This window comes from Opisthocomus hoazin, chromosome 9, assembly GCF_030867145.1.
Source record: "Opisthocomus hoazin isolate bOpiHoa1 chromosome 9, bOpiHoa1.hap1, whole genome shotgun sequence".
Classification (NCBI taxonomy): Eukaryota; Metazoa; Chordata; class Aves; order Opisthocomiformes; family Opisthocomidae; genus Opisthocomus; species Opisthocomus hoazin.
In genome coordinates this window covers 25,008,442-25,121,293 of record NC_134422.1, presented here as the reverse complement: position 1 = coordinate 25,121,293, position 112,852 = coordinate 25,008,442, and the positions used below count along the sequence as shown (strand labels likewise).

The 112,852-nt window shown below is 43.2% G+C and overlaps 4 protein-coding genes across 7 annotated transcripts; 2 read left to right on the top strand and 2 right to left on the bottom strand.

Moving 5' to 3' along the window:
- The first annotated feature begins 3,543 nt into the window (after positions 1 to 3,543).
- On the top strand, positions 3,544 to 44,157 carry GPR155 (G protein-coupled receptor 155). 4 transcript variants are annotated; one of them, XM_075429904.1, is made up of 16 exons: positions 3,544 to 3,717; positions 16,600 to 17,105; positions 22,267 to 22,666; positions 24,035 to 24,200; positions 28,561 to 28,716; positions 29,852 to 29,935; positions 31,244 to 31,364; positions 32,655 to 32,739; positions 32,817 to 32,907; positions 33,901 to 34,150; positions 34,798 to 34,899; positions 36,627 to 36,760; positions 37,957 to 38,052; positions 39,013 to 39,077; positions 39,826 to 39,963; positions 42,111 to 44,157. In XM_075429904.1, the coding sequence occupies exons 2-16, from the start codon at positions 16,613 to 16,615 to the stop codon at positions 42,331 to 42,333; spliced, it is 2,604 nt and encodes an 867-aa protein (XP_075286019.1). In that variant the 5' UTR covers positions 3,544 to 3,717; positions 16,600 to 16,612; the 3' UTR covers positions 42,334 to 44,157. The 4 variants fall into 4 exon arrangements, with proteins under 4 accessions (XP_075286019.1, XP_075286021.1, XP_075286018.1 ...); XM_075429906.1 differs by lacking the exon at positions 3,544 to 3,717 and adding an exon at positions 10,360 to 10,556 and having other exon boundaries at positions 22,483 to 22,666; XM_075429903.1 differs by lacking the exon at positions 3,544 to 3,717 and adding an exon at positions 10,360 to 10,556.
- A 2,799-nt stretch (positions 44,158 to 46,956) lies between these two features.
- Positions 46,957 to 54,936, bottom strand: SCRN3 (secernin 3). The gene is made up of 7 exons (XM_075429866.1): positions 54,753 to 54,936; positions 54,423 to 54,604; positions 52,852 to 53,051; positions 51,954 to 52,166; positions 49,215 to 49,377; positions 48,667 to 48,847; positions 46,957 to 47,859 (listed from the first exon to the last, which is right to left on the bottom strand). The coding sequence occupies exons 1-7, from the start codon at positions 54,918 to 54,920 to the stop codon at positions 47,704 to 47,706; spliced, it is 1,263 nt and encodes a 420-aa protein (XP_075285981.1). The 5' UTR covers positions 54,921 to 54,936; the 3' UTR covers positions 46,957 to 47,703.
- Positions 54,790 to 78,807, top strand: CIRSR (corepressor of RBPJ and splicing regulator). Its single transcript, XM_075429865.1, has 10 exons — positions 54,790 to 55,092; positions 55,786 to 55,880; positions 56,364 to 56,437; positions 57,612 to 57,625; positions 57,720 to 57,775; positions 58,137 to 58,185; positions 58,395 to 58,512; positions 73,877 to 73,983; positions 75,443 to 75,528; positions 77,244 to 78,807. The coding sequence occupies exons 1-10, from the start codon at positions 55,021 to 55,023 to the stop codon at positions 77,968 to 77,970; spliced, it is 1,398 nt and encodes a 465-aa protein (XP_075285980.1). The 5' UTR covers positions 54,790 to 55,020; the 3' UTR covers positions 77,971 to 78,807.
- Positions 78,808 to 84,164: 5,357 nt separating this feature from the next.
- On the bottom strand, positions 84,165 to 86,938 carry SP9 (Sp9 transcription factor). Its single transcript, XM_075430451.1, has 2 exons — positions 86,815 to 86,938; positions 84,165 to 86,148 (listed from the first exon to the last, which is right to left on the bottom strand). The coding sequence occupies exons 1-2, from the start codon at positions 86,833 to 86,835 to the stop codon at positions 84,799 to 84,801; spliced, it is 1,371 nt and encodes a 456-aa protein (XP_075286566.1). The 5' UTR covers positions 86,836 to 86,938; the 3' UTR covers positions 84,165 to 84,798.
- Positions 86,939 to 112,852: the final 25,914 nt, after the last annotated feature.

The window sequence follows — 112,852 nt, the reverse complement described above, 5'->3', positions numbered from 1 at the left end:
TATACATAATGAAACTGTGTGGTTTACACCTTTAAAGGAGCTCACCCTTCTCACTTCTTGAATAGGACTCTCTAATACTCCTAAAAAGCTCATACTTACTCTTCCAAGCTGTGGGAGTCCGGTGCATACAGTGGCATGCCAAATTTAAAATAAAATAAAGTTCTTTCATGAGCAAAAATGTTTCTCCCCATAACATTAATTTCTGTCCACAAGCAGAGCTGTGCCTGGGCTCCACTCCCCCTTTCAAATCTAGCACAATAAAAATTTTGCAGGGCATGTGAGGGCCTCAGGAGCCTTTTCTGTGCCCTGCTGGTTGTTAGGCCTTCGGGCTATCTGTGCTGCTCGGTCTGCATGTGTTTATACAAATACTGACTGCTAATCCAAAATCTTGGTGAAGCATAAAAGCAAACAGAATGGCATTTTTGTCTTCACGCTGCAGATACTGCAGCAGTGCTGGCATATGAATAATTCCTGTTTCTAATGTGAGCTAGTAAAAGCCCCTGAACACACAGATTACATCCACTGCCTAATGCACAGGTCTTCTAAAGACACGTCTGAGCAGAACGATTGTTTCACTTTGTAGGATGATGTACTTGGCTTCATCAATAATAATTTGTCTTTTCTATCACTCTGGAAAGCATTCCTCTCAAAATCTGTTAATGCTGCCATAAGTCTCGGAAGATGCTTGTCTGGCAGCTCCCTCTGACTGCCTTGTATGTCCCCATACAAGCTTCATGAGTCTAGCCGTTTGCATCCTAGCAATGTAAGTGCACTCTTCTTGTGTGGCGGACCCCTGGTAAGCAGCTCCACTAGCACTTCCCAGAATGTGGCAAGACTACCTGTTGTCTACCTCACAGCCCCCAAAAGGCTGTAAGAGGGCAGCTTAATGGAAAAGAAAATGTCTCAGTTGTGTTGAACTTTCAGTTTCAATGGTCAAAAGTCTGGGAAAGACTGCATAAGAGATTCCTTCTGTAACAGATGGAAAAATCAATAGACAAACAAATAGATCAGTTCAGATAATTGCTTCTTCAATCTTAAAGCTCGTATTTATGGCTTAAGATATATGGCTTCTGCAGAAGCTACATTCAAACTATAAAATGGAAGTCTAGCATAAATACTGTCTACATGATATTACCAAGCTTTCTACTCCACTATAACAGGGCCCTTTTTAATTCTCATAATTGTTCTTCTCTGTTTTTACCATTCTTTTTTTCTTCCTCAAATAAAAAAGTGATTTCTTCAAGAATGCTGATGTTTAGCCCACATAAATACTTTTCTCATTTTGAATATGGGACTGTTCTGCTATTTACTTTTTTACTAGAATACAGCGGAAATCTGTGCCTAAGCACCTCCACGTTAGGCAGGCAGAGGGGCTGAGGGGCTGTTGGTTGCTGTTCATCCTTCCTCTCACTGAAACAGGAACCGCTGATCCCTCCCCGCAGCTGAGGCAGGGCTTTATCGCTGTGCAGCTCCCTCTTCAAAGCCATTCCCGTCCCGAAGGGGATTGCTTTGGCTACTTTTGCATCTACTTGTGTGCAAAACTGTTTGGCTCCAAGCTTGTGGGAACACGGTACCCGACAAGGTACAAAACCAACTCCCTTCTGAAAGTGTTGTTGTGTTCACGCAAGGATGGGAGCTTGGGTGGTTCCTTATCTCACATCCTACCTTGACTTGAAGCAAGCACGTGAAATGGAGCCTTTCCTGTCCCCCATTCTAGCAGAAACATCAGTATGCTCAGCGCTGCCGGAGAGCCCTCGTGGGCCCCGCTGAGCCGCAGAGGGCACAGGGAGCCCACGCGGCTTGAAGGCCAAGCACTCCCAAGCCATGAGAGCAAAAGGCGGCTGAAGCACTCGGGGCGCTTGCGAAGACAGCAAGGTAAAGGCTACAGGCAAAAGTCTAGGCTTATATACCCCAGCCTCTGCCATGTGCATTTTGATACTGGAGCTAGCGCACCTCGCAAATGGCGACCGTTGCACTGTTTGGCAGAGACTCCAGAGCCCGTGGGTACTTTCCCTGCCGCCTGAACGCCAGCCCTCGCCCCAGACTGCTGAAGTCCTGCTGTTGAGGGGGGTTTTCCTCCCTATTCAAAATAAAATCCTTCACTTCTGCTGTGTGGGCAGTAGCTTGGGTTACTTACAAAGCTCAGGAACCTCTCTGTTTGCAAACATAGAGCTATCCTGTCCCTTTCCTCTAAATACCTCCCTTATTCTCCTCAGCCGTGCCTGCAGGACTGCTGCTGCACCCTCACCCCAGCGCCTGCCAGCTGCGGGCTTGGTGTGTCCACTCCAGCTTGCCGCTGGTTTGAAAGCAGAAGTCCTGCCATGGGCTTTAGAGGAGCTGGCACAAGCCCTTCACCCTCCCTCCCGTGCATGCACTGGCCGCTCGTCTGGCAGGGAGGGAAAGCGTAAACCTGTTTTTTTAGTAGCAAACGTTTCTCATACAAGTCCAAGGGCAAGCATGCATCGCGCCATGAGAAACCTCGTGTGTCCGTGTTTGTTGTTCACGAGGCAGGTGGGAATAGGGCTGAGGCACCTCCAGCCTCGGAATTTCTCTTTGTGCTGAGAAATGCTCGGCCTCCGGCGCAGGAGGGGCTGGGTGTCCTCGAAGTCATCTCGGCTGCGCACTCCCAGAGTTCGGAGGCTCAACGCTTCGTGGAAGAGCGTGTCAGTTTCCCTGCAATCATCACCAGGGAATTTTATTTTAAAAACTTATTTCTAGAGCTCGCTTGTTCTAGTATTTAACTGGCTTGTATCCCCCCCCATTTTCACACAGAAAATTACATATTTTCAGGAAAGGCTGCAGTCTCCAGAGCAGGTGACAAGGCCGAGCCCGAACGGCAGAGCCCGCCCAGCCCTGCTGCAGCGCAGGGGCGCGACCAGGCCCTCCCCGCAGCCGGGCACTGCGCGCTGCCGGGCGGAGCCAGCGGGTGCGGGGCTGCGGGCGCGGGCCCGGCTGCCAGAGCTCCCCTCCAGGCCGCCTCGGCCGGCCGCACCGGCCCCGGCTCCGGCTGCGGCTCCGCGCCTGCCTCGGCAGCGGCCCGCGTGCCGCCAGCGCCGCCGCGCGCCCGGAGGGGGGCGCTGGGGGGGGCGCCGTCGCGTGCCGGGGTTGCGTGAGGCCGAAGCGCGCGGCGCGCCTCAGACCCCCCTAGGTACCGCCTGTAACGGAGAGTTTAACGGCAGCTGGGGGGAAGAGCTGGAAAAACAACCAAAACCCACCCTTTTTGATGGAAAAAGTGGAGTGGGAGTAACAGATGGCTGTAAGGCGGCCGCTCTGACGAGACCGCAGTCTCAAAACCAGTGTTTACTCAAATATGCCACAGAAGAAAGAAATTCCTTTGCATTGCGAGTCACAGCCAGTCTGGCAGTCCGTGCGCGATTACAGCACTGGCCACGAATTTAAATGAAGTGCCAGACTGCTGAATGTAATCAGGAACAGGCACGAGGGGGGGGCACCGTCAGGGAAGAACCCGCGGGTCGCGGGGGGAGACTTGCGCCAAAAGCAGAGGTACAGCAGCCGCACGCGCAGAAGAGTTCAGGCAGAAGAGGGTGTATTGGTATAAAGTAACAGGAAGGACGGTGTGCTACAGCGGTGGCGAAATGAAGGAGAAATAGATGAACGAGAAATAAATGAACAAAGACCTACTGGATTTCTGCCAAAGGAGACAAAGCGGTGCAATTCATACGTTCGTTGGATTACGTTTAAACTGAGTTTGTGGAGGTAATGAATAGTCACCAGCAAGATGGTGGGATATGGCATGATCGCAAACAGAAACGTAGTGGAGAGAGTTTGAAGAGGTTTGGGTCATGTTCTGAAAAAATTTCCAAAGCTTTTAATTTGTGATGCCAAAATTGGTTGTGTGGTTTATTTTTTTGTTTGGGGGGTTTGTTTTGTTTGTTTCTTTACTAATCAATTGCTTGCTGAATAAGCTACAGGTGCAGCAGATCACACATCAGAAACAGCTTATTTAAAGTGGTTTGCTTTAGCATAGTTTTCCTGAGCAAAGCAACATTTACTAACTTGTGTGCAATACTGATAACTCTTCATTCTTTTCCTTTTATTTTGTTTTGGAGGAATCAGGCTAAATTTGAGTAGTCTTACCATGACTGAGATGTTAAAGAGTACTGAGAACATGTAAGTAGCAAGCTACCTATGTCAAAATGAATGAATGGGTTTTCTTAGGTCAAGAAAAAGCTGTAACTCTTATGTCCTGTTCTTAATAATTTCACCACATGCTGTTAGTCATGTGGGTATGTGAAAATGTAAAAAAATATTTTAAGTGTCTAAATACAGTAGGTACAGCTCTAACAATAATATGAGGCAAACAGTCAAGACTTGATAATCATTTTCCACATACAGCATTCAAAACCACTACATTAAAATAGTGATTTATTTGCAGGCTTTTGCATACTTTTTTCTTTTTTTTTCCTCCTAGTCAGACTGGTTAACTTGTTAACTCATCTTTGAGCACTTGTATTTGACGTCAGCCTTTTTGCTGAGTCAAGTAACAGGTTGATACCCTAGCATCAATGACGGAATTTATACATTTAGGAGGTCTCTGCAACATCGTTTTGTTCCCCCTGAAAGCAATTGCAGAAAAAAAATCTCACAGTATTGAAATTGTATGGGGCTTACTGAATTCAGTGCAATCCAATCTGAACTTTTTTTTGTTACTTTTTGCTTTAGAGAGGTGAATTTCACTGTGCATAACATTTACTGCTCTTGCTTACAAGAGCAGTCCATTTCAACAGACCTGAAAGTACATAAGTACTGCTGAACTTTTAGTTTGACTTTCTGCAAGCTGACCATATTAGCCTCAGGTATTTTCTTGTGGCAGGTAGAATATTTTGAAGACTATAGTTGCACCTACAGCTCTGTGACACACAGGTAACATGTGCCCCTGTCTCAGCCGCAGAACAAAGTGGAAGTGAATGAGTACGGCATAGTAAATGTGGACTTTGCAAAACCAGCTTGAATGTACACATTGTTTTACAGAAGATATTGTATCAAAAACACCAATTAAGTTCTCATAATCAGCATAGATAATAAGGGGTACTACTGCGAAACTGTAGATGAGCAGGAAAATAGCTTTCTTGAGAAGGAAGATGTTTTTCAAAGGTGTTCCGAGGTAATTGAAGTGAATGTAAACATCCAGTGCATCCCTCATTTCTGGGTTAACAATCTTTGAGCTTGGGTAACAGCACCTGGGTAGGCATTCTCCCGGCCCCCAGGGCTAGATTGCTCTCAGGGACACAGATGCTGGGGTTTTCATGGTGTTTAAGCCTCAAAAGTTTGGGAAATTCTTTCATGGGACTGTTAAACACTTTCACATTGACACCCCTCTCCAGAGAAGAAATCCAGGGGCCTACTGCCTGTCTTTAGATCAGTTTTCCTCCTTGTTTCTTAACTGCCTCATCAAACATAGGTATATTGTAAGCTATAGTTTATTTTCCAGTAACCATGTGAGTCAGTGTAAGCGACCAGACACATCTAGATACAGATAAGCACTTCATGTTCTTCCTGAACATCCTATGCACAACTGCAAGAGAGCAGACATTAGAAAACAACAAACTTTCTGAATCCTGAACTACATTTTTAGATAACCGAAGCTAGACATGCATTTTCACGTGGAGCCAGTGAAGAAAATTTAACAGAGGTTGAGCGCAGGTCCCTGCCTTGTGCGTTATATCGTCCATTTACCTGGTAAGTAGTGAGCAGCGTTAGAACAGTTCTTCTTCCAGTGCTAGAGTTACAAGGCCATGTTGTCTATAGGCATAATTGCAATTTTCATATAAAATTTGGCTTGTTGTCAATAACCAAGGAGCATTGAGTAAGTATTTTTCCTGTAATTGAATATAAGAAGATTACCTAAGAAGTGCTAGTCTCTCCACCCATTGTTGTAATTGCTATGTTAGTAAGGCATTTAAATTTTTCCATGGTGTTGAAAACTAGGTGTGCAGCTGTCTGGAAATTGCACTGAGATTATACCTGCAGATTTCCGGACAGATTTCATCCTGATGCATTTGCAAACATTCTTGCTGTCTGCTCATACTCTGTATTCTTTTTTCTGACTATTCTTGGAAAAGTTGCTTCCAGTAAATAACCTACTGCGAGGTTATTTAGAGAGATGCTGGTGCTACATTTTCAATCGGTAGTGCTGCTTCGAAGTTCACCTGACACTTCCTATTGTAAAGCAGCGTTGTCTTTCAGTTATCACCATACCCTGACAATGTGGCTATAACTTCCATGCTAGCTCTCTGACTCTTTCTAGAAAAAAACATTGCCACTTGCAGTCTTTTCAGAAACAAACTACAGAAATGTACTTGCTCACAGTAAATTCTTGAGGGCTTTTCTTCAGAATACTCCAGCGTTACAGGCTTTGCAACAAGCGCTTGCAGTTTACCAGTGAAGTAGCCTTCACATCAAGTACAAAGATACATTTGTGATCCCCCTCAAAATCTGTCCAAATTGGCTGCCTTTGAAAAACATGTTTGCATGTGGTCACTGCTAGATCTTAAAAGCTAAATTATCTGAAGCCTGTTCCCATTGAGAGAGTTAAGCCTCTTGCAGCTCCTGTGTGGGACCAGCCTGTATAGGTGTAATTGTCGTAGGTAAATGAGTATGATGAAAGCCACAGGTCAGCAGGACGACTCACGCAATGGTTGCTCCAGCTGCTTTTCACTGGTTGAGCTGAGGCCCAGATCAAAAAGCAGGAGTCAGTCTCCCATACGCTCGGCTGACAGCTTTGGTAGCGCATAAATGGATGGAAACATCAGATTTGAGTAAAAACAGAACAAAACTAAAGGGGCAAAGCAGTTCATGATTATGTAATGGGGGGGGTATGGGAAAGCTCAAGAGGATCAAATTAAGATTTCTGGGCACAACTTTCAGTTTTATGTTCATTTAGTAGCTATTGGAAAGCTTGGCTTTGCAATCCCTGTAATGGTGTCTTCTGTGGTCTACAGCTGAACTGCTGAAGTTGAGTCGCCAGTGGTAGAGGACAGCTGTGATCAAGAGCTGATGGACTGGATAAACCTCCCCTCTCAGTAGTTTATAGACAAAAAGCTTGCCTCTCCTCTGCATTAGTCACACCATTATAGCTATGGTCATTGCTAGTCCAAATGTTGGGGGTTTTTTATTAATGCAGGGGAGGCTTTTTGGTATTTCTATGGGTTGGGTGAGACTCCACAAGAACTGGTGTCCGTGACTGTCACCCTTAGTTTACAAACCTCTTAAAAGGAAAAAGAAAGTAAACTATTATAAACCCAGGATGCTGGAACACAAAGAGGCTCCACCCAAAACAAAGGTACATTCAAGGCCAGAAAAAAACGTGTAGCTCAAAGAAAAAGTCTACAGAGCTTTGATTAAGTATTGGGTGAGTAGGGATGAGGTCTTGAACAGTGAGAGAATACTGTCCTTTGCTGTTCCGGGAGGCAGGACTTTGTACAGTCCTTGGGAATATGCAGGAGTATCCTGTGTATCCAGTACTGCATTAGAAAGAATTCTTGACTCCAACGTTAAGTTACCGTTGCTAATTATCCAGGTCAAAAGACACTAACAAACTGTGTTCCTAATGGTTCCCAACCAAGTAGAGAACTGGTCCTGTAATCCAGTGGTTTTGTTACTCATGGTGCTGTTTGGGTGGTACAGTCTGGTTAGTAACGGTTTCATAACAGGGTATGGGGTCAAACCCTGGTTCTCTTCTCTGTTCATCTCAGAAATGGCTGTCAATTACAGTTGCTAGGCTGCTTATAATCTGTTTTAAAAATATAAAATCTTAAGAGGAAATATGCTATATAAAGTCTTAATTATTTATTTTCTTGCATGTCATTTTGCCTTATTTTTTTCTTAGACAGTGGCTATAATTCACATACCTCTCCTTAAATAATTAATCTAAATTCTATATAGAATTGTATTGTGTTTTTTCTATTTTTTGTCTCATCATGTGCCTTTGGTACTACAATTTCATACTTTTTGAGTGTTTCCATTCCTCGGTGTTCCCCAAAAGAAAACACAAGACCCAGGTCAAGTGCACTTTCCTGATCTAGCAGTGTGTATGTGCCAGAGCTCAGATGGAAGTGCAGCCCTCTCTCCCGTAGCTGCTCATTCCCTGGAAAAGCATGCTGTTGGTTGGTGGATAGCAACAGCAATTATGATGATTAGCAATTATAATGAGCAGCCTATCCAGCCAAATTTACGCTTTTGTTAAAATAATGCACTGAATGATGATCATATTTTAAAATACTTTATTAAATGCTGAATCACTAGTGATCTTTTTAAAAGGAAGAAATGAGTCCAAGAGAAGGGAAGGTATAAATTCTCACCAAAATTTCTTAGTGCAGTCTGGTATGCTGCGTCCCTCTAAGGCATACCATTTCTATAGGGAAGAGTATGAGGCAGAAAGCCAAAAAATCTGAAAGATGCCATTATACTGCACTTCTGAAAACGAATCCAAATCAGTTTCAAAGTGGCCTTTGTCAGGTGCCAAACAGAGAAACCTTAACATTGAATAAATTAACAAAAGAGTCATTTTTATTCGTGTTTGCACCAAAAAGGTCCCACCCTAATGTTACAGCAGGTGAGTATTACCCAACAGGCTGTACCACCTTCCAGTGATAAACGTACATTTGTTGGCACGGCTTTTGTACAACCCCTCACTGATCTTTTGGTTGGGCTGTGTTGGCCCAGTGTAGGGACGGGGAGAGGCAGGCACTGACTTCTGTGTCAGCGTTGCTGCTAAATGTCAACCATGGTCTGTATTAAGGGTCTTCATTTTTAATGCAGCAACACAAAACGTAACTCATTAAGCATCAGTACATTTAAATTAAAATGAAAGCAGACATACAATATCAACAATATAATGCCTTCTAAAAGTTTCCCACAGTCATTTTTAGCCCCACCAGTGTCTATCGCTGTCTGGATTCTTTATGGGATTTCCTTAACCATTTCCTGGCTTCTCATTTAATTCCCTTAAGTATTAATTTTGTTGTTACTATTGATATTGTGGTTCCTCATATATACCATCTGATTTGTTTCTGGTAAGGTTCCTGAAAGTATTTTGACAGTAGACTTTGTAAACTGAACCTAGAATCACAGAATCATGAAGTTTGGAAAAGACCTCTAAGATCATGAAGTCCAACTGTCAACCCAACACCACCACGCCTGCTAAGCCATGTCCTGAAGTGCCACATCTACTTGCGATGAGAAAATTTGTTAGATCATATCCGAGACAGCACTTCATAAACCATCAGTTGTGTCCCAGTTTTTCAGTTGAGCTAGTTCCCCCTTCCCCTGTTTTGGTGGTCTCTGCACGTTATGTGAAAGGGGAAGAGGAACAGTGCTGTGTTTTGCCTGAAGTTCCCAGTTTGGAGGGGGAAACTACGGAGCACGTAGGCTGGATGGCACTACGTCTGCCGGAAAAGCTTACTTCTTCCAGTTAGGACACCTGATGCGATATGCCTGCTACACTTCACAAAGTAAGAGAAGCTGTTTTGGGTCAAATAAACTATGGAAGAAAGTGTGCAGTAGACAGAATTTTACACTTGCCCTCTTTGCAGCAGCAGTATCTGGCTTCGTTCCTAGAAAATGGGCAGTGCTTACCTTCGTCTAGTCACTTGCATTAAAAATGGGAAGCCATGAGGAAGCTGGATGCTCTTTTTTAGAAGCATTTAATTTTTACTGGGGAGCTCGTTGTCCGTCTGACCTGCCTCGGGGAGCTGGCGCCACGTGGAAGACACGGCATTTTGTTTTAGGTGTTGTTTCCAAGCACTCCCAACTGCTAAAAAAGTGGCAACTGGTGCAGAGAGCTCGGGGATCAGGAGGGCCGGGGGCCAGCCCCGCTATCGGCCCCCGCCGAGCTGCGGGCGGCAGCGTGGCTCGGGCAGATAAAGGTCGGCGAGCCCCGCGCTGGGCGCCGCTCCGGGCGGGGGCTCTGTTTTGCCTCACGCCCGCCGGGAGGCAGCGCCTCTCAGCCGGGCCGGGGGCCCGGTGGCAGCGGGCGCCTCGGTCTGCTCTGGGGAGAAGCCGGCGGGGGCTTATTCCGCTCCCGGCAGGGAAGGCGGCTCCCGGGAGCGGCAGAAGCCCTCGGGGCAGAGGCCGCACCCGGGCCGCCGCGGAGGGCTTCGCCCGCCGGCTGAGGGGCCTGGCCGCGCGCCGCCGCCATCTTGCGGCTGATCCCTCCCCCCCGCCGGCGGCTGCCGCGCAGCCCTGCGCCCCTGCCCGCCCGCAGCCCGCCCGCGGGCCCCGCACGGCGCGGCTGGGCGCCGGCCCGGGCCTGGCCTCCGGCGAGCGGGGCGGGCGGCGGGGGGCGGTGCGCGGCAGCGGCGCTCCCCCTGCGGCGGGGGCCTCGGGGCCGGCCCCGGCCCCGCCGGGTACTGAGCCGGCTGCGAGCGTGCCGGGCTGCCGCTGGCGGGGCGGGCCGGGGCGGGCCGGGCCGGCCCAGCCCTCCCCTCCTGGGCCTTGGTACCGGCGGCTTCGGCCTTGGAGAGGTTCTCACCTTGGCAGAGTACAAATCCTCTATACGCACCCTTGTGTGGAGGCGCCTACCAAAAGCTAAGTAGGTAAGCTGTCCGCCCCTTCCCCGGCTGCTGGCTGTATTTTGTGATGGGACAGCTGTCACGCAGGACGCTGCTGTTGTTTTTTTATCTCTCGGGCGTTTCTGAGTGAAAGTGCTGTGTGCTGGTAGCTGGGGTGGCCGTGGGAAGGAGAGCGGTGATGGGCAAGGAAGGGGCAGACGTGAGACGTTGGTTTGGTTGTGGCTTTCTCGCTGTGAGTCAGAGGATGTTTCACCCCTGTTTGGCAAGTGGGATAAGCGGGGCACTTCTTAAGGGCTGCCAATAATAAATTATAATCTGTATTTTGAAAAGTGTTTTGCCATTTTCTTCAAATTTGCATCTCTTTGTTGACAAGCCCGAAGATGAGCCTAATTGAAAATCAGGGGGAGGTATGTTTTCCATTTGTTTTTCTGGCTAGGTGTTTTGTGCTGTTGGCAACTGTTGCTTCATTTGGTCTTGTATCAACACCCACACTGACAAATTTTGATGGAGCTTGAAGTGTTGCTGTTGTGAGCTCTGCCAGCCGTGTGCTTGGGGCAAGCCTTGGCTTTGCCGGGCTTCCGCCGCTTCTCTGCTGCCCAGGTGCGTTTTTATAGTGACAGCGTAGGGAAAAAAGCGAAAAAGGAAATGTGATCTTGAAGAACAGCTGCTCAGAGACATTTAAGGTCTGGTATTTCTTGTCGCATTGTCTGGATTTCAAACTGGTGGTGGCCCACTTCTGGGATTAATTACTGTTACAGTGTTATCCAGTGCCTGCTTTCTTAGCCCAGTAGAGAGAAAGGTAAAAATTGCGGTTAACTTGCAGAACTGCAGTAGTCATTTCTTCCCACTTTTATTGTTGTAACTCTCGAAAGTTGCTTCCTCTTTGACTTACTGTACAAACTTTTACGCAAACATACATATAGCATGTTCTTATCGGAGCTGCGGATGAGGTGCTAGAGCTGCTATGAATGGTAGCTCTTCCTGCTCCGATTCCATTTTCAGCCTTCTGAATAAAATAATGTGTCATCCTTGGGATGTTTCCACATTGCATTAAAGTAGGAAATGAGGTCACATTGTGGGATATAATTTATGAACAATGTGCACAGCCTTGGCAGTGTCACCAGAATTCTCCTGAGAGTGGTTATCAGCTGAAAGCTTGAGAGTGAGAGACCAGAGAGATGTACATTGAGGTATCTCTTCTACTCTCTTATATCGTCTTTGACTTTCATTAAAAAAGGAGATGAAAGGAATTTTCCTGCCGGAAAAAGAGACAACTTCTCTATTTCGGTACTCGACGAGGAACCTGATATTGCTTAACTCACAGCTGCTAGAGAATGGAGTTTCTGGTCTGGTGAATTTTAACACTTTACAAATATTGACAACCTACAAGAGAAGTGGGCAAATATCAGTGCTCCAGTTTGTTTCAAGGGAATTGTAAACTGCATTTGTTCCTTGCTCTCTGTCTATTGTTGGTCTTCATACCAGGCTTCCTCTCGTGCCGGCTGCACTGTCCCTCCTTACGAATGCAAGCTGACAGTCTGGCTGCAAGCAGCTATGCTTGACAGGCGACAGCAGACAAGACAGTGTTATTCCTAAAAGCTTTGTCTGGAGTTCCCAGCAATGCAGCTGTGGCTGAGTTTTCAAGGATTCAAATCTCAGTCCCTGAAGGGATAACCACATATCGTATGTCCTATGGAGTCAAAGCTAAGAGCTTTCCTTTGGGACTGTGTTATATTTCCTTATTTTAGTGTCATTTGACTAGTTAAATTCTTACATCTACTGTAAGAATAGACAAGTTTGTGAGGTTTTGGGTCAGATCAATATATTTGATTTCATTAAGAACTGTTAATTGAAGACATTTTGGTAATGTAAGGTTTTGGGTCAGATCAATATATTTGATTTCATTAAGAACTGTGAATTGAAGACATTTTGGCCTATGTGAGATGCTGGTGTGACTTAAGCCCCAGATGTGATAAGGCTGTATGTTAAATCTGCGATTAGTCGTTACACAATCTCACAACAGTTATGTAAATGCATGTATCCTGTAGAGCCAAAGGGGCCGAGAGATGTATTCACTCTGTTAAGCAACACACTGTGCAAGAGCTTGCATTTCTGGAAATTACCCACTGCTCTGCAATAGATAATCTGTATTAAATGTGAATGTTTTGGGATGTGTGCATCTCTGGAGCTGAAGGGAGGCTCAAAGCCCTGCGAGGAGTGCCAATAGCAGCTTTACTGCGATGCGGTTTCTTTGAAACTCCTGTGGTTCACCAAGAATTGGGCCTGACTGACTTCACAAGGCCCCTTGTGCTGAAGTTCAAGGTGAAGATAGCCTGAAGGAAAGCTGAAGGAATATTTGTGGTGCTTTACAAAAGGTGGTTTAGGATGTGTGGGCGTATATCCATGTCAGTTTTGATCTAGTGAGGAAGATACAGGATTTAACACATGCAACTGACTGATACAACTAGAGAGTCTGTCTTCTGCCTGTTTATTTCAGTCCTGAATTATAAAATGGGGGCAAAAGCACTTCTGTATTTTGTAGTGATTTAATGAGGAGAAATAATAACTTCAATACAGAGAGAGGTGTTTAATTTAGGCACAATTTTGCCTTAAAAGTATGGGCTTGTGTGGCTTTATTGATAGACTTGCCTGTGAAGGCTTAGTTTGTGCAAGCAAAAAGCCTGCATAGCTCAAACCACTTCTCGGGAGAGAAAGAGAGGAAGATATCATAGTGGTAAAAGTCCTTCCCACTATATAACTGTATGTAGCCTGTGGCTTTTGTGAGTAAGAATATCAGAAAATAAATTTTGTCATTAGTATTGACACAGTTGTAAAAGATAGGGCCTTGGATAAGAAGGCACAGAGGATGAGAAGGAATTGCAGAATTTAGGAATAGATACAGCTAAAATACAGTTCCACTACAGAGCAAATGTTGCATTTGGTTGAAAAAGCTTCACGTTTATCTTATTTCTGAAAAAATACCTCAGCAGGGCAGGGAGTAGATTGAACACATTGCATTGCCAGGAGCGTGACCTCTATGCGGTGCTGCAACCTTGAAGAATTTGAGGTGGGGCTTTGCCAAAAACCTGCTTTTCCCTTTACAGCAAGCGTAGAATGTGGCTGGCTTCTTTCAAGAATTCAGTGTCGGAAATCCATCTCTGATCCTCTTTTGGACATATTACAAATCCCAACAACTTCCTTGAGTTCTGCTAGTAGAAGAAATAGTTTGTTGTCTGCTTTATTTCTTACAAGTTTTTCCATTGTTCTGTAGTAGATAATACTTTGACCTTCTGGTCCAAATACCTCTGGGTGAATGCATCATCTATAACATAAAAAAAAAATTACAACCTTTACAATAAGCCCTGCTTGGAGACTCATTTTCCTTGGGAGAGGAGGTTGCCAAGGCTACTGAACAGATTTGGATGATGCAGCTGCTCAGTCCAGATAAATTACAACTGCATTGTAGGATTGCTTACTAAAAGCCTCAGGCATAAATAAAAGTCGTGAGTCAAAGAGTTTATGCTACATGTGAAGAAGTATATGCTGGATGCCAGGATGTGAAATAGAGCATACAAGATCTCACCTTTGCTCTGATCTGCTGTACTTATTTATTTACCTGGCTGTTGCGAGTTCTCTGTTCCATGAGGACAGGATACAAAGAGGCTGGGAAGACTCTTAAACTAGTCATTAATTTGCACAGATCTAGCCATTGTGCTGTACAAAGCACTGATTTGGGAAATGGAAATCTCTGCTTTGCCACTGATACGATAAATGACTTACAGCAAATCAGTCTGCCTTTGCCTTAGTTTCTATCTCTGTGAAATGGGGTAAATTATCTTGACTTTCTTTCCAGACTAGCTTATGACTTCGTCATGTCAAAATTTTGTATGTAGAGTTAGCTGATAGACTGCATGTGTTTCAGAGCTGTATCACCAAAGCCATATCTGTTTCTGGCAAGACCTTGCTGTTAACCACTGAATACTGATGTTTGGTGTCCTCTGTCTTCATCTGATTTGCAGACTTTACATGTCTTCTTGCATACAGAACATGCTGTGTTATAGTCAGCCCTTTCAAAGGGGATCACGGGTAACAAGTGAAGATCGGGAGTCACAAGACCTATCTGTTGTACATAAATACTTAATGCATACTTTAATGTCATGGGTCTGAAGAATTGTGTGTAGGAATACGGGTAAGCAATAGGGTGATGAATTAGATCATTGGCCACTATGTCACGTAGATCTCTTGCTAACTGGAACATGTATCATTAGCACAGGATACTCAACACTGGGAGAGGTCAAAGTTGCACAAAGCAAGGTACTAGCCTGGAGGGTGATAAGATGATTTGATCTCTCAGCCTTTTGTGAAGCTAGAGGGGGCCTCGCCGAATGTTTTTGTGCCACAGTGGAGAAGCTACAATTCTTGGTCAAATTTCTCTTCCTTGCCTGGCACTCACTTGTAAGGGCTATTCTTCTTGTTATTCCATGATAGGTGAAGAGGACATAAGCTTAGACTGTAAAATAATATGAAAGCAGGGTTTTTTTGATGTGTGGAAATGAGTCTGTAGAAGGATGTACAAAAAAAGAACTGACAGACTATGAAGATTTTCCTTGCAACAAAGTTATAGATGAATATGAATTCAGTATGTTTGCATTTCCCTCAAATCAGAGGATGTTGTAAACTTTGTCACTCACCTCTAGCAAAATAGATACATGGCACCGAGTATGGCTGAGGGAGCATCTTTCTGAGAGAAAAGGAGAACAGTGTCAGGCTCATTGGAGTTGAATTGACAGCAGGATATTCATAAAAGAGATCGTAGAAGACAGGCTGAAATGATAGTTTTAATAGAAGAAGATAGGTCTGGATTAGAGAGATGTATGACTCATCTATTTATAATTGAGTAAGTGCTTATGAAAATTCACAGGCAGAGGATGTAGGGATACAAGAGGAACAAGGAAGGAGCCCTGTCAGCACCCACAGAAATTTAGAGGGATCCTCTTATAGGATCAAGTAGAGGTGGGAGGGGCATTAGGAGGAGCTGTAATTACTAAGGATATGGGAAGGGCAAAATTTCAAGAAGAGGATGATTATGATAAAGGTGTGTGATGGTCACAAGGAATGAAAACGGAATGCCAATTCTGAGAGTTTAAGAAGATTTGGGCCTTTCAGGATTTTGGTAAGAGCTGTTTCAGGGGCAGAACCTAGATTAAATCGGCTCTAAAGATGGAGGTGAAGGAGGACTCCCGACTGTGCGTAAAGCTGTGCATGTGGAAACGGAGGTGAACAGCAGTAGTCAAAGGGAGGTCAAGCCCGGGATTTTAATATTGGGAGTTTAAAGTGTATTTTTATTGTGAAGGAGAAAGAATTAAGTAGGATGTGGTTTAGAGAGGACCTGAGATAAGATATCCTGGGGCAAACAAAAAGAGTTAGAAAAGAAAACTAACAATTTGATAGTTGAAAGAAAATAGTATTTGAGAATTGTAGTTGGGAATTGACAGTGAGCTGCGAAGGTAAGAAATGTTACAAGCTTCTAATGAGTATGTAAAGAGTCTTGTGCTATTCTGTTAGACAGTTAACTAGGCTTGTAATGGTAGTCCAGGAAAGTGAGGAATATACACTGAGAATTTAGCAATTACTGCTTTCTGAAACAATGACTGGAAAGTGTTGAAGGGTTGTGATTTAGTCTAGATGATGTTTAGATCCTAGAGTAATAACAAAAAAAATCTTTGTGATATCTCCTTTCCTTCCAATGGATTTTTTGCTTTTTGAATGCCTGATCTATGTTTAATTTGAATATTTCAGTGTCACCCTCAAATTTCTTCGGGAATTTTTAGCCTCTATCAATTGTCTTGTTGAATTGTGTGGGCTTGTGAGAAGATAATGTGTGTATGGAATGATTTTTCAGCGTTCTTTCTCAGAGTTGTGTCTCTTTAACTACTTATTATTTGTTTCATTATTTACTTGTAAGACACTTGTGAGTGTAAACTCTTCTGTCAGTAAGCCTGATACCATAAACATTCACAAACAGAGCTTTGGAAGTTAATAAATAATTTTTCTCTCTTTTTAACAGATGAGATCATTTCATGCTCTTTCTTTGGAAGAGGTGGACAAAGGAAATGGATAGCTATTCAGACTTCATTGCAAAGAACCTCTCGTCTTCAGCTAATATGTCTGTTTCTTTGTCTGGACAAGCTGGACTCAATACCACTGGCGGTACTCCTTCTATGTCAATAAGCAGGCTTTTTCCAGCCCTGTTAGAATGCTTTGGAATAATTCTTTGTGGCTACATAGCTGGAAGAGTCAACATTATCACATCAACTCAGGCCAGAGGACTGGGAAATTTTGTGTCCCGTTTTGCACTCCCAGCTCTACTGTTCAAAAACATGGTGGTACTTAACTTTTCTAATGTGAATTGGTCCTTCCTGTACAGTATTTTAGTTGCCAAAGCTGCTGTGTTTTTCTTAGTCTGTGTTTTAACTTTGTTGGTAGCCAGTCCTGAGAACAGATTTAGCAAAGCAGGTTTGTTCCCTATTTTTGCTACACAAAGCAATGACTTTGCACTGGGATATCCGATAGGTAAGTAGTTCCTTAAGCTTTTGTCTTTAAAAGTATTTTTCAGTGTTGTAGATGTGTTTGCTTTTATTTTTCCATAATTTGAGAGTGACTTCTGAACTGAAGTTACAAGCTAAGCCACTTCTCAAGTCACATTTATTAACCACAGACCACGGACTTTTGATAAGGGAAGAAAACTGTCAGCTGCTATGGATGAGACAGAATTTAAAACAATCCAACTGCAGTTGTCTGTGTGATGTTGTCATGTTAAAGTAGATCAGGTTTTTTTTAAAAAAAGGATTAAAAATATAGTTTCAAAATTGGTGTAAATCACCTTACACTTACTGCAGGCAGTTTTCCTTATGGGAAACGGCCAGAGTTTCCCTCGAGACTAAAATTCTTTGCTTCACAAAATATGAGCCTGTACCTGTGGCCTCTGAAATAGCTGTAGTGGGGTTTGTGTTAGTTTGGCATTATCTCTTGGTTTAGCTCAAAAAGATAATTTAGCCATAATGTTCGTGTCTACTGGCTGTGGGGTGTGTGACAAACTTTCAGTCTGTTCAGAAGAAACTTCTCTTTTTTGTTCTATGTAACATTATTTATGTAGCAAATCATGCTTTATCCCTTAATCTTTACTCTATTGTGGCCAGTAGACATGCTTTAGGATGTAGACTTGGAAGAAGCCAGTCTTTGAAAAGCAAGATAGCTGCGTGATTTGTGGTAACTTGCATTTGTGTATCTCAAATGGGAGTTTTATGTGGCTGTGGTGCCATTCTCGGGATGTGTAACTAACCACCAGTCCAGTGGAGCTAAAAAACGAGCAAACAAAAAACAAAGAGGCATTCAGAGTATAACTTGTGTAACTATACTCATGTTCTTGTAAGCCTATATTATGAATTCCAAGCAACATCAGTTATCAAACATAATTTCATGTCTTTTGCCAATCTGCAAGGCTATTATTTTCTTCCCTTTTGATAAGCAGGATTTTTTTTTTATTTTTCCTTTTTGTAGGTTTTTTTACTGGTATGTTAATATGCTTTTAGCAATATGTACTATGGTACTTAAGGCATGATCTGGAGTTGTGGCAGGCTTCTCCCACCTGCTGCTGTCTGAATTGCAGCGCTTTTTACCTGCCTTGAGAAGCTCTTTTGTGCCACTGCGGCTTTCAGTGCTGCCTCTCCCCAGGCTGACCCGTGTGGCTGGTGTGGGAAAGCACACTGCAGGTATCAGGATCTTCAAAATACACCTCGAGTTGAAGGCATTTGGAGAGGATGCCTGGACTGTGTCATATTTGTTTGCTACTCCCTGAAGAGAGAGTACTCTGTGCCTCTCAAATTGTCTTGAGATCACTCTTATCATCGAGACAAGGTTAAGAACGAAGAAAGAAAGCAAATTAGTTTTAGCAAAGCAAAAAGCAAGGCATTTGATTACAGAGTTTAAAATACAGTTACAAAACATAAGCTTAAACATGCAGTTTCAGATTATATGTAACAACAAGTAGCACCGTATTTTGGATTACTTGAAGAGTTGCCAGGTTTTTTTTCCCTTTTCTAGGGCATCATGCTCAGGAGAATCTTGAATCTTTCATACTCGTTTCAAATTTTTTTGATATGTATAACATATAGACAAATGCAATTGCAAAGTTCTTCTTACATAGGTGAAAATACCCAGTGTCCCTCAGTTGCATCTCCTGAGATTTATTTCTCTTGAGAGAAATCAGAAGTCTATCACAAATAGGGCTGTGAGGATTACATCTATGTTTCTTGGTACTGGATTGAAATGCCAAGTAGAGTTTCTCTTTTTTTTCCAGTTTGAGGTTGTCTGAAAACAATTCCATTGTATCTTTCTAGTTAAAACATTCTTTCTACTTTGAATGACTTTCTTGTCAGATTACACTTTTCTTCAAGTATTTTATGATTTAGAAGATATGATTCATATTTCTTCGATGCGCAATCTAGCCAAATTCACAACATTTAGTTCATTAAGAGCTTTACTGGAATATTTAATGCAAGAGTAACACTGTAGATGCTTAAGGGTTATTTACTTCTTAGAGCTGTTTGTTTCCTTTCCTGTCCTTCTCCCATCCCCAGACTTTCCCCAGTGTTTGGTTCATGCTGTCAGGTGTGCAAACTTCCTACTGTTAGTGGCTTCTCTGAAGTGTTTGCAGGGCTGGGCAGCAAAGAATGCCTGCCTTATTTTTTTTATGTATGATGATGGGTAGTGTTTTGAGCAAAACCTGATCTTTTAATGGAAATACATTTTTGAGGGCTGCTTCATTTGAAATCTGTAAAGGAAAAAGTATCAGTATTGACAAATCTGTGTATTACAATAACACTATTTTAAAAGGCAGTTTGAACTCTTAGATAAAGTCCTGAGTCTTCATCCCCTGTAAGTTTTTTTTTATTTAATAACCACTTCGCTATTTTTTGCTGTTGAGCAAAGATATGCACGTAGGACAATTAAAATACAGATTAAATTTTCAAAGATCACCACTCTCATTTTTCACTAATCACAGTTCTACAGTGCAAACGGTTCAGATGCTGGTTTAGAGTGAAAAACAACTGGTACAGAGGTTTGCTAGCAGACCCGCCAATATAGAATTACTACAATAAAAAGCTTTGTCTGTTTGGTTTTTGTTACTAAGTGAGATGATACAACTCCAGCAGAACAGCTTCATCTAGTCTCCGGTGCTGTATTGTTAAAGCACAGGTGTAGCGGAAGTGTTGTGTGGGTGATGGCTCCAGTTACCATGACTTTAATGGTGCTAATTGTATTAAGCATGAACAACTACAGTGTGGTTTACATGTAATTTTGAGCAACTGGGATGTGGAAAATTGATTTTACTTAAAAAGTATTAAAATATCTTTAATTTCAGTTTTTTGTTATGATCAGCAAGCAGGCACCTTAATTTAATAAAAAGAAAAATTTTCATTGGAGATAGAAGTTCTGGATTATTTTCACTATCTTAATGACTCCTTAAGAGTGTTTTCTTTTTTTTCCCCCACTGACTCAGCAATCTACATTGGTTCCACTTTATGCTACTCAGGAAAATGCATTGTGACTTCATACATCAGTTAAATTACTTATAGAGCTTAATATATAGTATGAAGTATACTGTTTCACTTTACCAAAAATTAATTATTTATTACATTTTTCACTCAGACATTATTTACATGTGACTTGTGTTGAGTTGCATTTGATTGAAATAGGCACTCTGAGTAAAGTAGCGTAAAAGCATCGCTGTAAGGTTTGGAGTTTTAGAAAAATTTGACTTACATAGAAAGTGTCCAGCATGTTTTAAGTGTTTTTATTAATCAGAATATATTTAGTGTTTAAAACCGGCTTGGTAAATGCAGTAAGTAACCACAACCTTGGTAGTTCTGTTCAGTATTTTATTCAGAATTTTAGGACCTGCTGTTGTATATGTACTTTAATTATAGTTTGTAAGAGGAAAAGAACCTTTAGTGCTTTTTCCTATGTATTGGAAATCAACGAGTGGAGACTGTCAGTCTATTCAATCTAAAGAGAAGGCTGTTTATAGTAAATGCTGATTTAGCACTTAGTAGATCCTGTCATTCCAGATGCTTAACTAATACGAAGGTAGAAATCTTTTGGATTTTGAAAAACATAGTCACGAGGGAAAACTTTTGCAGAAAAAGAACAAGTTTAGTATACGGGGAAATGGAAATACCTGCAACATTTGGGTACTCAGTGATCTTAAACTTTATTTAGTAATTTAAGAGTGCGAAGTTATCACATAGATAAGTCTAGTTGGTGTATTTATGCAGTAGGGCTTCCTCTTTTTTATATTCTTTGTAGTACAAATAGAATTGCACCTGCATGTTAAGATATGTCTGCCTGGGGAAGAAAGTATTTCTCTCTAACTTGGGTAGGAAAAACTAAAATGGAGAGCATCACTTTGCATATTTCTTGAAAGTTATTGGAAATAATAACATTATAAGGCAGGCAAAAGATAACATTTAACTTTCCAAAGGAGTTTGGGAAATTAATGTGGCATTCTTACACAGGTAAATACTGGATGGTGAACCATTTAAACAGCAATTTTGGTAGATTTAATTCGTCATTTAATACTTATGTAGGAAATACAACAGTATAGTCCTAGCAATTTTAAAATAATTTCAATTGAACTCTTTATTTATAAACGATGTTTAAAATGCAGACATGAAGCAATTTAAACGTTATTTTACTGCTAATGTGAGGAAGTGCTTCGTATGCCTAATTTCCTCCTTTTCCTTTTCAATATGACGTCATGAAATTGTGATAGGAAGACCAAATTCATCTGCATTCTGCAGGATTCAAGACCTTGCAGCTTTACAAGTGCCTTTAATATAGGGTATTAGAATTAAAAGAAAACAAAATCCTACTTTAAAAATATTGATGTTTTTTTTTAAATCACACTAGGACAGAATCTTGTGTATCTTTCCAGAATCTTTTCACGATTTTTGAAGTGCTGTTAGCACAAACTTGACAGAACAGAAGAAGCAGTTCTGCCTTGACTCACAAGTATGCAGTAACAATGAAAATAAATACTCATGATTTAAAGTTCCTTGAGGGACCAGAACTACATCACTAACTTGCATCCTGAGGAGTTCCAGAAAATGAACTAATAATTATGTTCTAAAGTATTTTTTTATTTGGTTGGTGCTTTGCTGGGTTTTACTGAATCAGTGTAGAAAGATTGCACCAGAGTTACCCACACAAAAACTGGTGAAAATCCAGACATTTGGGACTCCCCTAAGATGAGAAGCAACTTGTGACCTGCAAAGGTGCATGTAATTCTGCACAAGTCTCATGTTTCAGGGGAGGAAAAGCAATTCGGGAAAACGCCGATTGTTTTCAGCATTTGGGATGACTCAAAGGGCATGTGGGATTGTTGTATTATTTCTTTTTTTTCCTGTAAATGTTGAATATTCATGGAATCGTTAAATATTGTTGGATAGTTAATCTTTGATCTTTAATGTGTTCGTTAGACAACTGTGCCCTAATGGTGACTGGGCATATTTCTCTTACTATATCATCTTATATTGACTGTAATTGTGGTTACCTCTGAAGGATAATGAAATATTTTTTCTCTAGTTTTCAGACAACAAAAATCAATTTCAATATTAACGTATTTTTGTACTGAAATGTTATCACTCATCACTTTTCATTTCCTGTCTTCTAGTTGAAGCTTTGTATCAAACAACTTACCCAGAATATCTCCAGTACATTTACCTAGTGGCTCCAATATCTCTTATGATGCTAAACCCTCTTGGGTTTATCTTCTGTGAAATCCAGAAGTGGAGGGATAACCGCACTGTGTCACAGAGCAAAATCAAAATAGTGGGTCTAGCACTCCTTCGAGTTTTGCAGAACCCAATTGTATTCATGGTCTTCATAGGAATTGCCTCAAACTTTATTCTTGGCCAGAAAATTCCCGAATACCTTGAAAACTTCCTTGATGGACTTGGCAGTTCGTTTTCTGGCTCCGCGCTTTTTTACCTTGGGCTGACTATGGTGGGACAAACAAAAAAACTGACAAAGGGTATGTTTCTTGCACTGATCCTTCTCATCACAGCAAAACTGTAAGTGTGATTTATGTACTTTTCTAATTTTGTTCTCTAGATGTTTTAAGCTCTGAATATGCTGGTCAGATGGCTTTTCTCTCAAAATCATTATAGTGATAGTATGTTTCACTTGCAGTATTTTGGGTGAGTGCTTCCCAAACTCTGATAGTATACAGCTGTTAGCTTTAAAAAGAAATTTTGCACACCACAAACCTGTTGTCAGGCTCTGCAGAGAAAAAAATTCAGGGGTGCTGTGGCTTCATGGACTGCCCACAGGCCATCTGTCATGAATTGGATGTATGGGGAATTACTAGCTTAAAAATAAAATTTACTATTTAAATCGTTAGACAACAGTGAGTTAAAGTATTATTTCATCAGTATTTGCATTTTCTTTGGATTAAATATTGTATCTCTAAATTAGTTGGTTTTGCTTGCTTTGTGTATAAACCTTTGAAACTGCTATATTGGAAGAGCTTGAAGTGATCACTTTACACTTTTAAACAGCCTGACTTCTAAGCATGAATAAATGACAGTTTGTATTTAGAACTTATGCCATCATTGTATTCCCTGTTTACATATATCTCAGTTACTGGTGTGAACTAAATATTTTATTTGCTACAGAGCTACAATTAGCATAATAGAATGATTGTTTGGTGATTAAGTTTATACTGTAAAATTTGATGGTGCATTTGAATATCAGTACAACTAACTAGCAAACTTTAAGACCTAGCTTGTAAACCAGCTCAGTGACAAGTTTTTTAAAAACATGACAAAAAATTATTTTTTATGTTACTGCTTTGCTTTACTGATGAGTTTATGTAATTGCCTGTGTAAGGCTTGCATAGTCTGTGTGAGATCTGGGGTATTGCTGAAGGCGAACGGAATAGCATGGAGGCAGGGGTTTTTTTGCTGGCCAAAACTTTCAGAATGGGATACTTAATCTTGAGCCTTTGTTGTATTTAAGACAGGTTGCATAAAGGTGGTCTCATTTTCAAAGCTGCTGACTGCATAGAGATATTATGACAGTTTAAAAATGAGGGGTATTTTTTATTTTTCTAAATCTGAGGTTTATACGCAGAACATGTCTGCACAATCAGAGAATGTGCTTATGTCCCAGGGATTGGCGTCACTTTTTTACAATTTTCTTTTCGGTTGTGTATGAGCTTTTTGGTTCAACTTGTGACACAAAATTTTTAAGCAGCTGGTAAATGTCATGGTAAAAGTAAAGGCAGTCATTCAAACTGATGCCAGTATTTTGCTTTTCATGAATAGTATCCCAATAATCCTTAAATTTCCTTTTGGTTCATTGTCTAAGTAAAGAAGAGCCTATTGCTGTGGCTTGAGTAGTATTTTTTTTGTAATTACTTTTTTCCCTTCTCTTTTCAGACTTATGATGCCGTTTCTCTGTAGAGAAATGGTGGAACTCTTCGACAAGAGCGACAGCGTAGTCAACCACACCAGTTTATCAAACTATGCATTTCTTTATGGAGTTTTTCCAGCAGCACCTGGTGTCGCAATATTTGCAAGTCAATTTAATATGGAAGTAGGAATTGTATGTAGTTAGCTTTTCCCAAACATATACTAACTTTGAGCGTAACTTTGTTGATGAAATACTTAAATAGGCTTGACAAATTTTTGCTTTTCTGTTGTATAGGCTCCTTAGATTTACTTGTACTCCCTAGATCTGAAATATAAATTATATTTCAGATTATTAATTAAGCAAAATACTCTTTCCTGATGTCTCCAGTGTCTTGATAGTACACATTTCTAAATAAGTCCTCATGGGGAGGAGTATACAGGAGTCCTCCTTGGGGAGGTGTACACAGCACCGGGCCTGCTGGCGACAGGTGGAACTCAGCTATCTCAAAAGGGAAAAAGAATTCTTGGCCACGAGCTGGCTGGGCTCATTGAGAGGGCTTTAAACTAGATTCGAAGGGGGAAGGGGATATTGCCCAGCTCACTAGGGATGAGCCTAGGCTTGGCGTGCCAAGGCCAGGGGTGAGATTGACAGCCCAGCTCAAGTGTGTTTACACCATTGCACGTAGCATGGGCAATAAACAAGAGGAGCTGGAAGCCATTATACAGCAGGACAGCTACGACTTGGTCGCCATCACAGAAACGTGGTGGGACAACTTGCATGACTGGCATGCTGTCATAGATGGCTACAGACTCTTTAGGAAAGACAGACCAACAAGGAGAGGTGGGGGAGTTGCTCTATATGTGAGGGAGCAAGTAGAATGCATTGAGCTTGGCCTGGGGGCAAATGAGGAACAAGTTGAAAGCTTGTGGGTTAGAATTAAGGGACAGGCTCACACGGGTGACATTACGGTGGGTGTGTACTACAGGCCACCTGACCAGGAGGAGGAGGTTGATGAGGCCTTCTACAGGCAGCTGCAAGCAGCCTCACAGTCACAGGCCCTGGTTCTCATGGGGGACCACCCTGACATCAGCTGGGAAGGCCATACAGCTAGGCAGGCGCAATCCAGGAGGTTCCTACAGAGCATCGATGATAACTTTCTGATGCAAGTGGTGGAGGAACCAACAAGGAAAGGCGCGCTGCTGGACCTCGTGTTAACAAACAAGGAGGGACTGGTGGAGGATGTGAAGGTTGGAGGTAGACTCAGCTGCAGTGACCATGAAATGGTCGAGTTCAGGATCCTGCGTGGAGGGAGCAGGGCGATAAGCAGGATCAAAACCTTGGACCTCAGGAAGGCTGACTTTGCCCTCTTCAAGGAGCTACTGGGAGGAATCCTGTGGGCCAGGGCTCTCGAAGGCAGGGGGGTCCATGAGTGCTGGTCGCTCTTTAAACGACACTTCTTCCATGCACAGGAGCAATGCATCCCCCTGAGAAAGAAATCGAGCAAAGGAGGCAGGAGACCTGCATGGTTAAACAAGGAGCTTCTAGCAGAGATCAGGCAGAAGAGAAAGGTCCATGGAATGTGGAAAGAGGGGCAGGCCACTTGGGAAGAGTACAGGAACATGGTGAGAGCATGCAGGGATGTGACGAGGAAGGCCAAGGCCCATCTGGAATTGAAGCTGGCAAGGGATGTCAAAAACAACAAGAAGGGCTTCTTCAACTACATCAGCAGCAAAAGGAAGGCTAGGGACAATGTGGGGCCGCTGCTGAATGAGGCGGGTGTCCTGGTGACGGAGGATGCGGAGAAGGCAGAGCTACTGAATGCCTTCTTTGCTTCAGTCTTCAGTGCTAAGACTGGCCCTCAGGAATCCCAGGCCCCGGAGGTAAGAGAAGAAGCCTACAAAGAGGACGACTTTCTCTTGGTCGAGGAGGACTGTGTGAGGGATCGCTTAAGCGATCTGGATGTCCACAAATCCATGGGCCCCGATGGAATGCACCCACGAGTGCTGAGGGAGCTGGCGGATGTCATTGCTGAGCCACTCTCCATCATCTTTGAGAGGTCCTGGAGGACAGGAGAGATGCCCGAGGACTGGAGAAAGGCCAATGTCACTCCAATCTTCAAAAAGGGCAAGAAGGAGGACCCAGGGAACTACAGGCCGGTCAGCCTCACCTCCATCCCGGGAAAGGTGATGGAGCAGCTTATCCTGGAGGCCATCATGAAGCAAGTGGAAGAAAAGAAGGTTATCAGGAGTAGTCAGCATGGATTCACCAAGGGGAAATCATGCCTGACCAATCTGATAGCTTTCTACGATGACATGACTGGCTGGGTAGACGAAGGGAGAGCCGTGGATGTTGTCTACCTCGACTTCAGGAAGGCTTTCGACACAGTCTCCCATGAAATCCTCCTAGGGAAGCTGAGGAAGTGTGGGCTGGATGAGTGGTCGGTGAAGTGGATAGAGAACTGGCTGAATGGCAGAACTCAGAGGGTTGTCATCAGCGGCTCTGAGTCTAGTTGGAGGCTGGTAACTAGTGGTGTCCCTCAGGGGTCAGTACTGGGCCCAGTCTTGTTTAACTTCTTCATCAACGACCTGGATGAAGAGTTAGAATGTACCCTCAGCAAGTTTGCTGATGACACAAAACTGGGAGGTGTGGTAGACACACCGGAAGGCTGTGCTGCCATTCAGCGTGACCTGGATAGGCTGGAAAGTTGGGCAGAGAGGAACCTGATGAGGTTCAACAAGGGCAAATGCAGGGTCCTGCACCTGGGGAGGAACAACCCCATGCATCAGTACAGGCTTGGGGTGGACCTGCTGGAGAGCAGCTCTGCGGAGAGGGACCTGGGTGTCCTGGTGGACGACAGGTTAACCATGAGCCAGCAGTGTGCCCTGGCTGCCAAGAAAGCCAGTGGGATCCTGGGGTGCATCAAGAAGAGTGTGGCCAGCAGGACGAGGGAGCTTCTCCTTCCCCTCTACACTGCCCTGGTGAGGCCTCATCTGGAGTACTGTGTCCAGTTCTGGGCTCCCCACTTCAAGAAAGATGAAGAGCTACTGGAGAGAGTCCAGTGGAGGGCTACAAGGATGATGAGGGGACTGGAACATCTCCCCTACGAGGAGAGGCTGAGGGAGCTGGGCTTGTTCAGCCTGAAGAAGAGAAGGCTGCGAGGGGACCTAATAAATGCTTATAAATATCTGAAGGGTGGGTGTCAGGAGGATGGGGCCAAGCTTTTTTCAGTGGTGCCCAGTGACAGGACAAGGGGCAATGGGCACAAACTGAAGCGAAGGAAGTTCCATCTGAACATGAGGAAGAACTTCTTCCCTCTGAGGGTGACGGAGCACTGGAACAGGCTGCCCAGGGAGGTTGTGGAGTCTCCTTCTCTGGAGATATTCAAGCCCTGTCTAGACGCAGTCCTGTGCAGCCTGCTGTAGGTGACCCTGCTTCGGCAGGAGGGTTGGACTAGATGACCCACAGAGGTCCCTTCCAACCCCTACTATTCTGTGATTCTGTGATTCATACTTTTCTTATTCATGCCTCTGGTAGGAAGAACTTTAAATATAAATATTTTTTGTTGTTGGGGTTTTGGTTTTGTTCTTTTCCAAAGACCTTATCTTTGAGCTACTGTTTCTGTAGGAAAAAACAGAAATTATGTTACTCACCTGAGTAGAGACCAGTGGTAGCTTAATATTGAAAGCTTATGGAAGAGCTTATGCTTTAACTGATTCTGTTGTTTTGCCCTTCAGTTAAATCTTGCAGTAGAAATGCGTTTTACTTTTTTTTTTTTGTAGTAGAGGGTGTCAATTATCTTTTAAACTTAAGATACAAATTTTACAACTGTTTCCTTTCTTCCACTTGAAGTGACATTAAAACATCCGTGTTGACTTCCATTGTTTTTGATGTTATCTATTTTTTGGTTTATTTGTATAGGTTTTTTTAAAAGAAAAGGAGGAAAAAAAAGGGACACTAAAAGTAAACCTTACAAGACAGAATTTTGTGCCCAACAGACTGAGGATATCTCTTTAAAACAGAGATCTGTAGTATCTGTATTATGAGTAAAAATTCATACTTCCATCACTGTTCAAATTCTGGAAAGCAGAAAGACAATGAGAAGCCAAGATAGAAATCACTTAGACGTAAATTAATATGGCTTCTTATATCTGAATCTGTGTATTTTAGTATTTGTATAACTACATGTTTGCTTATATATTTGTGGTGTGAATCTCTCCATCCAAAAGTAAATTATGACATTGTAAATCCACTCCCAGACTGTAGTCATTAGTATGTTTGACACCCATGAAAAATCTCTGTAAATCTGTAGTAGGGAACTCTGTATTCCTACCATTTCAGAAGCTTATTAAAATTTTCAGTTTAACTGTATGTATAAAATGGGTACTTTATGGCTCAAATTCTAAATAATTTGTCATAGAAACAACTCAGTGTTTTGTTAAAGGTCTATTTATGTTGAAGTCAAAGGTACAATTTGGTTGTATTCCTGAAAGCAGATTATTTAGCTGGAGATCTGATTAACTCTGTTCTTGTTTCTATTTGACTCTTTTTGCAGATTACCTCAGGCATGGTGATAAGCACTTTTGTGTCTGCGCCTATTATGTATGTTTCCGCGTGGCTGCTGACCATTCCCTCTATGGACCCCAACCCACTGGCATCTGCACTCCAAAATGTTAGCTTTGATATAAGTATTGTCAGCCTCGTTTCTCTGGTAGGTGTTGGTGACGTGAAATACAAAAGCACACTGTTGTGCCAGGGTAGTGTTAGTACATAAGCAGCAAATCAAGTCATGATAAGATGAGACTTGCATTTCGTCTTTGTATCCTGTTGCGGAACGATGAGGAAGAAGTTAAAAATCTCGATTTAGCAATGGGTCAGCTGGAAAGTTGCGCTGTAGAGGAAGATGGGTAAGTGAATTAAAGCACCGGTGCAGTGCTTGAGAGCTTAGTATTTGGCTGCCTGATACATAAAATGTGTGTGCAGATGAGCTATCAGCTACTCGCCCTTAGTCCCTCTTTGTTTTTTAAAAAATAATGGGGTGCAAGGGAATACCTCACAGGGAATAATTGCATCAAACCATATGAGGTGCTTGGATATCGCAGTAATGGAGGCTATGTAAAAACTTCAGCTCCGGAAACAGCAGTGACTATTTCTTTAATGAAGTATTAATGACTGTTAGTGAAAATGTTTAACTTGGAAGTTTTAATTTAGCTTTATCAAGTTCCTTTCCTAGAAATTCTGGGTGCCCAGTTCTTAAAAAGGGGGTTGATATCTCAGAAGTCCAATGTAAATTGTGTTTTGGTTTTATAGGTACTACAGATAGTGTGTTTATTTTGTTTTCTTTTTTAAAATAAAAACATCCATGTTGGAGAAAGTTGGAATTTTCTTAAGTTGTTGTCTCCCTGAAGTCCTTTTGTCTTGAAACTGTGCTTCAAGGGAAGCCAGAAGTGAACGCTGCCTCTTGCTGTCACGAATAATCTGGAGAGATTCAGTAAGGACAGGGGGGAGGAGACCTTTTAAATTCTAAATTGCCAGGCTATTCTGTGGTCATTCGTGTCCTGAGGAACAGCCAGGCTTCTGTGCACCAGAGGCAAGCCTTTGGTACTCCTTGGAAATATTTCAGTGTCATGAAAACACAAAGATACATTGCTTTTTCTGGACTTACATTCTGAGGCATAGGGACTGGCAGGAGATCGTGTGGAGCTGACTACAGGAGTCATGTTGCTAAGAAACTTGTCAAGAAGATTTGTTGTGTATTTAATTTCACCATAGGCTGCCAGAATACTCATCTTGTTCTTCTGGTTTGTGTTTTAGTCTCAAATTCCATTTTATCTTTTGTGTTCCAGATCTGGTCTCTTATTGTCGTTGTTCTAAGTAAGAAATACAAACAGCTTCCTCATATGATTACAACAAATCTACTTGTTGCTCAGGTCAGTAGTAAGAAGAATGGTGTTGGGGGTTTTTTTAAGTCTTATTTTTAACATTTGTACAAGTTTGGTTTCTATAGTTATATCTTTGTAGTCATCTAAGAAGGGCGGGGGAATCTAATGTGCAACTTGTCTAAACAATTTCTGTGTCTTAAAATACACCCTTGAAGAAAAGGAGAGTTTTTGCTGGTAGTACGGTTCTCAAACAGAACTATGAGCAATCAGAACAGAGAATGGCTTCTGAAGTGTATTTTTAGCACTATAAGTTACTGCCTAAGTGTAGAATGCACTTCCATGTCAGTTTATGCCAACCTGAAGTTCGCAACGCCAGGATCAGCAGCAGCGTGTGCTTGACTCTAGGGCGACCTGGTTCAAGGAGCTGAATAGGAAACTAATCCCCATGCTCCTTCTGCTCCCTGAAGTGGCTCTCTGAGGGATCAGACAGGTGCCAGTGCTGATGCAAGGGAGGGGTGTGGGAATGCATGGCTGGTGGCTAGGGAAGGGCAAAGCTAAATAGCTCTGAATTAATTTTAGTTGTTGTTTAAGCTGAGAGAAAGCTACAGAGTACCTGTTCCTTCTTCCCTTGAAGTAACTGCACAACTGCTGTTACATTCGGTGAGAGCAGCCTGTGCTTGCAATACATCTGTGCAGTAGTGCTTTCTAAAATGTTCTGTACTTAAAAAAAAAAAAGAGTAAACTCTCTGAGGTGTGATTGTGGAATCACATTTGAAAGAAGTCGTGTATGAGAGTAGCAGGTGCTTCTTACCTGTAACAGCAAAGTTAGCTTTCATTTTTAAAAAATGTTGAACTATTGTGTTACTGTTTTCATAATATGTCAGCCTATTTTTTTCAGATTCCTTCAGTACTAAAACTGTCATGTATGAGGTGTCACTGTGTGAAAACTTGTGTAATTCTTGGCTGAACAAACATCTGTTGATCTCAGCTTCATGTCCAAAGCATTTTAGATAAATGTTTTGTACTTAATAAAAGCTTTACGATCTACTTACAATAAGATATACAAAGATTATATATTTTTTCCTGACTTGACTTACTCCCAGTTTATCTCAGCTATATATTTGCCATCAAAAAACCCCCCTGAAAATAGGATACTCTAGTCAGTGACATAACTAATATTGAGCTTACTGCTGCACTGCTTTACTGCTGTGAGAACTATGCAATTCATAAAATTACACTCCAGTGGATCTGGGGGTGGAGTTTTGAAGCTTATTGTAGCAGTGTTACACTGTGTTCAGTTTTTCTTGTCATCCTGCTTTTGCAATTTAAATAATGGCATCTTACCTTTCTTTCCAGTGTGTTGCTTGCATTGGAATGGTGGTATGGAATTTCATTGTTAAAGAGAAAGACATCACCATGCAGATCCTAGTATTTATATTCCTGTACAGCTCGCTTTATAGCACCTACCTGTGGACAGGTATGATTTTTCTAGGCAGAACCTAGGTACTGTAATAGAAGCTTGATGTACTGAAATAATTTGCTTATATTCTTCAGAGTAATTGTTCCTTTCCTTTGTGTGCAGTCCTGCAGATGTGCATACTTGTAGACTGTGCCAAGCTGCAGCGCTGGCGATACCGGGCTGAATGTGTCAGGCACTGCTTCTGCTATCGGAAGCTTGTACCTAGGGCAGGTCTTGTTTGTTGTTGCTAGGTACAGCATCCTTGCTAGCTTGCAACGAAAGACAAGAACACGCTCTCAAGGCAGAAGCAATTACAAGAAGAGTGAATGTGGTGGTTGCCCTTCAGCTAGTCAAAAGCTTGTTGGCCATTTTTACTTATTGTAGAATTTAAGATTTCCAGTTATTCAGCATTAAGAAGATTTAAAAACCTTGTGCCTCAGAGAAGTAGGAAGTACAGAATGAAGGGAAATACCAAGGCAGCTTTAACATTTATTTCCCCTGACAATTGCAATTTCTAAAAACAATGCATGTGTTCTGCAGGTGTAGAATATTAATAAAGGGATTACTTGCAGTAGGCAGAGTTGAAAGATGGATCAAGAAACTGGGATACCCTTACATGGATTATAAAAAAAGAGACTTTGGATTATTCGGGAGACTGTGTATACTGTTCTTGAGTCCAGAAGTTTAAGGGTTTAATTCCTGTGGTGTTTTTGTGGAGTAAGTTGTGTTTAGCTGAAATAGGTAGCTCATGATTAGTGTAGCCTAAAATCAATACTAGCTTTGCTTCAGCATGGGAAATGTTGCTGAGCTTCTGAGTTTTGAATAGAATAGGCACTCCCAGAAGATACTCCCATATATAGTTAAATATGTAAAAATATGTGAAACTTTTTTTGTGAAATTTAGCATTGACTTTACAAAGGACTAGTCAGTTTTTAAAGAAATGTCATAACAGAATGCAACATTATTTGTAGGTTACTTAAGACTAGATCAATTACTGTTGAGACCTTTTAGGATATCTTTTAAACACTTGTAAGCCTTCATAAGAATTTAGAAGTGTGTATGTAATATAAAGTGTGCAGAAATTTTTTCAGTGCTTCGTTATTAATACTGATTTTTTAAGACAATAGGTGTTTGTATTTTACTTTCTCAGAATACAACTAGAAAAAGAGTTTTGAACTATTTGAAGGTCTGAAAAGAATACCTTAGTTATTGTACAGGTCACGTCACAGAGTGTTTAGATTCTGTAACTGTCAGTTCCATTCTTAATAATAAACATGACACTTCTTTTGCTTTTGTGTTTTTTTGTAGGTTTTCTATCTTTCTCTTTGTTTCTGTTGAGGAAGAGAGAATCAGTAAAGATTCCCATTGGGTTTATTGTCATAGCTGGATGGGGGTAAGTTAATTCAGATGTTTCCCTTTAGAATTAGTGGGAACATGCTGAATATGTTACTTTGTATTTTGCTCTTTCAGAGTACCAACACTTCTGGTGGGAATCTTGCTAATTGTTGGTGAACGTAACAGCACTAGTATTGACTCTGCCTTTTTTTATGGAAAATACCAGGTATGAACATGTTCTGTCCTCATAACTTCAGAGTTCTGCCATGTCCATTACATTATTGAGAAATTGTGTTCTCTGTTTGCTTCTTATATAAGTAGCTTATAGATTGATACCAAAATGTATTTCTGTAATGAACCATTAGGAAATCTTGTTTGAACAAGGACTTTCACGTTTAGGCAACCATGACTAAGAAAAAAAGGGAGTAGGCTTCCCAAAAAAAAAGGCTTATGAGTGGTAATGAATTGCAGAGCCCTTTTCCTGGTGACTAATTTGTAGTCTTACTTGATAATTATCTATAATTGTTACTATCCAGTAGCTAATTAATGGCTTTTGGTCTGTAATAGATAGGATCTATATTACCTGTGTAGCAGTAACTGCTTGTACTATGAGAGACTTCGCTGCACAATCATAGGTTGAAAGCCTCTGAGCCTGAACTACCGTTTTTACCAATAATGAGTTCCTCTTCTCAGAGGGTGTAAAGTGCACAAGCATAGATATTTGTCATGTTTTCCCTCTGTCTTTCTGGTGGATAGAGAGTCTGCGAGTGTGAAAGTGCCACATGAATAACCCTGACACAAGTATTAAATAGCCTCAGAGTGGACTCTGGGTATCAGTGGCAGATGATTAGAAGGAAAGGTTAATTAATACGATGCTCCCCATTGGCGAAAGCATGGAAATTAGAGCTGTGTCAGAGGATGACAAGAGCACATTCCTCTTTGGAATTAGAAGGTACCTGAAGAGAACTTGAACTGGAGCACCTAGTGATCCAGAGGGGAAAGGTGATGATGAGGGGATGTTTTTGGATTGCATGGTAGTTACTCTCGTGTACTGATTGCTCTTTCAGTACCACAAGATGGTAGTAAATACAAAAAACTCTGTCTTATTCAGATGCATTTGTTAGTACATTTAGAAAAGTACAGAAGTTAGAAAGACAAATGTATGCAACTATTTTCCTTTATTTTTTATTTAGGTGTATTTTCTTTGCTTTCTTAACAGATAATTACTACAGCAGTGATCCTGTTCATCAGTATATTGATGTCAGGTGTCTCACTTATGTGCATGAACAGAAATAGGCAAGAGTCAAGCTATGAGGTATTGAACCCATATTCACCACGTACCCAAGTGGGAGAGGTTGAAGTGGAAGGGAGCGAGGGGAATCGAGTTTCAGCCACTGTGCTTCAGCCTTCCACGAGTTCTTCTGTACAGCCTTCTCCAGAATCTTCTGCACAGCCATCTGAAGAAAGAGGTAGAGAAAGTAGATTTGTAAAAGAGTAAATGGCTCGGGATACAATAAAATAATGTTGCAGATTTAATTCTGACCTGGGAAGGACAGTTGTTTACACCTTAAAGTGTTACACTAGGACAGAAGAAAATCTAGATATAACTGCCCAAGGATTTAGGTTTATGTTTCTGGGGGAAGTTTGATGGTTATCACTGTAAGGGTGGGGGAAGTGGACAGGAAAAAAAGCATGTGTATTTTTTTCATGTAAGTAGTGTTATCTTGATAAGGATGTGATAAACGCAGTCCACTAGGCATCTTAGATTGTTTACCCACTAAACCGTCTCTCTGAGAATAAATTATATGCCAGCAGCATTGCTGCTCAATATGTTTCTAATCCTCCTTGTTTGTATATAACCTTTTAGATCACTTCCTTCTAGCTAAAAGTACTTGTGTTGCTTCTATGGTGGTAGTGCTATGTTGAGTATTTCTGTATATTTGTAGTGTAACCCATTTACCCTGTCAGCACATTGGAAAAAGTAAGTCTGCTTTCTTCTTTTGGATTATTTTTGAGCATAGTAGTTAAAACTGTGTAGAATGTATTGTTATACTTGAAAAAATTAATTATGGTAACGAAGAAAGCTAACTATCCTATTACTGTATATGCTTAATAGGTTGCTGTTCTTGTCAAACAACAAATGGTGAATTATCCTGTGCTAGAGAGAGCAAAGCAGTGTCAAATGCTATCGAAAGCAAGGTTCCTCCAATTGAGACAGGTAAAGCAGTAGTGTTTCCTTCTTTTATTACTACAGACTGTTCCACAACATCTCTGTGTGTTATCCTCAAACGGTTTGGGCTGCTGTTCTCTCAGCTCTACCAGGATAACTTATATTTCATATTAAATTCAAGTATTAAGCAATATGTTAGGTTTTTGCTCTTTTCTGCATGATAGTTATTAGTAATCTTTCAGTGCTTAAGATACACTGTTGTTTAGGGTTGGGTTTTTTTCACTGCTAAGCTACTTTAACGTGTCTGTCTGAGCATTCAGACTTTACATCATTGTCCTGTTTGGACACTAGGACATTGAATGCATAACCCTGCTTTGCCTCAAGTTTTCAACTTAAATGCTTTTTTACGTTCTTATGTTCACATCTTCTGTCTTCTAAAAAGGCCTTTGAAGCCTTTTTTGTAAGGCTGTCATGCACAGGTTTTGAGAGACCTGAATGAGATCTAGAGAAGCAAGCACTTACTGTAGATTTAATCAAATGTCTGTGCTGCTGTACTATTCATGTCTAGGGAGAAAGATGGAGAAAATTGAGTAAGGGGGCCTGAGGAGTCCCTGAAATAGAAAAAATGGATCAAAGTGACTGTTCAGCACCTGACAGAAAACTGCACGCTCAGCCTAGTCTTCTTGCACGTCACTTTCAATAATCAAAGCTAGATGAAGCGCAACCTTTGTCTTTTTCTTATTTTCTTTTTCTTGTTTTTTTGCATCCTTAACAAGGAAGTTCATATCCTTATGCTTTGTTTGGATGCAGCTTAACTTTCAACAAATCAAAAAATTTCACACTGAACCATACTTAGCATTTTGTGAGAGGAGATGTAATTAGCTTTCCACCTATTGCCAACTATTTTATCTGTGAAGTAATTCAGACAAGCATCATAAGAATGTCTTCCAATAATAGAGGAAGGCCAGTTTCATTTTCTTATCCTAAAAGATAAGGTAGAAAATACCTTGTGATGGAGTGGAAATTTTTTCGACCTACTGAGTGAACACCTCCAAACTATAAATCAGTAAAAGCAATTGTAATGGGTACTCTTGTGTAACTTTGGCTGCAATAATTACTAATCCTTCTACTATCCCATTGAACTGCTATGAGGAGGTATCTGGTGCAAATTCTTTGGTATGTCCTTGCCAGGAAGTTTTTCACTGCCATCTAGAGGAAGATACTCAGAATTCCTTAGGACTCTGTAGCTGGAAGATCTTTCCTGTGTGTTTGGCTCTTTTGATTGATAGTATTATGACAGTGTTCTGATATGCTACGTTAAAAATACAGTAACAGAACTGAAATAAATATGGTTGATTGTCTGATCTAGAGCTCAGCAATGCTGAGATACAGCATAAAAACACTAGAGCTGACGGTATATTTGATATATTTATTTCAGAAACTAATTCTAAGCTCAAAAACTTTTCTGAGGAAAGGCTATTTTTTTGTTATTTCTAGTAGTGTTTTGTAAATGTTAACCACAACTTCAGTATGCATTAAACCTTTTTAAAGAGAGTTCTGTTGTAAAAAGTTGCGTCATTCTAGGAGCACATACAAACTACTGTTTCATTTGAGAATAGATGCCTGAACAGGTTGTTGTCAAAGCTAATACTAAATTTTGTGTGTGTAACTTCAGATACTTACCAGGTAGTTTAACTCAGCAAGTTACATTAACAAGTTTGCTCATGGAGTTTGTAAGTTAGAAGCCTAATGAAAAATTCTGGTTTGATTTTCAGCTGATCAGTGTGCGAGTCATTGCAGTGCTCAGACCTGCGTATTGGCTCAGGAAGAACAGCTTCTACAGACCGGAGACAAGCAGCTGGCCAGACATGTGCTGCTGTGCTTACTTCTTGTTGTTGGCCTGTTCGCTGTAAATATTTTTTCTCCCCATGTTGTTTAACTCATTGAGGTGGAATGATTTTTAGGAAAGCTATGCAGACAGTCCAGTAACAATCTTTGAATTACTCATGTAACAATTCATTAAATAAATTAGAATCTTTATTTTGGTCCCTTACTGGAAGAGGAGTGTCATAAAATTGATTTTTCTTGCCACACCATAAACTAAAGTCAGGTTTAAGATTGATAACTAGATCCCAGCTGTGAAGGTGGCTGCTCCTGTGTATAAGTGTGAAATACCAGAATGTAATGCATTAGGGATATAATTCGAATTTTTAACTGTGACAAAGATGAGAAACAACTCTCGGTTTTAATGTAATGCTCAGAGTTGAGCTTGTGACAGTTGGGGGTGGGAGTATTTTTATATGAAATGGAAAATACTGTGGCACAAATATATAATACTGCAAAGCAGGACAGTGGGGCACAACTATGTAGTGTAATAGCTACTACTGTTCCTTTGCAGCAACAGTACAAATTACTGTTAAATTACAAAATGGAGGTTCCCCCCCTCTCAAATTTTCTGCACCAAATATTCCATGCTAATATGTTTTTCTTACATCATCTTTATTTAAAAGGTGTTCCAAATGTTAGCCTCTAATTTAGTTGTATCTGAATAATTACATGCATACCGTTATATGAGACCGGTTAGATTCAAGAATTAGCCTTTACACCCAAAGGGATTAACTTTGGAGATTTTTTCCTGCTGTCAGGCATCTGAAATAGCTGAAGTGGTATGTGCTTCAGCTTAACGCAATCTTAACTATGCAGGAAATGTGTAGAAAGCACTAGTCTCAGCTAAACAGACCTAAAGACAAATACTGCAATCTATCTGCGCTGATATTGTCTGTGTAAAGTTGAATACCTAAGTATGCTTAAGGCAAGTTCCTTATGTAAAGGAGCAGGAGCTCTACACTGGTATGTTTTGAATTATTCTGTTTAAAAACAAAGAAGCTTCCCCCCCACCCCCGCCACTATTAAGCCTAGCTAAAATGACGTTTTAAGGTGTTTATTCCCTCTTATTTGTCTTTATCCTGAATCATTTGTTAACTAAAGATAGTTAAAATTGTGCAAGAATCTATTAGCATATGAAGAATAAGAAAGTGCTTTTGATTTTTAACAGTCAGGTTAGGTTTGTGGGTTTTGTTGTTGTTTGTTTTTTTTTCTTAACAGAATCTTTCCAGTTGTTTGTGGTGGCTGTTCAACCAACAGCCTGGAAGGCTATATGTGGAATTGCAGTTCTTCTGTGCTGTGTTCAATTTTGGTCAGGTACTTACCAATGTTGTTCTGAAAATGACTTTGTTAGTGGGTGCTGCAGCAGATGCTGTTACAAGCACTGTAGTTCGAAGTCCTCAAACAATGCTGAAGTCACCAGCTCCTTGTCTTGTTTTGCCTTTTTTTCTCAAGCTTATTCTTTTGCTTTGATAGCTTTCTTGTTACAATGCATGTCTTTTATGTGCACAAAGGTACAAATGACAACTGAATGCCAAATGCCTATGGAAATTGAGTAGGATTTTAGCCTTATTTGTACCAGAAAGCTTCACCGGTTTTGCTGCTGTGGCATTACACCAGTATAACTAAATAGGTGCAAGATGGCTACATGGATATTTTCACTATAAGGCTTTAAGTTTCAGTTATGGCACCGTTAACTGATAGCTAACAGCTGTATAATGGTTCCAGCTGCACGTAGCCTGTTTCAGTGCAAATGGCACGAGGCAGGTTTATTACCTGTGAGAGTGAAAGCAAGGCAGCGTTAGTACGCGTACTAGAGGAATGTTTTACAGATCCATGCACAGGTGTGCCTACAAGATGCACTGCAGTATCAAGTAACGATAGTAGTTTTGATGCAAAAGCGGCACAGAAAAATGAATTAACTAGAGGGCATTCTAGTTCAAACTACAGTAAATCAGTTCTTTTCCTGACAATATAAAGACAGATTTAAATAGCTGGCTATGTAAGAATAGTGTCTTTTGAGTGTCAGGTGACACGTCACAGCATTATGTTTACCAAACTCTTTCTCAAAGAGTTTCTTTGATGGACTGTTATGTATGAATCTGTCTTTTTAAGGGCCAAATGAAAAAGCAGAAACAAAATGCATTTTGAATGATATCTAGAGAAGAGGGATACTTTTCATGTGTGTTTTGCAATCAGTTTTTAACATTTTATTTCTGTTCTTTAGGAACCAAAGTTTTTGCTTAATGTTGCTTTTTCTGTATTTTTTTTTTCCAGGGCTTCATTTGCTTTGGTATTTTTGGCTTAGATAAGCATTTAATCATTCTGCCATTCAAGCGAAGGTAAGCAGAATCTTTACACTTACACCTGTAAACTTAATTGTTAATTATAATTTTTAAAGGGTATAGAGTGTTCAGTGTCATTGAATTCCATTTCATACTTGTTCGATCTTCCAAATTTCTTCTTTCTCCCAGTTGTGGAGAACTAATTGCCGTTTACTGTGCATGAGTCTTTACTGCTGTGATAGTGACACTCCTGAAGACAAAAATCCCACAGGCTCCCTAGAGACAAAATCTTTGGCAAATGATGGTGAAGTATGTGATTGGATCAGTGGGACGATGGATCTTCAGAAATAACTTCAGCTGGTAAATTAAAACTTAGATGTGAATGCTGAACCAGATTCTGTCATCGCTGTTTTAAAGTCCCGTATTCATAACCTCATGCAAAGTGCATGAGGTTATGCAGTACAGGATGGACACTTTCACTGTGGAGGCGTAAGTCGTACAATGCCATCTTTAGCTTAGAGCTGGCTGGCTGTGGTGTGAACACAGCAGCTAAAGCTGACTCCCAACTTCTTCTGTCTTTCCTTCTGCCTGAGCCTAGAATAAAACCTCTCGGTGTTCAAAGGCCGTACAAGTAGATGAGGAAGATTGTATATAAAGTATTGGGCACAAAACCAGTAAAACAGTTGTAGTAAGCTTCCTATGGCTTCCCTTCTGTTATTTGCAGTTTCCTTAAAAATGCCTCTGGTTGATTTGCTGGTTTTCATTTATTTAGTTTTTTGTTTTTTTCTTTTTCCCTTTTTTTAAGACTTGAATTTTTCTGGGGAGGAAGAAAAGCAGCAGGGCATACAGATCCCTCTGTACCTGAGGAAATCAGGATGACCTGTCAACAGTTTGTTCGTTATCACAGAGATCACTGTGTCAAAAGTATTGTCAGAGGCAGAAGGTAAGGGTCCTTCGTGCATATATAACCTGTTACAAAGGTCATAACTCAGCGTTTGGAAATAATGAAATGCAGTTTAATCTGTCTGTGGGCAATTCCTATTGTGGCATGTTTATTCAAGCCTCAAGGTGATGATTAAGAATTGAGCAGTAGCAGAGAAATGTTCCTAGTCTCACACTGAAACATTGAGGTTATGCAAGTTATTGCATTATCTCATCTAGGTTTTATAAAGATTATAAAAAGTTTTATATCATTAGGGGATTGCCGCAGTTTTTGCATTTAGCTGGAGTTCAGGAGAGAAAATCTTTCTGAAGAAATGTATGTGATAATGCCTGTAATAGGGTGTGTGTGTCTGTGAGTTTTGTCAAACTTAAGACCCTTCATTTGTTTTGTTTTGAGATTAAGCAGGTGTCAGTATTTATGTGACAATATTTACTAATAAAAAGCTTTTTACAGGAGGTGAAACTGTTGCAACCTATGTCAGTGTACTCAGATGCCACTTGTGACATGATATTTTAGTGGTTTTAGGTCCTTTACACCTTTTGAGTTCATACAATTTCTTTTGCTCGTTCCTCTCGTGAGGCCTAAACATCAATTTATGCCATCAGCAAAGCTTTCAGAGGCAAATTGTGATACCCAAATCAAGGATTATGTATTCAGGAATGTGTAGGTGGACAGAAGCAGCAGGAACAAGAAAGACATTCTGCCTTTATTTACATATTTTCTATATGAAATGGAGACCTGAAGAATTGTTCTAACAGCACACTTCTCCTGTCATGTAAGCTTTTAAGTAGGACTATTTTGGCAGGATGGGGTGGTCTTTTAATGGCCAATAGTCGAAACCACGTTCCAGAACTGTTTTATACAGCGTCATGATTTTGTTCAGTTTCCTCAGAAGTCAGTAATGTTCCATAAGAAATAAAGTTATCCATTTAGGAAAAAAGTAACTATGGCAGTTCAAGGACTTGCTTCTTTCATGCCAGACAGAAAAGATATATCAGAAAACGTTTGTTGTGAAGTAGGACAGGTTTTACAGCTGTGTTTCCTGTGCCTCTGCTGCTAATGTGTTTCTTGGGCTTTGGGTTGTTCATTTGGTTGGGTTTTGTGTTTTTTATTAATCATATATCCACCTGAGAATACATAAAAATCTGACATTTGTTGCTCCATTGTGTTAATACTATGTTTGTGCAAAACTAGTTTCATGTCTGATTTCTCCTTGTGAGTTATAAGAAAGCATTTATCTTCTCATTTTAAATATTCGTCTAACTTGATCCTATCCTCTTTGATTTAAACGTACTGTAGCTGAGACCTTGTAATCATGGACTTTTATTTATTTTAGTTTTTGCTTCTCTGCTAATAGATGTTAACACTTGCTCTGTGTTAACCCTTAAAAAAATAGAGAAATAAGTTTGGTTTTTGCTGTCTTCTGTAGCTGTTAATCATCTTCAGAAACCCTGCGCTTGGGTTCTGTAGAGCAGATTTTTAGGTAACCGGAAACATTCATTGCTTCAGGTAAATTTCTGAATGGCATTTTTATTGCAACTAGGTAGATGTTAGTGGCATTGCCTCATAAATATGTGAAAGAAAATTAGTTTAGTCTTGTTGTGAAGGTTTTGTTTATTCTTAGTACTGCCTATGTGGTAAATATTTAACTGGATATGCAAGTTAAATGGCTTTTGTTTACAATATATGTAAGCAGTTAGTGTCTGTTGAAGACTGTAGAGAAATTATAAAATGGAATTAAAGTGCAGATTGAGTCAGTGTTGCTGCTGGCATGTTGCACTCAAATCAGATATTTTGTTGCAGAAATAGTCATGCTAATAAGTACATGAGAAGTAAGTATCCAAGAAATAGAATTACATTGTGTGTAGTTTTAGGAAAGTTGCTACTTACATTCACTGAAGTTTATTTGCCCAAGCCTAAAATAACTTCATTTGTACATTTTGCTTCTCCTTGAAGTGTCTGTAGGAAAAGGTAGTAAATAGTGGCATGTCCCTAGTATACAAAACTTGCAAATGCTCTTCTAACATGCTCTTAACTATCGTGATGTCTTTCCTTGTTTCCTGCTATTTTTCCTTGCCTTTCCCCATCGTGCAGTGGTGATACCAGATTTACAGAACATGTGGGTGAATCATTCCTTTGACATACAGGTGTGGTGCAAAGATCTCCACTGGCATCTTCTTTGGCTGTGACCTGGTGAACTGGCTCATGCAAGTTGGCCTTGCCTCTGACCGTGGTGAAGCTGTGATGTATGGAGACAGACTGATGAAAGGAGGCGTCGTCCAGCACATTACGAATGAATTTGAATTTCGGGATGAATATTTGTATTACCGCTTTATTCCTAAGAGATCAGTTGCAGTTGAGAGCAATTGACCTGAGCACGTAGGCAGAGGACAGGCAGTTAGGGGTGAACGTGACCCCCTCTTCTGCCTTCACCACTGCAACTGGAAGTATTTCTTCCTCAGGGCTCTCAGAGAATTGTGTTATTCTCTCTTGTAAAGTTAAGAGATGTGGTTCTACTTGTGGTAGCAAGTGATACTTTGTGAGCGTTCCAACCAGAATGCAACTAGAACAAAACAAAATGCTCTGGATTTAGAGGATTTTTTTCCGTTTTGAGCAAAACAAATAGTAAAATAATCTGTGTCACTGTCATATTATAGAGGCATTATAACAGCAGCTTTAGTGACTGGTGCCACAATTAAAAACAAAACAAAACAAAACATGAATGACAGGTATTTTTCATGTTGCTGTATGTTTTCCATATGTTAGTGTGATGAAATACTGATTTCTGTTTACAGTCAGGCTTCCCCCTGACTTCATAGAAGTAGGATTTCTTCTATTATACCCCAGTTTTTACTACTCTGCTCTTGTCTAACACCAGGAACAATTTCTAGCTGATTACACCTCAGATCAGGTGGTTTGTTTCTCCCTTAAATATACAATCCTCCAATTTGTAAAAGCAGAATTGTTGTGAAGACTATTCCGATGTCAGGGGATTAAAGCTGAGAAAACACTGAGCGGAATAAATAATAGTTTTGTACAAACTTACCAAGTCTTAAAAACATAAAAAATACCCACTGCTCCCCCAAATTAGGAAATTATATAATGGAATTTTGTATAAACAATTGGTTCTGAAGCTTTGCCTCATGGTGGTAGTAACAGCTTTGTCAAGAGTACGTTTTTACCTTCTGAAATTAGCCTTTTCAGTTGAACTCAGAAGTGCTAGCCTCAAATAAAGATGTTATGGAAGCCTTGGATACTTGTGTGAGTCAAGATGAAAAATTGTATCAAATCATAAAACCTTTTAAATGAAATAAATGACTCTTAAATCTATTATATAAAGAATCCTAACTGAACATCCAAGTTAGGGTTTAGAGTAGCTAAGGGTCCTAAACTTTTGGTATTGGTTACCTAACACAGGTATCTAATAAGCCTCAGGTATGCTCCTGTGATGTTTAAATAGTTCCTCTGGTGTCATTCAGATTCCTGTGCACTGAAGGCAGAATCTAAGAATCTGTGTGTCCTCTGCAGTGTTTTGAAAAGGTTAAAGACAAACCATAGTATCTGATAGGCATTATGCTGCCCTTTCAAAACTGCAAGAAGAGCATTTATATGTCTATATAAAAAATTTTATATAGTGAGGGAAAGGATCCCAGGTATTAAAAAAAAAAAAAAAATTGGCTTAAGTATATGAATAACTCTTCTCATCCTTTTTTTAAAAGGTCTTTCCCTTCTTTTTTCTTTTTTTTAGTGCACAGATTTTTATTGTAGCTACTTATGTGTCTACTTTGTATCAAGATTAAAACTGATTTTAGCAGCATAAACTACTGTTCAAGAAACAGTTGTTTTATGGTAGCTATAACTCCATGCAAGACTTATACTGGAAAAATAATTCCTTTTACTGTCAGTCTTATTGCACTTCTGCATTGTGCACAGAAACATAACTGCATCCTACTGCATATGTATGCTATACAAACTGACATATTTTAATGTTTTCCAGCAACAAAATAATTGACATTTTGTATCGGGCTGTGGCCACAAAGGAAAACAATAGCGTGTTTCCATTACAACTGCTGAAGACGGCTGCATCAAATATTTTGGAATAATTAGATATATGTGACTGAAAAGCAGAAGCCATGAGTATGTCTGGCTTCTAAATACTGTTACATGTCAATAAATCTGTTACTTGATTTCAGAGTTCTGGGCTTTGATTATGATGTGAGGTGTGGGAGGGTTATGTGTGCGTGTCAAGATTTACAACAAATGTATTTTTCTGAGAGACTTGTTAAAGTGGCTTTTGGGTTTCAAAGTTGATATTTCTTAAATCCACCCTTGATGCTTTTTTAAGTAGGCAGGGGACTTCTTAATGGGTGCTCACACAGAGGTATGGGTTTTTGTCTAACAGCCTAAACAGAGCTTTAGGAATTATTCGGGTTATCATCTATTTACCAAATACAATGACTTTATTTTGAAAATTCTTCGAATGTTCAAGAAGTTGATCTTAGCTCAGTTTTATGGTCCTATGCATAATCATTGTTCTTGCACTCTTGTCTTTCTCATTTTCATCATTAAGTCCTACCCTTGCCTCCCTTTTTATAATGGTTCTGCTATTCCCTAGATTTGAACACAACGTGTATGTTTTAAATAAGAAATTGCTCAAAATTTCTGATTAGAGGAGGCTCCCTGTTACAAATCCAATGGAGAGAACACCTTTAGTTAACAACTGACGCCAAATTCTGTTAGATTAACTGTTACAACGTTGTGACTGCTGATAATCATACCCGTTAGTCCGGTAGGAGTCTACGATGGTTAATGAAATACGGGCTATGATAATCTATGTCTAAATCACTGGGTACTTCTGGAAGCTGAGAATAGACTTTGAATAGCTTTAGAAAGTTAAGTAGCTCCTTTATCTGATAAATATTTGCTTCCACCAGTGAGCACTGGCAAGTTTTAAAATAGTTGACAGTTTGATGTACATCAGTAGTTGATCTAACTGATGTGTGAATTTCTGGAGGTTAGAAACAGCTTTGCTTTAAAGATCAGTGGTGCAGTGAGTTCTTTTATTTTGAAGGTAGATTCGTTTGGGATAAATCTCAGTTAACTTGGAAGTTACAGTTCCATGAAAACATCCACGGCGCAAGTGCAGAGGAGTCTCCGGTGAAACGCTGGATCTTTTTTCTAGCACTAATCTCAACATCATTGTGATAACGGACAGGGGTGGATATGAAACTTTTTGTTTTCTAGGTAGCAATTTTAGTACTGTGGTTTTTTAATCATGATCCTTCATAAAGCTCTAGACCTTTAAAGCTGCAAGATGTATTCCTCGGTGGAATACAAGCAAAGATTGCCCTCTAGAGGACACTCTGGGGGTTGTTTGTTTTTTTTAATGTACAGTTATGGGAGGGAGGGTTATTTACTCCTCCTGCGCTCATCTTCATTTTCTGTTTTGACACCGGATGTGTTCTAGGAGGATGAAATCCCAGGGGAAAAAAAGTACCAAAATATCCTGTATTCTGTCCATCACTTGATCTATCTCCACACATCACATTGTTTTTACTTTGTATCCTATAGACCAGTAAAAAACAGCACAGAAACTAGAGAAACAGTTGGACTGTATCTCCCTGTATTACAACCAAACCGGTATGCTTAACCCGGTTAATTGCCACCCCATGATTAAGTGGCCAAGAAGTTCACTGAAAGACCTGCTCCACCACCTTCACTACTTTCATTCCTGTGTAACTTCCCTATATTTGTGTTGTAACATAAAATTGTTTCTCTTGTTTTGCTGTGCTACCTGTAAATTTGACTCATACCTTGGTTTCCAGCACAGTTTTACCTGACATTTATTGATGCTTTGAAGTTATCAAAGAGCTAGTGTGGCACAGCTGATGATCAAAAATAGGACGAAGATATACACAATTGTCAGGTACAGACATCCATGAAGAAAACAGGTAAATACAGCAAAACTTTATTAAATATACCTTCCAGTTCACAAACATCCACTGTACTATTGAATGTCTAAGAAATTTGACTGTACGACAGGTGCAAAAGGTTCACAGTCAACTCAAGCTTACTTGCAGTTTTACCTGCTGCTCAGTTGTACTTGCTACTGCCATTTGGTACGCATAGGATCACTAGAACTGGAAAGTTCAAGAACCTTTCCTGAACCATTAGTTTCTTGCTGTGGATCTGAGCACAGTATCCCAAATAAACTTCTGCTTTTCATTGTAGGCTCAGGAAGAACAAATTCTGCCAAGCTCTTAATTTTCTTACTCATTCTGCAAACTTCGTTGTATATATATTTCTTTTGTTTGCCTATACTTACTTTTTTTACCAGTGGGGGGATAGAACAGTTTACAAAATGAGAAAACTGCATGTGTGTAGCCCCATCTTTAGCATCTGTGATTATTCTAGGAACTGACTAAATACAGAGAAATCATCAAAGAATGGCCTTTCTGGGGTCTGCTGTCTTTCTGTGGGGATGCTGTGTCATGTCGCATGCTGCAACTGCAGCTCTAATGCTCCATTTCACGTTACATGGTCTCTTCTGAAGGTTTGCACAAGTGCTGGGGTTTTTTTTTACTTCCAGTCATATTTTTTTATCCTGCTTGATCATGTAGCAAAGCCATGATCTTTCTTTGTTATTTGCTGTTTGTCCCTTGCCACAGATAACAGAAGTAGTGTCACATATTGATCAATAATTTTAAACAGGATCAGGGAGGAAGAGTTCCTGGCAGGGCAAAAAGCTTGATTAAATTAACTCCATAGTCTAGTAATTTTGGCAAGACAAGTCAACAGTTAAAGGTTTTATATGAAGTGAAAAAATTTTAAAAGTCCTTTCAAGTATCCCACTGAGTACATGTATATAGTTGTCTACCCCAGCTTCTTCCTTTGTAGTTGCTAGATTTAAAAAAGTAACAATTCAAGAAACATTAAAAAACTCCCACAAAATGTTATAAAGCATACTGCAGAATTAATTTGACAATAATCATATTGTATGTAAGTTATAATTTATTTTTCTGTATCAGGGTGGGGAAAATAGGGAAGTGAAAATTGTGTGGTAACGTGCAGGATGTTTTCATTGTTGAATTCCACGTAATCAGGTTTCACAACAAATCATGGTACAATTGTAACTGTTACTTGGTTTTAATATACCTTGAGCTCTTAGCCTCGTTTTACAGTGAAGGACTAGAAGGTTCAGATATGAAACGGATCTTAGAATGGTTTTATCAAACAGCTGAATATCAAGCTTACTTGACTTGCATATCACTTTCCTTTTTATTCAGTGCAAGTAATAGCTTCTACATTTTAGAAAGTCCTTCAGCATGGCCATTTTAATTCAGGCAATGTGAAATTCTGCTACAATCATCTTGACTGTAAAAGCTACCTGTGTCTACACTAAAACAAGAGTTCTCCAAATCTGAGTTCGTGTTCTTCATCCAGAGATGGGATTGTTCAGCAATTTAGTCAAGCTATTACATTCTAATTGCACCTGTTTGTCGGCAAAATCAATCTTTGCTGACAGCTTTATGCCACGTACAGACAAAGCCACTGCCTAGCTCTTAAGAGCCTTTTCAGCGTTGCTTCTTACAACCAAAAGCTGTCTGGCCTGAATATGAATCTGCATCTTTAAAACTGTCCATATGAGCTGGCATATTGAAAATAAGATGTAATCTATACAGCCACTTCATTAGAAAAGGTAATCGTAAATCTGAATTTTACCACACTGAAAGAGTAGTTTTAGCTATATATTTTGAGTTCTTCTTCTACACACTGTGAAAAAAGGTTAACCACTTGGTTAGTGTCAAGACATCCGTTTTGCAGGATTGATTCCATTTCACTTATCTTCTGTTTCTCCAACTCCTGCATCTCTTTCAGCATCTCTTTACCTTTGCCCTGCAAAAAGAAACGTCTGTGTTTCACTAAAAACTATACAGAGTACGTAGTGTTCACCCTAACAAAATTCTGTTCTGCTGTCCTTATTTTAACCTCTTAATAGTTTCTAGGGTACGAGTTTGTGTTGGTAGAAGTTAGCTCCATGACAGGTTTTCTTGGGTATCTTTCCTAATATCTAGCACTCACTTTATCTCCCTATATCCTTGTCTGATGGATTGAAAATAAACAAACAAAATTAAAGCTGCTCTAGGTATTATGCTACCAAAACTTAGTGGGCATATGTCTTATTTTTAAGAACATGTATCTATAAATACATAAATAGGAGAGACGTGATAGTCAAAAGCAACTCCCTCCCTGCTTCACCTTTGTGTCCAGCTCTCTCTGTGATCTTATTTCCTCTCCTGTCTGCACCAAGCAATGAGGGAAGGCATGCCCTCCGTACTGCCCGAGACCAGGCTGCTGGAGGGTTTTAAGTACTCGTATCAGGAGCTATATATTTGCCGGTGACTGCTCAAGCGCTTCCCCGTTATCTGACTAGTGCAGGGGGATGTGTGGCCGGCTTCTTTGCAAGACAGGCAGTACTGATACTCGTCTGGGGCTAGGCCTGGGCGTACAGTAAAGTGCTAGTTGCAATTTTTAGCGTTTGAAACCTGTGCCTGCCAGATGCCAAGATGATGGGCTTCTGGGACACTACAGTGTTCTTCACAATCCATCAAAGGGCATTAAAAGGTACCACATCAACAAAATGTGAGCAAGGAGCTTGTATAAACCACCTGCTTGCACTGAAATCTAATTTAATCAACGTACCTTGACGGTTTCCATAACTACAGCAGCACTTTCATGTTTTTTATAGAGCTCATGTCTTCGATCTGGCTTACTCTGAAAACGTGGTTGCTTCTTAACTGGATCATCATTACCAAATGTAGGGGATCTAGTTTTTGATAACTGAGTCACATTGGGCACAAAAATGAAAGGCTTGAATACAGACCTAGAAAGACAAAATAGAACAGTGACCCTTTACTGATACAGTTTTGTTAAAATTGTTGAGCCAGTAGATTGCTGTATTTTCCCCCATTCTTCTAATTCCTTATTTTAAGAAAGAATTCTTCAAAAAAAAAAAATCTCCTAACTGATGTTTAAGTCAGTGTCATAGCAGCGTTTCACTAGGTGGGCTGGTAGATGGCATTAATATACGTCATGTACATTATGTTCCTCCTCCTACTTCTTGATTGTGGTTTTTTTTTGGGGGGGCACAAAAAAAAAACCTAAAGCAGAAAGAAATATAATTAGACAAATTGCAACTTTTCATTTAGATATTTGCAACTTTTTAGCATAATTACTCGCTGTTACATCACCTCGCAGGATCTGGAGTTCCGGTAAAGAAGTGAATACACGGCAGATCAGCTTGCTGAGGCAATACAGACACCATGCTTCCAGTTGTCATAAATCCACCTTCCATGTTAATGCCACTCTCTTTGTCACGAAGAATTTCCATCATTATTTCAGAAGTGATAGATCCTATTTAAGATATAAAACAATTATTTGCACACAGTGCTACTTGTAATACCAACCAAATGGCGTCTTCTCTACAAATGGGTGACTTTTCCTATAAGAGGCAATGCCAATTTTAGTTTGTCTGTGTTCGTAGGAAAAAAATAATCATCCTCACAGCAAACCTTATTATGTAGCACACTTAAAAATATTATTGTTTACCCAAAGTATTTATTTCAAAGCGTAGGTGATAAAAGACCTGTAACATTTATGACTTAGAAAAGGGGGAGGACGACAACGCATGATGTTTCCCAGAAACGTAAAATACATATGACTAGCAAATGGTTGTTCACACAGTAACTTTTCAGAGGAAAACCAGTAGCTTGGATTGAGGGCTGAACTTTCTGAGCACTGTGTGAAAGAGAAGATAAATCACTGTCATAGTTATTGGTATTAGTACATAGTTAAGAACACTTGGTTCCTTTGGAAATGTAAAAATAATAACAACTGTGCATGGATTTTGTGTGTAACTTCTGCAAATGGACTGCCAAGACTGTCACTTTTTATTTTTTTATTTTAATCATCTGACCTTCCAAACCACTTGGGCCTCAGGTTGACAACTGAAAGGACGCACTGGAGTAACAACACGTTCTATACTCAGAATCAACACAAACTACAATAGTACATCCATTTGTAACGAAGTCTTCATCAACTACCTCTGTGACCTATAGTGCCAAACATCTATGAAAATAACTCTCCTCAGTTAGGTGGAAAAAAAAGCCTTTCCACGTATGCGTCTGCATCTAGTGTTCAAATGATGTTGCTGTTCGCGCAGTGTATGCTGCAGCTTAAATACTGGCATGGTAGCACGAGGCAATCCAGTATGCCAACAGGAAGCACTTGCAGTAGTTTTCAAATTTTATGTACCAGTTGAACGTGTGCTCATGGCAGAAAAACAGTTCATTTACTATTTTTTTTTTTCCTACTTGAAGGTATCATCTACCATCTAATCTTTTAGTGTTTCCCTCTGTGAATTTCTAGCTGCATAAAGATTTTTTTTTAAACTGCCTTGCTGTTTCCTCTTAAAATAATCACTCTGCTGCTAATTCAGATGTCTCTAGTATTATTTTTTATACACAATTCAAATTGCCCGTAGACAGGCATGCAGCACTACATTTCAGCAATGAAACACCTTTAGGTATTCCCACAGTCGCCTAGGAAAGTCAGAGAATTCAAGAAATCAACAAGCCAGATGAATCAAAGAAATTGAAAGAAGCAACCGTCCGTTGGCAAGTTGTCCAGCAGGAAAGAAGGTACTGCATATTTTCCACTAGACTTCTTTATTATTCTGTATTCCTGAAATACATCCCCTGTTTTTTGAAATATAAATAATGTTTATCTAAAAATGGTCTTCACGTGGTAGGCATCCACGGAAAAAACCTGTAATGCCACCGAGTGAAAAAGCTGGGAAGGGTAGATGAGGAAACTAGTGATTTTACTGATAGTGTAAACCAAATAGCTTTTAGTTGGGGCACCTATTTAAAATAAATGTAAACAAACTGGAACCATATGAGGCTGATAACCTGAACACCTAGTGTGATTTTTAAAATGGCTCAGGTAAATGCTTGAAAATGGGGATTTAGAATGAAAACACTGATAGAATCTCAGCATTGCTGTAATTCAAGTAAATACAGGTATTATGAAAATGCTGTCAGTATTCGGAACCTGCAATTCCCAAAATGAATGCAGGATTTACACGATCACCAGAGCAGGACAGCAAAAGGTAATTCATTCTGATGCATTAACTAAATGCTAAACCTGGTCTGGCGGAGCTCAGCCAAATAAATAAAAAAACACAGGGGTGCAATGTAATTTGGCTCAGATTCATTGCTTCAAATGAGCAAGTGAATAGAGATGCAGCAAAAACCTGCCAGGTGGATGCAGTTACAAGAGAAGTAATAGCTTTGTTCTATAGAAATCTGAAAAATAAGTGAATAAGTGATTAGGAGCACCTGCTTAGAGTACAGAAAATTATTTTATTCTCTCAGCGTGTTTTATTGACTACACAAGGTTAGAGAAGCAGTTGTAGTGAAACTACAAAGATTTAAAAACCAATTTCAAAAAACAAATCCAATATATGTATCTGAACACTGTGCTCTTGTCTTAGGCCTACATGAATGGCATCAGACTGAGGTTGTTCGTAAGGTTCTGTTTGTGGCTGCAAACCACTGGGAGTCTGTTTTAGCCTCTGGTGGTTTTTTTTTTCCTTAGGGGTACAGTAATAATATATAGCAAATCAAAATGTTTCAGAACTAGGTCTTACAGAGTATTTAGCAGTATGCTTGTAATGTGACCTCTCAGTGTTGTTACTGTATCTGTGTGTGTTTGATATTTGACCCTTGTTTTCATTTTTCCTCATCAACAAATTGGCAAAAATGGAGAGAAGACCTCAAGTTCAGCATTTCTCCTTCAGGCAGAAAGTTATTCTAGTAAGTTCTGGTTCAACAAATCATGTGAATGATCGCCCACATCACACATCTAATCATTTATGATTTAATGTAGCTCACTAAATGTTTTGCATATCTTAATGATCAGAACGATACCTTTGTGTTTGTTCAGAAGTTTATAGCCTTCACAATATCGGCCTCTGGATGTGGTCATTCTGGCGGTATTTACGTAAGAATATGCGGCAGCGAAATCAAATTCCTTTTCCCCGTCCCACCAGCCCTTGCTTTTGGCATATTCCCTCAATTCCGGGTGTTCTCTGTCAATCTTGGTTGTGATAGAGAGCTGGTTGGAAATATTCCGTACGCCTCCTGTTTGTAAGGTGAGGAAAGAATCCTTTTAATATATCGAATGTTTTTTCTTGGTATTTTGTTTACAGTTAGCTTGCTAAAGCAAATTATTCACTAAAGAGTTTCCTACAAGATCTGTGAGTCCTGTGGTTAATTTTTGGCCCTCTCTCCCTGGCTGTACGTGTCCTTCTGATTGAGATTCCACTGCCACTCAGTTCTGACCATTTACTTCGATTGCCAACATCCTGTTTCAGGTTCTGTCCTGATTATTCCCATCTTTGCATTCTTCCTCTTAGACCTACAGAGACATAGTTTGTCCTTCTAAGTCCACTGGAGGAGTCGGCCACTTCAGGCTCACTGCACTAATCCTGTCAGTTTTACCCTGTCACCAGATGAAATCGTCACCGACTGCCACCATCCTTAAGACCACATGTGCTGCTGTCACTCTCACGCTGACCTTGTGGCTGTCCTCTGTTCTCCAAGTGCAGATGTGGCCACCCCTGACTCTGAAAAGGCCCCCTGTCACTCGGCTCCTCTCTGAAACCGCTAGCCTCTCCACACCGATGCCCTGGGAAGCAACTCCTGTTGTCTACGGGTACATATCTGGAGGCTGGTCTGACGCCTTAATGAAATGGTAAATGAAAAGTGGAGAACTGCTAATTGTTGTTGCATTTGAACTGTTTAAAGCGAAGGGCATCACCCATACCTTCTACTTTTTCTGCTGCCCAGTATTTTCCTGATGTCTCCAGCACCCATGCTTCCTTTCTGTCGGCTATCAGAAAACTGTTATGGTATGTAAATGCCATGGGGCTCTCCATACAGTTTCCTCCCTGTCCATATTTTTCTAGCAAATCCACTATGACGGTAAGAGCCTTTCCAGCTGTGTCTGCTCTCTCGAGTCCAAGCCTAAAACAAAAGGAAGACGTTATTGTTGGAACTATAAACTTTACATACTACTATTCAGCCCGAGTATTCAAATTTAACTGGAATGCTATTTCTAGATGTACCTGATGCGTGAATGATCTGGTAAGAGAGGGACAAGTCACTTAAAGGGCTTGTTTGAAGTAGGTCCTGTATGTCCTTGACATGGGGAAAAACACCAAATGGAAATGCAGCAGGGCAGGGAGAGGGCTCCTAGGAAACGCCTGCGAGTCCTGGGTGGGTATTGGACAGGGGGGAAACGGTACTGAGAAGAAGTGACTGCTGTAGGTTAACAGGAGGGACACAGGCACCCAGCAAGGCAGGCTGTAAGGACATGGATGTGTTGGAGCAGGTCCAGAGGAGGGCCACAAAGATGATCAAAGGGCTGGAGCACGTCTCCTAGGACAGGCTGAGGGAGTCGGGGCTGTTCAGCCTGGAGAAGAGAAGGCTCCAGGGAGACCTTATAGCAGCCTTCCAGTACCTGAAGGGGCCTACAGGAAGGATGGAGGGGGGCTTTTCACAAGGGTGTGCAGTGATAGGACAGGGGGGAACAGCTGTAAACTAAAAGAGGGCAGATTTAGATCAGATATTAGGAAGAGATTCTTCACCATGAGGGTGGTGAGGCCCTGGCACAGGTTGCCCAGAGAAGCTGTGGCTGCCCCCTCCCTGGCAGTGTTCAAGGCCAGGTTGAATGGAGCTCTGAGCAACCTGGTCTGGTGGAAGATGTCCCTGCTCATGGCAGGGGGGTTGGAACCAGATGATCTTTAAGGTCCCTTCCAACCCAAACCATTCTATGATTCTATGATTTATGTGGAGATGCACGGCTGAGACATACATATGTGTTCTTCACTCTGTGGGTGACGGAGCCCTGGAACAGGCTGCCCAGAGGGGCTGTGGGGTTTCCTGTTCTGGAGATGTTCAACCCCTGCCTGGACGCGGTCCTGTGCAGCCTGCTCCGGGTGACCCTGCTTCGGCAGGGGATGGACTAGAGGATCCCCAGAGGTGCCTCCCAACCCCTGCCATGCTGTGTGAAAGCCAGGGGAAATGGGAACCGAGAACAGCCGCTCGCCACGGGCCCAGGCACTGCAGTCCAGCTGCGCTCCAGTCTGGAGTCTGGTGTCAGTTTAGTCTGCACTTTGAAGAGGGCAAACCACTCGATGGTCTCCTTGACAGGTCCCGTCCCGGCGCTCCCACAGGCTCCCGGCAGAGCCCCGCCGCCGTGCCGTGCCGTGCCGTGCCGCGAGGTGCCGGTGTCCGACCCCGCCCGCAGCCCCCGCGCCTCCCGGGAGCTCCAGCGCGGCTGGGACCGGCCGCTCCGCGGGCAGCCCCCGCGCCCGGCCCCGCCGCCGCGCTCACCTGACGAGGTCCATGCCCAGGAGCGCCTCGCCGCCGGCCGCCTCCTCTCTGCCCCACACCGCTTCGTTGCCGATGCAGACGCCGTGCTCGTTGGCCCCCATCTCCGCGCCCCACAGCCAGGCGGGGCGGCTCAGCACCACGCCGTGGGTCCTCTCCGCTTGCGGCACGCGGATGTAGGTGCACTGCGGGAAGCGGCGGCGCGGTCACCCCCGGCGCGGCGCGGGCCTTCCCCCCCGCCCCCCGGCCCAGCCGCGGGGAGAGGGAGCGGAGCGGAGCGGGGGGCGCGGCCGCCTTCCGCAGTGCCCGGCGGGGCCGCCCCCGCGCCCTCACCTCCAGCGCGGCGCCGGGCGGGTGCGCGGCGGCCGGGAAGCGCACGACCTCCTGCACCTCGTCGGCCGGCCGGTCCGAGTTCTTCCCGAAGACGACGCGGCCCCCCGCCGCGGCGGGCGGCAGGGCCACGAACGTGTCGCAGGAGCGGGGCGCCGGCCCGGCGGCCATGCTGGCGGCCCGCAGGAAGGCCCGCCCGCCGACCCGGAAGGCAGCGGGCTGAGGGCCCGGGTCCGCGCCGGGAGCCGCTGGCGCTCTCTCCGACGCCGCCATGGGGAAGTCGTTCGCCAACTTCATGTGCAAGAAGGATTTCCACCCCGCCTCCAAGTCCAACATCAAGAAGGTGAGGGGGGCCGGAGGGCGCGGCCGGCGGCGGGAGCCCCTGTGGCCTCTCAGCCGGGCGGGCCGCGGCCGCCGCGCCGGGGAGCCCTTGGGGTTGGGCGGGGGGGGGGGGGGTGGTGGTGAGGGGCTCCCGGCCCGCGGCGCCGTGAGGAGGGACCGAGATGGGGCGAGGGGGGAGGCGGCGGGGGGAGAAGTGGAGAAATCCGCGGGGCTCCGGGTTTCCTGGCTCCCGGTGCGTGCAGCCGTCGCCCGTTGCTCGGCTCAGCCCTCCTTCGCCCGGGAGAGGCCGCGGCGTGCCCGGGTTTTCCCGCTGCCTCCCGCCTGCCTTGGCCCGCCTCCCGGTCTCCCCCCCCCGGGGCTGGGGGCGGCCCGGGGGGTTCCTGAGCCCGCCGTGCCCCCCGCGTTACCGAGCCCTCTCGTGCCTTGTCGGCTCTTAAACGCTGTGCGGAGCCGCGGCCTGCCAAAGGCTTTGTGGGTGCGAGGCTGGTCCGTTGGAATGCTGCGTGGAAGTGGCTGGTTTGGTGTGGTTAGAGTGGGAACTGTCCCTTGTGGGTTATTTTCGATAGACTAAGCCAGTATTTGTGCATTAACATATAAATAAATGTATAGAAAGTATTGAAAGTATCGATACATTAATGCGTTTTGTGGCAGATTTTGTGTTTGTTTAAAGTAGAAGCTTGTTTGTTTTAACTAGGTATGGATGGCAGAGCAGAAAATATCATATGATAAGAAGAAACAAGAAGAATTAATGCAACAGTACCTGAAAGAACAGGAATCCTATGATAATAGGTGAGAGTTGGCCTAAGCTCACACGCTGCTTCCTGCTGTCTCTGGTTTTTGTGGCAGTGAAGGACATGGCGAGTTATTTGGGATACTGTCTCCCATTGCCCGCAGTAGTGGGAGAGGACAGCGACTCAGAAATCGGCATCTGATTAAGCAGAGGTCGCAAGAACTTCTTTAAAGTGGCTTGTATGTGTGTCTTCTAATTCATTTCAAAATACGTTACTTTGCACAGGCAGCAGGTGACCTTATATATGATATACTTGAATTGCACAGAAATCCGTGTCTCATAATTCTGTGGACACAGAGTTATGTTTCAGTTGTGATTGAAGTCTATGATTTGTGGTATGCAATGGAGCATGCAAAAGTGTTCACTGGTCCCTTGTTTTTTTCGATACTTTGCACTTGTTAATTTGAGTAATAAATCACCAGTTATTTTAACTATGTGACCGTTTTGTGTGTAACACCCCAAACTCTGTCCTTTTTATTTAGGTTGCTTATGGGTGATGAGCGTGTGAAGAATGGCCTTAATTTCATGTATGAGGCCCCACCTGGAGCAAAGAAAGGTACTGCGGTTTCCTGATCGTGAGCAGACAGTGCTGCAAAGCAAAAAACCCTCTGAAGAGATGAACACAGTGTCTTTTATTTTAAAATAACATGTTCATAGTGAGGTAATGCTAGAAGGGTATGATTTTTAGATTTTGCTGTGGGAATATGCAGAGATATATAGTATGTAATAATTTTGATCTCACTAAATTTTAATTTCTTTCAAACTGAGAATGGTTGGGGGTTTTTTTAAGGAACGGTTCAGTGTGAAGAGAAAATACAGATAAAATATCTTTCCTGGCAACAACAGAAACTCTGGCCTTGACCAAAGGTGTTTCTTTAGCCCATTATAAAGAATGAGGGCTAGACCTCACCAAGGCAATGACTCAGACAGCACAAACCTGTGTTTTGACCTTTTTAAAAATAGCAGGGTCACTTTTGCTTAAAAGTTCTGCCCGTAATTCAGCTTGACGCATGTCAAGTGTAAGAAATATCAAAGCAAGAAGTGGAATACTGGAAGTTTTACAAGTAACAAATACTGAGATTCTGTAGTCAGAAGTGCTGGCTGACCTGACTCTGGTGGATCTGACTGTGACTGCATTTAGTAGATTCCTAAATGGAAGTTGCCAAGTACCTGGTAGATGCTCATATCAGTCACTTAATTTTAGCAAAATCTGGATGTAAGTGCAGAACTAAGAAAACGTATTCCCTGTAAAATAAAACATGTTCGCTTTAAAATGTGTCTTTCCTGTTTGTGCAGAAACCCTTGGAAATGCTTGGATAGGCTCGTTCTTGTAAAGCAAACTTCGCAATTATTTAAGTGATTAAGAGCTTTTAAGCTTAGAGCAAATGCAGTTTTAAACTGGTGACTTTTGCTGAAAAATCTTTTTTTTTTAGATTATAAAATGAAGTATTGTTGCTACTTTTGCAAAAAAAGTTTATAATTTTTTGTATTTGTGTATCAAATCAATATCGTTTTATAAAATTATTCCATTACAGGATTTGTAACCATATACTAGAGGCTGGTTATTTATATGTGTGCTCTATTTAAGTAATGTTACTTTCTGAGTGTTTGCACTATTGTGTTAGTATCAGCCATAAAATGTTTTGTCTTCAGCTTAGAGACCGGCTGAATTTTACATGTATAATTAATGTGTCCTTTCTTTTCTTTCCATGATTTCTGAAAATTTGAAGAGGAAACTAAAGAGGTATTTCATTACACCATTTCTGTATGTTTTCTTCCCACTTACTTAAAATGTATTAAAAAAAAAAATCAAACTTACCATGTTTTCTGTTTTATAGCAAGAAGGAGAGACTGAATACAAATTTGAATGGCAAAAAGTCGCCCCTCGAGAAAAGTAAGATGTCTGGATTTTATATGAATAATTTTTTTTTAATTCTTACCTTTCATACCTTCTTTTTTTTTTTTTTTTCTTTTTTTTTTATTCCCTCCCTTCTTTTTGAGCAGGTCATTTGTGTAATCCTGTCATGTCCTGGCAGTTAATTAGTAAAACCTATAAACCTGGAACTGTTTCCTTGATCAACTTAGTTTTTGTCTGAATTTTACATCCATATTTTACAACACGTTAAAACTAATGTTTACTGGAAGTATATCTCTGAAATGTATACACACTTCACGATGAAAGGTAGTTTTGTATGTGATGGTTTTAAAAAAAATAGTGGATTGAGTCTTTTCTTTCCTTTGTGTTTGTGTGACAGATATGCTAAGGATGATATGAATATCAGAGATCAGCCATTTGGTATCCAGGCAAGTTACATAAATTTCACTCTGTGGATGTCTTGGGTATATTTCAAATATTATCTAACTGCAGAACATTCACATGGACTCTCTTAATTTTATCGTCTGTTTCTCAGTGAGTTTAAAAGCTTCTCTTATGCCTAATAACATAGACATTTCTGTAAATGGTAAACTGTATTGTTAACGAAATTATGTCAATTTTTTTTTTTTCCTTTTAGGTGCGGAATGTGAGGTGTATTAAATGCCACAAGTGGGGCCATGTAAACACTGATCGAGAATGTCCCTTGTTTGGCCTTTCAGGAATTAACGCCAGTTCAGTCTCCAGCGATGGTTCAGGTAGGCAGTGAATGCCTTTTAAAGGTGCTGGTTAGGAGTTTTGGGGGAACTCATCAGTTTTAGTTTTAGAAGGTTTAAGTTCATCATATTTCAAAAGTTGGTGAAATGGGGAAAATGCTTCTTTATTCCAAATGTAGGATCCACTATGTCAAGTTAATTATTTCAAATGACGGGGACCTAATTTTCTAATTGGTAACAAATTTTAAAAAGATACCATAATGACTGTTGCTTTGATTCTATCTGTGGCAAAAATTCAGAAGCTGCATTGAGATTGTTTATACCAGAATGACAGTATTTGTGTCACCAAAAAAAAATTAATGTAATAGATTGTTGAAGACTGTCGCAGTTCAGATTCAGGCAAATTGCTTGGAAAAGCTGGAATATATCAGTATATCTTTGTCGATCACTTGGAAAAAAGGAGAGGTTTGGGGTTTTTTATGTATGTAGTTGTGCTTCTGTAAGTGGACAAGCAATTGAAACCTAGATATCCAAATGCCTGGTTTCCTTTCAGCTGGCTGCTTGTTGCTTCCTGAACTTTTTTTCCTCTATTAGCTTCCCTGTTACTTGAAGTCACACAGCATTTTTGTTGGATGAGGTTTAAAGAAGCGAATATAAACATTCAAGTTGAATATTTTTTTGCCTACAATACTTTGTTTTCAGTAAGTTGAGCCAAGTTTGTAACACTTTTAATATCCTTAAAAATGTGGCACGTTAAAGAAACACCTGGTAACACGGGTGAGTCTTCAGACGTGCGGTGCTGCGCTTTAAGATCATGTGCCGTGCTGTGTATTCAGTTTTGCGGGGATACCGTTACAGCTGCCCATGATAACCTGAGGAAAGATAGAAGAAAACCAGGTGTTATCTATTTTATGTAGTAGCCCTTAGTTTTATTACATATTTAGCCTACCAACAATCTTGCTTTTCGGAATTAGATCACCTAGATATATCATTTCTATGAGATGAGTCCTGGAAGACAAGTTAAAGGAAAATAGTGCCTCTTGCACTCCTCTGCTTTTAAGCACTGTCTAATGATTATACCATTGTATTAGCCATCCCGTGGTTGACACTCTCAGCCTTTCTGTTCAGTGGGTTATAACATTAAATCATTTTCTTGCCTGAGAAGAAATTGTACTTGCAGTATTTGGTGGTGGTAGAATTATATTATGCAGCTCTTATATGTCAGGTACGCTTCTGTGCTGCAGAACTCGCTTTCCCCTGCCCCCAGTTCAAATAATGTGGGTAAATTTTAGGAGTTTGCCTGGGAAAGCAGAAAGTATTTGTACATGCTTGCACAAACATGAAAACGGACTGCTCGTTATTCGTAAGCGTGTAATGCAGACACTTTGCAGTGTCAATATGAGCCTAAATGCTTGTTTCAAACCCGAGTGAACGGACTATCTCGGTGTAGGCAATGTTTGACTACAATGGGTGTTTCCTAGTCACAGAGATGTTCTCCGGGTAGCTTTCCAAACCGTCTTTCTAAGCTTGAAGAGAGGGATTCAGCACATACAGTGAATTTTTGCACAAAGGAAAGTGCTATAAAACTACTTGGATGTTTTCAGACTATGCCAGTGCCCTCTCATTTTCAACTCTGGAATTTAGAAGACAGCGTGCCATGCTGAGCATAGACTTTTATAGGCCGAGGAAGAATGTCAGGGAGTAGGGGTGGGCGACAGATCAGGGTTTGTATATATAATTTGTAAAATGCTGTTCCTGGATTTGAATAGTCAGCTGTAATGATACTGCTACTTGCTCTTTCTTTCAGGGAAACTATATGTAAAAACACTGTAGGTAAAGTTTAAAATAATTTTAAGTTCTTGATTAGGTAGCAGATATAAGGCTTATAGGAAGCGGTAATATCATTAATTAGATCATCAGATAAAAGGTTGTCTGCTTTTTCTAACCTCAGGAATAGAATCCTTTCATCAACTTTTCTAAAATTTCGTCTGATTTAATAACAAGCTAAATTACGCTCCTTTAACAACTTCTGGAAGTTCCATATATGTAAATGAAGCACTACAGTTAAGTAAGGATACAAGTTATTGAATTCACTGATTCTCTTAAGACTCATAATTCATCCATGTGATGTGTTTAAGCTTACATAGCATGTTAAAAAAAAAAATTTTTTTTTTTTTTTTTTAACAATGCTGGCACCAGTGCTGTGTTGTCTGGGATGGGAGTAAGTAGCTGTCTTTGCATTGCTGGGAGTGCCACGCAGTTGTTACAGTGGTGCAGATCTGCAATTAGCTCTGTAAAATTAACCTACACTGAGGGTAAAACAGTGTTTAACATTTTCTAGCGAGACACCGCGACATTAAAAACAAATTCTGTCATGTTCTGATCAACACCCCCCAGCAATATAATCTTATCTTGACCATTTCTCTTCACTGCTCTTTGTTTCCTCTCATTACTGCTGCTTAATGCTTTGATACTAGCCCTAATGCTGAATTGGTATCCACCTCTAAGAACCTTCTGTTCCTCTGTACAACAGATCTCCTCAAGCTCTGCGTCTTCTTGCTTTGCTTTATTAGTAATTGCATGCACTCCTAAGCTGCTTTTATGTCTCTAGACTAAATTTCTAATTATTTTCTGATTATTTTATCGTACTGCAAAAATGTCCGTTGTCACACTGTTCTTATTTAGATTGGCTAAAACTGCAGAAAATACTGCTTTGTGAGGGACCGAGACTTTTTATAGTACCATCTTTTGTGAAGACTTTATGTTTCACAAACTGATGATTAGGTTTTAAAAAAAGCCAAAAGCACTTGATTTGCTCCACACGCACCCCCTGCCATTTGTCACAAACAAGCGTCTCCTCATGCTTAGAAAACTGGTAAGCAAACCCATGTAAATAGTCCAGAGTTTTCATTTATTGTGATTGTCAGCACCAAAAAAAGAGTAAGTACAAAACCACTTGGCTTCTAAGGTCTGAACTTCAAAGAACAATTTTCAGAAGCTGTCTGTTCGTTTCTAGAATGTAGAAGAAAGCAGGCACCTCTGAGGAGAGCAGTGAATAGGGAGTGATTGCTTAGAGTATACGGCACATCTGGAATGTGTATTTAATTGATTTTACGGGTTCTTTTAATAGATAAATGTGTAAAATCTGCAACCAGCTCTCAAGAAAGACTTACAAAATGTTGGGCTAAATTATTAGAGCTGATAATACTTTTAAAGGTTAGGAAGTAATCCTATATGTAGAAAGTCATCTTTGAAATCTTGTTCCTAGCTTGTGTGTCAGGAAATTGTAATACAAATATTATCTCATAAATGAAAGGGTACATCTGAGAAATACAGCTATAATAAGGAATAAAGGTGAAATCAGAATAAAATTTTAGTACAGTAGTCAATATACCAGGACTCCAATTAGTTTATGAAATTAATTGTATTAGAAGGACCAGAAGTAGGCTAGAAGTCATTGAAGTCATTGAAGCTTTCTTTAAAATAAAGAGCAAATCTTTGGAAATTTTTAATAAGGTCTTTGAAAAGATTTCTATTAGTAGCACTTTATTTCCTGTCATTTGTAGTCTTTGAATCCTAATAAAAGATGATCTCGCATCCTTTTCTTGCAAACTGAACTGAATAACTTTTTTCTAGGCAGTGTGTGGTGGTTACACCGCCTAAAGCTAGGTTAGAGTTCTTCAACCTTTGAGAATACGCTCCGTCGTTAGAGCGTGCCCTGCACCAGCAGAGTGCTGGACACCGCTGGTCCGTGTACTGCACTGCATCCTGGCTGGTGCCGAATCTCTAAGCAATCGGTGCTGGGGAACGCTTGGCCTCGTGATTCTGAGTCTGATGTTCTGAGGATGTTGGCGTCGGTGATTTCTGCAGAAGTAGCTTTTAAGAAAGGGTCTGACGTCCCTGTAGGAGACTTTGAACAGGCCTTGTTCTTCCGAACCTTGTTGTTCTTCTGCTGTAGAGAAGCACGCTTGACACACAGGAAACGGATGACTTGGATTTGTTTGCTGCTGTCTTCGTGCATTGACCCAAATGTGTTTCTGTCCGCAGAACAGTAATGGTAGAAACGTCGGATGCTCTGCTCTAAAGGACTTAAACATCTCGTACGTACAAGTTTAGGAACCACAGGAGCAGTTTATTATATATTAATTAGACTCATGACTGAATTCCATCATGTGATAGCTTTGAAGTCTTTAAAAGCCACTGGTGTGGAAGGGTGACTGCTCTCGGGAACGTTACTGAACAGAGTTAATTAACCTGGAATGGGAACAGAGTGGTTTAGCCCAGGTAGGCAGCTCAGCCCCTCACGGCCCCTTGCTCACTCCCCACCTGTGCGATGGGGGAGAGAATCGGAAGGGTGAAAGTGAGAAAACTCGTGGGTTGAGATAAAGACGGTTTAATAAGTAAAGCAGAAGCTGTGTGCACAAGCAAAGCAAAATAAGGATTCATTCACTGCTTCCCGTCAGCAGGCAGATGTTCAGCCATCTCCAGGAGAGCGGGTCTTCATCATGCGTAATGGTAGCTTGGGAAGACAAACTCCCTAGCTCCGAACATCCGCCTTCCTCCTTCCCCAGCTTTCGTTGCTGAGCACAACGTCGCATGCTCTGGAACATCCCCTGGGTCAGCTGGCTGTCCAGCCGTGTCCCCTCCCAGCTCCTCCTGCACTCCCATCCCGCTCGCTGGCAGAGCAGCCTGAGAAGCAGAGAAGGCCTTGGTGCCGTGCAAGCACTGCTCAGCAAGAGCTAAAACGTCCCTCTGGTGTCAACGCTCATTTGGTCACAAACCCAAAGCGTAGCCCCATACAATCTACTGTGAAGACAAGTAACTCTATCCCAGCCAAAACCAGTACAAACAGTGCTAGGTACAGTATTGCTAACAAATCTTTATGCATGTATAAAGAATTGGCACTTACCTAATTAGAGGGGCATTTTCATCTTTCTCCTTGATCGAAAGCAAAAGCTTTTCACAGAAAACAAGGGTGAAAATGTTGTTTTATGAGGATAACCAAATTACTGAGTTAAAAACCGCAAGAGTCGCATTTCCCCATCCTTCCCTTTCTTCCTCCAAAAACTGGGCCTTCAAAGGTGAGTTCAGTTTAAGAAAAGCCCTGGGGATAGTGTAGATTTCTTTTAAATACCCAAACTGGTGATTTTCAGTAGGATTTAAACTTTTTTTTCATCAAATAAGGAGTCTTAAGTAAGGCGGAATCCATTTTGTCCATATGAGTAGGACATGCTGAAGGGCAAGAAATGGCACGTGAACAGGACGATGAATTAGTGCTGCATAGTGTGTTTCACCAAAAAGCAAAGGTGTTGCATTTCAGCCTTTCTTGATATTTTGTTGACAGAAATTTTCCAGAGTAGTCAGCTATTAGAAGGTGCTTCAACAACAACAACAAAATCCTGCTTTGTTCTTCAGATATTTGAGAAGTATACACTTGACTTTTGATTGTCATTGTTGTTCCCTTTGACACTGTATAAATGATGTATCTCAACACACAAAGAAAATACTCAAGAGTGCTTGATACAAGTTCAGGTTTTTTTGTTCCATTTTTTTCCTCCTTCAGGAAGAGAGCCAAACAAAATACCTTATTTGGGCTCAGACTATTGTTTCAACCTCAGAGGAAATGTTGGAGTTAAAATGAATTAAACGCCCGTGTCTGATGTAGTTGCGTTATCTAAAGTTCTTGCTCTGTTTCTCTGTGGGGAAAAAGAAGAGCTATTGATTGCCTATGTGTAATTTTTTTCACGTCATAACCACCAATATAGGCTTGTTTCCCCCTAAATTCTATAAGCTGTGATTCTCTTAGTTCAACAGAAGGATACTTGTCTTTGAATCTTACGTGAAGACTGCACTGTAATCTTCCTCTCTGCACACAAACTGATTGGCAATGGCAGTTTTGGATTCAGTGTTGACTATCTTGTATGCAAAGGCCAGTCATGGACTTCGGTTTCCTCCGGTGGCACTGCTGCAGGGAGGAAGCATGTCTGTGGCACAGAACTGTGTTCTGTGAGAAAAGACTGCCGTCTCTCAAGATCTGACACGCACGGCAGCGCTCCAGCAAACAAGAATAATTACAATCAGTACCTTAACTTAGGCATGGTAGCTTGGTTATTTTGCTTCTGGGACCATTTTACTAATCTAGCTGGTAATTCATACAAAAAAAATAATAATCTTACCATTAAAAAAGCGCCTATTGAATAATATCTCACCAGTGAATAGAGATTATTTTTGCAATAAGGCAATTTCAGTGGATGTGGTTATCATGGGATAATCACACCCCTGGGGTACAGCCTTGTCTGTTATCTCCCAGGAGTGTAATTATTTCATGATAACTGCACCCCCTGGTGTTGCATTATTTCCATTATGAAATTCTTCGTTTTAGATATAAAGTAACTTACTTTGATCACTGGAAACTGCAAAGTAGTGTTAGAATGTTCCAGCTGTGAGGCTTACGGGGACCAACTTATAAGATTTACTTCTCCTTTACAAAGCTAAATTAGGCAATCAAAATGCTTCTTTGGGCTAAACTGATTTGCAGGGGTTTTTACTGACAAAATCCTAACTTTCAAAGTTCAGACAAGATGAAAATATCAATTGTGATTCTGACTTTATGTGCCACTGTGTATATACACATGTGTAAAATGCATAATATATACCAGCAAAAAAACCAGGTCACTAGCATCTACAAGTTTGTCTGTTTGTACAGAGCTTTTCTGTCATTAACCAGCAGCATCTGTTGATTTTTTTGTTCTTTTTGGTGCTTTGTTTGTGAAGCCCGAAAAGCCTTTGGCTTTATTAGAAACAGATAGTAGCAGGTTTTCTGTGCAAAATGTTTTGAAGTAATACTGTTATTTCGCTTCAAAATTGCCTGCAGCTTTCTTGGTCAGGTGAAGTTGGGACAAACTAAATACCTCCCCCTCCCCACCCCCCCTCCCCCCGTGCCCCACAAGCAATCTGTCATGCTCAGTGAGGGCAGAGGCAGGAGGACTGCCAAAAAGCTGAGAGAGCTTAAATGCTTACAACTTTTATCATATGTTTTTAGAACAAACAACGTGCTAGGAATCTATTACTATCTTATGAAGAAAGGTATTGCTACCTTATGAAATAAGGCTAGTGTCTCAAACGGGGAGGTAATTTTATGAGTGGTGTAGTTAGAGGAAGTAGGATGCTGAGATTAAAAATGGTTGTTGTGCTCTTGGCCTATGAAACCTGAGCCTGGAGGGTGCTGGGCATCCTTTGCTGCTGTGGACTGCTTCAAATATTTTACAGCCGACTGGCTCCACAGGTGATCCATCCAGTGAAATCACTGAGAAGAGAGAGAGTAGTGTAAAGTGGTTAGTATGTTGTGGGAAATTCAGGCAAATAATGGTAAAAAATTTAATGGAACAACATGTATATGTATCTAGTGTCTTATAGTCAACCAAGGTAAAGAATTCTAGGTACATTTATGCAAATGTAGCCTTCTAAAAACTCATTATCAGCTCCTAGAGTTTGTGCCCTCTCTTTCCATTGCCTGAGTACCCGTAAACTATTTGTGGTTGTGGTTTCCATCAATCACTTAGTGTGTTCAACTGATCTTTAGCTTTTGAGTGAAATTCCTGTCCATAGCGATCACTGTTATCGGTCATATGGAGACAGCAAAGAAGGAAATCTAGGTTTATGTTATGTCTGTATCTCACTGCATTTTTTCAGTGACAAATACGGTCCTTTTTTGTTTCCCAACAGATGAAAATCTGCATTGTATCAGGAATGCAGGAATTTAGTTAAGTGTTCTCTTGAACTTGTAATAGCAAAGAAAAGGTATTTGAATATGTTAACTGTGAATATTTATATAAGTGGTCACCTGTAGAAACATACAGTGTGTGAAACCTTCCTTTATGATCTGCAGCTGACACCTCTGATTGTGAACAGTAGGAACCTTAACTAAATCTTCACATAGTTTGAGAACTGTCATGTTTTAGAATAATCCTCCATTTATGTTTCAGAAGCCTCTGTATTTGGTGTGAATGCAGAAAATACAGATTTCTGTTAGGAGGCTTGTGATTGGCACATAAGCAATAAATATGGATTCTTATAGCAGTTTGATAATGTTAAATGGTTTTTACTACTCATTAAAGGTAAAAAGGAAACTCAGGTTTCTCTGAAATACCCTATGACAAAAGCATGTCAAAGTATACTGAAATTCTGTGCTGAAGTGTTAAGTTCAGTTCAACTGCAGACCCTCTGAAGCAGAGCTGATTAAAAGCTGGAGGTTTTTTATTCATTGATTTTTCTCAATGCCAACTTCAACAGTTGTCATGAAGTGTAAATATGGTCTGAATGCAGTTGTCTTGGAAATAGGTGGAAAAATTATCAGTAAAAAATGGTCCATTCTGAATTAGTGGAGGCAGCATAAATTTGCTACGTTCTTCATGACCAGGATCATGATCACATAATTTTGATAATAGCTCTTTGCCCTTTAGATAAATAAGTGTCTACTGTTACCTCTGTCACAACTGCAATAAAAGTTCACAGACAATACAGAATCACAGAATGGCAGGGGTTGGGAGGGACCTCGAGGATCATCTAGTCCAACCCCCCTGCCAAAGCAGGGTCACCTGGAGCAGGCTGCACAGGACTGCATCCAGACAGGTTTTGAGTCTCTCCAGAGAGGGAGACAGTGTTGTTAGGCTGTCTGTAATTTTTTTCCATTTTTCTTCAGTTTCCTCTTAAGCCATATGAAAAAAAAAAAAACAAACTACATATGAAACTGTGAAGCGCACCAGAAAAAGTATATGGATGTATTGACGAAACTGTCTATGCTAATTTTAAAGTTAGTTTCTCTTTTAAAGCAAAGCCTAAAAAGCCTTGTGTCATGTTACGCCTTTGCTACCACTCAGAGAAGGCAGCGTTGTGAATTCAGAGTATATTCATCCTTCATGTGATTGTGTGCTAAACTAAAACCCACCAGCAGAATAGTTTTCTAAAACCTAGTTGATGTGAAAGAGCTGTTTGCATACTCCCTGGAGTATTTATTTATTTGTTTGTTTATTTTTCCACAGTAGAGCATAGCTTTAGTATCACTGTTCCTTAGAAAATAAAATTTCAGTTTGGGTGAGCCTTGTGTTGTCCGAACTGCGTGTAGGACAGAACGAAGACAATATGCTCTAGGCCTACTTTGTTAACAAAAATTATGTGGTGATAAAGGATAAGCCTTGAAAGTATCCTATCTTTGATTCATAAATCAATTTTTAAACGTCGTAGAGTGGAGCATATGGAATGTGACGTGTACTGACAAATTGGTAGCAGATATGCCAGTGCGCTCTTTCTTTGTATTTGCGTTCATGAAAATTATCTCTCTGTTACTGAGTTAGGAGAAGTCTGATGGTATGATAATGGTGATAGTTTTAAATTAAAATGATCGCATCTGTAAACTAAACAATGTCCCACACCAGAACGCATTCTGAGGAAGAGAAAGCTCTAGAAAAGTCCTATTCTAAATACTCTGTTTTGATGATACACAAAATGAGCATTAGTTAAAATAAAGGTTTAAAAAAATGTAATTAAAATGACACCAAGCAGCATCTACTGCCTTTTTCGATAATTTTTAAGTAGTCTACTTCGTTTCGTAACAGTACGTAACTGCAGCCACTAAGTACAACTGGTTTCTGGAATTTCCCCTGCCACAGGTAGGAATGGTGGTTACAGTCTTACTGCTTCTTATCTCCTTGCTTTCTGTACGTATTCCACAATAAAAATCCATTTAAAACTTAATTGATTGCAAAGATAATTCAGTTTGCTCATCTGCAGCGGTGACAGCAGTGTCAATAAATTGAGCAGATACTGTCAAGACAATGCATCACAAGCAGATGGAAGTAAAACTGCTATTTTTGGTGACAGTGGCGATCCTAACAGTGTGGTCTGTGCTTACTGAAGCTGTTGCAGAAGAAGTGGTATTTCATCACAGTCGTTATGAAAAGAAGTTTTAGCATACTGTTCTCTAATAAGGGATAATTTGAAAAATGCGCTTTAGACACTTTAATGGAGGCCTGCTAGATGGTGTGTTACAGCTAGCATTGTTCTCCTAAGAGGAGTCCTGTGCGCGCGCCTCTTAGAGGAAGCGTTCTGGCAACAACAGTGTCACCTACACTCTGCGTTTGTAGCTTGGAGAGAAGTGCAGGACAAAATTGACAATGAATTACAGCTATACGTTCCTCTTGTTTCTGGGCCGGGAGTGGGGCTAGTAGTGTGGGGTGGGAGAGCTTGCTGCAAGTGAGGCATTTTAGTAATTGAAATCCAGAATTATATTTCCCCCCAGTTGTTTAATAGAAGCAGAACTGATTCTGTTAAATTCATCTCAGTTAAGTGTGGTAAGAAATTGGAGTGCCCTTTGTTATAAAAAAGCAAATTGACAATATGTTGTAGAAATCCTAGTATGATATGCTTCTGCAGTCCGGTATAATTGATGCTTATATAGGCCTCAGAAGAACTCTGTTTACACCTCTTCTGTTTATTTAGTTGTATGAATATTATAAAGGTGCACCAACAGCTGTCAATAAGGTTGCACTCAGGTTCTACTTTGTGAAGACTAAAATCCTTCTTTTCACACTTCATTGGATGGTTTGAGTTTCTAGACTGTGTGCCCCAACTCTGAGTCAACTGAGCTATCAGGATTTTTTTTTTCCTTAAATAGTATTTTATACAGAAGATAACAGAATTAATGCAGCAAGAACTTCTGTGGGAAGTAAAAAGCAGGAAGAAACTGCAGTCTATTTGCTTGACAACACTATTTCTTGAGAATTACAAAGACCGTGAAAAAATGTTTTAAAAATCCTTTAGTGGGTCTTTAACTATGGAGCCTCTTTTGTGCAAGCCCTTAATATAATTTTAAGTACCTGCAGCTGTAAAAAACTTAAGTTGTCAGTTGTCTTAATGCACAAAAATAAGTATGAGATCAGCATGCAATTAATTCCACTATATGATAAAAAGCTTTTCCGAGACTATGAATTAATTTTAAAGCAGATAAATGTTTTAGTTTAAAACAAGTGTCATCTGAAAAAGTTTTAAAGGCTTTTTCTTTTCTTTTTTTCCCTAGCAAAATGTAAATTCCAGAAAATAAGCTTGACAGTCATATTCAAAAATAGCAAGGTACTGTATTTGACTTGTTTCAGAAAGAATAAGAAACAGATGATGAAACGCTGGAGCTGAACTTATTTTTAGTCTGATGATGGATGAATGCTGAGAGACTAGTTGTTAGAAGTTGCAGCAATCAGCTATTTTTACAGGATTCCTGTATCTAACATTCTGTCAACTTGTGGCATAATGTCATCTCTAGATGTTTTCACCTGCTTGAGATCATGCAGGTAGCTTCTTTGCAGACTGTCTCACAAGTCCTTAAGGAAAGCATGTATGAGGACATCAGTTTTCATAGTACACAAAGTATTTGTCTGTGCCTGATGTAGGAGTGATTCTTTGCAAGTTGATAAATGCTGTTCAAGAATACTTGGCTAACATGAGTTCCGAAGATTTTAACCGAGAGCCTCTCAGCTCAATCTAACCCTCTGTTTCACAGTTGATGACTTAACTGGAACATAACCAGGTAAAGATACATGGCTGTCGGATATACTTAGTGCCGTTTTGTGTGAAGATCTTGGAGGATGATGTCAGAAATGTAGTCATAAGCCAAAGACAGGCTGAAAAGATTTACCTCTTTGGCTTCCCAGGCAAACCAGGTCTGATCACACTGGGCATAGTCGCATCTCCAGCAAGCAGGACTCCACAGTCAAGTTTACCCCAAATGAAGGAGGCGGTCCTCTACCAGCCAGTACACTGGTGGCTCCAAGATTTAAGCTTTCGATCCTAAATAAGGAAGCAATGGACACGCCTGAGAAGTTGAGTTATTCAAACCTCTGTTAAGTGAGGTTCAGTGTTTGGTGTTTCTTTAACAGTTTTTTGTCTCCCTTGTTTGTATAAGCCAGAGAAATCCCTTACTTAATTTTATAGTGTGGGAATGTGATTGCTCACACGTTTAGGCATCCAGCCCTCAGTGCTGTTGCATAAAATAGCTGTGCAAGGGAATCCTGGGAGACCTCAAACTGTCACTGATATTTCAAAGAAAATCAGATCTGCTTATCAAAATCATTAAAGTATGAATCAAATGCCATCTGTTGAGGCATGGATGGGAAGAGACAGTCACCGAGCATTTAATTCCTTTGATTCCAAGCAAAGGAGTTTAATTATGAGAATAAACATTTTCTGATAGAGGTTTCCTATGAAGCTGTGCAGCCATTGTCAAATATAATGTCATAACTGAACTTCTTGGCCTGGGCTTGTAACCAGATAGAAAACAGTCTCTTTAGACTTCCCAGATCAGATACTGTTTTCTCCCTGTTGTGTTCGAGCATTGCTACCTGAACAGCGGTAGCAACGCAGTCTTGCTGTCACTGGGCAGCAGAACTTCTGAGAAGCTCAGTGGCATCATCTGTCCAGGAAAAAAGTGCGAGCAGGTTCACCTGTGTCATCCTCAAAAACATTATTTTTTTTTTAAACTGCAAAGATCACATGCTGCAGGACAGTCCTCCATGATCAACCATAGGGGACAGCGTGCTTGTGTCATACCTGGCTGGGGTCTGCACACAGAAGGCCTGTGAAACAGGACTGGGTTTTGACTCTACTTTCATTTGTGGGGTTGGTTTATTTTCTGAATCTCATTTCTTAGTGTTTTCTAAACCATTCAGAAACAGTGAAAATAATGTACGTAATAAAGCTTCGTGGAGATTCTTGCATCTCCTCCCATGCTAGGCTGAACCTGAATTACTGTTTCCTTCACAATTAGTAAGACCAGAACAGGAATAATTTATTTTATAAACCACTTTAGCTTGAAGGTTCTGTAGATGCGTTTGATGTTACTTGTATACATCCACAAAACACATATAACAGTGACTTGTTAACTGACCTTGTCACGGTAATGCTGTGCTGGGATTAAAAAATTGTAGATGGAGCTATGCATGCCAGTGTCGTTAATAAACAAGGAAACAGAATTCATACAGATTTATTTTTTAGTCTGGCTTGCTTTCCTTCTAAGCTTACCTGTGATTTTATTTTTTAAACCTAGAGCTGATTTCACCTCTGAAAAGCGTATGGAAGCAAACTCAGAAGTTTGCGTGTGGTTTTGTGTTGGATCCCAGCTTGAGCAGCCGCTCTGACAGGTCTCTTGTTCACTTGTATTCATCTGTGTGTTACAGCACAACTGACATCCATTGGGCATGAACGCACAAATATCAGTAGTATTGTGCATTCATTATAAGCTTTTTATGTAAAAGGGGAAATGATTTTGCTTGCCTCTTTCGAGTGTTATGCACAAAGAATGCCTGAAAGGTTTGTTTCTAGAAAATAATTCTGAACTGTGCTTTTGAAGGCCGATACGCCTTCATGCCTCTCTGGTCTCGATTCTGCCCATAGTCCTCGTTTGGAACCACAAAGTTAGGACTTGTGTCTTTGTTCTTTTGCAAATCTCCTGTATAGATTTGGACAAGTTGTATTCCTCTATTTATCTAATCATGCTGATGAGAGATTAGGTATGTAATACACATCAAAATGTGTACAATGCTGAGACACTGGAGGGGAAATAGCTGGTAAGTCAGGTAGGCTACTTTTTTAGGCAGTGGTTCTCACTGCCTTTGAATAACAGGGGGATTCCAGGCATCAGTCTCGTCATGTTTTGGTTTCTTTGGTGTGGTGAAATCTTCTTTTGTGACTCTACACTTTGTCTCTATTCCGCTTCCTCATACAGGGTATTTGACTGAATTATACAGCTGGTTTATGTGGGCCCTTCAAATCAGCTGGTACCAAATTCTGTTGTTAGGTTTCCGTGTCATGTCGTTCTGCATTCCAGCCAGAGTAGATTTCAGCAAGCAGAGCAAGGTTTTAAATTTGAAATAAGCAAAAATGTAGACGCTGAAGCCCGTATACATTCATTAACTATCAGTGAGCTTACATTACACTGTAACACCTAAAAAGAAAAAACAGTTTTGATAAAATGTATGGGGTGGCAGGAATAACCCCCTACTTAATAGAAATGTAAACTCAAGGAAAGTCTAAAAGGTATCTCCTTAGAAAATTCTTTAGCCTAGCAAAATAAGGAACTTGTGAGGAGAAAGTCAGTAATGCAAGGGCTCCTTAAACTATGTTCGAAGTTTTATCTTCTTCCTTCCTGCTTTACCCATAGGCCTGTTTGTTTCTATAAGTAGTGTATTATACAGGAAAACTAAGAAGTTAAAGCTGACATTTTTTGAGAAAGTGCTATTTTACTTTCCATATATTTTCTGTAGTAAAAACCTTCCCTTGCTTTCCATACTTTTCTGTGTTAAAAATCTGTGAGTTTTTGTCCATCTCTGCAACTAAGAAACTCTTAAAACCACAAAGCAGGATCAGTAGGTGTCATAGGACTAGTTACTCTTAGCATTTACAGTTGGTTTACGGAAGTAATAGTAATCGTGTGCTCCGCGCTCTGGTTTACATTCCTTCCAATTTAGATTTACCTTATACAGTCGTGCTAATTCATTGGCAGTAAGGTTAGTGAATGAGCGGGTAAGGGAATTTACTGAAAGTGACCTAACAAAAGAGTGTGTGTTTAGGGTGAAGGAAGAGTACCTAATCAGACAAGTACGTGAGGTTTTGATGATCACAGGTATTCAATCAAAGCAGAAGAGTGAGTTACAGAGTTTATAAATTATGCAGTCAAGTCTCCATGATTGAGAATACATCCAGTATTTTACTCCTTGTTAGATGTTTGCAAAGAAAGATAACATGCCTAATCCCTAACGCCTACTCTAATGCAATATGTAGCGTATTTTTTAAGCTGATAAATCTCTGAGAAGATAACAGCCTAGAGACCTGGCATGTCTGGGGGTCCATGGAATAAGTAAGGACATGGATAATTTTTTCATGTATTCATTTATTTTCCATATGTATATCAAGTTTCTTTCTGGTTACTTTTTACATTTAAGTTCAAAAATTTGTGTCATTATGAAAAAAGCCTTATTAGTGACAAATTAGAAGTGATTGCTTTAAGGTAGAGGAGGCACCTAAAAGTCTTTCTTACTTAATGTGCTTACTTTAGATTTCCTGTGCTTTGTTATTCTAATAAAAATATATTACTAGACTTACCTAAATATCTTGTTTTCAACATGACAAAGTTACATAAGAGAATCCCCTTGTACTTAAAGAAAAATGCAATTATTTTCTATTCTGAATCTCCAGACTGCTGTTTTAGAAAATCATATCTGATTATTTGCTCAGCAGAAGATTATTGAGTTGATTTAGCTGTGATTTTACTTAACAAAGCTTCAACTGAATTCCTACTGTGGAGTCCAAAAAAGGTAGAGAGATATAAATGATACATTCAAACTGTGATTTTTGTGAACAGGGCCATCAATGCACCCCTCGGAGCTAATAGCGGAGATGAGAAACAGTGGGTTTGCACTGAAACGGAATGTGCTGGGGAGAAACTTGACCGCAAATGATCCATCACAGGTAATGATCTTTTTACCAGTAAGCTGAAAATGTCTACAAATCTAAATGTGATTGCTTGTGAATTGCTACTTAATGTTTCCAAATATGCATATCCGTAGGAAAGCTGAATAGCTATACCAGTAGAAAACTGCCAAAAAACTTGCTGTTTTCCAAGCTTTGTTTCAGTCAGAACAGTGAATCATAAATTACTTCTTTTAAAACCGCATATAATAAATTAAATCCCTCCTCTGGGTGACTAGAAATTGAATTTTTCATGAAGGGGATGGTTAGGGGTTTTGCCACATACTTCTGATGCAGTGCCTAGCCTTTGGATGAAGCTTGAGGAAGCATGCACAAATAATTACTGCCAGGAATGCTATAGCTGAAGACTTTTTTTTACTTGATTGACTATTGTTACATCTATTATTTCTGGGAGTGAAAATGTTGAATTGTTTTTACTTAGACTGCACAAGGTACATTTCTAATTGAGGTGCTTTAATAAAAAGGTAAAGGGAAAATGTGTATACACTCCTTGAGTGAGCCACCATGAAATAGCCGTTCTTCATATGGCAGGATAGTCAAACCACTAGCAAAGAGGGGATGACGGCCCTCAGCTGGTCTTGATATCTTGAGGAAATCAACAATTCATTGAGTCTCCACAGATAGATGTGCCTTTGCATTTAAAAAAGCTGTGTATCCCAGAAAAATGGAGCACGTGGGCACTGCTAAATGAATCACAGTGATACCAGTATGTTTGGTATGGTGGGGTTTTTTTGGAAGAGCCTTTTAATCTTTATTTCTTCTTTCCCCTTCTGAGTGTGGCTAAAATTAAGAACATCACAGTGGAGAACTGTAGTGTACCAAATGCACATAAATTGAAGAATTCAGAGTCTTCAAAGTAGCTATGCTTTGCTGATTGCAATACTGTATGTAGATTATGTGATTACAGTATTTTGCATTGCTGGAACACTTTATGAACATTTAAAGACTAATAACACAACAGTGAGGTAGATGTATTAATACCCATTTTCCTAATGACTAAACCGAGACAGAAAAGTAATTTGCTTAAATTACTCTGGGTTCGAGCAGGACTAGCATCTTACCTATTCATCCAAGCATGGTAACAATGGAGTGACTTATCCTGGGGAATCGTGTAGGCTCCAAAATTGGCTCATTTTTATTAACTGTTTCAGAAATGTTTCTTTCCCTAGCAGTGATTTTTTTCATATCTTACTAATAACCCCTGTTGTATAACCCCCCATTATAACACCTACTTAGCTTTGAGAGAACGTGGGGTTTTTCTTCGCTTTGTAGAGAATTTGCTGCTCTCTCCAAAGAGTCTTAAGCTGACTTAGTAATACAAATATATTTGTGCCTGTGCAAAAATAAGGTATGTATTGGCATCACTTTTAATATAGAAATGTGAATGAAAATATTATTTTTGTATATGAGAACTTAATGTCTTACCACATTTTCCTAGGAATTTGTTGCAAGTGAAGGAGATGATGATCCAGAAGTTGAATTTTTAAAATCGCTGTCAACCAAACAAAAACAGAAACTTCTAAGGTAAGCGTGATACCTGATGGAGGGGATCTGTATCGCCAGGAGTTCTAACTCCATGATTGTCCCTGTAACTCTTCTAGGCTACTGAAGAATTTAGCACCGTCAGTACAGAAGAAAATCAGCGTAGTTTAACACACGCTTGACCACAAATGGCATTATGCAGAGTGTTTTTTTAATCCAGTTGTTTTGCTTTGTTTTAAATGGGCTGTTCTAATCTAGCTGTGATGCCTTTGCACTAGAGCTTGTTTCCAATTTAACCAGGATACTGAAATAATAATAATAATTGGTTCACTGAAGATGCTGTCAGTTGCTATTTTAAAATCCTATTTTGCACTCCATTTTTTACAGCATCTTCTTCCAGGATCAAAAATTCTGTGTTCTTGTTTGTTGGTTTACAACCTGGCAAAGTTTGTTGTTTTCTCCTGTGCGGCTAAACTGAACCTGACGCTGCACCCCAGGGCCACGGCTGGCCTAGCCCCACACTGCTCTCGGATCAGAGTTAGCAGTTTGCTGCTCCAGCAGAGAGAGCTCCCCGTGGTTTTGTAGTTCGAATAAAAAGTTAATGAGGTTTTCATTCTTTGCTTCTGTCCTACTGATTTAATATGTCATGTGAGTTTTTTTCCTCTGTTAATTTGCAACATTATCTTGAAGTAACCTGAAAATGTTTAAAATGAAAAATGTTAACTACTGCCTGGTAGATCCCATGCAGGTATCGGTAGTTAAAATGGGCTTTTAGGTTAAAAGACATTCTATATATGGGGAGTGGAAGAGGGGAGAAAGGTGAATGGCTAAGCAGCTATGTGAGTAGGCAGGTACACAGAGTATTTGCATATATAATAAATAATTCTCTATTGGCATATTTTATGTTCCTTTTAAGTAAGGAATGTGTATGTTGTTTGAGTAATTTAAAACGGTATTTTGTTTGAGCTTCTACTGGCCCAACACAATGAAATTATACTTTATATTTTGAAAGTTGAAGTTCAGTAAATATTTGCGTCCTTCAGATTTTACTAGTCTGAAAGATTTTTTTTTTAATACACTGAAAGTAGTTTCACTGTTCAGTCACTGATTTTTTAAGAAGAATAAACACAGAAAGCAAAATAAAAACTAGGTGAAAGCAAATAGCAGTGAAGGCATGTGCATGATGGAATATTGTACTTATGGCTAGGAAATGTAGTTTTCTAGTTGTGACAGAAGAAGTTATTGGAAGTATTCATATTATTTTCCTGGAGAACTCGGAGATGTAGGCTTTAGAGTCTCAGTTTCCATCATTAATAGAAAGTGAATGCGCTTTTTTTCATTTTAAAAATCTCTTATAAAAATGCACAAGCAAAAGCAGCAATGATTTTCCAAAGTCTCCAGAGCAAGCTGACAAGGAAAAAAAAGCACTGCTGAAGATATTTATTCCTAGTTACATGGCAAAAACTGACATATCTTACTTAGCTTTTTTAAAATTACAGAAATAAAAGTCATTCTCCTCCCATTTTGAGGGAGCCGCTGTGGATTACAGGAGGATTCTTACTATGGTTAACATCAGGTTAGAATTTTAAAAATAATATTTTGCTGAAAGAGGAGAGGAATTCAGCATGTTTTTATGGAAAATAGCATGTGTACTGTGTAGGTCATCAGAAGTAGTGTACTTTAAAAGACAGTGACTTTGTAATTTAGAATATCTTAACGCGTCTGATTGCGCTACTCTTCTGTTTTGAAAATGAAAGGAAGTTGGATCGTCTGGAGAAGAAAAAGAAAAAGAAAGACAGAAAGAAGAAAAAGCAGCAAAAGAAAAAAAGCAAAAGTAAACACAAGAAACATAAGATGAGATCCTCTTCCTCATCCTCCAGTGAGACTTCAGGAAGCAGCAGCGATAGCGAGACTGACAGCAGAGATAAAGCAACACAAAAGAAGATGTCTTCTAAGAAAAGAAGAAAAGACAAGTTTTCAGAGGCTAGCAGCAGCACCGATTCAGAAGGAAAGGCGAAGACCAGGAAGGAAAAACTTTGTGAAGATCTCTCCAGTAGTCACGGTAACAAGGACAAAGATAGGGAGAAGTACAGACTTTCAAAGCAAGATAGTTCTGCGGAGAACAACAAATGGAGCTCCTGTGAGGGGGAAAGAAAGTCCAAAAGCAGGTACCATAGCACCAACAAGAGAGAGACTGAAGGAAAGGACAGGGATAGTAGAAGCCGAAGCGTGGATGAGAGGAGCAGGAGAAGCCCTGGCACAAGTCACAGCAGTTCCAGGCAAAGGCAAAGAAGAAAAAGTCCATGCCAAAGCCCTGGTGAAGAGCGGCACAGGAAAAATGAAACCAGAAGCCCCAGCTCAGATGTGCACAGAGAGAAGAAAAAGTGTCAAGAGGGCTATGGGGACAAGTTGGGTAAAGGGGAGCACAGAGAAAGGAGCAGACGCAGTAGAAGCAGAAGCAGAGAGAGGAAGAAAAACAGATAGTGTAGGGGACAGGTGCAAACAAGAATGTCTCCCTTTTTTGATGAATACCTTTAGCAAGGGCTCAATTACATATTGCCGTTCATTTTCCAACCTCTGTAACTAGCATTTCCTACATAAAGGCAACAGCATCATTTCTATAATGTTGGAATATTTGTAAATTAGGTATATATGTTACGGTATTTTTCTTACTCTATAAATATACCTGCTGGCAAATACCTCTTGTATATATGCAGCAATTCATAGACCTGATTTTAGGGTTTTAAAATGTTTCAGAGCAATATGTGATATTCTTGGTTTTGTCAATGATGATTTCTGTTTAGGTGGAACTGTGAGAGGAAGCAGAGAGTAATTTGGGAAGAGTCCTGGGATATGCTAAATGCTAGCAAACGTTTGAGACAGTTGTGGATAAAATCACTGCTTCAGATACCAAAACATTGTATTGTAGAGGGTTGGGGTTTTTTCATACTAAAGCATTTTTCCTAAAGTTCCCTGTAAGAGATCAATTTCATGAGCTAAAAACAACAGAGAGACACAGTTCACCTAAGTGTGTAGCCAACATTTTTTGACCTCCTGCAGCGTACAACTTGGTCAGGACTATCTAAACATCTTGAACCCCTGTTGGTGTGTGTCACTACAGTGTCAAGTTATTGTTCAGTAATCTCTCAAGACATAAAAACAATATTTACTGCCTCGACTGTTTCAGGTATTTCATTGTGGTAGAAAGTTAATGTAAATAGTCATCCTTTTGTTTTCATGAAACAACCTTTTGGGTTTTTTAATGATTGTCAGTCATTTTCTGCACGCATTGAACTTCCGTAATAAAGTACTTTATTCTTTAAAACCAGTAAGAATTGCCTCCTTCTCCAGAGTTCTGAATCGGTACAAATGTACAAGGCAACACTTCACGAGGTTTTTGTTGCAAAGGAAATGCTGCTCAGCCATGTCAGGGTAGCCGACGGAAGCGCAGTGGTTAGTGGACAGGTGAGAAGGCGTCGCCGTACTCTGTATTCTGGCGAGCAACTTTCTTCCCCTCCTCACTCACAGGACTATCTGTTATTACCAGTCCACTTCTGCTTCTTAAAAAGTTCCCTCAGAAGTGTTTCAGTATCGCACAGGAGTATAATATATATGGTGGACGTGACCTGACCTATCATTTAAGTGCGCGTGAACGAGTTTGAAAGGGTGAGCCGTGAAGGGATGTCACCTTCTTCTGTTCAATGCGTTCGCGTTGGGTTGCTGAGGTAGCTGGGAGCTAAAGGGCGCGGGGAATCCAGCGGAGCCAGGCCCTGTCCTAATGTCTGTGGGGAAGCGCTGGTTTAGAAAGAAGAGGATGAACAATCTAGCAGAAACCTCTTGCGAAGAATTTGTTATCCTGTGACGGAGGGGACAGCATGATGCGGCAGGGGAAAAGGCATGTTGTGGTGGGGTGTCTTTGTGCTCAGTGCAGGTGAAGGACGTGAGCGATAACCAGCGCGTCCCGGCGGTGCCGGTGCCCCAGGGCCAGGGCTCTCGCTCTGCCCGGCCGTGGTGTGTGGCACGGCAGGCCCCCGGCCGCCGCGCAGCCGTCTTGCGCCCGAAGAAGGCAGGGCCGCGGGGCAGCGAGGGCCCTTGCCCTTTCTGTGGGCTCTGCCCTCGATTCCTTTGCGCGTAGGGGAAGCGTGTGCTGCGTGCGCCTCGCCCGCTCGCGGAGGAAAGGACCGGCGGAGGGCAGGGGTCTGCCGTGAGGCGACGGCCGTTGTGAGTGAGAACCGCACCAGAAGAACGGCGGTGTTGGGATGTGTCTGTCCCGGAGACCACCTCTCAGCTTCGGAACAACACGCTCATCCCCGCCACAGCCTGCCCGCCCTCGGTGCCGCCGACAGCCGCGGGGAAGCGGGCGCGGCCCGGGAGGCGGCGGGCGGCTTCGCTCGGGCGCTTCCCTCGGGACAGGCTCTGCCACCCGGCGGTCCGAGGGGCGGCTGCGGAGGGGTGGGCCTCCCTCAGCACCCCGGGCGGGCGGGGCGGGGCGGGGCGGAGGGCCGGGAGGAGAAGGGTGAGGGCCGCTGGGGCGCTGTTCCCGCGGCTGCCCCCGGCGGGAGCCCTCACTGCCCGGGGCGGAGGGGGCGGGGCGGGCGCAGGCCCCCCCCCCCGCCGGGGCAGGGCAGGGCAGCGCAGGGCAGGGCAGGGCAGCGCAGGGCAGGGCAGGGCAGCGCAGGGCAGGGCAGCGCAGGGCAGGGCAGCCCGCCCCGGGCCCTCCGCGCGGCGGCTCGGCAGCGCGCGCCGGGGCCCGGTAGGAGGTGCTGTCGGTTCACGGATGACGGTAAGAGGGCTGGTTTCTGTTATTTATTTATTTATTCGTTGGTATCCCCCTTAAAAGGCGCGGGACGGGTTAACCCTCTGCCGCGCGGCGGGGCTGGCCGGCCGGGGGGCCGCGGCGCCGTGAGGTAACTCCCTCCGCCTGGCGGGAGGGAGGGACGGGGCCCGGCGGCCCAGCGCCTCCGCCGGGGACGGGGCTCCCCCGGGGTCGCAGCGGGGGCCGAGGGAGGGGGCTCCCCGCCGGCGGGCGGGCGGCTCTAACGGCCGCTCTCATGAGGCGCGGGCCCGGCGGGGGGGGCAGGGGCTCGGCCCCGCGCTGAGGGCGGTGGCAGGGCGGGGCGGGGCGGGCTCCCGGCCCCACCGAGCGGCCCCGGGGGCGGCCGGGGCTTCGCCCGGTGCCTTCGGGGGGGGCTGCCGGGCTGGCCCCGCAGCTCTGCCGTCCCGCGGGACCGGTCGTTTAGAATTAACGCCGAGCCGTAAATTATTGCCGTTCCGAAAGTAAATAAACAGGTGACTTCAGATCGGGCTCCTGCGTGGATCGTTACAATAAATATCCCTGAAGGAAGCTCTCTATTTATGTTGTCATTGATTAATTCTCGCTACCTCATTTGATTTCGATTTAGAACGATTTGATTCTAATTTAATTAGCATGTAATTTGGATGTACATAATTACTGTAATTATGACATTCAGGTAAGGCAGCTTTAGGCTGAAAGGCAATTTCAAATTTTCTAGCAACCTACTTTGTACCGGGGGACGGACAAGGACTCCGCGCCCTGCCACCCAGGTAGCAATTAGCGCCTCTCGGAAACGGGCACTGCCGCCCGGCTGCGGGAAACCAGCGGCGCGAAGGCAGCGGCGGTGCCTGGCCCGGTGCGCGCCGGGCGGATGCAGGGCCGGTCGCTGGGCGGGGAGCCGCGACCCACCCGCGGCGGGGTGCCGGCCTGCAGTGCTGCAGGCCCGCCCGCCCCGCCGGCTGAGGGCCCCGCAGGAGCTGCGGAGGGGAGTCCGCCGCCCGCCCGCCAGCTCCCCTCAGGTGGGTGCGCGCTGCCGCCGCGGCCCCGTCCCGCCCCTGCCGCCTCCCAGATAAGTTCACCCCAGCCCGCCCGCTCGCTCCCGGGGGCCCGGCCCCGCCGCTCCCGCCCCCCTCCAGCCGCCGCGGCCTCCCCGCGCTCCCGCCTCCGGCTCGTCGCCCGCGCAGCGCCGCATCACACCCCCCACCCCCCGCGCTGCGCCGGGCTCCGGCCGCGCCCCCGAGCCCGCCGCCGGCCGCGGGGGCGGCGAGCGCGGGGCGGCGGCGGCCGCTAGGTGGCGCCCAGGACCCGCCGTGTGGCTGGGCGCCGGGCGCGGACCCCGGTTTTCGGGCATTCCGCCCTCCCCCCCCGTTACTCCGCGAGGAGATTTGCAGCTAAATTAATGCTCACTTAAAGCAAGCCCTCCGCGAGCCGGTTACCGGGGGGCGGGCGGGCGTCCGTCCGTCCGTCGGGCTCCCTCTCGGAGAGGGGGGACGGGTAACGGCCGCGAGCGCATGACGGCTCCCGCCGGTGGGGTCCGCGTCTGAGCTGCACGGCGCCGTCCAGCAGCCGTCCGGGCGCGGGACCGGGCCTCGGTGCGCGGTCTGCGCAGGGCAACCCCGTGAACGCCGCCCCGTCAGAGCGAAGGCAGCCCCGGGCGGCGGCGGATGGCCGCCGCGCCTCAGCGGGCCGGGGGAGCCGAGGGAAGCCGCGGGCAGCCGGGGCGAGCGGGGAGCGGGAGCTGGGCTCGGCCGACGGGGCAGCCCGGGGCGTCCCGCCCTTCCCTTCCCGCTCCCGGGTGGGCGCCTTCCCCCGCAGAGGTGCTGCTCGGCCGCCGGGCCACGGAGTGAAACCGGATTCGTTTTTCGGTTCTCGCGCCGTCCGTTCGTTAGTTCGCCCGGGTGTAAAAGTTCCCCAGACCGTGTGATTGTCGCCAGCGTGTACGAGAGAATGGTGTCATTTATGTTGTAAAGAGGTGACATGCTTTCTATTTTCCCGGTTAAACGAGCCGGCTCCGCGGCCCGGAGCTGCTCGCTGCCCGGTTTCTGGGGAGCCCGCGGGTGATGGACGTGCGCTGACCCGCGGGGGCACAGACGGCGCGGAGAGGTCCTTGATCACTGAGCTGAGAATCGCAGCCCCGGCCTGCAGAAACGGGACCTGGACGGGTTCCTTTGATCTGTTTCATTATCGATCGAAAACAAAGCTGACCCCCGCCCAGCGCCCGGCGCGGGTGCATTCCTGCGCAGCCCCGGCCGCTCCCGGCGGGGAGGGACGGACGGACGGACAGACAGACGGACGGACGGACGGAGGGAGGGAGGGCAGCCGCGTCCCGCCGCCGCTCGCCCCGCCGCCGCCCGGGCGCCTTCCCCGGCCCGCTGCCCTGGCCGGGGTGCGCTGCGGGCGGGCACCCCCCGGAGCCGCGTCCCCCGCCCGCCGGCGCCCCGGGGCTGGGCCGGGCTCGGCGCTGCCGGGCGCTCTGTGCGGCGGCAGAGCGGGGGGCGGCCGCGGTGTGCGCGGCAGATGTGCTTTCTTTGGCGCGACGTCTTTATTCCGGTCGGTGGCCGACGGCAGAATCCGTTTCCCGATGTTATTTGCATTCCCGGTTTTATGGAGGATTAAAATATTTGTATTCCTCCGATCTGTATCGGGCAGACTAAATTAACCTTTTTTTTTTTTTCCCCTCCCTCCCACCCCCCCTTTTTTTTTTTTAATAACACAATTATCTCATTTAACAATTTGCCTTTTAAAAGAAAAAAATACCGTGGCTGTTAGGTTGGTGGTCAGGAGACAAAGGGAGTGAAAATAATTTTCATTTCAATAATTGCCTTCTGGTCAATTTAACTGTGCCTTATTTTGAAAGAGCCTGCCTAAATGAGATTCCTGTCCCAAATGTGTTCCCAGGCCTTAGCCCAGCCTTTAATTATTCCTGAGGTTTTTTTCTTCAGAATAAGACGCTGCACTGAGTAATCACAAAGAAGTCAGAGAGCATCCTTGAGCCTTTTCAATAGCAGAGCCACTGATATTCAAATAACATGCAAGGACCATTTGACTGCATGGGGACATAAGCGTTTCCAATTCGCTATTTGCATAGATCAACTGTCTTTGAAAAGGAAAGGAGCAGTTGTCTTCCATAACATTAAAAAGCCTAGTTATCAAATCAAGTGCTTAGTTTGGGGCTTTTAAAACGTTTACATTTTATCTCAGGTTGCCCTTTACCGTTTGACATGCAAATTCGGTGCAGTTAATTTGGACAATTAAAAGGATCTTCAAGGGAGCTTTGTCACCGAGAATATTCGGAGTTTTCCCCGCGGACCAGCTGAGATAAAGTTGGCCAGAACAAATGATGTCTAGGAGATTAATTAGATATTTGATAAGACATGAATCCCTAATAAGGGAATACAAGGCACAGGGGGCTGCTGTGTGCTCCAAGTCAAAATTAATAACATTTAACAAGATTTTCATTTAGGCATGAAATGTCTTTTCCGGAGTATTGACTCCAGCGATCTGTCCCCCCGGAATCGCTTCCCGACCTGGGCAGCCTCGCGGCGCTCCGGCCCTTCTAGTCAAACAAACACTTCCCCGCAAGCTCCCGCTTCGCCCGGTGCGGGGCCGCTTTCACCACGGGCGCTTGGGGCTTTAAATTTGTTGTTTTTTTAAAAAAAAAAAACAAACAACCAAAGAACCCCAAACCTAGGGCGGTTTGAAAAGAGCGACCGGCGCGGGGGCCGGCTCCTTCCCCTCGCGGCTGTCTCTGCCCGCCGGATTGTTCAACCGTGGTCACTGCAAGGAGGGGGCGAGTGCTCCCGCTAAAAACCTGACCCCTGCCAGGGCAGGAGGGGGCACGAAGAACAACAAACCCGGGACTAGGTTGTTCAGAGTCCTTTAATAATACCAAAATGAAAATATGTCGAGATTTTTTTTTTCCATACAGATAAACGCATTTAATTTCTTAACTTACGTGTGTTTGAGTGAAATGTTAACTCAACATTTTAAATATCTTTTACATATATACTGACTTCCACAAAGTGCATCAGAAATTTAAAATAATAATTAAAAAAACCCCAAACCCCAAAACCTCCCTGAATTTCAGGAATTCACCAATTCAAAAAAAAAAAAAAAAAAAATTCCCAAACCCCAGCTCAGATCAACATTTACAAGAAAAATAAGCGAACACGATCTGTTGGTTTTTTTTTTGTTTTTTTGTTTTTTTTTTTGTTTTCTTCTTTTTCGAACCCTATTTATACAGATGTTTACGAGATACAGAGGAACCGTCTCGGACTTGCAGTTGGATCTCTCACCTTAAAGCCTCTCTCGGGACGCTTTCCTTCCAACAGGACGAGGAGAGAAAAGGGAAGGGGCACAAAGCCCCACCGGGTACCGGCGGGCCGGGGGCGCCGCGCCTCTCCGGCCCCGCTGCCACTCGCCGGCCGGCCGGCCCGCTGCGTCCCCGGGCGCGGCGGGGCGGGGCGGCTCGCAGCAGAGTCCGGGGTCTCTCTCGCCGGGCAGGGGTCTCACCGCCCCTAGGAGTCCCCGGGCCCCGCGGTAGGTTCCTTGCCCGGCCCGCGGGCGGCGGCGCCCACCCCGTCGTGCAGGATGAGGTCGGGGGACTCGGAGCGCGGCGTCTCCAGGTTGCTGGCGTCCGTGTCGCTGTCGCTGCCCTTTTTGCCGCCGCCGCCCCCGTTGTGCGTTTTGATGTGTTTGCTCAGGTGGTCGCTGCGCATGAAGCGCTTGTTGCAGACGGGGCAGGCGAAGCGCTTCTCGCCCGTGTGAGTCCGCAGGTGCCGCTGCAGCTCGTCGGAGCGGGTGAAGCGCTTCCCGCAGAAGAGCCAGTTGCAGACGAAGGGCCGCTCGCCCGTGTGCCAGCGCAGGTGCGCCTTCAGGTGCGAGGTCTTGCCGTAGACCTTCCCGCAGCCGGGGATGTGGCAGCTGTGCAGCCCCTTGCGCCGCAGGCTGGCCCCCGCCGGCCCCAGCCGCTCGGCCTCCTGGCAGTTGGGACAGTCGCAGGTGGCGCGGCCCGAGTAGCGGCGGGCCGAGCGGGCCGAGCCGCCCCCCGCGGCGGCGGCGGCGCCCGAGATCATGGCGCTGGCCGCCGCCACCGCCGCGCTGGAGTCCGTGTAGGAGGGCAGCACGGGCTTGAAGCCCTCCTGGGCGAGCAGGTGCTGGCCGGTGGAGAGCAGGTGCGAGGCGGCCGTGGAGCCCAGGCCGGTGGAGCTGAAGGCGGAGTGGGTGAGGGAGCTGAAGTCGGGGTTGTAGGTGCCCAGCTGGGAGTGCAGCGAGGCCTGGGGGGCGCCCGAGTGCAGCGAGCCCTGCAGCCCCCCCGCCGGGTTCTGCACCTCCAGCCAGGAGCCCGGGCTGGCGTGCACGTCCCACCAGGAGGAGGCCGCCCCGTTGGCCACCTCGCCCGCCGACAGCGTGGAGTGGAAGCCCGACTTGTACCAGGACTCGTAGGGGTGCGCCATGCCCACCCGCGGGTAGAGGCTCTCAGCCGCCGAGCTGTGCACCTTGGAGATGAAGGCCGACTGCCCGCCGGGCTCCTGCGGGGACACGCCCGCCGCCGCCGAGTTGGAGAAGAGCCCGCCGTAGTCGCTGCTGAAGGCCGACGAGGTGGGCGAGGTGGAGGCCAGGCAGAAGGCGCTGTTGGCGGCGCCCGTGCCACTGGCCAGTCCGCTGGAGCCCCTGCTCGTGGCCACTGTGAAGCCCGAGAGGCTGGAGCCCAGGTTGCAGCTGGAGGTGGAGCGTTTCCAGGGGTGGAAGCCCCCCTTGGCGAAGGCGCTGGACTCGGGCAGCGTGGTCAGCGGGCTGGTGTTGCCGATCTTGTTGCAGGTGGCGGCCAGCATGGCCAGGGGGGTCGTTCCGAATCGCGGCTCTTCCTGCGGGAGAGACAAAGCCGGCCCGTCAGCCTCAGCCCTGCCGCCGCGCCGGGCCCCCGCGGGGGACGCGGGCGGAACCGCGGCGCGACGAGCGGCACCGCGGAAAAAAGGAAAAAAAAACCCAAAAAACTTCATTTCGGAGGAAGGCTGCGGCCCTGCCCCGCTCGGCACAGCCCGCTTTCCGCGGGGGGCGACGGGACATATTGGTCTCGGCGCCGGCGGGATTCACATCGAAAGCGGGTTCCGGCGGGGACGAGCGACACGCGTGTTCCCGGGACGCCCGCCCGAGCCTCCCGCCGTCCGGCCCAACACCCCTTCGGGACGAAACGCGGCGTCTCCTCGAGCCACCGGGCCGGAGCGGCGGAAAAACGGGGGGGTGGGGGGGTGTGGGGTGTGTGAAAGAAGCCTTTGGAAATTTAGAGTGGCACTTCGAGATCAAAAAAAAAAAAAAAAAAAAAAAAGGAAGCCAGACAAAGCACGGGCGCCCCGCGCTCTGCCCGGCCAGGCGCGCCCTCAGCCCCGCGCCACCGCGCCGCCCGCCCGCAGCGCGTCCCCGAGGCGGGCCGGGATCCCCTCTGTCCCGCGGGCCGCGCGAGGGGCAGCCACAGCAACAGTTCTCCCATTGGTCAGCGAGGCCGGCGGCGGGAGGCGCGCGGCGCGACTTACCCCGAGGATAGACGTAGCCATAGCACGTCCCGGGGCTGGGCGGTGGGGTGGAGGGGGACGGTGCTCGCGGTGCGGTGCGCCCCGCGCTGCCCGGCAGCACCGAGGACACTCCGCCTCGGCGGGGCTAAACTCTGCCTAAGTGCGGGCAGAGCCCGCTTTGAAGTACCGCTGGCGGCGGCGCTCGCCCAATGAGGGCGCGGGCGGAGCGGGCCGGAGCGGCCCGGCAGCCAATCAGGCTGCGCGGAGGTGCCGGCTCCGGGGCTCGGGGCGCGTGCCAGTCAGCGCGCGGGGAGAAAACTCCCCGCTCCGGACTGCGGCGATCGCGCTGCAATTAACGGCGGGCCGCGGGCGCGCGCGCGCGCGCGCCGGTTTGCGACTCACGCCGGGAGAGGTGCGGCCGGGGCGACGCTGCCCCGGCACCGGCCGGCTGCGGGGGGGGGGGGGGGGGGGGGAGCGGGGAGAGCCGCGGGGGGCGGGGGTCGCGCCCGCCGCCTCACGGGCGGCCCGAGGTCCCCCGCCGCTCGTTCGGCCGCCTGCGGGCCTCGCGTCCGGTGAGCGGTGCCTGTGCCCGCTGCCAGCCCGCGAGCCCTGCGCGTCCCTTGCGGGCCGTTGGGCAGCTGCCCTCGCCGGGCGCAGCCGCCCGCACCGCGCCTGGTGACATCGTGTGAGCGCGCCTGCGGGTGGTGGCTTGGCTTTGCTGGGAGCGGTTCCGGGCAGAGTGTGCCGCGGGCTTTCCGTGCGAGAGGAACCGAGGAGCCTCTTTAGTTACGTGAAGCGCCGAAAGAGCCCCGAAGGCGGGGGGGGGACCGGCGGGCGCCCCTTCGCTCTCGTGCCGTGGGGCCGAGGGGCGCAAGGCGCCCCGGCGCTTAGGAGGGGGGGGGGGTTGTTTCACCGAGGGATCCCCGGCAAAGCGCCCCGAAAGCCAGACTCGCGGCCCGCGGCGCGGATCCCGAGCCCGGCGCGGCCCCGCGGCACCGCGCCGCCGACGGCAGCGCCCGGGCGCGGAGGGAGCCGGCCGGGCCTCCCCGCGCCCGCCTCGGCCTCGCCGGCGGCGCCCGCTCCCCGCGCGCGCGGCTCCTCAGCGCCGCGCCGGCTCGTCCCGGCGGGGCGGGCGGCTGCCGGGGCGGGCGGCGGGAACGTGCGACGCCGTCCCGCCTCGGCCGGGATGGGAGCGGGGACCGCTCCTCTGCCTCCGCCGGCCCCGCCGCGGCCGGCTGCGGCTCCGAGCCGGGAAGGCGGGCGCGCTTGGGCAGCGCCGGGTGCCTGCGCTGCGCCTGGGCCGGTGTTCGCTTCTCCGCGGTGCCGCCTCAGCCAGCCCTCCTGGCAGGTGCGACACGGGCATCGCTAGGGAGCGAGGCGGAGAAACCGCGAATCTGGAGGATTTCGCTTTTCTTTACTCGCTTTGAGTTTTTTGTTTTCCGTGCTTGGAGAAGGCAGGCGTCGCGTTTTGCTGCGCAGTGCGCGGTGCGAGCTGCAGGACGCCAGCCTCGCCGGGGAAGGCTGTCCCCGGGGATCAGCTTTTCTTGCAGCGTCTTCAGGCTGCTTTCAAAGGGCGCTCGCCCGTTCGTCGACGCGTACCGAGCAGAGCCGGGGCAGCCGGGGGAAAGAACAGTTCTGCGCTGAATTTCTTCCACACCGCAGCCGGCGCGGGGGTCCGGGCAGCGCAGCGCGGAGCCCTTCCCCGAAAGGTCCGCCCGGAGCAGACCCCGAGCGGCGGCTTTCCCCGGGGGGGGGCGGGGGATGCTGCGGCGCTTGGCGGGCGGGAGGCGGTGGCGGGGGGAGCGGCGGGGCGCGGGGTCCGGCAGGGGCACCCGGGAGCAGCCGCCCAACAGGTGACTCCCTCCTTCCTTCCTTCCTTCCTTCCTTCCTTCCCTCCTTCCTTCCTTCCGTCCGTCCTTCCTTCCCTCCCCCGTGGGGAACTCGCTCCTTCCCAGGAGCCCGCCGAGTGGCAGCGGGACGCTCCAGGGCCGGCCCCGGGGCTGTGGCGGGAGGGGGGGGAAGGGTCTGTCCCCTCTCCTCGGGCAAAGTCGTTGAGTAACGCTGGGCTGGAAGGCGAGAGCTGGACCGCGGCGCTCGGAAGCGCCTCTGCCTCCGCGAGTGAAGGCATCCGCGCCGCGCAGGGCTGCTCCCGCGGCCGGATGCCTCCCGCCGCCCCTCGCCCCCTTTGTCACCGCAGAAGGAGCCGAGACCCCCGGGGACGGGGCGGGCGGCGGAAAGGGACGGCACACACACGCACACACACACGCACACAGACACACACTCTCACACACACGCACACACACACGCTGCTCGCGTCTCGAGGGGGTCAAGTGTTTTCTGGCAGGTTTTTTTTTCGCGCTCCAAAAAAAAATCGAGTTTTTAAACAAAGATCAATGTGTTACGCCAAAGTGTTGAGCTGACTGTTAAAACATTTGGGGGGATAATGGCGATGTAACAAAGGCCTGGTTTGGAGTGAATCATCACCCTTTTAAAAGTTAAAGCAATTTTCAGGAGAATAGCTTTCAGCAAACGCTTTACATTATTCAAAACGGCCAAATAATGCTCTATTATAGCGCCTGAATGCTGCCAGTCAGCCCGTAAGTGCAATTTGTGCTAAGACTCGGTGCCTTATCTCCACTTCTTTATAAAGAGGTGAATATAAAACAATTTCTTCCAAACCCAGACAGAGAGCACGAAAATTGCTTCCCTTTCTGCAATCAGGGCAATTTAACTGGAGTGCAATTAGCACTATTAAATGTCGATTCTGCATAAACAAATCTGACTAAGAAGCGAAAGTGGGGTGAGAACCTCATATAAACTGAAACTGATTTTTTAAAATTATGTATCCGGGTCCTTTACAATTGATCCGTGACGTTTTCATCTCGGAATATATTTACATCATAAATACATTACGGGTAAATCAACATAAATCTTAAAAAAACCACCCCAACCTCCATATGAATACTAATAAAGAAGAATAGCCTAATTAAATGCAACAGTTCACTTCCTTTGAACAATATTGTTTCCCATCTTCCCTTTACGCGTGTCTTTTGATCTGTGCAACTGCTAAAGTTGCTGTCTCGAGGAGGTAAAACCGGGAAACAATTCGTTCATTAAAGCTGATTGGGAGGCTCCTGGGTTCATATTCAGCAGCGATGGATGAAATGGCGCTTCTGTTCAAACAGAGCTCTGGAGAAGAGCTGCCAAATATTTTTCCAAATAAATCGATTTAACAGCAGTTAAATGTAAGGTTGCTGTATAATTTCCCCTGAATCTTAGGAGGGGCGCGGAGTTTTTCACATGGATGTTACGGGTGGGAAAGGGGCAAACCCTTCCAAGTCCAGGAGAAGCAGCCTCTTTTTCTGCCAAGCAGAAGGGATGTGGGCAGCAAACAGGGAAACTGCTCATCGCCGAGATAAAGAATTGCGTCCTGCCAGATTCTTTTTTTATAATTTTTTTTTTAATTAAGCAACAGGACTTTGGTGAGAAAACACCCCCCCCCTCAATTACACTTTTCATTTACGTGATCTAGAAACCACCATTGATTATCAGAGCAACGCAGAAGGGGACCTGGTGATAAATTAATAACTTCAGTTAAGAGAAGGCTTCCCCACCATTCTGCTCGAGAGGAGATGTTAAAAGGGGGAAGGGTAGGTAGGGATGGTGTTAAAATACAGACCCTGGTGCCTGTTGAGTCCACTGAATTCTTTCTGCTGTAGAGTTTTTCATTTGTGGGTAAAGATGAAGCGCAGCTTTTGATTAGAAGAAAATCTTTTATAGTTAATAAAAAGGGAATGAGCGCTGGGATCAAACAGATCGTGGAAATTAAATGAAAATTACGGGCACTCTCCAACAATTTCTGCTCGAGCTTGCACATGATGTTTGTTCCGGGCTGCCCTCCCCTCCGCTCCGAGCCCGAGGTGGAGCATCAGAGCGGGCTGTGCCCTGCGCCCGGGGCTTCGGGGTGACCCCGCTCGGGAGGAGCGCCTGGGGAACCGGCGCGGCGGCGAAAACGATCCCGCCGTCCGCCGGGCGGGCCGCCCCCCGCGGAAGGGCTCCGGACCGCGCTCGGTTCGCCTCCGCCGAAGGCACGCAGGCGGCTCGGGGGCAGACTAGTGTCCGAGGGAGGAAGGCGACTGCAGACTGTGTGATGATTTTAATTGCCGCGATTACTGGGAGATGGTTCCGCAGCGCCGTGGCTGGGCTCGCTGCCGCGGAGGGGAGCCGGGGGAGCGCCGTGTGCGGGCTCCGGCTGCCGGCTCGGGCGCTGCCCGGCGCGGTTCCCGGGCGTGGGCCGGGCGCGACGAGCCCGGGCTGCAGCCGGCTTGGCGCTCAGCCGCTGCCAGCGTTCGTCAGGCTTGCTGAAAGCGAACGTGTTGCTAAATAGGAGCTTAATTAGTAAACGCTTGGCCCCACGTTTATAGAGCGTAAAACCACCTTTTCACGCAAGTCCATTAAAGCAGCTCTGATGGCTTGGTAATTGGGTCTGTACTTGAAGTGGAGGAGCAGTGGCCACAGCCGCTAGCTTGGCAGCCTCCCGGCAGCCCCCCTCCCCCCCGGCCCCGCAGCCCCCCCCCGTGCCGTCCCGTCGCGGTCCCTCGGGCGCAGCCGGCGGGCGGTCCGTCCGTCCGTCCGTCCCGGCGGAGGGGAGGGGAGGGGAGGTCAGCAGCGGGAGGGAGCCGGCCGGCGCCTCACAGCACCCTCAGAGCGGGCAGGAGTCATGTCCCCGCACCGCTCCCAGGGTCCCGCTCCCGGCACCGGCCCGGCGTTTTCTGTCGCGTTTTCAGCCCGGCGTGACTCAGAGCGTTGGTTGTGATTAAGCAAAGCTGTCTGTCTGCTGCTAGAGATACGTGGGAGCCGAAAGGGCAGGATGATTGACGTTACAAAGTTCTCTGCGGTCCGCAGTGACCAATAAATCCTCCCGCGGGTTTCGCCCGTTAATGAATTGCTGGTTTGGAAGAGGAAAATACGCAGGACAGCCCTCCCCCCCCCCCCTCACCGCTCTGTTCGAATATTCCCCTCTCCTCCCTTCTCCTGTCCTGGGATTAGGGCGAGGAAAGACGGGGAACCGTTCATTGTGCTCCTTCTGTATTCTATAATTACTGGAGCTCAGGCTTAAGGTGAATTTCAGCTCAGATCATGAACCATTTCACGTTCAAATGCAAGCTTGCAGTACTTTCCTAGTGGCAATTAGGAGCCTATTACAAGCCATTAGATTGATCAATGTACCTTAAACAATGTGAATGATTTATATGGCAAAGAAAAAAACCTTCTTACATCCATTGTACTGTTCCAGCGACCAACCTGGCCCTGTGTCTCCATTCATCACAGCTTTAAACAACAAAAGCGATTTATTTAGAAAACTTACATGCAAAGAAACAGGCTCGATTCCTTCGTCTGGAAGGGTATCCGAGCTTTATCTGTCTTTATTGTCGAGAGATGTAGGCTGGAAGAATTCAGGCATATGGGGGGAGGAGAGGAGGGGTGGATTTGCTGGTTTCCAAACGGATTAATTCACCTTGTACCTGAAAGAAGGAAACAAAGAGATTCCTGACTGTTTCCTAAACAAGCCCCCAATCTGCTGCGCATATGCAAGGCAAGGAGGAAAGCAGTGGCTTACACGTGTGTTTGAAGAAGTGTTTGGGTAGTTTTTCCGTGGCCTTTTGATGACATCAGGGCCACAGAACCGTGAGCCCTGGAAGTTCCAAGGCAGCCATGGAGCAGAGAGCAGGCTGGGACGTGCGAGGTGATGGAGGAAGGGGGCACGCGCAGCCTTCTTCACCGTGGGTCATTATCCTAACCATTCTGCAACGAAGAAACTACAAAGCATCAGCTGCGATCAAACCCAAAGCCGAACAGGCCCCGAGTCTGTCTGTATTTGTCTCCTTTGAGAAGACCCAGGGAACCTCTGGCACCTGGGGAATTCCTCCCAGTTCCTGGCAGTCCCGCAGTGAGGGGCTGGGGGGGCTGCTGGCTTTGTGCTTGCCGGCGATTTGTTAGGGGTACAGAGATGCGGGTCGGAGGGAATAGGACCATGCTCTGCCATTCATTCAATGGACGCACCTCTGTTTCTCGCGTTTTCCTTACCCCTTTGCTAACCTCACTCACCTTGCCACTTAGCACTGCCAATTTACTGTCTGCTCTATAGCTACCGAGTGACTGAATGGATCTTTGGCTCGGTGTCAAACAGTTTTGACATGTTCCGAATTAAAACTACTGAGAAAAAAGCTCGCACATGTGAACCAGCTAGGCCATTCTTTAACATGGGACGCTGATGGGACCGGTGTAACCGGTGACAGCGTTTCTTAGAAAAAAACCCAAAATGTTTGTAAGTCTCAGTTCAGCTGGAAATTTATTTTGAGATATCACATGAGGGAAAAAGTTATTAATTTAAGATCCCAGATTCATGTTTCAGTAACATTTTGGTCTACTATTTTCTACATTCTGGCCTCTGGAAATCTCTGCAATCCTTCTGAAAAATCCCCATTTTATCACGTCATTTGCTACAAGGAGGTAAGCACACAGCTCATCAGTATCAATACAAAGAAGAGAAACAAGGGCTGGGTGTCAAGTCCTGTCAAGAGATACGACCGTTTTGTTACAGCGTGCAGATACAGCCACTTCAGAATCTGGTTTTCCAAGCTGCCCATATGGGATCAAGACCATCCACTTACTTCTCTAGTTATCAGCTGCTTCCTTTCTTGATAAAAAGGGCTTAGTAAAACGCAGTGTCTACCATGCAAACTGAACGATAGATGCAATAGGAGTGAGAGCTGTCCTCCCCCTTCCCCATAGGAGGTCCCGTACCAAGAGGAGGAGTGTTGCTGTTGGGTCTGTCACATACTAAACCCCGTTCTTCCCTTTCTTATAGACCCTACGCCATCAAGAGCTTAATCCGTAGAATCAGTGGTGTGTCCTGCTTACCTTAAACTTGTTCGCTCTCGTGGAGATGTGAAAGAAGAATAAAAGATGTGAAGGCCTCTTTCAAAGGTTTTGTAGGGATTGTCCGCTCATTCACATTGTGCTTCAAGGTCTTTTTCCTTTTCCAGAGCTTTGTATTTGTTGCTTTGCCTAGGAGAATTGCTGGGCCAGCCTTCTCAGGACAGGTTCTGGACTTCCTCAACTTTACGTATCTACAAAACTGTCTACTTGAAGGGCTTTCTGCAAGCCTCACCCTACACATGTATATCCTCTTGTAGAAAAGCTCCCTAGCATGCTGCTTCAGGCACTTACATTCCATCTGGGTTGCATTGCCCTTTAATTATCGGTCTTCTTATTGTGATCAAGTGAACTTTTACTAATCTCCACGTTTATTGTTAAGGTAAATAGATGCTGCTTTTAATCAATATGGAGGGCCACACCAATGCAGTTCGAAGTAACTTAAGTCAACTGTAAAGAGTTCAATGTGTGTATAATTACAGAGGACGTCAACTGTTCACTCCAGTCTAATTCAGTGTCTCTTTAGAGACAGACCTCTGCCTTTTCCCTGGTCCCACTCTCACCTCCCTTGCTTCCCCCTGCCCGCAAAGCAGACAAGAGGAACACAGCGGAGGCAGAGCAAGCAGCAGCCCTGCTGAACTTCAGGCTGCTTAGCGGGCTGAAACTGCTAGGTGAATACAAGCATACGGGTACAATATAACACCTTCTTCCAACAAAAAAGATTGATTGCATCTTGGCCTTGGTATTAAATGCGCTATTATCAGAAGAAGCTGAAATAATGCATACAGTCACTTTAAAAGAAAGCAGGTTTCCTTTGCGAACACACCTATTATTTCAATAGTACTTGAGAACTATTTTAACAGTGGCCAGGTTGTTGCTTACTAAAATACATTTGAATTGAATACGTATATATCAAGGTTTTTTCTTAATTTTAGTTTGAATTGTTCCTGAAGTTCTCATTAAATTTACCATTTGTAAAGGACAGATTAAATGAAAATGGCTTTTAGAAAAATAGAGCTGGAAATTATTTTGGCCTTTCTGACCTGGAAGAGGTGATAATTTGCAGAAGCACTGGATGCTGAACATGTCTGACATTTTAGGTATTCCCTCACAGTTTCAGACCTTTGTACAGATGAACTCCATCTGGGACAACCCGGCAGTCAACTTTTTGTTGCCTTAATGTAAATGAGAAGGCTACAGCTGTCTTAAGCAATCTAGGCAGACAACACCAATGGAAAATGAAACTCGGGCCAGGGCAACGCTAAGGAAAGAATGTCTATTATCCGCAATAATGCTCCTAACATTTTCTAAACAGCTATTACCTGTGTCTGTCCGTAATTGTCCTTGTTACAGTAACGGTGCAATCTTTCTTTCAGAACACTTACAAAAATCTCTGTCCACTGACTTTTCCAAATGTAAACAACCTATACAGCATTTTCTAATGTAAAACAAATGTGGTAAGTAGGGCCCACATTAAAGCATCACTTGGACTGGAATGTCTGAAATGCTCAAGGGGTTTTGGGGTGGGTTAGAAAATACTGCCATTCGCATTTAGTTTCCAAACGCAGTCGCGTACAGACAGATGAGTGTCAGTAGGACCTGTATAACACATCATTGCCGAATTTGGATGGCCAAGGAGAACAGATAGCTCACTTTCTCTTTCACAGAGTGGTGCAAAAGAAGCGGTTGTGGATTTTTGGTATCTAATATTTCTTGTGGCTTTTATTTATTTATTGCACATGAGCATGACTAATTTTCATTGTTGACACTAACAAACATTCGTCTATTTAGAAAACAACATGACTGCAAAATTCCCAGTTACAGTGAAACAACTAGAAGCCAACATCTATATCGCCCCACCCCCCTGTTCGTAATCCCGTGAGATAAACCAGGTTAGTTACTCTCATTAAAATGGGCCTCTGTGTAAATACAGACTGTTAAACACCTCGAAGTGACTGAAAGCAGTGAAACTAAATGGAAATTTCATATTTCGAAAATCTCATCTCTGTATTGAGAAATAGGATGCTCACAGTTCCTGTGCAGCACTGACACAGTGTAACTCGATCTTCCGTTACGCAGTTTGGAGTAAATTTAGCAAAGCTCCTAGGTTTGTTCAGCCTGAGACAAGTATCACGAAAATGTGCACAGCTTGTCTGTTTTTTTTGTAAACACGATGGTTGAAAGCAGAGGTCTAAGAGGAAGAGGTGGCAGTGTCCTTCCAGCTCTTTCATGTTATCACTGTACGTACACCTGGATGTAAACTCAAGCAGGCAGACCTTTCAGTCCTTACCCAAGCTGTTACACACTGACTTCAACAGAAGCTTTCTCTGAGTGAGGACTACATGCTCCAATTCAAAGCAAGATGTTGAAGCACATAGAATGATGTTAGTGCACACAGAAACTTGCACTCATTCAGAGAAAATTTTTTGAAAAATTGTAAAGTGCAAAATGGAGTTGCAGGCTGTGGAAAGGTAAGTTGCTGCATTCTGCTTTACCTCCTGAGGATGTTTTGGAACCTGTTTTCGCAGCAGTTGAGAAGGTGCTGATTCCCAGATGCGATACCGCACCTTTCTGGGGAGCAGCGGTGGTAGCGGCAAAGAGAGTAGCCATAGCCTACTCGGAGGGTGACGGAATCCTGGAACAGGCTGCCCAGGGAGGTTGTGGAGTCTCCTTCTCTGGAGATGTTCAAGACCCACCTGGACAAGGTCCTGTGCAGCCTGCTCTAGGTTTCCCGGTGTCCTGGTAAAGCGACACGAGTGCAGGAACACCTCCTTGCGCCAAAAGTGCAGACTGGAAATGCTACAAAATGTGGTTTTATTGCCATGTGAGGGAGGGACTCAGCCCATATAACACTGGATGTTCTGGTGATGTGTACGAATCTGCTGTCTCTGGAGTTTTGCAGCTCCAAGACTAAAATTCTACAAGCACAAACTATTTGCAGATGGTGTCTCACCTGAGCGTGCACACTCACACTTGTGGCTGCATAAGGAAGAGGGAGGGGATCTATGTAAATAAACTGTTACAAAGAAAATCAAAGAGTCAAACTAGCAGCTTGGTGGTTTGATATTCGATTGCCTTTTGTTACAGTATTTTTCAAATAGCTGTTACCATAACAACATAACATATTTTCTCTCTTTTTTTTTTTTTTAGCTGTTTGGGGAAAAAATATTCTTGCCAGAATTCTTCCATAATAGCTTCCATTAACTGCAGTGACTTCTATCGGGGCGGCCGGTGCTGATGTCTCCTGCTGTCACAAGTCACTCACAAATCTAGCAGATGTTTTGTTTGATAAGGCCTATTTGAGCTTCATAAAACATGTTGTGTTTTTTTTTTTCCATCCCCAAAGAGCAAGTATCAGTAAGGATGGGATTCAGAACTGATCATTTGCCAGGAGACAAGGTGCTTGATACCTGTCAGTAGAATTTGTCCCACACTTGAAAAACTAGATCAGACCAACCTGTAAAGATTCTCCTCTAACATAGTGATAGTGTACCAAGTACCAAGAGATAGACCGTAGAGACATATATTTAACAACAACAACAACAAAAGGAGGAAGAAAGGAGGTACAAATCCGTTAGGATCCCAGTATTTTTTTTCCGTATTCTATAGCACGTATTTTTCTAAACCCTTAAGGTACATGCTGCACATGAGAGTGATTTATCACAATCAAACAAAAGTTACTATAAAAACAATGGGAAAAAGTGAAAGACAAGGAATCCCCTTTAAATATTGAGGCTGCCCCAGAAACACTGGCAATTTTATTTTGGATTGAAGTAATTTGCATGACTAAGAGACAATCCCTTTTCCAGGCCCTCCACACACTTGACAATGGCAAACATGTCCAGACTATTATATTTTATAATTTGTCTGCTAAAACCGTCTTGTTTCTGGAAACAGGGACAAAGCTATTTATTTTTGAAAGGCTTATTTTGTAATTGGATTTTTATAATTTTATAATCAGATAGAACCAAGTTTTAGTGTAAGTTGTTTGACTTTTTTAAGCAGTTAACAGGGAGTAAGAAAAGGCTCCATGAATTACTTTAATGTTGTTACCTGAAATTTCTCAGAGGAGAAGAAAATTTAACTGTATGTTATTTCTGTGTTGATTACCTGGATCGAAATGACTCGCAGCTAGCCAGCCAGTTCTGGCATGCTGCTTTTCCAGGGGAGGTGTGCAAGAGTGCACATCCATATGTACGCATGTGCACCCATGTTTTCTTTGAACTAGCTAAAAAGAATATTTTAAAATCTTTAAAAGTAATAAGTGTTGCTGAGCAATGTGCTTTAATTTCCATACTCTTTTCCATAAATCTGCATTCACAAGGGTAGATTAAACTACTATAAATTAATTCCAGAGAGGATATTCCAGATTTGCACAAGTGTAAATCACATTGTAAAATGAAGTGGTTACCTGGTCATATGGCTTCAGTGAGACTACTGCTGTACGATCGAATCTTCTGTTTAGTTTGTGAAGATATCAAACATTTCAGTGAACCTGAAAACAACAGTGTTGAGAACAGCATCACAAATCCTGTTGCCCTATTTAAAATTCAGTATAGGTAGCAATTTTTTCCTGTGTAGTTCAGAATTTTTCCTTAATGTGTAGCTGAAAATATTTCTGTAAGTAAATTAATTTCCCCCAAATTTTAGTGTATTTAAAAGTATACACACATGGATATATTTCTGCTCTTAAGAATGCTAGTTCTGCTTTTAAGAACGCAGCAGGTCCAGCGTTAGACTGTCTGCTGGAGTATCTCTTTCTGGTTTAGCAACAGATCTGTGTCGGGGTTGATCTAACACTCCTTGATCACACATCACTTGATATAAAAAGGTGAAAGTGGTATGACAGAAGCCTGAAATTTGATTGATAACGTTAAGAATGTTCATCCACACAACTGTCCACTGGATTTTATTTGCCGCAGTGAGGTTACTCAGTCTAAAATCATTTCATACAGGTGACAAATTCGCAGTTTTGAAACCAAGTGAGAAGTACTATATGCTGCTTTTTTACGCTCCATTTTGGTTGTATGTGCATGTAAAAACTGTTAATGAGATGTATTAAAATTATTAACAGCTAAAATCTCTGGCGTTCACAACACTCTGCTGTAGCTAGGGTTGAGAAGACAAGCTTTAACAAAAGAGCTTTCATACGTTGCTCCGGTGTGACCAGTCATTGTAGGTTGCTCTAGGATTCATAACTACTGAGGGGGCTTCCGAAATGGGCACTAGTTGAACTTCTGAGCATGGTCTATAATCTTGCTTAATAATTACATCAACTGTGACAGTTTAATTCCGTGTAGGTATCCAAAACTATTTCTGAAATTAATAATAGGCATGCTTTGTAGCTTACGCATGTCAAAAGTTGTAAGACAAGTCTCATCACGGAACTTAACTATTTTAACATGACTTTTTAAATAGTTCAACAATTTAAAACAATTACATAACATTTTTTCTTTCTAACTTTTAAAACAAAAATTGTTTCATTGTATTTATAGGGTTGAATATAGTGAAGTGACCTCTACACAAGGCTTCCTCTTTGAAGTGTTCTCTGAAGAGAGCTTTAAGGCAGCTGAGTGTCTCAGATTGTGATTTTGTAAGGTTTTGATGCTAGAAAATTGTTTAACGAACAGCTCCAAAATATTTAGATTTTGATTAATAACACACAGTGCTGTGGTATTTAAATAAAATATGAAATCTAACATGTGGCAAAAGAGTATGTGTTCCACATGGTTAGGAGAATGGGAATGGGGGCATACCAATATTTGAGCAGGAGGGAGATAGTATGCAAAGCCAATTAAACTATTCTTTAGGAGTATATTAAATTATTGCCTCTACTTGCACCAGAACTTTTTTCCTCTAACTTTGTGGCTGGAAAGGGTGCTCCTCCAGCGGTGTAGGGAGTGCTGGTTACCGTTGCTTTGTTCTTCGAATGGCCGCATTGTGTTCGAGTCTGCAGAACCCTGGATTTGGTTAACATTGACTTCCCAGCTGAGAACAGTTTGGGCATTTTAGCCAAATTTCTTCATACAGTAATATATGAATAATACTAAGTAATCTCAGGGAAACTAGTTGTGTGTAACCGTCTTGAAGGGCAGTGCTCACACTGGAATCGGTCATAGGGTCTCAGAACCTTAGACTGTAGTTAGATTCCTGTACAGTTTCACCATCTTCTCAAATGTTGAAACTGTACTGATAAAAGAAGCTTTACTCTGCCAAAAGAAGTTTTACTCTGTCGAAGGAAGTAAAATACTACTGTATTTAGATTCTTTCCAATGAAAGAACTGAACTGGCCTACACTGAAGGGTTCATTTAAAAATCCCACCTCATTTATACCCTAATTACTACTAGATTAGGATCACATCTAATCTCATAGTAATTACATATTAGCTATATATATTAGCTCTAGGATGAGATCTGATGTTTGCATACAAGTATTTACTTTATTAAAAGAAAAGGAGAAAAGACCTAACCAAGTCTGGCGTTGTGTGCCTATGCCTCATTTGCATATATACCTTCTAAATTTCAAAACAGTAAAACTTGTAACTTTAATTTCTGTTTTGGGACAAGCCAAAGGGAAAAAAAAAAGCCAAAAGCACTGATTTTTTAAAAATCAATTTTTCTATGATAGAAGTAAAATGCAAACTAATTAACTGTTTGCTCTGAATACATTAACATTGTGAATCTGCATGTTGCCATGTAACATGCCGGTGCAAGGCTGCAACTGTCCGGCAGTAAACACTGTCAGAGCATGAGGTGTACCTGTAATTCTTATGGATTTCAACTTGTTTTTTTCTCATTTATAGTGGCTGGAAGTAGTATGGAGCCACAGACATGTGTGCAATGGAAAAGACTCGTAACCTGCCTTTGTGAGCAGGTTCACATTTCAGCTGTCAGTTTGAAGAAAATCCTTCCAAATGCAGTTCTTTATTAGTGGTGGGAGATCTAAGAACATGGGTAGTGTTTATGATATGAAAACGTTTTCAGCAGGGCACTGCTGTCTAAAATGGACGTTGACACCAAAGTGATTCTGTCTGCAGATCAACATAGTTATGACTGTTAAAAATGCTAAGAAAGAGCTCATTCAGCAAGCCCTACTAATTATATCTAGCCCACATTTGCAAATTGTTTAATTGTAAGCATTCCTGGACTGGTGTTACTAAATCTCAAGGATTATTTTGCTGTTGTTGGTATCAAAATTAAAAATAGTCTCCATTTAATCTCTTTCAGGAGAGTTGAAGCTAGATGTTGTGAAAACAAAATGTAAATAACAAATAAAAGCCTTATAGTCAAATGTCATTATACCTAAACAGATTATTATCTAGGGAGTGGAATCTAACTTCAGAATCAATTACAGAACTGCTTTTTTAGCATTCATTCACCCCATCAGAGGGATAATGTAATAAAGATTTTAATAGAATATTTTTATAAGCAGGAATGTGACAAATTTTTGTGATTCAGGGTTTTCAGACTTTAGATTACCAGCTTTACTCTCAGCTAAACAAGAGAGAATCTCTCAGGCTTCTTAATCACAAGTACATTTTAGCGAGTATCCACAAGAAATAAACAGTGTCTAGGGCTTTTTAAGTCAGGAGATTTTTTTGTTCAGGTGCTCCCCCTGGGTGAATTCCCAGTCTGTAGATACACACACCTGCCGCAGCTCACAATCTATTGCAATTTCACATTTCAGAATTAAGTAGGCTGGTATTTCTCCAGTGAATAATGTTAAAAGTACATACTGAAAAAGGGAGAGAGACCTTAAAGCCTTATGATATCAAGTATTTTGAAAATGCTTAACTCTTGCAGTCTGCAGGAATTACAGGAATATAAACCTGCAGTACTGAAGTTGCTGACACAATGCTTTTTACTAGTAGGCTCTTTGTTAGGTACGGGAAGACTAATCAAAGCCTTGTTGTTATAATTTCTTCTTTCCAAGGAGGCTGGTCTCTGAGATACTGGAGCATCAGTTTTTCACCTGATGGATTGTTGACTTAACTGATGAGGCTTCACAACCAAATCCTTCTTATGGTGTGTGATTTACAGAGCTGGCTCTAGGCAAGTTCAAGTTAAGCTATTTGTATCTCTGTCACTTTGAACGTGGCTTGTTCTGTGAGCAGTTAAAAAAATAGGTCGTGTTTTGTACTCTGGAGATATTGCTGTTTGTGGTTCTCCCAAAATTTAAATATTTTTCATGCATCAGACCACTTCAGGAGGCTCACAGGGTAAATGGAGTCCCCTGCTGAGCAGCTAATAGGGGAACTCACACTTTCAGGAAAGTGCGTCTAATAGCAGGGGATTACTATAGATCTCCTCGTTTGATGTACACCCTCGCTTAAATGTGACGGGAGGGGCTTCAGTATCCTGCAGCTTCTGCAGCCCACTTGTAGCTGCAACCAGGCATATTTATACATTTATTGAAGGGTGAAATTTTTTAAAGAGGAGTTACAGCTCTCCTTAGAGATTAAAAAATCAAAAATTAAGTCAGTAGTTTACCTTTCTTCCGTCCTTCAAAATGCTACACATTCTTATAATTTTCAAGTCAAAGTCACATCTTTGGTGGATTTTTGAGTTCTGTGATGGTTGAACACTGAGCACATACATATTTATTCAACCTTAAGTAGAGAAAACAAAACAAGTAAAACTACTTTTGGAACTAGTTTATAAACAATCTCAGTGCATAGCATATAATACTATGTTGTGTACTACTATTGACATTAAACTGACCTCTGAATTAAGAAAAACAAAATCAGAAAATATTTATTTTGTAAATGTAATGATTACATTTGTTCGTGTCATACTGTTAAGCAGTGTTTGTGATTCACAGACTGCTGGGACCTTTGGATTATTTCTACAGGAATCTGTGAAACATGGCTGAGAAACTAAGTTCATCCACATCACCTGTAGGAACATCACCTGTAATTGTACAGTTAATGGTTTTAACTCATTTTTCAGCTTCCAGAAATGTTACAGAAGCTTTCTAGATTTTTCTAAGCCCTGCCAGTGCCAAAGAGTCCTTGAGGTATGGCTGTTTCCCAAAAGCCCTTGCATGAGCATTTCTAAACCAGCTTGATGTTTCTCAGCTGGGCAGAAGGCATTTGAGCAAGTGCTCAGGGTAACAGGGCTAGCTCAGAGGCCGCTTCAGGCCTTGGATTGCCTTACTGCTCTCTTAGCTTTGAGAAGTAGGCACTGCATCGTGCCTGCTCTGTCATTCGTACTTCCAGGTACCGAGTGGGGAGGCGGCTGGGATTTATATATGATCTATATAAACAGCGTGGGTTTTTTACCAAGTGCTTTAGCAAATCTGGCTGTTAAAGATATTTTTGTGGCTAGCACAGCTGATGATCTGACAGCAGACATAACTTCAGCTTCAGTGCTGTGGCAATTGTCTAGCCCCTCGTGTTGTCACAGCAGTGAGATGAATACTGGCACTAGGGACCATCGTCTGGCTCCTGACTGAATGCTCTTCTTGGGCATTTTGTGCTTGACAGTACATCTCTCCAGAGAAGTGGGAATCTTCAGCTCAGAAGAATCCTGAGGCAAACGGTATTTCAGTCTCATCTAATTCCCGTGATACACCAAGTGCTGAACAAAAAAACCCAGAAATGACAGAAGAAGTCAGAGGACAAACTTGAGATCACCTTCAGCGTGAATCAAGAGGAGTTCTTACTCTGCCTTGCAGAAAGAGGAGTTTGCAAATGTTGCTGTTGCTAATTCCCTTGTATACATGACCCATGAGATTGGCATGCTGATAGCCAGCTGACAGGAGATCTCACGTGTTGCCACACGCTAACAGCTCAAAAATCTGCAGAAGATACAGGCAGAATATCATCACCAGTTATGTACCAGAAAATGTTGTGAGTTGGTCAGTGCATTGAGATTTTCACTGGACTTTCAATGACTTGAAATCTTTCTTAATTGTTGAATGCCTTTAAAAGTAGCCTGTGTTTCTGCTGGCATCATGCGGAAAGCATTAGGCGGCACGAGAAGTGTCATGGATAATTGCTGTGAAAATGGTTAACTTAATCTAAAATTCACCTGTGAAGTCATCTGCATTTCCAGTTTTATCCAGTGAAATAAGCAATGAATGTGTGAGATCCTGCTTTTATTCTGAAGTGCAGTGGCTATGGAGACAAAATTCTTAATCACTTATTTTCTTCATTTTTAACTGCAATTTTTTATACTGTGAGCCTTTGTCTCTTTCATGTGTTTTAATTGTAATTTTGCTTTGAAAACAAGACATGGCTTTGCTTGGGTCTCTATAACAAAATCAAGACCTTCATCCTGACATTGCATCCCCAAGTCTGCTGACTTACAGAAAACAATGTAGATACCTTTGAAACTTTTAATGACTTTTTGGTTGAAATATGTTTTGAGATTAATAGGGATAGTGGTCAAATAGTAGTTTTGCCAGTACTTCTCTGAAACAAAGAATGAGTAGGACTGAAACTTGCAGATTCAGACTGTCCAAGTATGTTTGCAATCTAAGAGTTAAGAAACGAGGGGCAATTGTTCAAGTTATTATTCAATGATAGACTGAAACTTGCATTTGAGAAGTGACTCCATAACTCATCCTAGCTAAAATGAAAAGAGAAATACCCTTACCTGGAAGATAAAAAATAGTTATATTATTCTCAACCATCTGCTTAGGAAAATTGGGTGCAAATTGACATAAATTGGTTGTTGAAGCAGAGGTACCAGTAAAATTGTGACTGATTCTATTAAGTCTTCTCGCACTTTGTGCTGCGAAACAATCTCTATCTTCTCGTTAGAACGGTTGGACACAGCGCTGTAAGTGAGTCTGTAGGTTTCTTTTCTGGAGGCTGTAAGCATTTTGCATGTGTCTGTCGGGCCATACACCAGTGACACTTCAGCGTTAGCCAAAAATAATGACACTTCTTCGTTACTGAACTGACATAACACAGCTCTTCAAACCTGGCCACCCACCTACGCATTCCAACCTACGAAACACTGCGAGGGAAGAAAATTGGACTGGGATCGTCGTTTGGCAGATAGATACCACAAATGAGCGATCTTCCCAAGGCTTGTCGCTGAGCCGGCAGCGTAGCGGGACAGCTGCCGTGGAGGCACCAAGCTCACCCTGTGAGGGAAGGCGGTGAGAAGAAATCAGCAGCACAGACACTACCGGCTGGTCACCGAGCCTTTGGAAGATGAGCCGGACTGGGCGCACAGCCGTTCTCAGCGGTGGGCTCCAGGCTGAGCGAGGCGCCGGGGTAAGGAGCGCCCGAGGGCAGCCCGGGCCAGGGGCTGAGCTGAGCTGAGGGCACGGCGCGCTCTGCCCACCCGCCCTGGGGCGCTGACCCGGCCTTGGGGTGCTGCGAGAGGGCCCTGGCGGAGGGGCTGGCCGGGGCTCGGGCCCGGTGCTGGAGCAGCGCCTGGGTGTGAGGCTGATGGTGGGCCTGGCTGCCCGCTCTGGCCCTGTGGGCCTTCCTGGCTCGTCTTGGTATCGCCACCGAGCCCGCGTTGCTTTCCTTGCTCGGGTAGTGCAGCGATGCTGCTGCTGCGGACCTCGCTGTCCGGTGTGGGCCCGGCTGGAGCTCGGGGGGTCCGGCCCGCTCTGGGCCCTGCGGCCTGGCGGGGGATTAGCACCTCCAGCCCCGCCAAGCACCGGGTTTGCTGGGGCCTTGGCATCTGGGCTGGGGAGAGCAGCGTGCAGAGGAACTGGGTGTCCGTCCTCTGGCTAACCCAAAAGGCTCATCCTTTATTTTGGTGGGGAAGACTGTAGCCAACTGTAAATACCATTACAGGTGTGTTTGGAAACGATGGGCTACTCCTGCAAGCCACTCCGGAGTCTCTGAGACAGTCCTGTGAGCTTTCCATCTGTCACCCAAAATGGAACACTGATGGATGTCGTTTACAGAGGATGTCAAAAAAAAAAAGTAACGCTAACTGCTAATATCATTAACATATTTGGTTAATGTTTTGCAATTAACTCTTTTCCCCCTTTACAATCCCCAAAGGACTTTGTGGACTAAGTTACTGTGCCACTGCTATCAAATAAGGTAGGAAATATTTGATCATATTTTGATCCCTATTTTTACCCCAATTACCATTTCCGCACATTAAAGATTTGCGTTGTTCAAATCAGTGAACTGACATTATTCATTGAGATTTTAACTCTAAATGTTTTCACGCTTTTGTTTTTTGTCACATATTTCACATAATTCAAATGTAACTAATTAGTACTGAAGTACAACTTTTCATTTATTGCATTTCTGCAGGTAGATTTTTTTAAAGCATTTATTCTGATTACTTGTTTATTGTGATACACTGCTTCAAATTAGAGTCTTGACTTATTTTAGTAAGGATTCTGAAATCTATTAATACATCCTGCGTGTAAAAGGCCTAACAGGAATGCCGTTATTTCCGTAACGTAGTGGTATCACTGTAAACATCGCAAAGTGATTATGTTTTCACCATTTTATTCAAAGATGCACAGTGCTAATACTTATCCCTCAACTTCAATATTGTTTTGGAACCACTATCATGAGAAGTAGATAATGTTAGAAAGAAGGCAAATTATTAATGCAGAGTGGCATAGTCATCAGTAGGCTACAAAATACACTTTTAAAATCATGTTTTTACAAACATGGCACAGACTCTGCTGTAGCGCTGTATGCTCTAAAAGCTGCAGATATATTTTAGAAAATACTGATGAAGCCATTACTGCTCCATCCATTTGTTCATAGTATATATCATTATTCAAGAAATTTAAGAACTGTAATGATGGAAAATCACACAGAAAGAAAAGAAAAGGAACATGGACTTTGTCAGAAACAAGGGCTACATTTTTATTCAAGAGGCCCATAATGATGGAAAATCACAGTGAAAGGCAGAGACGAAACAGGGATCCCATAAAGGACTAACACACCACAGTGGCACAAGTAGTAGAGCAGTCATAGCAAGTGGATAAAAATAAAGAAAAACAAAATTAACTAGAGAAGAGCTGGACTGGGGGATGAAACACAAAACAGAAACAAATCACATCAAATGCTGAAGATTAATTTCAAAGAATCTGCTGAGAATGAGTGGAGAGACAAGTTGCATCAATATTAATGAAGCTGAAATAGAACTCCAAACGATCACGAGTACAAAACGGCACGCCAAGTATTTTCTTTTAAATAGGTTGGAGATTGGATCACGAGACCTTCACAAAAATGAACAGAATTCACAAAAGATGTTATTATGGGAAATGTGATAAACAATCACAACATAAATCTCAAAAAAGAACCACAGAAATATTAATTACCAGTGCATACATTTATTTTAAATCAATGGTTTATAGATGAGATATTCAGGAAAGTAAGAGGAGAAGCCTATTTTCTGCTATCCAGTGATCTATAAATGTCTTAAAGGGATCTTATGTACCTTCAGGTACCAGTCTTGGATTTTTTTTCAAGCCGTCTAAGAGAGTTAGGCACCTAAATCCTTGTAACATATTCAAGTTCGTATAATGTGCAAGGAAATATTATTGTCCACCTTGAAATGAAAGAAGACTAAATATATGTTATGTACAGGTTGGCAGTCAGAGCTCTGTGCAGGCAGGAAATAAACCTTTCTTCCCAAATTACTGAAGCTACCCACTCATACTAGACAGCCGTGACTACAGGCTGTGGAGCTTTCAGAGATTCTCGGATTCTTGACATTAAAAATTTCTGCCCCACCAGCTGACAACTGCATTCATTTCTGGTCAGATAGCCTATGGTTAGAAACAAGGGGTCACACTTTAAGAACCTGATTTCTAAAAAAGACCAACACAAGTGTGTAATTTCTCAGATGATGTTGTCAGGAGTTCTGTAAATTGTAACCGGCATGTCAAACGCTGTAAGGTCTCCCTGGGCGAGAAAGCACAGCGAGTGAGTGCCTTTCCCGGTAAAGCTCGCTCTTCCCTGTGAAAATTCCCCAGGAGACGGAAAATTTCAGTGTCACACAGATGCAGTCAATTGATCTGTTTCACTTAGGTAACAAATTAAACTATTAAAGGTTTTGCATCTGACACAGGAGCGGCTGCACATTTTTCCTCCCTCTCGTAGCAGGTCACTGGTGCTGCTGCAGAGCTTCCCACAGCTCGTCAGCTGCAGTCTGCTCCACTTCAGCGTTCTCATTGCGCTGGCTGCAAGTGCACTCACCTTCCTTTTATGTTGTAGTAAAGATTTAATGATCTAAGTAAAGCTATTTAGAGGAATAAAAATACTTCGTAAGCCAAAGTGTTGGTTTAAAAGGGAGACTGGGATATAAAATATTGGCATAAATGTGTAGAAAGGTGTGGATTAGATTTGGCAGAAGAATTGCTACTTGTGGTAGGCCGCGGTTTCGTGGTTCTTCAGGGGGGCAGGCATTATGGAGTGGCAGCCCATGGTTAAACTCTGGCTGAAAATCCCTATGCAGAACTTATTTGAGTTCTGAAATCCATATTAGCGAAATCTGTATCCAAGCATCTGCACTATTAAGTCATACTTTGGTTGTACTCACAAAAATATTAGGATTGTGAGGCAAGAGGATTTCTGTGATCATGTTTTATTTCTTAACACGACAATATTAAGCTTTACCGCTTGATAAGTAATTTCTTAATGTCTGACAGCAGGATTTCACTGTCTCCCCAGCACTCTCCCGCTGTCGGCAGAGCAGCGAGCACTTCTGGTGTGCCCCATTCTGTCCTGCTATGTGCCTCCTCCATCCCAGCAACTAGCAGGGCAGGACAGTGATCTCTTCCTATTGCTGATGTGAATGCAGTTCTCATTTTGGCAAAACAGGGCATGGGATACGATGGGAAGGTGACTGCTAAACGTGGGTTTGTCTTCAGCTGCCTCGGCATCTTCACAGTTGTTGCCAGATGATGGTGCTTGCAAGGCAGCTGTCACCTACAGAGACGAGGACTGTTAGTATCTCTGCAATCGCTGCAGTCTCTTGGTTTATGCTGGCACCACCGACAGTGTGCAGATAGGAGTTGTTTCCTAAGTGACAACATGGCAAATCCCACGTTTACAGATCAGAGTACTGCACAGTTTGGAATAGAAAGTTAGGAACAACTTTGGAAGTAAATTATGGGGAGAACATTGGTGTTGAGTGAAGATTTGCTGAGCTGCTGTTTTTTTCAAGTGGAGCATCATGAAGTTACAGAGTAGCTAAGAGGTCCTCTCCTGAACACCTAAATGAGGCATAATCGTATTACGAATTTTTCTTGCAAACAAGAACACTACCATGAAATGAAGGAAAATTTATATATATATGATCCAAGGCTTAAATGGCCTTTTTTTGTTGTTGTTTATAACACATATTACATATAATATATTACATATAATACGTAACGGAATTCCTTGGAAGAAATAATTGGTTTTTTATCATAACCTCAAGACTACAATACCAGCAGTCTGCAGTTAGTATTTACATGGAGACTGAAGCATTCTAGAAAATAAATCTCCACAGTATTTACAGAAATCACTATGATCCTAATGAAGAACTGAAACTGCCATCGCACCTTCTGTCTGTTGGCTGTGGTGCCAGCACAGTGTTTCTGAGTTGGCCTGAGGTATACACCCAGTTGACCATCCAAACGATGTAGCTTCATGAGGCAAAACTTCTAGATGATTGCCATTGTAAACTCTTGATATTTTATATGTTTTTGTATGTAATCTTGTCTTGAGGGTGTAGGCTCTATTCCTGTTACCATCCTTCTACACACAGAGGCATGATGCACTCTGGTGCTCCAAGGAGCGGGCCCAGCGGGACAGGTCAGAGCCCCTTGCAGTGCCCTGCGCCGGGCTCAGCACCCACCCCGCTACCCCCCGTCGCTGCTGGAGCGAGGGCTGCCTCTGCGCTGCTGCAGCTGTTGCGATTCTTTATGAGAACTCTGGCTGACCTGGTGAAGGCTGCAGATTTTCCAGAGCTTAAAGAGTTCTTTGCTATTTTGTAAACGGTGTCCTAACTATTGACCGCAAGTAACTTTTTTTCCCAGCCTCTAGAAATGTAGATGAGTAGTATTAATCAGTTTTATGTGAACACTTTGGGCTATAAAATAGTAAATGCTTTAAATTAAGAATTGCTGCATGATATCCTTCAAAGTTTTGTTTCGTTTTCATTTTACAGCCATTTTGCAAATTATATATTACAAAATATATATATATATAAATACATAATTTTTTTTTTCCTAGTGTATAAAAAGTGTAGTTTTCATCTTACTTATGCAGCTTGTTAGGTAACTCATCAGTCTGTTCTTTCCTCGAAATAGACAGGATCTTATCAGGCTAGAAAATAACTTGATGTGCATTAGTCTAGGCCTCAAATGAGGTTTCTGGCTTTTTCTCTAAGAACAAGGTTTTGAATTCAATTATCCAAATCTCTCAATACTTTTCTGTATGGTTTTCGATATATGAAACAAAATGAAGTCATTGATTCTATCACAAAAATGTTATGTCACAGACATTTCTGTGCCCTAGAAGGGAAACATGAAATGTCTTTGAAAGCTAGCAAGAGCTACGATTCTTGCATGGCCATTTAACTGCACGCAGTTAAGAAATCTAGACTAAAACTTTAGCTTTCTGTCTTGTAACTTCAGATTCATACCTCACAAAAAATCTAGAGGTGAGAGACAAGTTATAAAAAAAAAATAATTCATTTTTGAACGAAAATTTCATTCATTCCCAGGAATTTCTCCTATGATAGTACCTCTCTCTCTTCTTGGCTTTCTCTCTCTTTCTGTGATCGAATGTGTCTTTCACTTCTCTCACTATGAAAATCTCATTACGCATTGTGCCTGTTGGTGACATCATCAATGTTAAAGTTATGAAATTCAGCTGAAATTTCCAGACTCATAATCTAGAAATAAAGTATTATTATATGACAGATCAGACTGTTCTGCATCATACGCTTCTTGCCTGCCAAAGTCTGGGATATTGCAGAAAGGGGTGAGAGATCCACTATGCCACCACAGCAATCCTGACCGACTTTGGAGCAGCAATAATGCCATTAACAACCCGTTACCGTTATGCCAGCAAGGCCAGGTAGTGCAACAGCAAGAAAATAGGTAAATATCAAATGCAAAGCATAGCATGAATTGAAGCATATGAAGAATGGTATAAGGTTAGATTCTCTATGGAACTGGATGAATCCAGAGTTAAAAAAACCAAACCCTCTTGAACCCTACCAAACATAAAGCTTAAAAATACTGTATTAAAGCACAGTTCAGCTGGGTGATGAGACCCTTCAAACTTCACAGAACTCAGCGAACGCCATTTAGTTCAGATCATGTCCTTGAGTGATATTTCTTTTTAGTGCAGAGTGTATTTATCACCGGGAGCCACCCGGTCCCCTCCATGTGGCACGGACGCAGGCAGTTGGGGAGCAGTGGTGTGCAGGAGCAGCTGTGTTCTTCTCACCCCCCGCACGGCGCTGAACATTGCCTGGTCACAGCAAGGATCAGAGGCTCGGTGTTTATTCTTTCAGTTCTGCAAAACCACTTATTTCTGCAGTTACCGGTGACTCTGCAGTAAATATATGTTCTGGGAAGGAAAAAGCAAAGAATATGTTGGTGGCACAAACCACAAGGTGTTTGTTTTATTACTCTCCCTTAAACATTGTTTTTAATCAGGTAGACTTGCTCCGGGGCTGCTTGCCTTCCGCACGTGTTCCAGCTGTACAATGAGCTGTATTTGTGCAGCACTTCTGTGCTGGAGAGTTGACATTGAGATGACTGCTCTCTAGACGTTTTTTTTCCATTAAACTTATAAAACACATTTTGAATGCAATACGGTTAAGATTACTGTGGTTTAAACTACGCATGCCAGTTTAAAATGAGGTTTTCACCATTATGACAGATTTGGGTAGGAACATTCAACCAAGTAAGGCAAACCATGACTTTAAAAGCAACTTGAAACCAAAAGCAGGTAAGAGGAAGTGTTGCATTGCCAAAAGACAACTTCTAGCTGAAGGACTCAAATGCTTTAAAGTACTGTATCTATATTTATTGAAGTGGCCATGCTAACAGTAAATTAGATACAGAGATTAATGGGGGGGTGGGGAAGAATTAATACAAGGTGTTGTATGAAAAGCATAAATTAAAAAAATATATTCAAACTTGCAAATTTTTGCACGCACAGCACTGACTTTTGTACTATACGTAGACATGCTCAAGTACAGCAACAAAAGTAGTCAGGATCGTAACGATTTCTTTTTCTCTTCCAGAGTTCAGCTGCTTTCCCAGATAGCTAAAATCAGAATTATACCTATTGTAGGCTTTATTATTTTTACATATATATACACACACTCCTTTACTTCATGTAGCAAACTGCTTAGGCCTGTATTGTGCTTATGAACTGGTGAGAAAAAAAAAAGTTAAACTTACCTGGCTGCTAGATAAATACCAACTTTCTGGTCACCGACAAATTTTCATAGAGTTAAATATCTTTATTCTAAGACAACAGTCAAAAAGTTTATCTTCTGAGAGCTATCATGCCTGTACTAAGAAGACGGACCACAAAATTGTCTGACAATGTGTTAGGATGATGAGAAGATTTAATAAATGGAAAAGTTCTGCAAAAGCAGCCTCTCAGAAAGTTTGTGGTCTTAATTAACTTAATTCAACAGCTAAGTAACTGCATTTTAATCCGAATTACTTGGTCGATATTCCTTTTTTTCTCCTCTTAAATGTATAGTGTTGGATTTTATAGACAGCAGGAAGACCATATAAGCATGTTACTGGTAAGGGCTGACTATTGTTGATTATCACACTACTAATAGAAAAGCTCTGAACCGATACGGCATTCTTTTCTTCAATCATATTGTTGCAAAAATCTCATGTCACTGAAAAAAATGAAAACTTGTAACAGCCATTTTTTGTGTGTGATTCCAAATTAGGGTTAGTAAAAGTGTCCTTTCTTAGAAAAAAGAAAAAAAAAGATTAAAAAAAAATGTTCAAGATTATATTCCTTTTATTGTGACAGCGATGATATATAATCTGATGATATTCTCACCTTGACTCCTTCACTCTGGTGTTTTTCAAGTTTTGAGAATTTTATCTTATGGACTTAAAATAGGACATGCTATAAGAACAGTTTTTACTGCCTTCTCTCCTTCAATTTTCCTAGCAGGCAAACGCTTGATGGTGCCT

Coding starts and splice junctions, on each gene's coding strand:
- GPR155 (XM_075429904.1), top strand. CDS start 16,613: ATGCTCTTTCTTTGGAAGAGGTGGACAAAGGAAATGGATAGCTATTCA. Junction 31,365..32,654: donor TAGCACCTACCTGTGGACAG/GTATGATTTTTC, acceptor GTTTTTTTGTAG/GTTTTCTATCTTTCTCTTTG. Junction 32,740..32,816: donor ATTGTCATAGCTGGATGGGG/GTAAGTTAATTC, acceptor TTGCTCTTTCAG/AGTACCAACACTTCTGGTGG.
- SCRN3 (XM_075429866.1), bottom strand. CDS start 54,920: ATGGCCGCCGGGCCGGCGCCCCGCTCCTGCGACACGTTCGTGGCCCTG. Junction 52,167..52,851: donor GGCAGCAGAAAAAGTAGAAG/GTATGGGTGATG, acceptor CCTTACAAACAG/GAGGCGTACGGAATATTTCC. Junction 47,860..48,666: donor TAGTTATGGAAACCGTCAAG/GTACGTTGATTA, acceptor TTCTTTTTGCAG/GGCAAAGGTAAAGAGATGCT.
- CIRSR (XM_075429865.1), top strand. CDS start 55,021: ATGGGGAAGTCGTTCGCCAACTTCATGTGCAAGAAGGATTTCCACCCC. Junction 58,186..58,394: donor ATCAGCCATTTGGTATCCAG/GCAAGTTACATA, acceptor TTTTCCTTTTAG/GTGCGGAATGTGAGGTGTAT. Junction 58,513..73,876: donor AGTCTCCAGCGATGGTTCAG/GTAGGCAGTGAA, acceptor TTTTGTGAACAG/GGCCATCAATGCACCCCTCG.
- SP9 (XM_075430451.1), bottom strand. CDS start 86,835: ATGGCTACGTCTATCCTCGGG. Junction 86,149..86,814: donor TGGCTACGTCTATCCTCGGG/GTAAGTCGCGCC, acceptor TCTCTCCCGCAG/GAAGAGCCGCGATTCGGAAC.